At 43.0% G+C, this 144,179-nt stretch overlaps 1 protein-coding gene across 6 annotated transcripts; it reads right to left on the reverse strand.

Annotated features, from left to right (window-relative positions):
• Positions 1–779: 779 nt before the first annotated feature.
• On the reverse strand, positions 780–92,285 carry KIF20A (kinesin family member 20A). Of its 6 annotated transcripts, none has more exons than XM_069244459.1 (20): positions 92,177–92,285; positions 74,589–74,760; positions 73,793–73,900; positions 72,199–72,318; positions 62,478–62,616; positions 57,113–57,297; positions 49,801–49,936; positions 49,065–49,259; positions 48,525–48,636; positions 46,997–47,065; positions 46,607–46,750; positions 43,259–43,424; positions 41,431–41,616; positions 40,982–41,121; positions 34,676–34,778; positions 34,119–34,368; positions 15,652–15,746; positions 14,260–14,328; positions 12,958–13,095; positions 1,278–1,723 (listed from the first exon to the last, which is right to left on the reverse strand). In XM_069244459.1, exons 2-20 carry the CDS (start codon positions 74,745–74,747, stop codon positions 1,415–1,417), a joined length of 2,823 nt encoding a protein of 940 aa, XP_069100560.1. In that variant the 5' UTR covers positions 74,748–74,760; positions 92,177–92,285; the 3' UTR covers positions 1,278–1,414. The 6 variants fall into 6 exon arrangements, with proteins under 6 accessions (XP_069100562.1, XP_069100560.1, XP_069100563.1 ...); XM_069244462.1 differs by having other exon boundaries at positions 74,589–74,755; positions 92,177–92,258; XM_069244457.1 differs by lacking the exon at positions 92,177–92,285 and adding an exon at positions 91,982–92,140.
• Positions 92,286–144,179: the final 51,894 nt, after the last annotated feature.

Here is a 144,179-nt window from a genome sequence, read left to right on the forward strand (position 1 = left end):
AGAAACAGGTCTGAAATCTGCAAATTAGGTGGCAAATGTGATAAATCCATAATTATGCACTGTAGCAACGGAAGTGCATAAATGTGAGTGTGCCCTTACCACTATATATCGTTTGTAAAGGAAACCAAAACATTATAATTCTGATTGGTAGCCATTGGCTGCATTTTGAAGAAATTACAGAAAAAAAACAACAACAAAAAACCATAACAGATACACACAAAAAAAATACTAAGAGGTAACGTAATATAGTTCAGTATTGTCATCGCCTTCTAGGACATTAAAAAATCGGTGAAAACCCTAGACCAAAAGATTCTTCGCATTGATTTCAAATTCTGACCATTGCAAGTCCAGGCCATGGGAAAGTTGTGTTGGGATCTAGTGTAGGCACAAATTTAGATGCTTTTACAGCCTCACGTTTCAGAATGACTTTGGAAAAAGGTATCTTAAAATAGTGTAGGCTAACTGCATTATTTCGTTTGTGTGCCATGAACACCATGCAGCGGGTGGAATTGCAGACACCAGTTTTGTTTAAACACAGTTTATGTCAACTTCAGGTTTAACTACTAAATGACAAGGAATTGGAACACAGGTGAATTCACTGTATAACATAAGAATCTCCAATGTGCTGTCAGTGTCTCAAGCATGGAGCACTGATTGTTAGAGTCTGGCGTACCCAAACACCAAAAGAAGTTTACTACCACTTTTCATTCATGAAACACTCATATGTAGAGTTTGTTGCCAAGATCCAATCAGAATCAGACTGAAGCACCAGTCATCCATTAGGTCCATAAACTGTTTTATTTGATTACCCTAGACATGCTATATATTGCACCTCATAAACACACACGCTAGTGAAGACGACATAACAGACTACTGATGCAAAGCTGGAAATGGAGCCACATGCCCAGGAACAGTTGCAGCACTGCTTTTTCCCTTTAAATATTCCTTGATTGCACCCCTACAGAAAACGTTTCGAGTTTAGAGCAGCCGTGAGCAGTGTGCAATCCAAGCTGATGCACGAGATGTGTGCTTTCTACACAACGCCATGTCTGTCCAGTAGGGGGTGGTTCGAGAGCCACAGCTTCATACAAGTAGTGGATGGGAGCTGAGAAGATAGTCCGAGGTCACCTCAACATGCACTGCCAAAGGGTCCACATGTTCATTCCAGCTAAGACAGGACAGAAAAAACAGCCATAGTCGAACAAACCAAGTCAATATTCCTTAAAGTGTCCAGAAATTGAGGAAAACTCAAGGCACTGTAGGGCAGTATAAAGTTGAAGAGGATCGTACCTCTTTAAAATACAAATTGGTAATAAAAATATATATACAATTATACAGACGATAAAACAGGATTTTTTATGTGGATAATTAACACTGGAGGATGACTCCTGGGGCTATTAATCAGCCCGCATGCTTAAAATTTGGTGCCAAATGCTAAAGTCTTGAACCCTGGAGTTTGGCGTGAACGCAGGATCCGGCCATAGGGGCTTTCAGACACACTTTGCCAGGCTGGGGTCTTGGGCAGGAACTTGCTGGGCAGCATCTTTTTGCCAGAACTTTGGTTGGGAGTCATGTTCTCAGCATCATTGCACTGGCGTTTCTTGAATGGCATGTCCTGCAGTTTGTGCACTATGTTGTACTGCTCTGCAATGCAGGCGACTTTCCTCTTTAGATCCATCTTCACCAGCGTCATATTATTCTGCAGCTCTGCCAAGGATTGTGCCTGTTGAAGTAAACAAATCAAGTTGTTGTGTAATCTCAGATGCTAAAGAAGCCTTATCCCCACTTTCCCCAGCCCCCAAATCACCCAGTCACTAGCATGAAGCAGAAACAAGCGATCAGTTCACTCAGATGGTTAGTTTCTTTCTCTCTTGCTGTCCGTTTAACAGTTCTGCCTCATGAAACAACTCCACGAGTGACAAATTGGGCTAACTCGAAGCAAACTCTAGTGCTCTTAAAAAAATAAAAAATAAAAAAAACATTGAGTTGGAGTGTATTGATCAGAAGCCCCAGATTCTCTTTGCCTAAAAGCTCTTTCTATCTAGATTCCTTTGGTAAGTGCTCATGCATTGACAGTTTCCGAAAGGTTCTTCTTACAAATCATCTTTCCATCTTTTGTGAATCCACAATCCCGCATGTTAGTGCTGCAGAGGGATGGAAGAGGGAGCTGCTGCTCTTAAGAGGCATATTTGCATTTTCACAGGTTTTTAAAACGTATTTTGATGCTAATTCACAGCAGGGTGAAATTATAGCAATTATCTATTTGCCAATTGGTATCATTATTCAACATCCCACCATAAATCACTTAATTGACAAGGTCTTAGTACATGCAGTTGGTCAAAACAAAGTCTCTCTGGGAACTGTTTGGTGTAATTGTAATAGTAGCTGTCAGATATTGCCGCTGGACATAGCAGGGAAAATATACGCTAAACTACTATCTGAACACCTGCAAGACTGGGCTGAAGTGAAAAAGATCTTTTCCAGGTATCGGGCTGGGTTCATAAAAAAGATAGCGGGCCATTAGGCTCTATTTGATTCACATTAAATATTCTGATTTGTAGAAAACACCCTTATATTTGACCTTTGTCGATCTTAATACAACCTTTGACTCAATCGAGAGAACTCTTCTTTGGATCACAGTGACCCAGAAAGAGTACTGGTGACTTGCAAACAGCCTTAAAGCACCTCCATTATACCATGGCCAAAGTCAGGAATGAACAACTTGGGCGAATATATGACTGATTTGGCGATTGAAGTGGGAGGCCGACAACGCTGCATACTAGCTACACTTGTATTTAATATTTACATAAATTACAGCATTTTTTGTTCTTGATCTAAACCTAGGCACCCAAGAACCGGGAAACGAAAGAATACCAATTCTCCTTTTTTCTAATAAAGCAGCACTCCCAACAGACTAAGTTAGGTTTGCATCACTTGCCTAAGGGTTTCAAAACCTACTGATAAATGAAAATGCTCACCATAAAGGCAAGCAAGGTAAAGTTCATTATTATGAACTAGAAAATCAAAATAATGAGCGCTTTTTATATAAATGGAATTGTTCTAGAGCAAATCAGTGTCTTCAACTTCTTGGGCATATTGTTCAAATATAAACTAAACTGGATCAAACACAAGAAAAAGATAGTACCCGCTATGAACAAAAAAATTTTAGAAGCCATGCTACAACGCAAAAATAAAATTGGCAGGACTTCAATAAAACCAGTTCTAGGTGTGTACAGGATGAAAGCTTTGGCGTTGGTTGTGTATGACAGAGTTTCAGGAAAGCTAAAAAAAAAAGCCAAAAGGACTGAAAATAACGTTTTAAGAGCCATGCTACACCGCAACTAAGGCACCCCATAGAAGTTCCTCGACTAACTTGGTTTAGATATCATAGCAGAAAACATCCAGCCAAAACACGTCCTGTTCTGGACCAGACTGGCTGAATCCTGCTGCAATTAATAGAAGGAAAAAAATCTATACCCGAGTTGTAGACACTAGACGGCTCTGCGAAAACCCAATGGTTAAATCACATAACAACCCTAAACGGAATCGGATATTTACATTTCTGGAAAAACCCAACGCAGTCAATGAAACCAGCAGAGATAGATAAATTAAGTCACTGGAAACTGAGACACAGTTAATTATGGAATCTGCAAAAGAAGGAAGTATGCCACCCACCCAGAGGTAACACACAGTAAGACCGATGAAGTCTATTTGGATATCATACACCCAGAGATACAAAGAAACCTGTAGCTAAAATTCAGACTCCAAGTGCTACTAGGATTAGCGGTCGCAAAGAAATGGGCCCTCAAGTTAGGAAATTACAGATAAATGCAATTGCGACTTTGGCAGGCATTTTGGACGTAGGACGGACATTGAGAAAGTCTACTTGCCCGTCACAGCTAACATTACATCTGCTTCACGGCTTATGATGTGAGAGCAGACTGGCAACACTGTTTGGCAATGCTTATAGTACATGTTTGATAGACTAATTGACTCTGTTTTCATGTCATTACGTTTTTAACCGGTCTCACTGTGATTACTGTATGACCTTTAGCTGTAACACACATTGTTGTTAAACTCATGAGTCTGCTGTGCTGTACTCTGTTAAAGCTGCATTACTGATCTGATAGTGCCTAAAAGCTGAAAGCACACAATATATGTAAGTGTGTGCAGGCTGCCTCAGTCAATTTTACCTCTGAGAAGCTAACCTTGGAAACTAGACATGTTTCAGGGCTCGACCACACGACCATCCACTTGTAGTTTAAAATTTCAGGCAAACGAGAACTGGGAGATCATGGATCCTTGAATGCACATAGGTGAAGTTATAGGTTACAAGAACTGGTGAGACAGAAGCCAAACAATGTAAGGAATGATGGTGTCTTTGAATGCCTGGAGTATCTATAGAGAAAACAGTTCCTTAAGGGCAGAATCATATCATATTGTCAGTTGTTTCCCAAGCGATTTTCAAACAGCCACTAAAGGCATTTTCTGACAGGATTGTCTGATGAATAACAAGATCAGAGCTCAGTATATTTTTCAGTGACACATGGCACTATAAAAGGGGTTTAGCTAATACAGTGACCATCTTCATGGTGGAGAATGAGCAGTGAGGGGAAGAGGGCACGAACTTTATTGGCTGTCTTTGGCTTAAGTGTAAAGTAGAAATCATGGCCTTGAAATGAAAGATGCCACAAAAACAAAGTGAACTGAAGCCTCACGTCAAGATGTTAATGGCACAAGGTGACCACACCCCTCAAATATGAGTCTTTATAGTAAGAGGACATTAACTTCAAATTACCTAATGGTGCAAGACAGAACATTGAGAGAACCTACATCTCATGGGAGCCCAAATATCAAGAGGGCACTTTCACCAACCTTGCTCAACATTCTCTATTTCCAGATGGCATGTCCATAGGCATGCAAGAGCCTAAACCACCAGTCTCTTCCAGGACAAAATCATATTCCAGACAAGAAAAGGACATCCAACAGGACAGTAGTCAGTACCGGGAAAACTTGGATCTACAAATCTAACACTCACCACACACTAGTAAGGTGGCAAGATTTTTCTACAGAGGTCACCCATAAGTGAGTTTGGGTATTCCAATGTTACCAGGTATCAAGGACAAGCACACGCTGCTTCTCAATGACAGTACACAACAATCCTGAAGGGTCACAAAAAATCTATAATTTACAATAGCACGTAACGGGTAAAAACTGGAGGTAGGTCATCAATGTAACGGCTCAATTACATTTTGTCTCAGAAGTACATCTTTGAAAAAAAACTGCTGATAATATAATTGAGACCACGAGGAGTGTTTTATGTCTCTTCTCATGGCTGGGAATGTGTATTATGTTACTTACCTGTATTCACTGGTTTGCAATTGGTTCTGTTGTAGATGGGCATGCTGAGCACAATTTTACTATCTAATATTAGGCCAGCATGTCTAAATGTGTTTTTTCTCCAAAATATTTATTTCAGATTAAGGGATGACCAACCAACCATTCATTTAAGACCACACCTCCCGGAAACACACAGGACACATGTAGCAAAGCAATTATAATGAGTCATTGATAGAAGCTTGGTAACTTCAATTTAATGTGTGAGTTAAAGTTGATCAAATGTTTTATGTATGTGCCTTTTTACTTGTTTAAAAAAATCTGGTCCAAATGTGTAGCAAAGTGCAACTTTTTGACATGGTCACCCCCACTTTTTGTCTGGTATTCAATGTAATTTTGAATGGAAGTGCACTTGGTTCCTGCTAAACAGGTCCCATGTACCAGATCTCTTTCCCTAAAACTGTGCAATTGTTTCCCAATTGGCAATACCTTTGGATCCCCTGTAAGTCCCTAGTAAATGGTATCCCTGGTACCTAGGGCATGGGTACCAAAGACGGTCCTGAAGCGCTGCAGAATGTATTGCGCACTCTCAGGGACCCCTCACCTGGCACATGCAGACTGCCACTGCAGGATGTGTGTCTGGGTGCAGCTAAAAGTGAAAACATGACATGGCACACAGCCTGTGTGCCATGTCCCCTAACACTGCATGCAATATATGCAAGTCATCCCTACAGCAGGCCTTAAAGTCCTAAGGCAGGGTTCATTATATTACATATGAGGACATATATGCAAGAGCAGATATTCCCCTGCTATCTGTTTGTCGATTCTTAGACAGTGAGTGAACAGGCAAACAATTTTAAGTACATGTACTGGACACTGGTCAATATGTGTTCCCCAGCTATAATGGTTTCACTGAAAAAAAGGGATGTTTGGTATCAAACATCTTGTATTAATAAATCCTCATTGATGCCAGTGATGGATTTATTGATACATGCACTCAGAGAGCACCTTAGAGTTGTCCCCTGAAAAGAAAATTAGTTACTTTCCTGTAACTGAGATTCTCCAGTATTGGTATCTTTGATAGATTCACATGCTTGAATATTCCCTGAAGTGGGAGTCCCACGTTACCTTAATAAAGCAGTATATACCAGTAACATAGGCTAAAATAGGAATAATAAGTGTAAGGAAATAGAAGCGTGAAACTCGCAACACTGCACCCGGCGACCCCGACTCGGCTGGTGGCGATCCAACACCTCAGGAGGGACCCCAGGACTACTCTGATACTGTGAGTACCAAAACCTGTCCCCCCTGAGCCCCCACAGCGCCGCCTGCAGAGGGAATCCCGAGGCTTCCCCTGACCGCGACTCTTTGAACCTAAAAGTCCCGACGCCTGGGAGAGACCCTGCACCCGCAGCCCCCAGGACCTGAAGGACCGGACTTTCACTGGAGAAGTGACCCCCAGGAGTCCCTCTCCCTTGCCCAAGTGGAGGTTTCCCCGAGGAATCCCCCCCTTGCCTGCCTGCAGCGCTGAAGAGATCCCGAGATCTCTCATAGACTAACATTGAAAACCCGACGCTTGTTTCTACACTGCACCCGGCCGCCCCCGCGCTGCTGAGGGTGAAATTTCTGTGTGGACTTGTGTCCCCCCCGGTGCCCTACAAAACCCCCCTGGTCTGCCCTCCGAAGACACGGGTACTTACCTGCAAGCAGACCGGAACCGGGGCACCCCCTTCTCTCCATTCTAGCCTATGTGTTTTGGGCACCACTTTGAACTCTGCACCTGACCGGCCCTGAGCTGCTGGTGTGGTGACTTTGGGGTTGCTCTGAACCCCCAACGGTGGGCTACCTTGGACCAAGAACTGAACCCTGTAAGTGTCCTACTTACCTGGTAAAACTAACAAAAACTTACCTCCCCCAGGAACTGTGAAAATTGCACTAAGTGTCCACTTTTAAAACAGCTATTTGTCAATAACTTGAAAAGTATACATGCAATTTTGATGATTTGAAGTTCCTAAAGTACTTACCTGCAATACCTTTCGAATGAGATATTACATGTAGAATTTGAACCTGTGGTTCTTAAAATAAACTAAGAAAAGATATTTTTCTATATAAAAACCTATTGGCTGGATTTGTCTCTGAGTGTGTGTACCTCATTTATTGTCTTGTGTATGTACAACAAATGCTTAACACTACTCCTTGGATAAGCCTACTGCTCGACCACACTACCACAAAATAGAGCATTAGTATTATCTCTTTTTTACCACTATTTTACCTCTAAGGGGAACCCTTGGACTCTGTGCATGCTATTCCTTACTTTGAAATAGCACATACAGAGCCAACTTCCTACAATAAGTTATCTTAATAGCCTATCTACATTTTATTTTTTAAAGAACCAAACTTCACTTATAACCAATCAGACAGAAGCACCCTCTAGAAAACCCCCAACAGAGACTGAAGCCCTAAGATTTTTTTTTAGCACTAGTCTGATCTTAATATAATTTTTATGAGTAAGTGGAGCCTCTGAGGGGAGGAAGGTGGGTCGCATTTGAATCTATGAAAGATACCAATACTGGAGAACCACAATTACAGGTAAGTAACTAATTTCCTTCTCCAGTATTGGACCTTTCATAAATTCACATTCTTTAATCAGATTAATAAGCAATGTACTAAGTAAAACATATTCATTATAATAATCACAAATAGTGGATGGTGGGAAAAGACAAAGACTCACCTTATGCAAAGAGATGGCATAGCTCTCCCCTGTCCCACTGCTGCATCTGTTTTATGGCTCTCGTCCAGGTAATAATGTTTTGTGAATGCATGCCTGTTTGACCATGTTGCTGCTCTGCAGATATGGTGAATCAACACCCCAGCAAAAAGAGCCGTTGATGTGCCTACAGCTCTAGGCGAGTGGGCTCTTACTCTTCCCTGCAAAGGTTTTCCGAGCTTTGTGTAGCAAAAATTTATAGTAGCCACTATCAATCTGGCAATGGTTTGTTTGGTAAGCGAGTGTCCTTTTCTCATGCCTCCATATGCCAGAAACAATTGGTCCGATTTTCTTGTGTGATGCGTTCTCTGTAAGTAGAACTTTAGACATTGTTTAAAATCTAAGGAGTGTAAAGACTTTTCAACTGGCGTCTGAGGATTTGAGAAAAAAGTTACGAGAACCACAGATTCATTTAAGTGAAATTCCGACAACTTTTGGAATAATTCTTGTGTTTGTACTCAAAATAACACTGTCTGTAGTGAATTGCAGGAATGGCTGATTGATGGTAAACGCTTGTATGTCGCTTACTCTCTTCGCAGATGTGAGAGCTAGTAATTTAGCTCTTTTACATGTGAGATACTTGATATCAGATTTGTGAATCAGCTCAAATGGCAGCTTCATAAGTTGTCCCAGGACTATGTTAAGATACCACAGAGGTGGAGAGTTTCAAACTGGTGGAAAAGTCATGACGAGACCTTTGAGGAATTGCTTAATAATGCGAGTGGACCACAGAGACGGCGCATTACTGGTGCGCCAAAATCTAGAAATTGCCGCTAAGTGCACTTTTATTGAGGAATGAGAATCCTGATTTTGATGTAGCAAATGTGGGAGAATTTGCTGTGGTTGTGCTGGTAGTGGGTGGATGTTGGAAGACACATACCAAAGACAGAATCATCTCCATGTGAACTTATAAGTTCTATTTGTGGTGTCCACCCTTGCCTTGGAAAGAATTTCTCTGCATTCCGATGAGATGATTATCTAGAAGAACTCATTGTATTCAGGATCCATGCTGACAAATGTAGTGATGTCGAGGCTGGATGTTGTATCTGGCCCTGGTTCATTGTCAACAATGATGGTGTTACTGTGAGCTGTAGACGAGGTAGTTCCGAGAGGAGCAGGATTTCAGTAAACCAGAATTGCCTAGGTCATCTAGGAGCTATGAAGAGAAGTCTACAAGGTTCCCTCTATCTTGTTGATAACTTTTGGGATCAACGGAATCGGTGGAAAAGCAGAGGCATATATCCCTGACCAATATCAAAAATGTATTACCCCACAATTCTTTTTGGGGATGCCAACTTGCAAAGAACAGGTAATTCTTGTTCCCCTTCGCTGCAAACAGATCCAAGTTTGGTTTGCCCCACCGACAAAATAGAGTCCAGAATCTGTTGGTTTAGCTCTCATTCGTGATAAGGAATTATGGTCCTGCTGAAGGATTCTGCCAGGAGATTGGATATTACTGGTAGATGTTCTTCCCTGATGGTTATGTGGTGCTGAAGTGCCCAGTTCCACATCTCTTGAGCCTGAGCAGAGAGTTCCTGGGAGCAGGTTTCTCCCTGCTTGTTCAAATAGATTTGTACATCCGAACAGAAACAGATTTTCTTCTGGATAGTTTGTTTGCCAGCTGATTATTTTTTTCCTGCCTGTCCTTTGAGGGATAGCCTTTGTTCCTTAGCATGTCTAGAATGATAAACAGAACATTATCTTTGTTGTTGGTTTTAGTTGTGATTTGTGGTAATTTGTTGTAAGCCCCAATTTGCTGAATAGTGAAAGGCAGGCGGTTGTGGCTGCTGCCGTTTGTTGTGATGTAGGATCTTTTATGAAAAACTTGTCTAAGTATGGGAATACCTGGATTCCCTGTTGTCTGAGAGGTGCTGCTACTGCAACCAACATCTTTGTAAAGATTCTGGGAGCAGACTTTAGTTCAAATGAAAGCACTTTGAATTGAAAGTGGATACTGGATACTTGGAATTATAGGAATTTGTGATGACCTGGACGTATTGGGACATGAAAACACGCATCCTGTAGATCAAGAGACGTCACATGATCTCAGTTGTTCAAGAGTTGTAGTATATCCTGAAGAGTCAACATGTGAAAAGTCTGCTTTTTTAGGAATTTGTTGATTCTTCGGAGATCGGGTGCCAATCTCCTGCGGGTTTTTTTATGAGAAAAAAGTAAGAGTAGAATCCTACTGCCTTTAGAATTTTTGGAAAATATTCTCCCTTCGATTCAAGATGTTGGTGAGGTAGATGGTACTCTTGTTTGGTCACTGTTTTAGAGTATCTCTGCTTCTTGCAGGTAACTTCCATCTGGAACTGTGTCTAAATGCAGCTGCTGGAGGCTGTCTGTACTGCTGTTGTTGTGTGTACTGAGGTTGGTTGTGTGTACTGAGGTTGGTACTGTGTCTGTCCATGCGGATACTGCCAATATGGCTGATAGCCTAGTCGAAAGGAATAATTTCCACTTCCCTATGCTCCTCGAAAGGGTTGTCTTTGGTACTGGAGCATGCCAAGGGACTTCGCTGTATCTCTGTCAGCCTTTATAGATTGCAAGGCATCATCCACATGCTTGCCAAACAATGATTCACCGTCAAACGGCATGTGTAGCATTTTTGGTTGTATTTCTGAATGGAAGGAGGTGGATCTCAGCCATCCCTGCCTGCGCAGAACTGCAGCCCCGCTATACTGAATCCTTTGATAGACGCATCGATTGCAGAGTCAATCAGATCTGGCCAGAAGCGTTCCCCCTCCTGTAGGATCTTGCGTGCTTCTAATTTTTCCTCATCAGGTAATATGTCCATGTATGGTGCCATGTCCGACCACATTTGGCAGTCATAACGAGCTAAAATAGCCAGCGAGTTCGCTGCTCTTACAGTAGCAGCTGCCATTGTTGTGAATCTTTTTCCATTGCTGTCTAACCTACGGCCCTCTTTATCCAGAGGAGATATTTGTGCAGAGGGGTTCTTTGAGCACCGCTGCGCTGCTTGCGACACTACCAAATCAGGTTTTGTTTGTCCAAATAAGGCAAGCTGGAGGATTGTCCGGTGCTTTGTATTTTTTTTAATCAAGCTGTGGGATTACCAGAGATACAGTGGCTGGATTTTTCACTGCCCTGAGTCCTTCCTGCCAGATGAAATCTGCTATTGGAATCGCTCCTATTGAATTCTTTGCGGGTTCAATGAAGTCATAAAGGAAACAGTGTCTCCCTTGTTAATAGTGGCAGTCCAAACCTTTTCGCTGCTCTATCCATTAGGTTCTGGAATCTCTCACTATCTTCTGAAGGGGAATCCACTGACGTGGCCAGAGGTGGAGAGGGGGTGGGAATGAGGTAGTTGTCCCACTCATCTTCTTCAGTTACTGTGTCTTATCTCAGTGCCCATCCTTCATTCATTCATTCATTCATTCGTTCGTTGCAATGCTCTCCCTGCGCCTCCTATTTATATTCTAAGTCGTCACCATCTGACAACCCAAGGTCTTTCAGGGACACTCGCTTTGCCTGCAACATGGAATAGTGTGCCCAGCATTATTTCTCCCTGACTTTCTAGGTTCTTGGTGAGAGTCTCACATATCTAACAATATTTGGACTTAAGGTCCTTCAGTAAGCACAGATACCAAAAACTATAGATGTCCTTCTGTATCAATTTATGTTGGCAATTGGGCAAAAAAATAAAAAGTATTTTCCATCACTTCTCTTACATGAGACCTGGTAATAGCCATAACGAGGCTTTGCAGTCTTTGACCCAATGTGGAAAAAGTGCAAAAGAAAAAACAAAAGTCTGCTTTTGTTTTCCAACACTTTTTCAATACCTCATTGTTTTGTCATCCATGTTTCATCTTGGTGCTGTACTCAGCATTTCAGCAACGCATCTGTACTCCTCAACGACTATCTGGAGCTCTCAACACTGCTTCTGAAGCTAATAGTGGAACAAGAATCTAAAGACGGCAACTCCATAATGGCTCGTTGTGGGCTTACGGGCAGCGTCATGGGGGCTGGCACTGCTACCGCTAGCTAATGTTAGAGGGAATATAATTTTTTTTAAAAAAAGAACAGACCATTCTGAACCCATTCAGTACATGGTGGAATAATGCAAAATTTTGTGAACCAAGATTAACACAGCAAAATTGCATATTAAAGCCCCATCGGAAGGCAGTCAGATGAGACTATCATTGGTATGCAGTCTCAATCTGACTACAATTCAATTCATTGGCACGGGCTCCTTGATACTCTTGGGGACAAGTGGGTGTAATAAAAGCAGGGGAACGGTATTAAATCCACAAGTGCACACAGTCTATTGTCTAAATATAAACTATAAGACAATTATTCACTTTTATTTTAGTTGGAATGTAATCACTTAAGCAGACATCAAGGTACCTTACACAGTTTATCCATGTGATATTGTCAAGTGTCCTCTCTTCCCAGCTCCATGTCTGCAAAATTTCTACTACTGGTATTGAATGCAAAGCTAAAATCTATGAAACAACAACACAACCCTTTACCATCTGGGCTCATACGTTAAATAGCAGCTCGTCCAAGACTATAAAATGAACCTATCTTGTTACATTGGGATCACAACCTTTCTGTATTGTATTCCAGTTAACAAGGTTACTGACACATGCTGCACACCCGGGAGATCCCACACAACACCCAGAGAAGGCTGCCCCAAAAGTAATACCTGGAAAGTCTACTAATGAAAGGGTGTGGGATCTTTCTTTGTCGCTCCCTTGTCAAGTAGGGCAGGCTAAAGGCTAACGCCACTTTTGAGTAAATAAACAATTCAGTCCATCATACAAAAATGAGCTTCAGAAGGCTATTTGGTATTCGCACCATATATTAAAAATTTTTAAAAACATTCATACCTGTTTGGCTAGGATATCTTCACAGGTGTTCAAGGTAAAGCGCAACTTCCTGGCGCTGGTGTTATGGCAGCACGACCGCTCGGCTGACTGAAGAGAATCTCCCAGTTTCTGAAGCTCAGACCTCAGGAGTCTGACATTCTGAGAAAAGGGGAAGAATATTACAACATAAGGAGGACTGAAGTATCAATCTCCAGCAAGTCTATGATTAAGTCCATGGCTCGATAAAAAAAAGACTGAGAAAAAGATGCTGTTTACAACCATACGTGACATGGTGCTGTTTATGGATGTTAATGAAGAATCGGTTTATATATTTTTGAAAGAAAGAAAAAAACACACACACAAATGACACATCTAACACCAGTCAAAGGACTGCTTGGAAGGCCAAGCATGGGAGATTTATGTAAGGGGGGAGGGCCGGAGGGGGGTTAACAGCATTGTGTATTCATAGGAATGGCTTAGTTGTCCAAGGCTTCAAAAAATCTGCCACACTTCAACCTGTTTACAAAAATCGTTTAGGATATATGGCCAAGGAGCTAAAGCACTAAGACCATTTGCAAGTGTGTGTTGTTGGAGGGAGATGAATGGTGGCGGTAGAAGGAGGAGAGATGACAGGGTTTGGAAGTTTAAACTGAAGTGTAAGGAAATATCCTAAAGTCAACCTCACTGTAGACTGCTTAGAATTGTCTGAGGGTTCTATACAAGAACTAGGAACTTGCAGGTCCAAACACACCCATGCAATTGGGTTACAAGTTAAACAAACAAGACAGTATTCAAACAGACAGCAGTGCCGGTTATTATTGAAGGCAGAGCTGGATAATGCTCGGGACAGTGGGAGATTTCCCGGTAGTTTGCAAAAACATGGGCAATTATTTACTGCTGCTGAATAATAATGCTTATGTGCTGTGTCCACATTTTATTATAAATTCCTTATGGGGGGGGGTGGGGAGGGGTGACTGTTCACCAACCAAATACTTGTGCAAAATTCAGAAATTGTTCTGTATGCTTGCTTGAAAATATCTGGTATTTGTTTCCAAGTCTGGCAAATAAGGGACAATAAATTAACCAGAGAATGACACATGCTGCACACCCGGGAGATCCCACACCACACCCAGGGAAGGCTGCCCCAAGCAGCGATATTGGCAAAAAAAGCTCCATTATAAACCTGTCAACAGCCAGTGTGCATGCTGTATCTCAGAACTAATGGCAACACCCCAGAATCAAGGAAAGGCTGCAGAAGAATTACAATGTACAGAAGGTATCCCATAATCACAAGGGATAAAGCAGGAAACATGGGTAGTTTACCAAAACAAGATGTCTTGTATCCTGAAAGGCCAAGCCGCAGCGAACAGAGCTGAGGCTCAGATTGAGATGCTGGAAAAATCAAACAAGCCAGTTACAGAATGTGGGCAACACAATTACCTACCACAATAGGGCATAAATTCCGAACTCCACAAAGGCTTCCCTGAATAATTGTCTGATCCCATTACTGCCCTAGCAGAAACCACTGCCAGCCACAGCACACCTTCCACAGTGTTGCCTTAATCCTTCCACTTAAGTACAATAATAGTTTCTAAACAGACATTTTGTTCCCATGCTAGAGGGGAAGAAAGGGGAGAGGGGAATATGAATACATTCCTGTGCTGCAGGCAGATCTCATTAACAATTTTAGGGCACCCAGTATCCCCTCAGCAATGTAGGTATGGGTATACAACAGCACAGTAGGATACCTATACACAACTACTTGAAGCCCATTTAACCTATTCAAAATAGTGGTTTGCAAATTAGGTAACTCTTTAAAACACACAAATGAAATCACAAAAGGGATTTAACAGAACTTTAGTAATGTAAAGTGATGTGAAAATCATGCTCTAAACAAGTGTTGAGTAATTTATGCACCAACTAACAAATAGACAGTGAAATAAATGTTCACTGGGATAAAAAAAAAAATAAATAAAAAAAAAAAAAAATGTTGTAGTTGTATACAGAAATTAGTCAATGGCGCGCCATCGTTTTGGTAAAATTTTCTTGTCCTTGAGCCATTAGGATAATAAGGTTCAGTAACTGAACTGCAACCATTCTGTTCATTGTGGAATAAACCCAACCCTTGATTAAAGCATGATCTCATACAATTTTACATCACTAATATGTTTATACCACTATTATTTTCCTGTTCCCTGCGATTTCATTTGTGAGTTTCAGAAACAGTTTTACTTAGTTGGCTAATCACTATTTTGGAATACGTCTGAAGAGTTTAAAATAATTGCAACTGGGGGATGGGCTTTGTGTTGTATCCAGGTGCTTCTCAGACACTCTACACGAGGCTGGTGATGTCCACACAACTCCTTCCATCTGCATCTCAAATGTTGTGCACACCTACTGTTCCATCAAATCCTGAGAAAGGGGATACCAGGAGGATGTAGTAAACCAAAAGAAAAACACCTCGAAAGTTGGCAACTGTTGGATTTCTAAATGGACCCCCATAATTTCATGAAGGAAAAGTTCACCAATTGAAAGCGGACATATAAATCGGATAACAGAACATTTTACCTGTAAATAATAGTTTTCGATCATAAAAATCTAACTCTTAGAATGGATATTCACTAGAAAGGGATATTCACTAGAAAGGAATATAGGGTTGTATGACCGAGTTACTTGTTTGCTGACCAACCAGGAGACATTAAGATGAGCTTTTACCTTCTGTCCTTCCTCAAGTTTCTTGTCCACGTCTACTGTGAAACACCGGGAGGTTGAAGGAGGAGGCGCTCTCAGTCTCTCATACCGCTCAACATCTGGAATATTTCACAAGACAAGACACATTAGAAACTCATTGATACCACAGGTAGAGCAATGGAAAGGAAGAGGAAAAAAACAGGGAGTATTACTTGTGGGGGATGGGGTCAGCTAGGATGGGGACAGGGCAAGGATGGGGACAGGACAGGATGGGGACAGCAGCAGACAGGAGAACAACATATAAAATGGATGAGGCAAAGAAGGTATGAAATAAGTTGCAGATATTTAGAAAGGGTAGACTAAAATATGGAAATGAAGCAACAAGGAAGGCAGAACAATCTGGGTATGCACCAAAGTAATTATGAGTATAAGGGGAAGAGGAAACTGTGTAACCAAAGCAACAGAAAGCAAGGGGACCAATGAAATACTCACCTGTAACTTCACCCTGACATTTGCAGTCACAGATGATTTCCAGCTCTTCGTGCTGGCGCGACTGGGCAATCAATGCCAAGTTAAGGAACCCTTAACTATGGTATGAGCAGCAAAATTACCCAGCAGCCCAATAATGACCAATCTCAGCACCTCACCTGTCTCAAATGATCAGTTCATTCTAGTCTGCGCCACAAGGACAAGGACTGGTCAGAGACGAAGCATACAAGAGTAAAGAGGACTGAGGCGGTCAGCAGGAGGCCACATGTTAATCATCTGTTTTCCACCACACTAGAGTTGGGGGCAGCTGGTCCATCGCTGTATCATTTAGTTACTGGAAAAAGAGCTCAACAGCACAAAATGGTCAATACGTGTTACAGACCATGGTGCTACTAGAGAAACTCCAGGAAGAAGAATCAAAAGAAAGGAGCGGTTTGTTCTTATGGGCACATATTGGTGCCTTTCAATCGTGGGACCGCTCCCATTTCTTTGTGCCCCAATTATAGAGCAATTCACCCTACTCTTCAGTGAGTGTGCACATTTTCAGACATATGACAACTGCATAAGACCTTAAGCAATGCGTGTTTCTATATTAGCTACCCAAGTTGTGGGGAAGAAACATGGAAAGCGTGTACCACGGTATTTACTTGTTCTCCAGCCCTTTTAATCATGATGATATTTGCCAAAAATCAAAAAAATCATATGCCAATAAAATGCAGGATAAAAGATACATAGAAGAGACTAAATTACTTTTCTTCTGTAACTCTGAGGTGTTACCCCCACCTATCACAGACTCCTAACCTCTAGAATCCTCCCAGGCACCAAACTATCAGGGGAAAAAATACTTTAGCTTCCCTGTGGATGGCACCATTAGCCTCGAATGCACATCCTTGGAGAGTGTGAGTGTGTGTATATGGGGGCACTTTATCACCCACACGTCAAAGTTCATTTTCCTCCTTTTCACGAATTCAGATATGGAAATGTAACTGGCAAGACTGCTGTGATAACTAGCAATGAGCAAATCCAATGGGGATTTTATTAATACAGGAAGTCACTGCACAGAACTAGAAGGCGAGAGGACAATGACAGGAGCATAACCACAGTTTCCACCAGAAAGAGTTTTAAGTAAGGTAATTAATATTCTTCTGATTGTACCTAGACCCCAAGCTCCTCACCTTTAGAATATGTAATGAAGCAGAGCTCAGGTGTGTTGAGGTGCAGAGTTCTACCAGGAAGTCTTGCAGGAACAAACATGCAAAACCAGAGAATCAATACAGTAGTGCCAGGTGAAAGTATAGACAGACACCTAGGTAGCAGCTCTAGCAGGCTAAGATGGAAACACCTACAGCTAGAATCATAGTTGCAGCCTGTTCTCTAGTAGTGTGAGCTTCCTCAGAAAGCTCCTTTTTAGCCATGGCATAACCATTTGATGCAGAGAACAATCTACCGGCATAAGGATGGTTTCTCGATCTGCTGACCAGTGGGTCCACCAACGCAGCAGTCACCCAGGAGGTGGTCACCGAAATCTAGAAGTACAGATCTGTCTCCCCACCAAGTCTGGAGACACCAAGCCCACCAGGAGTCGCCCTGCACCAATATTGGGGATACCACAGCAGTTGCAAGCACCAAGGCGTGTTTGTGTCTACCACACCACAACTGCTGTTAAACCCAATCACCCCACTAAGGGGTGAGGGGAACCAACGAAGCTGACAAGAGTGGCCCTGTTGTTTTGTTTTTCTACACCCTCTGCAGGTCTAACCAAGAACTATGAGCACCTTTGACGCACAGGAACAACCGACAAACCCTCTCCACTCGAGCTCCCAGGTCCGGGTCCATGACCACCAACTGTGTCCCTTTGCTCCTAGGACCCTTGTGAACAGTTTCTATTATAATATAAAAAGTTGTTTTTTCTAAATTGGGCTCAAGTTTCTTCTTGAGTGTGTGTCTCATTTATTGACTGTTCAACAAATGGTTAGCACTACCCTCTGCTAAGCCTAAACTGCTCACCCACACTACCATAAAACAGAGCATTTAGGGTTATTACTTTAACCTCTGTCTGCCAATAAGGGTCACCTGTACTATTCGCACACTATACCCCAACAATGGTACACTGAATAGATAGCCAACTTCCTACACACATCAAACCAGGTGATCTGATCGCAAGGGCTAATCCAGAAGAGAGCGAGGCCGGTGGCCAATAAGTAACCTTTAATTGTGCCATAGCAAAACCTTGCAAGTCAAAGACAAGACAAACAAAAGTACACAAATATGACTGCTAATGGTCAAAATGTTTATCACACCATTACATTATTTGAACCCAGTGACCACTATGGACTTACTAGAAGATTGGTGAGTGTCCAAAACAACATCCAACACTTGCACTGGAAGGTCGAAGTGTCTAACTCGGCTCTGCTTAATCGCCACACAGAGGTGCAGATTAAGTAATTTTGGATGAATCACCTTGATTTGCTGCTGGGACAGATGGGTGAGGTGGAAGTGGGGCCAAGAGTTAGAAGTTCAGAGCGCCAGAAAACCTTTGTCCAATCTAGGGCCGCCAGAATTACTTTAACTTGGTCGGGTCTCCTTTCCCAACTTGAACTGGGTCTGGCCTTTTTTTCCCTAAAACCCAGAAGCAAGGGAGGAAATAAACAAAGAAGACTGAAGCCCAACCAAAGGCATAGCAAGCCCCCAAGTGATCCTTTAGGCAGGAATTGAAGTGTGCAAGACATAGGACACAGTGTTTTCGTATTAGGCAAAACAGTCCATCAAGAACGTACTCCATTAGGCAAAGATTTCTTGTACCATCTCTGGGTATATAAAACCACTTGTAAATCGGCAAGATGACACCCTGCCTAACTCATCTGCTTTGATACTGAGGGACCCTGCTTATTGGTTCACCATGCACGGAAAAGACAAAACGGTGGTTGCGGTGTTAGTGACCACGAGGATAGATTTACACTTGATTGACTGAAGCAATACCTTGAAGGCCAAGCAAACAGTACATAGCACCTGCAGGTTTATGTTGCTCCAAAAGACAACATATCTTATATTTCCACTTTGTCCAGGTATCCTCCCCAGAAGAACTACACATATCACTGTGGTCAGTGGCAGGGGAGGGGAGGGTGAAATGGCCTGCTGTACATCAGATTGATAATCAACATCCACCACTGCAAATCCAGAGAGGTCTTCTAAAAGACACAAATCTTGTCTGACATGCACCACCCCAAGGCTAGGCCTATTGCAGGCACAAGGTCCATAGGAGGGCACACATCGGCCAACAAGAGTAGAGCACCAGCACGATGCAAGGGAAGACATCAAGACCACTGTCATTCTGCGAGTCTAATTGAAGACCATCAGCACAATGCAGAGGAAGTAAGTAGCCTGCCTCCTCCTCCTCCTCCTCCTCCTCCTCCTCCTCCTCCTCCTCATCATCATGTGGAATAGTCTTAGGCATTTGAAATATATCGGAATCAGAGCAGAAAATGCCTTTCATCCAAAGCAAGACCTAGAGAAAGTTTATCCACTGGTGAGTCATCTTCAACACAGGTTTGCGGTTAAGTAATGCTACAGTGTGCCATGGGGTGGGCTTTTGCCAAAGGATCTGAATCTGGGGCGGGTGAAGTCTTTTTGGACTTTACGGAAGCCAATGGCGTCACAGATGGAGCAACAGCTTTCAAGGCCATCAGCAGAGGTCTGGCAGCACAGCAAAAAGCCAATGGTGGATAAGGTTGATTGCGAGTGAGATCAGTCAGTGCCTGACTAAGGCCCACCAGCTGAAATGCAACTGCTGGTCCTGAAGGTTATGTGGGGCCAGAAGATGTGCCAAATTGCGCTTGAGCCAAAGGAAACATTTAATGGAAGGCTGTAGGAAGTTGGCTCTGTATGCACTATTTCAAAGTAAGGAATAGTATGCACAGAGTCCAAGGGTTCCCCTTAGAGGTAAGATAGTGGCAAAAAGAGAATTCTAATGCTCTATTTTGTGGTAGTGTGGTCGAGCAGTAGGCTTATCAGAGGGTAGTGTTAAGCATTTGTTGTACACACACAGGCAATAAATGAGGAACACACACAGAGACAATTCCAGGCCAATAGGTTTTTGTATAGAAAAATATATTTTCTTAGTTTATTTTAAGAACCACAGGTTCAAGATTTACAAGTAATACTTCAAATGAAAGGTATTTCATGTAGGAACTTTAGGAACTTTGAATTAGCAAAATAGCATATACAGTTTTCACATAAATGACATATAGCTATTTTAAAACTAGACAGTGCAATTTTCAACAGTTCCTGGGGGGAGTAAGAGTTAGTTTTTGCAGGTAAGTAAACCACCTACGGGGTTCAAGTTTGAGTCCAAGGTAGCCCACCATTGGGGGTTCAGAGCATCCCCAAAGTTACCACACCAGCAGCTCAGGGCCAGTCAGGTGCAGAGGTCAAAGTGGTGCCCAAAACGCATAGGCTTCAATGGAGAAGGGGGTGCCCCGGTTCCAGTCTGCCAGCAGGTAAGTACCTGCGTCTTCGGTGGGCAGACCAGGGGGGTTTTGTAGGGCACCAGGTGGGGGTGGGGGGGGGGGGGGTGGGGGGGGGGGCACAAGTCCACACAGAAAGTACACCCTCAGCAGCACGGGGGCGGCCGGGTGCAATGTGTAAACAAGCATCGGGTTCTCATTACACGATCTCGCGACTACGGGAAGCTCACCGCTAATCTTTTTGCTGGTTATGATCACAGGCGTATCAGGGCCTCTTATATCTGCATTATCACACAAGCTCTCTACCTTACGCACCTGCAGCTGCTTGGCGCAGCATTACTACTTACAGGTTTACCATTATACTAAGCCCACTCAACTGATCACTGAGCTACTTTGCTACTTAGCATCACCACTTACCCACATCGGCTAGCTACCACAGCCTTGATGAAGTCACCTGTGTGACGAAACACGTGTTGGCTGTATCTCCATGATGACTCAATGGCTTTGAGCAACTATAAATAAAGACACTATCTGCAAACAGGATCCGTGACTTGTTTCAACTTCATAATTCTTCTTCAAACCTACAGAACGACATCAGGAATATCTATTCTTGTTTTACTGTTGGACATTACATTCTGTGTGCTGTGGCCTTCTTGTCCCGGGTTCTCAATAGGAATCAATGGGAGACCAAGGGGTCTCTCCAGCGATACAGGCAGGCAGGCAAAAGGGGGGGGGGGGGGCACCACCTGGGCAAGGGAGAGGGCCACCTGGGGGTCGCTCCTGCACTGGAGGTCGGATCCTTCAGGCCCTGGGGGCTGCGGGTGCAGTCTCTTTACCAGGCTTCGGATCTTTGAAGCAGGCAGTCGCGGTCAGGGTGAGCCTCGGGATTCCCTCTGCAGGCGTTGCTGTGGGGGCTCAGGGGGGTCAACTCTGGCTACTCACGGTCTCGTAGTCGCCGGGGAGTCCTCCCTGAGGTGATTGTTCTCCACAAGTCGAGCCGGGGGTGTCGGTGCAGAGTGTCAAGTCTCACGCTTCCGGCGGGAAACGCAAGTTGTTTCAAAGTTGCTTCTTTGTTGCAAAGTCGCAGTCTTGGGTGAACAGAGCCACTGTCCTCGGGAGTTCTTGGTCCTTCTAGATGCAGGGCAGTCCTCTGAGGCTTCAGAGGTCGCTGGTCCCTGTGGAAAGCGTTGCTGGAGCAATGTCTTTAGAAGTGGGGAGACAGGCCGGTAGAGCTGGGGCCAAAGCAGTTGGTGTCTCCGTCTTCTCTGCAGGGGTTTTCAGCTTAGCAGTCCTCTTCTTCTTCTTAGGTTGCAGGAATCTAGTTTCCTAGGTTCTGGGGAGCCCCTAAATACTCGATTTAGGGGTGTGTTTAGGTCTGGGGGGGTAAGTAGCCAATGGCTACTAGCCCTGAGGGTGGCTACACCCTCTTTGTGCCTCCTCCCTGAGGGGAGGGGGGCACATCCCTAATCCTATTGGGGGAATCCTCCATCTGCAAGATGGAGGATTTCTAAAAGTCAGAGTCCCCTCAGCTCAGGACACCTTAGGGGCTGTCCTGACTGGCCAGTGACGACTCCTTGTTTTTCTCATTATCTCTCCTGGACTTAACGCCAAAAGTGGGGGCTGTGTCCAGGGGGCAGGCATCTCCACCAGCTGGAGTGCCCTGGGGCATTGTAACACAAAGCCTGAGCCTTTGAGGCTCACTGCTAGGTGTTACAGTTCCTGCAGGGGGGAGGTGTGAAGCACCTCCACCCACAGCAGGCTTTGTTTCTGTCCTCAGAGCACAAAGGCTCTCACCACATGGGGTCAGAAACTCGTCTCTCAGCAACAGGCTGGCACAGACCAGTCAGTCCTGCACTGAACAATTGGGTAAAATACAGGGGGTATCTCTAAGATGCCCTCTGTGTGCATTTTTTAATAAATCCAACACTGGCATCAGTGGGGGTTTATTATTCTGAGAAGTTTGATACCAAACTTCTCAGTATTCAGTGTAGCCATTATGGAGCTGTGGAGTTCGTTTTTGACAGACTCCCAGACCATATACTCTTATGGCTACCCTGCACTTACAATGTCTAAAGTTTTGTTTAGACACTGTAGGGGCATAGTGCTCATGCACCTATGCCCTCACCTGTGGTATAGTGCACCCTGCCTTAGGGCTGTAAGGCCTGCTAGAGGGGTGACTTACCTATGTGCCAGGCAGTGTGAGGTTGGCATGGCACCCTGAGGGGAGTGCCATGTCGACTTAGTCATTTTCTCCCCACCAGCACACACAAGCTGGCAAGCAGTGTGTCTGTGCTGAGTGAGGGATCCCTAGGGTGGCATAAGACATGCTGCAGCCCTTAGAGACCTTCCCTGGCATCAGGGCCCTTGGTACCAGGGGTGCCAGTTACAAGGGACTTACCTGGGTGCCAGGGTTGTGCCAATTGTGGAGACAATGGTACATTTTAGGTGAAAGAACACTGGTGCTGGGGCCTGGTTAGCAGGGTCCCAGCACACTTCTCAGTCAAGTCAGCATCAGTATCAGGCAAAAAGTGGGGGGTAACTGCAACAGGGAGCCATTTCTTTACAATGGCCTCTTCTAAGGTCATCACCTACTGTGGAGCGAAGGATGGCCCAGAAACTGAGTGCATCAGTCTGAGATTGAATTAGGCTCAGAGGAAGAAAAAGCCAGGGTCAGGCCCTATGAATACAGAATAGGATCTCCCCTGTGAACGATATGGCAATCCTCCTTGCTGCTATAGTATCTCATGGCTGAAAGTTTGGTGGTCCAGGTGGCAACTAGTAGGCTAAACTCTGATTCAGTCCCTACTACCCCACTTGAAAGGGAATCCAAATGTATTGAGGCATTTGAAAAGTGAATGTTATCCTCTGCCAGCCTCACCCAGCAAGGAATTATTTTGCTTCTTTTTGAAAGCCTTATCCTTAAACTTATCTGATACGGGACTGGCCTTGTTTTTTTATGCTCTTTGTCATGCGTGTATGCTTGAAAGGCCAAGCACATAATGCTTGGGCTTTCACTCCCTCATCAATGTGGGTGCATCTGGGGGCATTTTCTGCAGAACCTGGCACTGAACCCCCATCCTCCAAACAGATGTTGTGCAGGTACAGGACCGCAATCTGCTTTCAACAAGTACAAGGTACTGGAATGAATGAGTTTGATGCCGATGACTATTCACCTTCATATGTTTTTTTCCTGCACTGCTTTACTCTTCTTAGCTCCTGCGAACTTAACAAATAGCTGATCGTCCTCCTGATGCGCTTTGGTTTCATAGATGTCAAAGCTATTCTGAGTTCCAAACAAGAGAGACTTTCTTCCTCTTTAGAGGGATGAGGTGGAGCAAAGAAAGCCATAAGCGTGATGGAAAGTCTGACATGGAAAGGAGAGACAACCTTCTGCAGAAACGCCGCCCTAATCTGCAGCACTAGTTTTGTCTGGTACAAAGATAGTATATGGTAGCCATAGACACAGCACTTGCAGCTCCCTCATGGGATAAGCCTATTTTACTACTACCAGAAGGTTGTTTCTCAAAGTCAAAAGACGCAGGACAGCTGTGCATTGGTTCAAATGGGGGTACACATCAAGTAAATGATAACCAGGTTAAGGTCACACTATGGCATCATGAACAGTTTTGGGTTGAAAAGTCTAGAGCAATTCTTTCAAACAAACAGGACAGGTGATTTAAACAATGATGATTGATTCGGTAAACGTAAGAAGGTCGACAAGACCAATAAATGCTCTTTAACAGCGGCCACAGCACGTTGCTGTTGGGCTATAGTTAATACAAATAGCAACAGATTCACTAATTTGGCTTGCAGTAAAACTATCTACCGAGAAGTGCACCAAGCTACAAACATCTCCCAGTGTAAATGTTTTTTGCCGATGGAATTTTGGGTGCTAAGAGGACATCCACTACCTCTGGGGGAAGGGCGAAAGCAATCTATCCCTTCTCAACCACCACAGCTGAAGGTGTAGGTTGTGCAAGCCCAAGAGTAAGACTCTGCCTAACTGCTACAAGAGAAAATCCTCCTGAAGCAGCCTGAATGGGGGATATATGCTCTTGCACAGATGTTCCAGGTACCACACACACCTGGCTCAGTCTACAGCCATTAAGATGACTTGGGCAGGCTTAGTCGTGGTTAATTCCCCCCAGATCTTAGGAAGGTGAGGTAGAAGCAGGAAAGTATACAGGAGCCTGAGCAGCACTCTAGGAAGAAAGAGCCTCCAAGAGAGCGTCACAGTGGGAGCTCCAATAAACAAAACATTGGGACACAGTGTTTTCAGCAGTGGCATAAAGATCGAGCAAGGGTTCTACACATTGCTGGAAGATGCCCTGCGCCAGCTGTGAGTGTAACTGCTGTTCCTGATCCTATAGGCAACACCAGCTGAGACTGTCCGCCCTGGTGTTCAAAGATTTAACCAGGTGGTTGGCTACTGGAGAGATGCCAAGGAAGTTCAGCTAGTTCTGGGGTGAAGCGCCTCCTAGCCGAGGACCCCAGATCACACTTTATCCTGTTAAATGCACTACCACATGGCAGTGCTGTATTCAGTGATAACTTTAACCAGCACCCTGGCCACCTCTCTCAGTTGACCTTCCCAACCCAGCAACGATGCATACCTCATAATAGTTAACTCTAGGTGGGTTAGAAAGAGAAGTATGCCACCAATCAGATTGCAGTTGAACACCCACCACTGCAAATCTCTTGCAGTCTCCTCTGAAATTTGGATGGAATCAGAGAGGTACCCTTAGTGCTGAGCCCACCGAGACTTCAGAGCCTGTGTGTGCTATATGGTGTGTTCAGCAAGCAGAACACAGAAGACAAGAAGGCCAAGAAGCCTCAGAGCCGGTCTCACTAAGGCCCAGAATAGAAGTTTAAACATTGAGAATATAATATGAATGTCCTGGAATAGTTCAGACTGCAGAAATGCTCAAAAGAGCACTATATCCAGAACAGCCTTGATGAACGGGGACCTCTGTTAAGGAGTCAGGAGTGACTTCTGCATGTTTATCAAGAACCCAAAAGATGCTAGGAGGTTCGCTGTTGTCTAGAGGTGCCTACGACTGGCTGTAGTGAACCAGCCTTCAGCAGACAGTCATCGAGGTAAGGGAAACATTGTATTTCCAACCTCCAAAGATGTGATGCGACTATTTGGTTACTTTCATGAACATTCGAGGAGCGCTAGTGAGGCCAAAGCAGGAAATAGAAAATGCTTGTGGTCCACCTTGAAGCGCAGGTTATGTCTGTAAAACTGCAGGACAAGGGTGTGAAAACAGGCATTCTGTAAACCCAATGTCATCTATCAGTTGGCCGGATCTAGGGCAGAGTGCGCTTGGAGCAGTGTGAGCATCTTGGACTTGTCCTTTTTGAGAAAGCTGAGAAGGTGATGGTCTCAAATAGGACAAATGCTTCTGTTCTTTGCAACCAGGAAATAACAGGAATAACATCCAGTCTCTATTTTCAATGATAGGACATTCTTGAAGGCTTGGTACATAACAGCCTGGACTTTGTTCATTAAGATGGACATACTGGTCCTCCTGTAGCTGCTCCAGTGTAGATGGGGTATGCAGTGGATTTGAAAGGAATGCCAATGCATACCCTTGCTGGTCGATATGAAGCACCCACCTGTTGGATGTTATTCTTTGCCATCTGTGGAAGTAATGACATGCTGCCTCAAACAAAATGTGCCACTGATGGCCAGCTGAAATGGCGTGGAGGTGGTGGCAGGAGGGGAAGGGACTAAGCATTAAGTTGCCTACGATTGCCTGAACAATGTCAGACAGACTCCGATCCAGAGCTTCAAATGACTCAAGGCACTGTAGATTGCACCAAGCCAAGCTCAAAAGGGGCAACAAAACAGTTTGGGATACATCTGCACAGGCACAAAGAGGCTTGGGGGGTGTGCTGTAGCTCTGCTCTCTTTGGAGCACTCCATGGTCAAGTCTGACTTGTCTCTGAAGAGAAGGGTGCTGTCAAAAGGCATGACCATTTGGGACACCTGAAAAGCCTGTGGATCTCATCCATGCATAGCACTGAAGTACCACACAGGTGCAGACTGCCCAGAGCAGAGCAATGGAGTATTTCACTACGCCTTGTCCATCTTGTATGATTTGCGCATGGCTGGGATGGAATTCTTCTGGGATGGTCAGTAAGACGTCACCCACTGTATCCCACAAAGCATACAAATATCCTAGGAAGCAACTTGCTTTCACTGAACGCAGGGTGAAGCTGGCAGGGGAGAACATTAATTTTTCAAATACCTTCATACATTTGGATTTCCCATTAAAAGAAGTTGCATGGAACAAATTAGCGTTGAGCCTACTGGTTGACACTTGGACCACCAAGCTTTTAGGGATAAGATGCTGTAGCAACAAGGATTGCCAGGTGCATGTCAGACGCCTGCCAACCGGTCCATTGGCTGGTGGACAAGAGCTAGGCTTGGCCCAAATACAGATAAGTCTCCATAAGGGCTTCATTGCAGGGTAAGAAGTTCTGAAGTCTGCCCAGGTTGCAGCACTTCTGTGAGCACATTTGTCTCGACTTCAGCTGATGAAAGTTGGGGGTCCAATTCTTCAGCTGCCCATCTAATTACCAATGTAGACAAGGCCGATTCCTCTGTGGAAGAGGCCCAGAGGTTAAGGAGGGTGGGGACTTTAACCTAGTATCTGGAGAAGGGTTAAATCCATTGGCGTCCTGAAGGTCCAACAAAACTTTTTGTTGCTATAGTACTGGGGTGCATGTTCCTCTTCACCTCCATCAACTTTCTGAATCAGAACCACATGGAACCAGGAGTGTTTGAGATGAAGTTGGGGTACCAGATGGCTCATAATGATGTTCAACTGATTGTGCCAGAGGTTGTGGGGGATGTGACTCTAGTCAAGATCGTGTCAGATTTCTGAATCAGATATGACAATAGGTTCTTCCTCCAGCATATGCAATCTCTACACTGGGTTTGAAGCTGGGATGGAAGTTGGGGTGGACCCCGCAGACGGATCAGGAGGCACACTGCATCGAGGACAGATTCTCCATCGATAATCAGAATGGAGGACTCTACAGATTCTTTGGATCCATAAACACTCCGGAGGGTGGCAAATGGGTGTCAGAGCCACAACATAGCCTCCTTATATGCCTCAACTTGTTCAGGCGTCGCGCCAATGGGCCCGGGAATTCAGGACAGATCGGGATGTGGGACCGCTTAGGTGGTAGGAGACAAAGACCGACTAATACACATCTTCAGGCAGTGCTTGTCAATGTAGAGCTGGGCTCTGCAGTACCGGCTCGCCTTTGGATTTATCTTGACAGCTGCAAGACCTTAAGTTGTGCAACAAACAGAGGACCCAGACGCATAGCTGGTGGGGGTCTGTCATAGAATGTCAAGAATGACCTTACTGGAACAGGGTTCTTGATTTACTGGTGGATTTTTTACACACTTTAATTTTTGGGGTGACATCTTATTTTTAGTTCTTGCCTGACAGTAATGCTCTGTCTGGTGCAAGACATTTTGCTTTCTTACAAGGGTATCAGAGCCCACGCATTGCTTGGCTTCAGTGTCACTAATTTCCTTGCTTTTCTTTGTTTAGCACGGGCCTGCTTCACTTACCCTTTGTGTGTTTGTTATCCCTCCCCAGGAATAGGACACACATGCGGCTTCCTTGCCCATTGTCCTTCCTCTGCTCACAGAATGGAAAGAGAAAACAGACTAGGTGATCTACTCATGCATAGACCTCTGAAACCAGAGATACGAGCACATTTAACCCCCCCACCACCCCATATCCCACCACAATCAACGTTGAGGCTTCATTACAGACAATATTGGTACCATAAAACAGAGCGAGTGCATTTCCTATTTGGTCTCCAGTTTTATCCTTGCTATCTAAGCAGTGTCTTAGCTTAGCCTGGGAATAATAGATTGGGTTGGTTTGGTGGGAAGTGGGGGGTGAAGGCTGTCATGGCTGATATTAGTGTGCAGCCCATATACTGGTAATTAACTACTGAATGTGTGGGGGCTGGCTGGGTCCTGCTTTTTGCCTCGAGATTGCATCCATGGACTGCAACAACATCCTGGGTATGCTCTATGGGATCCCCATATCCCACAGACTCACAGATGCCCATTAGAGGGGCCTTGTTAGCGTGGTGGTCTGCAATTAGGTGCATTTGGTGGGACAAAATGATTACCTTGGAAATGCTCTTGCGGATGGGGTGATGGTGGCACCACTTGGCATCTCTCAAGAGGTTTGATGGATGGGACACCATTGACATTTCTACAGTTGATGATGTATGTCAGGGGTCTCATTTGAAATCCTTTGAAACTCTTCAAACAGGATACTTTATGCAGCATTCCCAGTTCTTCTGTTATCTTCCGCTATGCCACGGCCTAGACAAACACTGAGATGTCCTTGGCAAGAGCAGAAATTAACTCCTTGAAGCCCAGGAACCTTATGGGACCCCATCGGGCAGGTGGGATATCACAGCTATATAAGATCCTGGTGAACAATTCCCCCAGACTTCCTTTCGGATTTACGGCCCCAATGGGATGGTTGGCTGGGTCTGCTGAAAGATTCCGATTGGAGGGATGCATGTATGCGCACCCCCAACCCTGAGTATTGGTCATTCACCCAAGACTTAGTCTTACTCAGCTAAAATAACTACACATGTCCTACCTCACACCGTTCCGACTACGGTACGCCAGGAGCCTAATAACTCATGCATGTTGCTGAGGTACGGAATTACGTGCCCATTTTTTTTTCATGTGATGTGGGAATGTTCCATCATTGTGCACTTCGGGAGGGCTTGGTCTCATGTGTTGGGGATACTCTTGGATACTCCCCCATAGTGGGCATTGTTGGGAATTGTGGAGGACGTGGGGGAACTAGAGGGGACTGTGCCCGTGCCCTTGTTGGGATTGGCACAATGGCACAATACAGGCCAAGAAGAACACTTCCAGATTCTGGATTTCTCCATCCCAGCCTCCCCTTGTCAGCTTTAAAACTGCGCTGGACTGGTGCACCGAACAGGAAGAGCCTATTTATGTCTCCAGTGGGTGTCCCCATAAACATAAGAACGTTTGGGGGAAGTGGATGGAATATCATGGGTTGCATTAGTGCATAACTGTATTGACATGAATTATAAGGCAGGCTTGATTAGTGACTTATGTACTATACCAGTATTTTAGGTTTTGTACCAGTACAATACTGGTAGTATATGCCAGAGCGTATGCACAAGCAGTATACGGCAAGGTTGGCTGAATGCTGGAGGCGTTGTGGAGAAGTAGGTACACTAAGCACCTACTAATGAAATGCCCCAAATCTCACAGCTACGGGCAGGAGGTACTCCACTTCATCATTGCTATATTAGATGCAGATATTGCACAGTTTCCAGCAGTTCCTGGATCTCTGCAAGGAACAAGACAATCACCAAGGGGCTATGCACGGTGAGACAGGCCATCGCAGCATTGTGGATGAAAGAGCAGTCATCAGAATATGGGGCCTGACTCAGCAAGCTCTGGGGACTGTTGAGGATGGAGAAGCTTTTGGCTGCTTTGGACTAAAATGATACATTTGAAAGAATCTGGGGACACTTCATTGAATTTTTGATGGCATAATTTAGAGAGCTTACCTGCGCAACTAACGGATTCCTCCACATCATACAATTCTTTTTACCACCAGATAATTAGCACTTTTAGGAGACCTGATACAAGACTGATGAGATGCAACCACAAGAGTGAATATCTCAAGGTGAAATGAGAGACAACAAATGTGTCAGTTACAGATCGATTTGAGGGGCAGAGTGGAGGAACACTGTGGGGTTACGGTTGTTATTGGTGTTCCTCATTATCATTTTCCTCATTATCATATTTAAGAGGACCTCACCACGCATGACATCAGTAAGTGCGCTGCACAAACTCCTCTCCTGTGTCTGGTTTAACTACAATGTTGTTCATGTATAATAGGAAACCAGGTCACCCAAAAAATGCACATAACCGACTTGCCTCCGTTATCAGGGTGGAGAGGAAGAATACATGTTTTGGAATTTATGTTTGAAAACTATCACTTAAAAAAAGTACTTCTCAACACCCTGATATAATCTGATGTACTGGGATGAAATGATTCTGCTTGTTAATGAAATACACTCTTTGAAGTTTTAAGAGACCTTTTTGTATTTTTACAGTTTTGCTGCAAGATATCTTTAAGAATGAAGGTGTCCCTACAGTAAAGCAGTGCAGGACAACTAGTTACTTCCTTTCTTTAACTTCAATTAACGTTTAAATAAAGGACTGCCTGTTTATTTAACATTCTTTAACGCTGGTGCTCAGTTAACAGCGGCCCAGGCTTTCATTTTGGGAACAAGGTCGTATGAATTCACCCCCTCAGTCAATCCACAACAGGGAGCATGCTCTGACAATCAGAAGCCAGGCAATCTGTGAGCTCTGCAGGGCATGAGTGCCAGGGAGGTGAGTGCAGGTTACGCACAAAAAAGGCAGAAATGTGTAGCGATCTTGCAATGTTTCCTCACCTTCCCCCTGTCTCAGGTTACGTGATAAAATCTTCTTACTGTTGGTGCACACAAAATGTACGGGGCCCCTGGAGGCGCAAGATGTGACCCGAGCTCTGGCGCTACAGGCGGCCTAATCTGCTGCATCACCCACTCCTAGAACAGAAGACACTGAAGAAGGCAGTCACCTTATCCACCAGCACGCACAGCACGGTTTGGTTACTGCACAATACACCTGGTGTGAAAAGAAGAAAAAAAAATGGAGGAAAAAAAACACACACGCTGGAGCAGCGTCAGGTGCTCACTACATTTCAATGGAGATCGGTCATTACTAATAGAGGCTGCAGGCTCTGGCCAGGAAGCCTTTTGGGCTCAACCAACAGAGAGGGTCAGGCACAGGTATGAACCTTTGATCCTCTGCTCCACAGCGGTGGGGCTACAGGTGCAGAGGTGTCTTCAGGTGTTGGGTTTTCCCTACCGGAATGGTCACAGTAGACTGCGTGCAGAGGCTGGAGGCGTTGTCAGGCAGTCCAGGAGGGATGAATCCCTGATGGACTCTGGAGCGCTGGGGAACCTTATTGGCACCGGTGGTCCACTTCAACTCGGGTCGGACACGAAAGTGCAGTAATGACTTCAGGTTTTGGCGGTTCCAGAGGTTTCAAAGTCCCTTCTTTAGAGTTTGCTGGAGAACAGGTCCACTGTTCACAGAAGTCTTGAGTCTTTTTCAAAGGCAGGCAGCCCTCCCGGGTTTCTGGAGTCACAGCTGTAGGAGGAGTCGACTTTGGTTAAGATTTCGATGAGAGAGAGACTGGCAGGGTTGGTACCAGGTCAGACGCTTCTTTTCTCCTTTCGTGGCTCTTCGGTGTCCTTGGTCTTCTTAGGTCATCAGGATCTCCTTCTCTGGTAGCAGGGGCTTTCCTAAATACTGAATTTAGGGGGTCTGCCAATGGGCTACTGACCCTTGGGGTCACTACGCTCCCTATTTGACCACTTCCTGTTGGAAGTGAGCATAACCTTGTCCCAGAAATCCTAGGTATGCCATCAGAAGGATGGCTACCTCTGAATTTTCATGTCTACCTTGCAGTAAGCCCACCTTAGGAGTGTGGCACTAGCCTGGAGGTGGTATGCCAACCAGACTAGCTAATATTTCCACCTGTCCAGTTGCCAAGTGGGCTCTGGACAGGTGGTGGGGGTTTGGCTTCCTGTCCTGTGAGGGGAGCCATATCCACATTTCAAAGGTGGCAGCCCTTTGAAGCTTGCTGCCTTAGGGAGGCTAATCAGCAGGTCATTCTGTTACACGCTTTTCCCAGACAAGCTTTTGTTTTGGGCCTCCTGACAGCAGAAGGCTCTCACCCAAGGGGGCCAGAACTGTGTCAGGGTGGCAGAAACCAGTCAGCAAGCACATCACAAGCTGGTAGGGCTTCACAGAGCACCTCTAAGGAGCGCTCTGGGTGCATGTATTGCTAAACCCATCACTAGAATCAGTGTGAGCGTATCAATACGAGATGTTTGATACCAAACATCCCCACCTTCAGTGAAGCCATCAAGGAAGGAGGTGGGGGGGGGGGGGGTCGCAGGGGGAGACACTGCAACAGAGAACCCAGTTCCTTAAACCCCCCTCACACACTTCTCTGAGAAATGTTTCTTTTTTAAAAATCTGCCGATTTTAGAGTACACATTGTCACTTTTGCTTCCTCCACTCAGACTTGGGCTGCTGTTGGGTAAGAAAGCAGAGTTGCACCTGCATTGCGAGGCCTGATGAGGTCTCTGAAGTTCCTATGTGTGAATGAGAGCACAGCCACTCAGTTTCTTGCAAGAGCGCAATGTCTATTGGGCTAAAAAGGCTTTACCCATCACCCATTGTCTACTTCTTTTAACCTGTCTCACAAACAAATGCCTCCATAAACTTTAATGGAATCAACCGCTTTTTAAACCAACCCTATTTCGCACTCCACAAAAGGTAACAATTTCCTCTTAAACAGCAGACTTCATCCCCAATCTTGAGGCAAAAGATTGACAGGTATGAATCAGTCACATGGGCTTCCATATATCCCGTTTGTGTTCCGCAGTCCATTTAAAGTTAGACAGCTGGACCTTAGTTGTGCTTTTGAGGTCTCACCTATTAGACATAGCATGCATGGCCTGTTAAGAGAGATTGTGGGCTTACCAACAACATACAGGAGTTTGGAGCCCACATGCTCACTACCACTCGTTGGCTTTCCTGTCACTCTAATTTGCCTGCTTCTTATTTGTGTCCCAAGCTTGTCAGTCTTGTATTTGTCCCTCCCATTGAACATTGTCTTGTTACCATACATTTTGATTGACTGGCTTATGTACTTCCACTGCTTGCTTTTAAAGACCAACTTCATTGTTTTTGGTAAAGCACTCCATGAGACAGCATTTTTTTTTCTCCTGCCATCTCCCTCGTGTACTTCCCTCTCCCTGAACTCCTTGTTGCTCTCTGTTGTCCATGTGCTTCTCCTTCATCCACTCCAGGTTTCTCATCTCTCTTGCCAGTTGCTTGTCCTCCCTACCTTCATACTTCCCCACTGCCTCCTTGCCAGTGTGCTTCTTCCTGGCAGCTCCATGTTGTTCTCTATATCTAATTACTACTACTCCCCAACACGATCTCTCCTTATCGCCTCCACCCCACGTTGCTTCCAGCTCCACTGTTTTTGTACAAAATATTTTTATTTAAAAAAAATAATAATAATACGTTTTGTGCCTTGCACCCTTGAAGAACAGAAGCTCTCAAGGAACTAAAGGGCCAGAGTGCACCTGTTACTTGGTTACCCAATCAGAATGCATTAGTTTTGTGGCCCTCAAATTACCAGCTGTAACCATCATTACATACGTAGGATACTGTCCACGAACCACCAAATGCTCTAGGGCAGATAGAGTAGGCAGACATCATATCAGAAGACTAAACAAACAGTTGTCGAAAACTAATCAACTGAATTCGTCCACAGAGCTCCACCTCCATGAACTGGACATTATATAAATTTCTGGAATATCCCTCCTTGTCCTGGTTACGCACTGCCACGCAACACTTACCCCTGCACTTCGCCTGCAGTTGCTCCTGACATTTCACCAGTTCTCCCTTGGTTTCCAGCAGCTCTTGTTTGACCTGTACCAGCTCCTGTTGCAGGGTCTTGGAGGACGCAACACGCTCAGACCTCCGGAGATACTCCTCTTCTCCACCGAGGAGACCCATCACCTCCGGTTTACTGCTTGCCGGCGGGGCCTTCATCACAGACCTGGCTTGCAGAGCAGCCTCAAGCTCCTCAATCTTCTCGTCTCGCTCCTACAGCAGAGAAAGAAGGTAAGATTCTCACTCAGGGTACCATCCACGGGAACCTTCTGCAAGCCACCTACCATTGTATCTGATATGTATGTCATATCTCATGTACATCATCAGCTGTGTCCTGCCATTTCATGTCTACATGATCTTCCATATGCCCTCAACAAGCTGTCACTGGAAGGTGGGGCCAGTCCCACCACAACAACAACAAACCGTGGGCGGTTTCTCCCAGGAGCACTCACCCAGCAGCATGGCAACACATGTAGCAGAGCTGGGCCACACTTCCCGTCACCCTCCTTCGGCCCCTCACCTGAAGCTCCTGTTGGTAATACTTGGTGAATGATTCTTTAAGGTTCTCCATACGAGTCTCATACATTTCCTCCAGCAGCTCCTTCTCCCGCTCCACATATTCACTGCGAGGAGAAAGCACAAGTTACTCACATTTATAGTCCATGGTTCAATTATGTTTAACTCAAGACACTAATTACTCCAAGTCTATTCCCCAAGTAATTATCAGGTCCTCCTGTGTGCAACTGTTTTGCCTCAACATTGCATGCAAAATAGTTTTAATCTTTAGGCAATTTTAGGTTATTTTGAGGAAATCTGACATACATCTTGAATGTCCTTAGAACCGTCTACAAACATTTAACAAAATCTTGGGGTATGTATTCGTAGGACATCAAAATCACAGTGTGTGGGGAGCTTTCCAGGGCTTGAATATGTTTTTGGAAGGGGCCTATTCCTTCGATCAATTCAGAGTTTCCTCACAGTTTAAACATATTAATGGTCATGTGCTACATTTTTATTTCGAGAGGACCTGAGGTACTTGTGTGATCTGAATTTTCATGGCTTCATTATAGCTATGCGGCTCATTTTTAAACATTGTTTTATAGCTTTTTAAGCAATTATACATCATGTTTCCAATTTCACTAATTAAAGTGCACTTGAACACGTGATCTGTTTGCTTCAATTGCATGAGGAACTGTATACAGCAGAAGTTGCCTGTAGCAGCTCCAGCGACGTGAAATAAGTACACCCTTTTAAGATTGTATGGTTTTACATATTAATCCATATCTAGTGTTTTATCTAGTCCTTATCAAGTTCTAATAGATAAATCTAACCACGTGACAAGTCACACAAATATCAATGTCATCAGGTACTCGAAAAAAATATCACCCAACATTTATTAGTCTTGTTTGGAAAAAGTGCACCTCACGATTCAGTAACGTGAGGAACTGCTTTTAACAGCAATCACTAAGTAATGGTTTGTCACATCACCAGTGAGGAATTCTGGCCCACTCCTTGTTACAAAACAGCTTAATGTGTTGTGACGTTTGTAGGCATTTTTATGCGTGGTTCTCTTTAGGGTCTAGCACACACAACATAAAGGTCTGGATTCTGACTTGCTCATTCTAACATCCTGATTCATTTGTTTTTCAGTCAATCAGTTGTACATTTACTGATGTGTTTTGGATTACGGGCCTAGTTGCATGATCCACTTTCAGCTAAGCACCATCAAGTAGGTATAGAGGCAATTTCCTGTTGTAATGAATGATTGCGAGGTGTACAGATAATCCCGCAGCTACAAAGCAAGACCAAATCACCCCACACCAACATGGTTGGCGGTTGGTATGAGGTTCATATGGGGATGTGCAATATTTGGGTTTTGCAAGAGAGGTCGCTGTGCATTACAGCCAAACAGCTACACTTCAAGCTTATCTCTACATAAACACTGTTCCAGTTTCTTACAGTTCCTTCATGTCCTGCATAGCTGAGTAGCTATGTTCTTTTTTTTAGAGAGAACTGTTTTTCTCCTGGCTCCCATTTCTTACAAACACCATACTTGCTTAGTCTTTTCATGATGCTAATTTCATGACCTTACTGTCTAGACACAGCTCTGTAGATCCACAGATGCAGCTAGCTTTGTGGCTTTTTGCAATCTCTAGAAGCATCATATGGTCTAACGAGAACGGTGAATTTGCTTGGACACATATTGAGGGGTAGGTTTGCAACCTCCCTGAACTTTATTTGAACATCTTTCTCAACATAGACGGATGATCCTGATACTATTTGGAAGTGGCTGAATAAACCTTCCCAGACTGATGAGCAGTAAGAATGCTTTCTCCGAGTCCGTCGTGGACATTGTGACTTAGGCATGTGAAACAACAAATCAGAATGGTCCAGACCAAACTGATAAGGTATCTGATTATACATACTGGTGATAGCACTTTCTGATGATTAAGTGCTTCTGTGACCTTGTTTAGCATCCCCTGATCATAATTAACTTTTTATGACACAGGTACACTATGGATGTACTTTCTAACACAAAACTTGAAAATGTTTTCCGATTTTGTTTAATAAATGATGAAAAAGTGAATCACTGTGCATTATTTGTCACACGAGGGTAGAGTTACTTACGGTTTTGTTAGACAGGCTAAACACCAGATTGTACTATGTTAAACTATAGAAGGTTCAGTGACATTCTCCTTAAAAGGTCTGCTGCTGTCCTGGTCTGAGCGACAATCACTCCTTATGAGCTGCAACCTTTCCAAGCAAATTATGATTAACAAGTTATTTACCCGACGCCTGGGGGAAATTCTAAGGTAAGGAATCTGCAACTAGAAGTCCCTATCAGATAGTCCACATAAAACTTATTCTAAAAAACGCGGACTTGCTGACCTTAATAGCTACAGACTGATAATTAGTCAATTTTTAGAGAAATTCAAGCGGTATTTATTGAAGACAACAACCTGTTCTTCGACTATGAAAAGTTATGCTTGTGCAGCACATACAAATTAATCAGCACTGAAGAAACAGTGGACACAATGTAGTACCAACACTCCTCCCGACCTAATCTCTTATCAGCCTTTGATAGAGTTCACACCATACACTCTGACAGAGACTAAAGAACAGTTATTCAGCACAGTCTTCTGAAATGGATTCCCTTCTACCTTGCTCAACATCTTACTCTCCTGGCCAATGAAACATTTAATTTCATAACTTGTATACTAAAAGACACATAAATCACTCTCCTCCTTTTCAATGCATCTCAGCTAACTTCCCAACCTCATCTCATTTTTTCTCAAATACTATAATTATGACATACAAATCATCCTAAAGCTGGAAATAGAGTTAAGACTCTAGTACCACTCAACAATCCTTACGCATGTGTAACCACCACATAAGCTAACAACCTCAATCTGAACAGCTGAAAAACAGATTCTAAAATGTGGTAAATGGATGAATTATCATCCTTCAACCACCTGGCATCCGGAAGTAGTAACCCATCATCACACTCAGTGGAAGGCGGCACACGCAGCTGGTGGCGGTATCAAAATTGGTATCAAGATAGGTAGTGGCTCCAGTGAAGGTAGGAACAGAGCTGTGAAATAATGTTGGCAAAAACCTCACTGAAGACCCGCACGTTAAGACGCAAGGAAGGTTTCAGATATTGTGTGTCAGGCAGCATTAGCCAAGGGTTCCTGGGATTCTTAATGGAAATGTCATCAATAGAGGAGTGCAGCAAAAATAATGTGTGGAGATAAACCTGCTGTGAGTCTTGACAAAAAAAGTGGGGCTCAGACATGGGAAGCTTCAAAGAAAGTCATCCTTAAACCAGCAGGCAGAAGAATCTTGCAGTGTAAAGCATGAAGATGCTGTAGTTAGTCCATTTTTTTTTTTAAAATCAAAGTCTGACCACCTAGAAATGATGCAAGGCCATTTCAAGAGAAATATCAATCACAATGTTTGCATCGGACCAGGTGTCTTTGCCATTAGAAAAAAGGAGATTGGGAGTGAAGGCGAGCACACCAAGGCGGGTAGGTCACACTTTCAATGAAGGAATGGACCGAAAAGAACAGGCATGCTGCTTCTTTTGGTAGCCATTTTTCAGTAACACTCAGTGAATAAATCATAATAAGGTCAAGTGAGGAATGGGATGGTCACTGTAGGTCTCCTACTGACTCCAAATGGGGTGAGGTGGCACATGTGATTGTACATATTATCTGGCCCAAGTACAGCAATCAGGAAATCAACATACTTTTAATCATTAAAGCCTGTCCAAGCTAGGACACTGGGCTAAATCTTATATGAAGCCATACTGACATGCAACAAAATGCTCATTGATAATTGGCACCAACAGGAAGAGTAGCAGTCGTGCACAAAAGCCAACTCCCAACAAAATCCATTTAAATTGCACCACTTCAGAAAGTGAGAGACGCTGCTTATCCAATGTTCTCCTACACTCTACTTTAGCATTTCTACGTAACTGACCTTTTAGACAGTTTCCAATATCATGCAAAAACATTCCAATCTTTTTATACTGGGCGGCTTAAACATCCGGTTGGCCAACCTGAATAGCCCACATTCAGATAATAGCTATCCAAAAAGTAATCACAGAACCTAGTTCAGAGACTCCATCCATACCCTCACTGATAGGCATACTACCTCAGCCTCATCACCTAGCGAGTTGACACTGAACAGGTGTTCTGTTGAAAAGTAGGGGCAATAAAAGATGCCTTTAAATCTTGTTCTTATGACACATTTGCTCTGTGTTCACAGACAGAGGTCAGAAGTCAGTTTTTCTTATAAATAATTTTCTTTCGGACTGCAGAGTTCCAGGACTTTGTATGGTGAACTGTGTGACCTGCTGCTTAGAATGTAAAATAAAATGATATAGGGTGTCAGGTTTTTCCTAACACACAACATTTAAATGACTGTCAACTGTGCAAACATTTTAAAATATATTTTAGTAGTTGTGAAAGCCCTTTTTTATATTTGTATGATGATAAAATATTTTAATAGGATAATCAATCAGAATACTTTACATGTTGATGTGCAAAGGAAATGTTTTCTGGAACCCAATGGTCTCAGATTGTTAATACACTATATAGTTTTATCAGTAAAGCTGCAACATAGTGGAGAGGTTTTTGGACATTTCTTGGAAAATGACTGTGTGTAGATGATAATATGTTACCACATCATGGTTTGTTAACATATTTGTTTAAATACTCAATGTTAATAAACTGAGAAACACTCCTGCCCTGATGGCAACTAAAAGAAGTCCTAGGTTGTGTGGGCTAGACCTCATGGGTATGTGGGCTAGATTTGTGATGCATGCAGCAAACTTTAGTCTTCTTAATCAAACAAAAGAGGGTTTTTTGTACTGCAGAAATGCTGAGCTCACATATTTGAAGGTGCAATCATATAAATCATATGTGAGAATTAAGAACAAGGTGACCCTGTAAACTATTTGCCTAGGATCACACAATTTGAGACCCGTTTACGGGTCAAGTACATTACAGTTAGGTCAAGTAGATTATTTAAGTTACTCAACCTGCAGGTCTAGTAACGTTTTTATTGAGAGCCCTGAAGCATTGTAAGCGCCGGCCCATGCAATCATGGGCCGACATCATTCGTCCCAGTGAACACTAGCAGAGCGTCCCTGTGGGAAATCTTGTTGGAGGAGATCAAGTTGAAATCTCTTGAATTCAATTAAGATATCTGGAAAAAGACAGACAAACCAAAAATACAGACTGGCCTTTCAGATCTGCAATCAGGTAGGTGAAAAGCTTTCATTACTCCAGTCCTGTTTATGAAGCAACATATTCAACCAAAAAACTTCACAGGAGAATAGACAAATGTCTGAACTCAGAAGGTATCAAGAGTCTAAAGTCTCACCCTGCAACACCACCCACTCAAAAGCACTACAGGACTCATCTACAGACCAGATACCTGGGAAGATATATTATGAGGCTCAACCCAAAGACAGCTTCCTGCTCCTCCCTCACATTGTCTGAGTCCTCTAACCCAAGCCTTGACACAACATACTCTCCTTAAATCCTCCATCTACAGATTACTTCATTATTGTCATTAAAGCCTGTGGTGCATCAGGATCTCTGGTGAACACCTGTTCGATAGATCATATATTATTATTATTATATAGATAGATAGGATAGATATTCTCATGCACAGCTATACTACCATCCTGGCCAGAATTTGATGCTTCTATCACCAATCTGAAATGATCTTTTGTTTGACACACTGAAAGATCACCCTACATTTAATTATTTGCTTTGAAAACAACATAAGTGCAACATAGGCTTAAAGACTACAGTGGATTATCATGATGTTGTAGAACGTCTGCTATTGGACCTTTACCACGGTCTACCTGGCATAAGCCACTGTCCTTCACTTGGTTGCTTCCTTTCTGACCCATATATCATATATCTTATTTTTGCCTCCTTTTTGCTTCAACCTTTTTCCCTGACTGCAGGAGACGCCCAAGTATTGCCTGTCCTACCTAGCCCTCTTTAACATACATTTTAAACTATTACTGGATCGCCTCCTTTAATCTCAACAGCTACAAGTATCAGAGATAACATGCAAGTATACTAAAACTTTAAAGATCATCTTAGTCAGATTATGCATGCTAGCTATAGATCACTGGATGCAAAAGAACACAATATTCCAAATGCCACAGTCTAACCGTGCAGAGGTCATCCCAACAATAGGCTGCTAGTGCAGCCCCTAATGCTCGCTCCCCCACTCAAGTGTTGCAACTAGTTGACAGTAACTGCAAAAAACAATCACAAGATCTTATCGCTGCAGTTAATACCTGCTTGAAGCCTCCCTGGCCTGCATTTCCTCCATCATCTCTTCACAGATCTCCTTGCGAAGGCGCATCTCAAGCTCCAGCTTCTCCTGACGTTCCTTTAGGAGCAGCTCCTTCATGGCTTCCACAGCCTGCATGAGATCCTGGTGGGAGAAGGTAACCCAATAAATAAAAAGAAACCAAGCCCATCACCCTCAGAGTACACCCAATCTCTTATCGAACACAACATCTTGCCCTCCAAGTGCACTTCCAGCTGACCGAAGGACAGGCTGCACCACTTTAGTCCCCACTGGTGCATCACAACAAAGATGGCTGCCTTCCTCCCAAAAACATCTGCACTCTCTCCCTTCACCACCTCCAACCACTTCCTAGCAGTAAGCTATTGAACTGTTAAAGAAGCCACACCACCATATAACATTCCTACCACATTCATAAATTAGCACAGAACACACCTCTCTGTTGAACATGGTGACATCGCCCTCATTGCAGCTTTCATCAGAGTCCAGCTCTTCCTCTTCCTCCTCCTCCATCACCTCTACATCCTCACCCAGTTCAAGGCTACGGTTGGCTCTTGAGTGCTCCCTGATGAGCGACTTGATAGATGGGATCTTTAGCTTCACTGCAGGAGCTTGGACTAGCTGATAGAAGATAAATAAAGTTAGCAGCTCTCAGTTATCAGGTTGCCTGGTAATTCCAAACATTGTAAATAAATTAATTTAAATATTTATGAAACATGAAATTCACCAGAAGAGACCTTGGTTCTAAGAAGCTATGGCTGTAAAACCCAAAAAACCTACGAGCATATGAACCCCGTTATACTAGAAAAGGGCAGGATTTCAGAAGTATTTTTAAAGTATAGCAGAAGTGGTTCAGCTTGTAATTTAATGGACAGTCTGCGCCAGAGTTTTGCCATAGCAACTGAAAAGCATTCCACCTAACATGGCATGGACTAATTTAGGAACAGGGAGCACACACGATTTCTGGGATCTGCAGCTTGTTAGGTTTTTAGGTTCGTAGAACAAACTTTCAGGGAAAGAGGATTTGTACAAGGATCATAAAACACGCAGAGAGACTTAAAAATAATGATCTTCCTTACTGGAAGCCAGGGGAGCTTAGCAAGGGCTGGTGATATCCAATGAAGTTTCTTGAGGAGCTGCTTGTTTATTGCCTTACTAGGCAGGGCCAGATAAAGGGCACTGTAGTATTGCACTCTGGCAGAGATTAACACATTTATGATTTGAGCTATCTAAGGTACGGTCAATAGATGTATGGTTCGTTACAGGACCATGTTTCTAAGTAAAAAAGCTTACATTACTGATATCTGGTCTTCCATTGTGGGATACACATCAAATCTTACTCCCAATAATATTAACACATCCCATAAGCTATAAAAAAGAAGCACCATATCAAGCCGCATAGTATGCTCATTTTAATATACCCGTGTCCTCTTGTACAGAATTAAACAATGTTGTATGAGGAAGTGGTTTTGATCTCAAGCCCCTGGAGCCCGCAGAGACATGGAGACTGGCATGCAAACTAAATCACTTCAGTACAGCTGAAACACATCAGACCCAAAAACATTCACCACCATCTCTAGCCGGTGGAAACCGGCAAAGCTTGGCAGCACCAAGATCTGCTTCAAAGATTTGGTACAGTAAACACATTTAAGGGATGGAAGTTTTTTTTATTTGTATTTTAATTCATCTGTGATTATGTCCCCTGGCTATTCCTGAGAAAAGCAATTCAGCACAGAGAAAAGGGGGAGTGCCCTGAAAGTCACAGAGATCCATATTCAACAATTCAGATGCCTTTGAAATGTACTGCTCAAATTTGGGTTTGAGAAGGATGCTCCTATCTAGCCAAACATCACTGGACTAGACTGGAGAACGTAGCATATCCATGAGGTACAAGTTTAACGTTTAAGACCCAAATAGTGCACGTCCTAACAGTCCCTATCCAGTCATGCGTCATAAACCCATTGAAGGAGAATGATGAAGGTGAATATCATGTCCAGCTATGGATTTTTGTTCCCTCATGTTCACTTCCACTACCTGGAGTGTGAAGTATGCCATATTGAGAAGATGATCCACACACTTAGCACTGCTCTTCCACACCCAAAGCACAAATACTATTTTCTCAGCGAATCGTCTCATATTAGAGGAGTCTCTGTGCACAACAGAGCAGTCTTCATGCTTACAAACCCTCTTGCAAAAAACCTCTTCCATCAGCTTATAATAATGCAGTTGCTGCTACTCAGTAGAGAGCAGTTACCTCACCCACCTGGCTGGCTATAGCAGAGAACTTCAAGGCGTGCAGAGTCTCGTCATACGTAGAAGCACACTGGTTGATATTAACAATCATGCATGACTGACCGCGACCTGTAAAGAAACCCTGGAACACTCGTGTGAGTTTACTGTCACGGAAAGGGACAATGTTCTGCTTCAACCTGCAAGGAAAATGGAAGTAATCTATTATTGTGCAAAACAGCTGAAAGGGACTTTAATAATTTAAGGAAATGCTGAAAGGTGTTACTGTAGGAGATTCAATGAGATACTGGGGCAGGTGCAGAGATACTCAACTTCTTTAACATTAAACCAGGGCCTTTTCCTGAAGATGTATTCTTCACACAGAGTATGGGATGAGCAAAATGTAAATTTTTTAAAAAGTTGATATATATGGTAAATATCATTACATGTTGCATTTATGAATACAATATGGCAGAGACTGTTAAAGGATAACATCCACAGGTTATTAAACCATAAAGAAACCAATTCTAACTTAAGTCATGAAGCACAACAATTGCCACAGTTACTTGAGCAGTCTAGTACTACTCTGAGAATAAGGTAGGTAAAGAGCATACTGTAATTGTATGGATTGGTAGAATAGTGTAATGAAAAGCACAATCACCAAGGCTCTTACCACAGACAGCAGCTGAGGACCAAATTACGTGGTATGACTAGAGCATGCGATTGCATAGTTGACAAACACCATACCCTTTTATTTATCCAATATGTATCTTCTCTAAGAACTTCTTCTTGTGGAAACATTGTTCGGATATATGCACCTCTGTCTTCGTGGCAGTAAGAAAAACTGCTTTACCTGTAACTACAGCTACTTGACAGTATCCATGACCACACAATCGGTCTCAATTATTCTTCAGTCAGGGTCCACCTGGTTGCAATCTCCAGATTTAGGACTGGCAGTTCAATGTCTACTGCTTTTCCAAACAATCATTAAGCAATTTATGAAAGGTCTTTTCAGAGCTTTTCCACCTCTGCAGCATCCTCCATTTCCATGGGAGCTTAATACAGTCCTCAATCAGCTGATGTTATCACCTTTTAAGCTAATACAGAGACGGGACTTCAAATCTGGTTAATGGAAGACAGCACTACTCTTGGCTCTAGCATCCGGTAGAAGAGAGGCAGAGATTCAGGCATTCGCCACAAAGTGATACTCAGAACTAACCCTGAGTTCACTCCCAAGGTGCCTACTGACCTTCATTTGAATAAACCATTCATTCTTAGATCTTCCTTACCCTGTCTGGACTAGTGTAGATATCTCTAATGTTAGACATACCTTAGGACATGCACACATCAGATTGGCTATTCGTTTAGTTTGCTCAACCACAAAAAGGTCAAGTCATGTCCAAACAGGATACGCGGCCCGATTATGAACTTGGCAGATGGGATACTCTGTCACACATGTGATGGCTATCCAGCGAGTAGGAGTGCTCAAGTTTCTACCTCATTGACTGAAGCGTGGGTTCTCTATGTTGTTTGAGGCCTATCGCCACTTTACATAGTTTTTTGTATGTTGTATGTATTTCACTGTATACTGCTATTTTAATGTACATGGGACTACCAGATTCAAGCATGTGAATATATAAAGGATCCAATGTTGGAGAATGTGACTTTACTTACAGGCTGGTAAAATAGGGCTAGGTATAACTTTGATGCTTAAAAAAGTCATTAGCATTGTCTGTGTTCCAGTAATGACCAAAATATTGTTTACTCAGTAGTCCCCAATTCGATTTAGCATTGATATGTACGCTGAACTTTAGCCTGGGGTGGAACTGGTATCTACAGTCTGGGTTTAACAGCAAATTCAATCAGACATCTGATACTGTTATGTCTAGCAAGGTAGTTACAACCGTTCTGGAAACAGGACTAGGCTAGGCATTCAAGCTCAAAACTGAAGTTTAGAAGAAAATAGTCCCTTAATCTCAGGGGATATATACATGCTTCCTGCTGTATAAGAGAAGTCAAGGTTAGCGTAAGTTCATTATTGGTAAGTATCTACAGCTACTACATTTTTGGCAACACATGGAATACAACTAGAGAAAGAGGTGGGGTCTAGTAAAAAGACCTGGGTTCTTGAACTATTGCTATCTGCCACAACCACCAGACACCGTATATATTGGTATTAGACAGCTGTAGCCACAATAAATTAGTGCTTAAGCTCGGTTGTCTAAAGTATTTGTTGATACGTATAGTACCTCCAGTGGTCATAGACTGTCAGATCCACAGGGGTAAAACATAAGGCCGGAAAAAGCAGCAATGCTTTTCAAATTCAGGCTTAGGATTCCTGTTTAGGGAGCAAGTAACTTAGGTTTAACGACACATTAATAGATGAACATGCTTTGAATTAAGACTAATCAGCAGCATAACATAAAAAAGGTGTGTGGTACTTATGCTAATCTTACTCAAACAAGACCCTAAGCACAGCCTGTGCGTACCAAATAGGATAACCAAGCATTTGTGTTTTAAACAGTATGGCAAGTCAGTCTTGTTGCTGCTTTGTGATGTTCCTCTGGTGTAACGTATATGCATTTTCAGAGAAGTGCCATCTTAATGACAGAGGGCTTGCTTCTGTCGCAGCAGTACCTTGCTTTTGCTATTCTCACATTCATCCTCTCATCTGCGGTCAGCCCCGCCAAATCCCGCGCTAGCATCTCAAACACTCTCCCTCCACACTTTCTTCAAATATTTTCAATAGCACAGCTGTCAGTCTCTGCTGGCAAATTACTGAGTTCTTGTTAATGGAGAAAAGATCCACTAGGAGCATCCTGTCCCTATTGGAATAGCTTCTCTCCCGATCCCATTTGTAACATGCATTTTTGGTCTCCGCTAAGATTATCTGGAAAGTTCTGTCAAACAGACTTTGTTTTGAATTGCTAACTCAATGGACAACAGGCGTACCTCTGTTTTAAGGTTTAAAATTTGAAAATCCTTTTGTTCATTCAGATCCTTATTAAAAAAAAAAAAATTAAAAAAAAATAACTGCAGACGGAACCTTTTCAAGAGGTTTACCAACGTTCATGTGTAGAGGATTTTGTGGACCACTGACCATAAGCTGATAGAACCTGTAGGAAATCAATGCATCCCAACTTTTTAGTCATGCTTTAGTCATCAGAATGAGTTATGGCCCTTGTACCTAAAAGGAACGGTTGACAGAGTTTTCTATCACAGGGCTAAGGCTGATTTTAGACACCTGTCTGCCTTTATGAATTTGTCTTCCTTCCCTACCTCCCCAAAAATGCCAGCATCCACCACCCTCCAAAAACACACAGTTAGATATACTCATTCTACACTTTCTGTAGTTGGGTCTGCCAAGTGCAACTTCACTCACTTTTGTTGCTGGTTCTGGCGCAAGGCAGCAATGCACCGACCCAACGTATGAAGCGACGAGTTTATATTTGTGGCTTCCTTCATCCTGTCCCCAATCTTCTGATCTTTACAGCGCTCTGAGCCAGCTAAATCACACAGGGAAAGCCTAAAAAAGAGAGAGTGAGTGAAGAGGTGGCAGAAGGGATGAACAGTTTTAAAAGGGGCTACGGCACAAGAAAGCACAAAGGGCAGAAAGCTTCCCCAAGACCAGCGGTGTGTGAAGCAGATCTTGGGGAAGAAGTGAACATTCAGCGGATGATCTTATATTAAACCAAATTACCATTAGTAGGCAACAAAACATTAATACACAGTTAAAGGCTACGGAATTGCACAAAGTTCTGTGTTAACTCACTCGCTTATTTTGGGCACCAAGTCGGTCCCTCCCTGAAGATGTAGGATCCGGATGGAGAAAATACTGTGACTGTAAGGTAAAAATATCACTTCAAGTTACTGCACAATATTATCTCAAGCACCTATTGATCACTTTCCCACTGCAAAAGGAACCAACATGGACACAATCTTGCCACTAACGAGCTTAAGCTGTGCATCATCACAAACCACAAGCCCTTTGCATACCACACCTCCCCTTCGTTAAGAACCATTCTACCAACACGCCACCTCAGTTATGCTCCCATCCAGTTGCAGGTTTTCGTTTGCTATAAATGAACCCTAATTTCATCCATGCTCCCTTACACATATGAGCATGTTTCCTTTGCTTCACACCTCTAGATAAGAACCCTGCCACACTCAGGCAACAAGTTGCTATTTTAGTCTGTGGCCCAGCCTCATCAAATGATATTCACCTCAAACATGCCCCCCTTCAATTCATCAACACAGTAGGACTATGCTACCACATACTCATACAGTCGCTACCATTTCCTATCATCTGGTTTTCATGCCAAGCCCCCTCAACCCCTGACCAACAAATATCAGTTTGGCTCGGCTGAGCCAGTCCTCATATGGTTTTCAAAACCCCCTTCTCCTTCCAGACCCGCAGCTGGTCGTTTAGGTAAGCATTACAGATTTCACTTGTAGCTGAAGGCCTACATCCCACATTAACACCTACATGAGCACTCGCTCCCTACTTCCTGCAGCTCTGGTTAACAAGGACCGTCATTGTCTTTCCTACTGCCTCATAAAACCCACAGATGAAGACTGAGTTCAGGTGAAGAACACACTGTTCCCATTTCTCAATCACAGCTTGCATCATCTGACTGGAGCTCTACCTCTCAGTGCATTAGTTTGACAGGCCTCATACTGCAGCACACCCCCAATTCAAATTAGTTCAATCTTCAATGGAACATTTCTTTTTCTCACAGGTCAATGTATAAAAGAATAGTTTTCGCCACCTTTGTGTCAATCATCCATTAACACAACTAGATTATACTGCTGGATGTGCCAATTGAGACAAAATCAATCAAACTGCCATACTTTTTTGCCTTTAAAGAACCAATCAAATCTATCACACCAGCAAGGAAATCTCTACACAGGTTTCTGGTGAAGCAGCGGGTCAAATCCAGCCACACAATTCAATATCACTCAATCCCAAAAACGTCAATCCCCCAGTTGTAACTTGGCTCCACTGAATTAAACAAATGGTTTGGAGAAAATCCTTCCATTCTCATCACACCAACTTTAAAAATCCTGCTTAGATAGTTAAGCACAAAACCCTCCCTCTGCCATCAAGCATACAGCTATAGTAATTGATTTTGCCTCATTTGTTATCCTCCCGTTTCATAGTGTGCTTCAATAACTTATCCCTTTGCCCCACAAGGAACTCAGAACCTGCTGCAGGTCACTGAAAGCATTATACTATAACAGTAAAAGGATTGAAAGGTCCACCTCAGTTCCAGCCCACCAGGTTCAACAGCCCCTTTCACCTGCGGCTGGAGCTCTGGTTCAAATGGGTGCTAGCAAAACTCTGGTTCTTCCGACCGACCCTCAAGATCCTCCAGGCCTCATCAGCGTCACAGACATTAATCCAGTTCAGGTCTGGTGGAAGAAGCACAGGTTACAATTCCAGTATCCCTGCAGATCCCTACTGTGAAGATTACTCAAGCCTTCTAGAGTTCTACTGATAAGCCACCCTTGTCAGAGATGTAGAGTGATGCCTCAATTACGTCTGTGCCTGGCCCATAGGACTTCACAATGTTGTGCTTCACCTGCACTTCAAGGTTAGCTATTAGTACATTACGTTTCACACACTACCATTTCAGAGATGCACCATATAGGACTTTCCTGAGCAGGTGGCTCATTCTTGTGAAACACGGCCTTAATATACATCAAATCCCACCCCGCACCCCTCCTCCAGACAAATATTTCTCATTCCCCTTCACCAGGCAGTGCTTCTATAAAACAAAGTCTGTAAACCCCTACAAAACAGCTCCAATTTGCCCCCTCCCCAATACACAAGTCCTCACCTTTGACATATGGACTCCCATTCTTATCTTCGCACAGACGCAGGCTCTGCCTCTTGCCATTATTTGGCCCAGAATCAAGCAGATCATAGATGAACTCATTGTAGATCTCAAAGAAAGAAACCCATATGGAGAACTGGGATTCATCTGGGTCCTGGAGTGAGACAGCATCAGAGTACGCCCAGCGAGAGCATGAATCTAGGGATCAGAGACAATGGAACTGGACACGTTCAGATTGACAAGTAGGAACATTCGAAAGTTCAGAGACAGGAGACCATTGGTATCTCTCCCATAGACATAAATATGTGAGCTGTATCCATCCTCACAAGGATTTCAGAAGCTCCCCCAAATGCGCCTCCTTCCCCAAAAGGAGCAGATAGCCTTCTCATCTGCAAAAGGTGAATTTCCATGTGGATCCTACCCACACAGGTGCAAGCCAGATCAAAGTAATTCGTTCTGCTGCTCACGGACTAGCCCTGGGCAGAAACAGTTTAATCTTCTCTTGGTGTAGCCTTCTGTTACACTAGCCCACAGTACCTCCTTTCTTGCAGAAGAAAGAAAACCACACTAAATCAAAACCCGCCCCAACAGTAAGGCAGGAAAGCAGAGAGCCACCCCACCAAACTTTCAGGATAAAGTCACTCATCATACATGCAGGGTAGTGTTAACCTCCAGCTTTCACAGTGGCAAGGAGTGATGCCCCTTCCTGACAATGTAGTACTGAATGCCCCAAACATACCTTCAAGCAGACTGTTAGTCTGAGTGTTGAATTGACTTGTAGAAGAAAGACCAGCCACCCCACTATCAAAGCTTGTGCTGTTTGCAGCCCGTGGATCGGTGCCGAGGCTCCTCTTCAGGGGCGTGAACAACTCCTCCTGTGAAAATAAATCACTCAAATGGTCAAATTCCACCTTACTACCAACAAAAGGGACCAGTTACACCGAAAGGCTAACTAAAACAGTTGTAGGACCAATACACTAACATCCACTGATTAACATCAATGGTCAGACCCTACAGAACAAACCTGGACAATATATCATCAGGCAAAACTAGAATGTGCATCTTCTGAACCCAGAATCCAAGTCTAACACTCTAACTTAGCAAGACAGTGGAATAAGTGCGCTAAGAGCTTGCCACTAAATTTAACAGAAATCATTAAAGCTTACATAAAGGGAGATTTCCTCTGCTCTATGCCCCCCTAAAAAAATGCTCTGAAAAGCACAGCACAAAAAGCCTGGAAAGTGTCAACTCACAACAGGAGTGATTACCAAAACACCACTATACAAAACATATCAAGAATAATACAGAATAGCTGGAGTATGAATAAAAATGAATCAAAGCAAAGAGTTAGCTGCTACCATGGCCAATCACTCTTCAGTGCCTTTTTTTTTTTTCTTTCAGCTGACAGAATCTGAAAAAGCACCAACTGAGGTTACATTTTTCCAGAGGCAGAACGCTCAGAGGCACTGATCCCACCATGACCAACAGTAACCTGGGTTGTTGGTGTTAGGTCTCCGGACAAGAATTTAAAAAAGTAGACGGCCTATTAGTCATCCTGGCCGGCACAGGCTCCAAAACGGCACCAGAGCGGTCGGGGACTGTGCAGACCCACCACTTTCAATGTGAGCTGTGAATGGATCACAGTTATAGTACTAGTTTCTCATGAGCAGCACGTACACGAGGTACAACTGGGTCTCACTTCCACCTAGTCCACTTGCAAATCGTAGATCATTCATGTCTCAGACAAAGGCAAGGGTTCTCAGTTATGGGGGCTTCAGAGTCCTTTTACTAGAGAGACAGCTAAAAAGGCATGTGCCTCTGGAATCCAACAGCATCACTGCCAGACAGCACATAGCTTGTGCTGAGATGGTAGTAGCCACCATTCCAAAGAAAGGTGGGGGCAGACTTTGGGTATTCCACTTGACATCACAGGAAATCTTTGTTGACAAATCAAACAACATGGAGCACCTCCATTGGCTTGCATGACAAGTTCACTAGAAGAAAGCTCACTAGAAGGAGGGGTCCAGAAAGCATAAAAAGGCAAAACATAAGTGTTAGAAATGGGGTCTTTGGTTGGCAGTCAGGTTACCCCCTATCCAAGCAAGGACCCTCACTCTAGTCAGGGTAAGTCACACACAATCCAAATGATCCTGTGCCCACCCTCTGGTAGCTTGGCACTGATCAGTCAGGCTTAACTTAGAAGGCAATGTGTAAAGTACTTGTGCCATAAATCATACAATAACACCATATAGCACCAAAAAAATACACCACACAGTGTTTAGAAAAATATATATAATATTTATCTGATAAGATGCAGGTCAAAGCAATTAAAATGCAATACGTAGATGTTGAGGTATCACTGTAAAAGTGATATAAAGTGTCTTAATTCTTTGCAAAACAAATAAATGTCTCTTAAAAACAATAAAAGTCTCTTGCGAGCACAAAGTACCTGGTTCGCGTTCAAAATCTCTGCAATGGACCGCTGAGGAGGCGATGCGTGGAAGACTGAGAGGTGTGCGTCGGTTTCGCCCCTTCGCACACCGACTAGCATTGTTATTTTCCACGCAGAGGAAGGCTTTGCGTCGATTTCCGGTGCGCGAACATGGTTACTCTTCGGGTTGTAGGGTTTTCTGGCACCCCGGGGACGGTGCGTGGAATCCTGGGCTTGCGGAGCAAAGTCACAAGCGCTGCGTCGATCCAGTGGGCGTTGTGTGGAAATTTCTCCTGCATGGCAGGAGCTGCGTCGACCCAGGTCAGCTGTGCGTCGATCCGGTGGCCCGTGCGTCAAAGTTCTGGTCGCAACGCAGGCGCTGCATTTATCTTCTCTGTGCAAAGCTGGGCTGCGTCGTTCCGGTTTGGCGTGCAGTTAATTTCTCACCGCAAGGCAGGCTGTGTGTCATTTTTAGGAGGCTGTGCTTCGAATTTTCACTGCACAAGGAGTCCAGTTGCAGGAATTAAGTCTTTTTGGTCCTGAGACTTCAGGGAACAGGAGGCAAGCTCTATCCAAGCCCTTGGAGAGCACTTCCCAGCACAGCCAGAGATCAGCAAGGCAGCAGTCCTTCTAAAAAAAATAAATAAAAAAAAAAGCAGTCCAGGTGAGCCCTTTTGGGCAGCCAGGCAGTTCCTCTTGGCAGGTCTGGTTCAGGGATTCTTCACCAGCAGGTTTCTCGTCCAGAAATGTCTGTGAGGTAGAGTGTCTACCCCAAGAAGTGTCTAAAGTCTGTGGTTTTAGGTCCTCTTCTTATACCAATTTTGGCCTTTGAAGTAGGCCTACTTTAAAGGAAAGTCTCCCTTGTTTGTGAAATCCTGCTTTGCCCAGGGGGTTGGAGTCTGCATTGTGTGAGGGCAGGCACAGCCCTATCAGGTGCGAGTGACCACTCTTCCCCTCCCTCCTAGCACAGATGGCTCATCAGAATATGCAGCCTACACCCCAGCCCCCTTTGTGTCACTGCCTGGAGAGTGGTGCAAACAACCCAACTGTCAAACTAACCCAGACAGGGAATCCACAAACGGGCAGAGTCACAAAAATGGTTCAAGCAAGAAAATGCCCACTTTTTAAAAGTGGCATTTTCAAACACACAATCTCAAAATAAACTTTACTAGAAGATGTATTTTTAAATTGTGAGTTCAGAGGTCCCAAACTCCACGTCTATCTGCTCCCAAAGGGAACCTACGCTTTAGTCATGTTTAAAGGCAGCCCCCAGGTAAACATATGAGAGAGGTAGACCTTGCAACAGTGAAAACTGAATTCCGTAGTATTTCACTGTCAGGACATATAAAACACACTAGTATATGTCCTACCTTAACCATACACTGCACCTTGCCCATGGGGCTACCTATGGCCTACCTTAGGGGTGTCTTACATGTAGGAAAAGGGAAGGGTTAGGCCTGGGAAGGGGGTACACTTGGCAAGTCTAATTTATAGTTTAAAATTGCATACACAGACACTGCAGAGGCAGGTCTGAGCCATGGTTGCAGGGCTACTCCTGTGGGTGGCACAACCAGTGCTGCAGGCCCACTAGTAGCATTTGATATACAGGCCCTGGGCACCTCTAGTACACTTTACTAGGGACTTTCTAGTAAATCAAATATACAAATCATGGATAAACCAATTAACAGTACAATTTACACAGAGAGCATATGCACTTTAGCACTGGTTAGCAGTGGTAAAGTGCTCAGAGTTCAAAAGCCAACAAACACAGGTCAGGAAAAATAGGAGGAAGAAGTCAAAAAGTTGGGGAGATGACCCTGTAAAAAGGGCCAGGTCCAACAATAAGTTACAGTAAAGTTTTACAAAGTCATGCTAGTTGCCTCAATAACAGTCTGCAAATCAACAGACAGAGCCTAGTTTTACTCAGACAGTGCTGCAGAATTTGCAAATGAAGAAGACAAAGGTAGCACATGGATATGTCGGGTCATTAGACTCAAGAACCTCTGACAACACCATGCTGAAGAGGATAGTTGGAAAAAGTTTTCACTGTTTCCTTCTAAATATTATTTTAGAAGTGGAGAGGGTATATCCCTAAAGGGGTTTATCACTGCTCCCAAAAACTGAAAGGAAACAAATAGTTTGATCTCTGGATGCAGGAAGAACCTAGTTTAAACAGTGTTGCAAACAAGCTAAGAATCCCTTGAAAAGCCAGACACCCAAGTAATGGGAACAAGTGAAATTCCTACAGGCTGTTGGGTCACCACTAACAGGTGAAACTCTGTAAACACCTGCTTAAGGGTAGACATCTCTATCAATAAAGCGGATTACACACTACTCTCAGAAACCAACAGATGCTGTTCCTGGATGGAAATGTGGAAGCAAACACCTTTACGTTATACATATTTCAACAATCCTCGTGTCCTCCAACATTTGAGCTATGTTATGTTAAGTTGCTTATATAGCGCATGGCTACCCGAAGGCCTCCCAGCGCTAAAGGACAATTCTCTATAACTATAAAACAGAAGATCTTAGGACAGCCAGGTTTTGAGTTCATGACTGGTTAACCGAAGGCTGCGGGGGAGGGAGTTCCACAATTTAGCTCCGAGATAAGTCATTGTGGTACCTCCCCATCTAGATTTATTTACTCTGGGTATAATGGCCAGTGCTGCTGATGCAGAACTAAGATCTCTAATGGCTGTATAAAAAGATGCAAGGGTCTTTAGAAGGGGAGGGCCTCTATTATGTAGTGACCTATGGATACAGCACAGGTTTTAAACACTATGCGCTGTTCCACTTGGAGCCAATGAAGTGAGGAAGCAGTGGTTTTAACAGCGGCATGCCTAGGTATTTCTAAGAGAAGGCGGGCCGCGGCATTTTGAACCACTTGTAATTTCCTTTTAACATATTTGGGGGAACCAAGAAATAATCCATTGCCATATTCCAATCAAGAAATAATGAGAGCCTGGATGATGAGTATTGCAAAAACCGCCCTCAAAAGCCTCATTAGACCGAAACAAGTAGCAGAGATTTTTTTAGCTTGATGTTCCATAGTAAGTTGGGAATCTAGCCAGACTCCTAAACTTTTAATATAATCCTTAGGAGAAGGCAACTACACCAAGGCACTGGGCAGCATGGGGTTCGTGCCCTGATGAGGACATTGTCCCAATATAATTACGTCTTTTTTATCTCCATTTAATTGGAGCATTCTTTCATTCATCCATCCATCTTGACACTGCCTGTAAACAAAGAGACAATTAGAATCGGAGTTAGTGGAAAATGAAACCACTAGCTGGGTGTCATCTGCATAAGAAACTAGAGAAAGTCCGAATGGCTCTATGATCTTGGCCGGTGGGGGGGGGCCATATAAATATTGAATAACGTAGAAGAGCCCTGTGACACGTCACAGCTGCATTTAAGCCTGCTGGAAAGATAACAGTCAAGAACCTGAAATCATCTTCCTTTCAGAAACGAACAGAGTCAGTTTAGTGAGCCTCCCTCGATTCCAATCTCCTGATACAGCAAATGGTGATCTACTGTATCGAAGGTAGCACTAAGATCAAGGAGTACAATCGCCGTCACATACCCCTGAGCCATACTCTTCCTGACCTCTTCCATGACAGCGATCAAGGCAGATTCAGTGCTGTGTAGAGGTCTAAAACCCATCTGGGTCGGATGAAGGATGTTGTTATCCTCAAGAATGTTGAGAGTTGAGCATTAATCTGTTTGTCTACTATTTTAGAAGGAGATGGTAGTAGCGATATAGGTCTATAATTTTTGTGCACTGTTGCATCCTGGTTAGGTTATTTCAGCAGGGGTTTGACTATAGCATGTTTCCACTGATAGGGAACTGTGCTCCTAGATAGTGAAGAATTTAACAGTTGAGTCAAAACAGGAGCGATGACTGGAGCCCCGAGAGCCAGTATCGAGGGAGGAGTAGGGTCCAAAGGGGATCCTGATTTAAGTGACGAGAGGAGGGAGGCAACCTGATCCTACGAGAGAGGGGGAAAATTGTGAAATAGAAGCAACACAATTGTGGCGGAAATCTGCTGTGTCTTCCGGGTGAGGCTTACTATTCAATAAACTTGAATAGATGTCAACAATTTATTGTTGAAAAAACAATGCTAGATTGTTGCTGGGCTCTAGAGAGGCTTCGACTGATTCACCATCAGGGGGTGATTGTAACATTTCTTTGATTTACTGAAAAATCTCTTTGGAAGAGTTAGAGGACTCTTCAATTCTAGCAGCATAGTAAGTACTTTGGGCTGATTTGATTTCAGTCTAATCGCCTTCCTATATTCGACCTTTAAAACCTGCTGATAGGATTTTCTCCATCTTCTTTCTTAACATCTACATTTCCTTTTAAGGATTTGCAGATGTGGAGTAAACCACAGGGCACTAGCTTTCCGGAAACTCCAAATTTTCGCACTATATGGGGAGTAAAGTATCTAAGCAGTCCATGATCCAGTCATTGAATGAATCTATCCCGAAGTCTTTCATATCAAGAAGAAACTGTTTACGGCTCTTCAAGATACCGATCCAATTGCTGGCGTTAAGTTTATGCCAGCGCCTAAAAGGTTGAACTATGACTGAGATGGTCTGCATATGGTGGGAGTGGCTAAATTTGAAGAGATTAAAAAATGATCTGACCAGGCCAAAAGGAGAGGAGGCATGGAAACTAAGCCTGCTAGATTGCTAAAGAATAAGTCAATGGTGTGTCCTTTATCATGGGTGGGGCTTCTGACCAATTGACCCAGTTCCAATGCCTCCATGTCAGCAAGGAAGAATTTAGCCACCAAGTTATCTAGGTTATCTACATGTATATTAAAATCACCTAAAATAGTAAAATTGGGTATTTTATATATTAAGTGTGATCATATGAAAGGTTACTACCATAAAAATGTGTTCAAGTGCCACGCTTCTAAAAATGAAAATATTGATTCTGGATTCTCCCCCTCTTTTGGAGCACAAAATAGTGGGTTAAAAACTTTTGAATAGGCAGTATTTGTAATATATGAGCATCCTTTTTCTACCAAGAATAACTTATTTGCACATACCAGATCACACATAACATGGGGTTAAAAACAGACAATGGCTTCAGTTAATGCTAAGGTGATCCATTTTGGTTAAGGATAAGGTTGAGATTAGTGATAGAAAGCGTATGCAGTGAAAAATGAGGTTGCACCACATCATGTTACCAGATACTCAAAACAAATTAATGTGAGTTCAATCTGACCTGACCTTAGCTAGGAAAGGATCGGGTGAGTCAAACATCTATCAGGCAGGACCTTGGCTGACAGTATCAGAGAACTCAACATCCTGCTGACCACCATGACCATATCAGTGCCAGAAAGAAAGGTGTAGCTCTGGCTTTAAATGAGGAAAGGCTTTCCAGTAATACACTTAGGGGTCTGCCTGAATTTCAGAGACTGTCTTATTAACAGACTTATTTAGAAATATCATAGCAAATTGCTAGAAACCGGACTTAGAGCACTGAATGCAGGATTAAATTGGAGTAAATGGGTTGGATGTTTCACACACAGGATAGCATAATTTGAAGGGTATAATGTTATACATCCTAGCACCTCACCAATATGGAAACATGCTAGCCACAGCCACTCACCTCTCGAAGGCTAGACAGTAGTGCTGCTTTTTTCAGTTCTTCCTGTCGGACTTGTCTGCTATCCAACCACACCACTTCACTGGAGAGAGAGGGCTTCAAGTCTGTTCCTTTATGCAAGCGATCCTGAATGCTGCTGAAGATCAGAGAAAGGGAGCGCGGCAGGATCCCCCCGTCCTTACTATTGCCTACAAAGAAGAAATGGGGAGGTTAAAATGAACTCTATCATCGACACTCAAAGGACCAGTCTTTTATCCATGGTAAAAAAAAAAAATCTACCCACTCTGAGCAGCATGAGTTAAAATGTCAAAGCAGCATGCTCAAATTTGAAACACCCCAACTCTATACAAACTTAAGCTGCCTTTACAGGCTATCCAACAGTGATGCTCCAAAGAGGCCCCAGGAGTAAGAGCAGCAAACAAAGCATTTCAGGCACCAAAAAACCTGAAGGCACACTAGGGTTCAACAGAAACAGGCAAAATAAAAATATTATTTGCAGTTGTCCGAGAGGTGAGTTAGCCTGAACCTATTTTACCAACTACAAACTGTTAGCTGTCACCTAGGCAGGCAGCACTCCATCCTTGAAAAACACAAAAGGTGATGGGAGGAATGCTTGCAATAAGTCTAAACAGTGGCAGTCGCACAGGGTACCATTCCAACCCTTTTTTTGCCCACACTATGCCACCTCAGATTACACCTAGCAATATGCAAATCAGTCTTGGTACTACTGCAACAGAACAGCCCATGCCTAACTGCAGAGCCAGGTCCTCTTTGAACTGGAAAACAAACAACCCAAGACCTGTTTTGCCCTGATTGGGACTTTTCACTCGGGTATTGCTTGGTTTCTAGTGGCACAGGACCCATGTCTGGGCATACCCGTGCCACTTAGGGTATCACATCAAACACACAAAGTGTTGGGAAGAATGCTTGCAGTAGGTCTAAATAGTGGCGACCTCTCTGGGTAGCAATCCAACCCATCATTCTTTTTTTTCCCACGAAGCCACCTCAGATTAAACAGTCATATACAAATCAGTCTTGGTCCTGCTCCAACAGAACAGTCCAGTCAGAACTGCCAAGCCAGAAACTCAACCCCTAGTCTAACTTCATCAATAGATATACAGTGCCTCTACTTGCCAAGAACACAGAGGACCCCGAATGACACCGCTCGTACTAGACTATCCACAAGTCCTATTTCTACCAGTCTCCCGTTTAACGCCCATTCAAGCAGGTAACAGACCCATTAAAGATCAATGTCTGATAAATCACCTTACACACATTCACATACTATCCCCTTGTAAGACCTTGTGGACATCATGACCACTTCTGCTTGATGGCCATAGACATTTGCACTGTGTTGCAAGTTGGCTTAGTGGGATGTGCCACTATTACTCAGATGCGGATTATGACCTATGTACTGTACTCATTCACCCTCATTAGCTAAGCCTCCAGGGTTTGTGCCTCTCACAGGGTTGAGTCTATATAGTACACCATAGTTATTTTCGAAACTGTAATAATTTCTACTGCAAAACATACCGATTGTATGGATTCTGGTGCCTAAACACATATAAAGATACCTTTTATTTTTATAAATTGGTGCAGATCTCTGAGTCGTGTCTGCCATTTACTGACTGTGTGCCTACTGCAAATGGCTTTCACTCCTCTCTGATACGCTTAAGGCTGGTGGGCCACACTACTCCCTACGAGAGCAACTTGGGATTGTTAGAGCAAGCGTTTGTCCACTTATAAGGGAACCCCTAGACTTTGCATGGCTTTCCTCATTTTGGAGTACCATATAAAGAGGCAGCTTCCTACAGATGGGTATATGAAATAGGTGTCATGCAGGACGAATGCTACCGTACAGTCTCCAGGGTCCACACAGACGAGACCTGGGCCATTGTGAGTATTCTGAATTTTTAATTCCGTAGGAAGGCATTGAGAGGGCACAGCTTCAAAATAGGGTGGAGACTTCTGTCCTTTTCAGGCACCAAGAAGTAGCTAGCGGGAGTAACAACCACATCCTACTTCTGGCCCACGCACCCTCTGGCTTGTACTTCATGCGACAAGATGGAAAATAGTCCTGTCAGTCAGTCACTGGGGGAGGCGGTGGAAGGTGAAGTGGAGCAGAAAGAGAGAAGAGGGCATAACCCTTGCGAACAACTGGCAGGCCAACCCATCTGATGGTATGCTCCTCTAAGGGCATGGTAAAGGGGTTTTGCAGGTGGGCCTGCAGGGGGGTAGGGGACTGGAGGGCCTGTTGACCTTGACCAAGGCAGTGGGCACTACAGGCGCAACACTTCTGGGTGCCATGCTGTGGATAAATTGGCTTGCAGTATGTGTTACCTCTGCTGAAACTGCAAAAAGAGCAGTAGGGATGCAATTAGTGAGGTGGGGCTGATTACCAGGGAGCGTGCAGTAACTGTGCTTTTCTCGACCCAATCAAAAGCAAAGCCTACCCTTTCCCCCAACTAATCAAGTAACATCCAGTGGCATGCCCATGAAGGAAGACTGGACATTACTTTTTTTTTTTTAACGGTGGACCACAGCCAGATGTGGCGAATGGCAACACTGGTGTTGATGGCCAACCCTATGGAATCAGTCCCAGCCACAGCGAATCTTTAACTTGGCAGTATCTCGGCCGTCCTCAATTGCCTGGGCAAGGGTGGGTTTGAGATCTTCAGGAACACATGGGAGGACTTGAGCCACCCACTCGCTAAGGGCAAAGAACTACGCTCCAGCAGGCAGCCTGGATTTACTAATCTGAGCACCGAGCTGGAGGAGGAAAATGCATGTTTTTTCAAAGATTTTAACATGTTTTACTCTGATGGTGCAGTTACGAACACTCTTGCTTGCATCACCAAACTTTCAGGGGAGGAGTGCAGAGAGAGAAAAGCAGGGATATGGCATGCAATTTGGAAGCTGACAGGCCTCATTAAATGGTTGAAGGGGCCCAGAAGATGTTTGCCATGGCTGGAGAATTTCGGTCAATACGTTAGTCGTCACCTCCAAGGTGGGGAACTGGAGGTCAAGGACTTCAGCTGCTCTACATTTTACCATGGCATAGGAAGTGGACTCCTTTCCTTGGCTGGTTCAGGGGATGACAGAAAGCTTGTTTCAGGGGAGGTTTCAAGACCACTAGCCTCCTGCAAGTCATACCAACTGTCACCATGATGGGGGTAAGCAAACTCATTACCTGCATTATAATCCTTATCCACATCCATACCAAGAAGTGAATGTAAAGTTTATCATCTTCCTTGTAGTGATGGCAGAGCAATCAGCGCCTTAACTGTCATCGGGCGAGGTCAGACAAGCATCGTCTCCAAATTAAACCTGATTATTGGTAGCTCCTTGTCCGGTGTTCCACAGACCAGGATAGACAGCAGCGGGGTCCAAACTGGTGCCAGAGGCGTCGTAACAGAATTGGAAGGTCCAGCTGGTGTCATGGGTGAACAGACCAGCAGTACTATCAGCTCCTTGGGGCCCAAAGGCATGTAAGACTGGGTCATCAAGAACCTGGAGCACTTATTGCAGGGTGGCAGACAACCCTGAAAACTCAGGTTGTCCGAGAACCAATTGCAAGATCAGCTGCAAAGATGTCAGACTCCGGGAGCGACTATTTGGATTGCAATGAAAACAGGCCTTGCAAGTGGTTTCAGGGACTCCTGGAACATGACATGGTCAGATCTTGGACTGAGACTTAGAGTGGTCTTGGCAAGGAGTCTTATGCTTGGCAGTTTAACATTTTGCCTCATAGTCCCAGATGGCCTTTGAATTCATTCACACAGAGTCACTGTAGGGCTTGGGAAAGTGTCTCAAACCCAGACACCTGTTGGTGCTCTGTCACAAACATTTGCTTACGACAGTCCCTACTGGGCTAAAAACTTGCCATTTTAGGAGACATCCTTCACACACTGTTGGAAATGTTTAAAAATAACCAGGTAAGGTAACTCTCAGAGACAAGAGGGAGTTCTAGATCCATGTAAGGAGGTGCAGAATTTTTTTTGCTGACCTCAGCACAAAGGGTTGGCACCTACATAGGCTCTGTAAGTTGTTTCCAGGGCAGAACGGTGCTGGTGTGGAGCTGCATATCACCATCTAATGGTGCACAGAGGTACTATGAAAACATTTCCTGATCCAGTCTGACACCAAGGGAATATTCAAAAGGTTAGGAATCTGCAGCTAGAATTCTATATCAGAACAAGGTTCTGGAGGAAAGAGTGGGGTAGGGCAAACATGTGTCCATCAAAATATATATTTTTTGATAACTTAGGGCCCTAAACCAGGTTTTCCAACTCTCACACTTTTGCTTGGGATCCTGGTTCACTGCTCTTAGGCAATCATTAAATACGGGAATACTTTCAGGTGTCAGCCCTATTCCCATTGACTTTTGAACTTGCCTTGTAGTGCCCATTTATAAGGCTGCTTTTAAAAGGTGCAACCCTGAAAGCATCAATTAACCTTTCATGGTAGTGCACAGCCGGACAGCATTGAACTTTTATGGGATGCAGTGACACAATCAATTATCAAATGTTTAGACCAAATCTTTGAAACTGGACTTCTGCAAACAATTGCAGTTTGTGTGCATGACCATATCATTATGGACTTTTCCACTCAGTTGGTTCCAACTCAAATTATGCCAGGTTATGAGGGTTTGAAGAAAGTATAACCAGTGGTCAGGGGGTAATGATTTTGAATGAGGTGTACAAGTTGAGTGGGCCAGCAACTGGAGTGAAAATATGACAGTGCTTAGCAAGATTATGCCTAATTATTTTAGTTTTCACATACGTTTTTAAACATATCATTCTACCAAGAGCTTCTCAAACAAGGGCTTAATTATCACATCTTGTAGGTTAGCCATTTGTCCCCTGCACCAGACCCAACCTACTGTCAAACATGAATCCTTTCTGAAACAATATACTAGACTTGTGCTACATTTTTATTTCTCCTATGTTCTTATCTAAATCTCTCCTCTGGCCTTGCACAAAAGCTTCTTAGATTTTCCTGAATGTACTATTTTCTGCTTGTATGTTTCTGACCATAGCAAAAGAGTGACTGTCCTTGAGTAGAGGTTAAAGGCACAAATTGCGGCAGGTTCTATCCAGATAAGAGTGTGGGAGGGCACAGAGTGAGAATGGGATTTGTAAGTCTAGAAACTAGACAAGCAGTAAAGCAAGCACCAAAGTAAACCCAGCTGTCAAGTGTAATAGGGAGCCCATTGCAGCCACCAGCAGGCATTGGACAACCCGTCTCCAGGCTGGCATAATTTTAGCTTCAAGGGTGATGAAAAGCACAAAGGAACTCACAAATATTGAACGCAGAGCAATACGCTTCAATGTATCTGAAATAGGTGTTTTGAAGGGGGAGTGCGCACCTTGAATAGTGTACGTTTTGCCTGAATTTGTGACACCATATGTGTATATAAGCCAGTTCTGTCCATTCAATGCCTCCTTCACCACCTGCTTCATTGTCCCCTCAAAGAATTGTTTCTGGTCCACATCCGGTCCAAAGATCTGTTGGGGAAAAAGAACAAAAGCAATAACATCACACAACTGGAACCAAGCAAAGGAAACCAAATAATCAACACACGAACACAATGCTAATCAGAAAGGATGAAGAGGAAAACACATAAATAAGTCCTGTGGTTTGGGGAAGATCACCAACAACTGGGGTTAGTGCTCCTGGATCAACTTGCAGGTTTTAACACCTTCTAAACTAGATGTTTCTACATACCCTTACTACTTGGCCAAGGTAGGCTGCCTGGTTAGGGTTTCATCATGTCATTCCTCTAAGATTACCATCAACTAATCATTTCTATAACAATGTTCTAGATCTCCTTTAAATCAGATTGTTGCCCCACAACTTCTACATAGGTTTCCTCAAGACCTTATTGTGGGTTGCTCTATGTTTACATAGAAAAGCCGCAGAGAACTACTGCACAATTGCTTTACCAGTAGACTCCCAATAAACTTTCTGCTCATTTCATCCATCAGAAACCCAGTTCTGTTTGAGCGATGTGGCCTGCCACTTTCCTAAAAGTCTTATCAGCCATGACCTCCCAAACACGAAAACCTTTTGGCAGCATCACTTTGTTCCTCCATCAATACTTCCTCGTACTGCTACCTTAAAGATTGCTATTATGGGTCCCTATGCACACATCTATTTTTGTCTGTCGGCTACTCGTTGTGGAATACTAAAAAAGCTCCACTCTATGGAAGACAATTCCTCAATTTCCTTTTAGACTGTGCTCATTAATAAAAGCACCATGTTCTCCAAAATCCCAGTTCAGGGCTCTGGAGTAAATACTACATTGTAACACCCAACATAAAATAATCCACTCAAATATTATGCAAGAGAGCATTAATCCAAATGACTGACGATTTTCCCACTAACTATGTTAGTGGAACCATGCCTCCACATGGCATGAACTTTTGGCCACACTTCAACTACATTCTAAATCATATCATTTCATTTAAAAACAGTTTTTGTTAAATAAAGAAACTTTAAGATACAATCATCAGTGACTACTAAACTGACTAGAATTAGTGAGAATTGTTTTTGTAACTGTTAACTGAATTATTTCGATGAGAACTGGAACAGTCACAGTATGTAAAATATTGCATTGTTCAGGTAACTTGATATAAATGAGGTACAATCAGAGAACACAGGCCAGAGTGACAAATCAGATGAACCTGGGATGCATAGAACAATAAGGAATGCAAAGAGAGAAGAAATGGGAGCCATTTAAGAGCACGCCAAAATAATACACAGAAAACATCAAGTCTTGGCAACGAGAAAAGATCTCTGGCATAAAACCTATTAGCTTAGCCAATTATTATATTGTTTACTTTTTCCCCAAGAAGTAGAAAATGCATTCAAAGATAGCCACGTTGGGAGCATCTGTATCCAGGGCAGAAATCGTTGTATGCATTTTCTAGTAACAAGAGATCTTGAAGAATTACTGGGGAAAAAGGGCAGAGATACAGTTTATGTCATTTAATATGTTATGAATGATGTAAATGTGAGGTCATAAGCAGTGTATGTTAGGGGTGCATCAAATTACATTTGGCTCACTGAACTATAACTGGTGAATGTAAGTGGTTTTCCATTTTTTAAACGCAAGTTCTGGAATCCTTTCAATACTTAACTATAACATCACTTTAACCTTTGGCTTCTTCATGACAAAAAAATGACATATGTAACCAATACCAACCATTTCCTCACTTTAACTTTTGTCAGTGATTTTTTTTTTTTTTTAAATCATACGCCACTTCCAAGAGTTCCCTGCTTTCCACCCTCTGCAGGCTGCCAAAATCTGCTGTGCACAACGCTTGGCCATGAGTAATGACACAGAGATTAGGACCGGGCATCTGGCCAGGTACTTCACACAACCTTCTGACTGGGCACCGTGGGATTGGCCACAGGGCCTGGCCATCAGGCTCTGCGCACAGTCCTCAAAAGGCGATAAACCTGGAGTTGCATTACCGTCACCCATTCGCAATATGGTTTGCAACAGGGCATTGCCCTCGCTTTAAGTCATGCACCAACACTCTACAGGCAGGCAACACCCACAAGTGCCTACCTTTGACCAGGTGCACCAGGGAATGGCTGCAGGATTTACCTTGCCACCTCAAGCCTTGTTTTCTTTTTCCCCACAAGGTGATCAGTGGACCGAGTTGGGTAATGGCAACTGCCACATACCTTTTCCTGAGACAACCAGACTTACAAAGCGTGGCTGGTTTGTGAATCAAGAAAGAATGAAATGAGATTAAGGTCCTTAGTACAACAGTGTGCTTTATTTATTTTTATAAACTGGATTCAGATATACAGGGGATCGACCAGTTATTGGGCCACATATTCCTAAAAGTTTACCTCTTCAAACCCAGACCAAAATACTATCCATCCACCCCCCTCGTAAAATACTGAACAGGTGTATACCAAACATTAGAAAATGCATAAAAAGTTCTCTACAGGGCTGCCAGTGTTTCTACTACACAAATCTCTTGAATGTTTCAGGAAGATATGTGCCAACAAGAAAGCAGTCTTCAAAGAGACTGATTTGTTGACATGAGCTGAACAAGAGCAGATATTATTCTTGTCAACGCAACATTCACTTGCAAGGTGGTCCAGACCACCACACCAGGAGGGAGAAAAAAAAAGAAAAAAAAAAACTTCACCAACCATTTCACAGACAGTTTCACAATTGGCCCAATAAACGCAGGCTCCAAAGTACCTTTTCCTTTAAAGATAACAGCTGAAAAGTGAATTTGTATTGATAAATACAGGTCTGTACTTTCCCAACTCAAAGATGTAAGGAAAAAGCTGATGTTACATAGACTGCAATAGGAATGAACTTCTTGCCGTTGTACCATATAAAAAAAACAAAAAAAAACCTCTTCCGTTTTCCAAACATTCTTCTTGTTGGAAGCACTCAACTGAAATATTGTAGTGCTCTGTTTGAATGTGCAAGTACACATACCAAGGATATGGCCCTACTTCACCTAAGTTAAACATCCCCTGCTCTAGGAGCTCAGTAGCCGTGCTGTTAAGCTCAGGGACCAAAGGGTCATAAAGAACTGTTACTCTGTTCTTACAAGGTGAGACCAGCACTTGATGCAAGAGCACCACAGAGTCATGGGCAGGTCTGGATATAATTGTGTCAGGCCCACTGTAAGGAAATGCCTCCTTGGCATGGTTGCCCCCTGACTTTTTGCCTTTGCTGATGCTATGTTTACAATTGAAAGTGTGCTGAGGCCTGCTACCCAGGCCCCAGCACCAGTGTTCTTTCCCTAACCTGTACTTTTGTATCCACAATTGGCAGACCCTGGCATCCAGATAAGTCCCTTGTAACTGGTACTTCTAGTACCAAGGGCCATGATGCCAAGGAACGTCTCTAAGGGCTGCAGCATGTCTTATGCCACCCTGGAGACCTCTCACTCAGCACAGACACCCTGCTTGCCAGCTTGTGTGTGCTAGTGAGGACAAAACGAGTAAGTCGACATGGCACTCCCCTCAGGGTGCCATGCCAGCCTCTCACTGCCTATGCAGTATAGGTAAGACACCCCTCTAGCAGGCCTTACAGCCCTAAGGCAGGGTGCACTATACCATAGGTGAGGGTACCAGTGCATGAGCATGGTACCCCTACAGTGTCTAAACAAAACCTTAGACATTGTAAGTGCAGGGTAGCCATAAGAGTATATGGTCTGGGAGTCTGTCAAACACGAACTCCACAGCACCATAATGGCTACACTGAAAACTGGGAAGTTTGGTATCAAACTTCTCAGCACAATAAATGCACACTGATGCCAGTGTACATTTTATTGTAAAATACACCCCAGAGGGCACCTTAGAGGTGCCCCCTGAAACTTAACCGACTATCTGTGTAGGCTGACTAGTTCTAGCAGCCTGCCACAAACCGAGACATGTTGCTGGCCCCATGGGGAGAGTGCCTTTGTCACTCTGAGGCCAGTAACAAAGCCTGCACTGGGTGGAGATGCTAACACCTCCCCCAGGCAGGAATTGTCACACCTGGCGGTGAGCCTCAAAGGCTCACCTCCTTTGTGCCAACCCAGCAGGACACTCCAGCTAGTGGAGTTGCCCGCCCCCTCCGGCCAGGCCCCACTTTTGGCGGCAAGGCCGGAGAAAATAATGAGAAAAACAAGGAGGAGTCACGGGCCAGTCAGGACAGCCCCTAAGGTGTCCTGAGCTGAAGTGACTCTAACTTTTAGAAATCCTCCATCTTGCAGATGGAGGATTCCCCCAATAGGGTTAGGATTGTGACCCCCTCCCCTTGGGAGGAGGCACAAAGAGGGTGTACCCACCCTCAGGGCTAGTAGCCATTGGCTACTAACCCCCCAGACCTAAACACGCCCTTAAATTTAGTATTTAAGGGCTACCCTGAACCCTAGAAAATTAGATTCCTGCAACTACAAGAAGAAGGACTGCCTAGCTGAAAAACCCCTGCAGCGGAAGACCAGAAGACGACAACTGCCTTGGCTCCAGAAACTCACCGGCCTGTCTTCTGCCTTCCAAAGATCCTGCTCCAGCGACGCCTTCCAAAGGGACCAGCGACCTCGACATCCTCTGAGGACTGCCCCTGCTTCGAAAAGACAAGAAACTCCCGAGGACAGCGGACCTGCTCCAAGAAAAGCTGCAACTTTGTTTCCAGCAGCTTTAAAGAACCCTGCAAGCTCCCCGCAAGAAGCGTGAGACTTGCAACACTGCACCCGGCGACCCCGACTCGGCTGGTGGAGATCCGACACCTCAGGAGGGACCCCAGGACTACTCTGATACTGTGAGTACCAAAACCTGTCCCCCCTGAGCCCCCACAGCGCCGCCTGCAGAGGGAATCCCGAGGCTTCCCCTGACCGCGACTCTTGGAATCCAAAATCCCGACACCTGGGAGAGACCCTGCACCCGCAGCCCCCAGGACCTGAAGGACCGGACTTTCACTGGAGAAGTGACCCCCAGGAGTCCCTCTCCCTTGCCCAAGTGGAGGTTTCCCCGAGGAACCCCCCCCTTGCCTGCCTGCAGCGCTGAAGAGATCCCTAGATCTCCCATTGACTTCCATTACAAACCCGACGCTGGTTTCTACACTGCACCCGGCCGCCCCCGCGCTGCTGAGGGTGAAATTTCTGTGTGGGCTTGTGTCCCCCCAGGTGCCCTACAAAACCCCTCTGGTCTGCCCTCCGAAGACACGGGTACTTACCTGCAAGCAGACCGGAACCGGGGCACCCCCTTCTCTCCATTCTAGCCTATGTGTTTTGGGCACCACTTTGAACTCTGCACCTGACCGGCCCTGAGCTGCTGGTGTGGTGACTTTGGGGTTGCTCGGAACCCCCAACGGTGGGCTACCTTGGACCAAGAACTAAGCCCTGTAAGTGTCTTACTTACCTGGTTAACCTAACAAATACTTACCTCCCCTAGGAACTGTGAAAATTGCACTAAGTGTCCACTTTTAAAACAGCTATTTGTGAATAACTTGAAAAGTATACATGCAATTTTGATGATTTGAAGTTCCTAAAGTACTTACCTGCAATACCTTTCGAATGAGATATTACATGTAGAATTTGAACCTGTGGTTCTTAAAATAAACTAAGAAAATATATTTTTCTATACAAAAACCTATTGGCTGGATTTGTCTCTGAGTGTGTGTACCTCATTTATTGTCTATGTGTATGTACAACAAATGCTTAACACTACTCCTTGGATAAGCCTACTGCTCGACCACACTACCACAAAATAGAGCATTAGTATTATCTATTTTTACCACTATTTTACCTCTAAGGGGAACCCTTGGACTCTGTGCATGCTATTCCTTACTTTGAAATAGCACATACAGAGCCAACTTCCTACACCATGTCAAAAAGGGCATTTTCTTACACAGTGGACACAGATGACATGACAACCTTGATGAGGTCAGTAAGCACTCCTGAACTGGGGACTTTTCTTCTATGGCTCTTCTAATAGAATTGTACAGAAAGCATGCCTTTTCTGCCTTTTCCACTGTTTCCAAAGAGATTTTGAAGACTTTTGCTACCCTCTGCTTTGCAGAGATACAGCCAAAGACAAGGTATCAGACGCTGAATGTCACAGGGTCAGACATTCTGGACAGTAGTCAAAGTAAGTCAAATATTACTTAATGCAGGATTGTTTGATCACTAAACTCAAGGTAATAGAAGATTTTCAATTTTTCTGCAAATTAGGGACCATTGATCCATTCAGAATGGTGCTTAATTTCTTTGCATTACAAGCAAGTTGTGGATGGAGAAGACCACTCAAAGATATACCTCGAGCCTCTTGGCCGAAGAGGAATTACTCCTTTCAATCAGAAAATATAAAACCTCGCCCAAACTTTCTTGGCCTTGCTGGTGAATTGCTTTTAGATCTGACAAATATTCTCAACTAACAGCGGACTGAACGGTTGACTGAATCTCCATGGTAAACATTTTTAACTCATTAAAGTTTTCAAAGAGTCAAAGTGTCTTTTTATTACCCATGGTAGAAAATGATTTGCATCTCAAGATACAACCTCTTCTCACAGGAGCATAGGCCCAAAAACACGGATTCTAATTAGGGAAGGGATTTCGTGACACTGAAGGGAAAGTGTTTTAACAAACTGATCCAGCAGACAAAACTTAAATATGTAAATGTTTTGTCTGGAAAGACCAATCTCTTACTCTACCTTGAGGGCTGAATGGAGCTGATCTCCACAAAAGCAACCACACATCATGCTCAAAGAATCAGGCTCCTGAGGAGCATAGGGACTATCTTCTCCCTGATTGAGAAAGGGTAGCCCAAACAATTACTGATGGAGAAATGATTGTGTTTTTAATGCCACTCATTAACCCACCAATGAATCCCAGTATGACACTAAATATTTTCAAAAGCCAGAGAATATATCTATTTCACTTAAGTTGGTCACAGAAAAAAAACAAAGCAAAGGAGCATCTGACAATGAAATACAGTTGCTGAGATCAGGGGAAAATCTGTGTCATTGGCATAAGTGCAAAGTGAGGCATGCCCACATTTATAGAAAATAAAACAGACTCTTGTGTCACTCCAGAGAGACAGTGAACCGCAGGAAGAATGACACACCCTACTGAGGAGGGGGCACAGGGCAGGCTGGGGCTACTGGGCCTCAACTGTGCTTGATGAGGTTGTTTGCCTCTGGTGTCTTGGGGATTGTCCTACAGTGGCTCTGCAAACTGGGACACGTACAGACCCTTCAGCACTTCACTCAGGGAATACATTGCAAGTAGCCATATGCTTCTCAGGAAGGTAGTGTTGGGGTATAGTGATACAGAACTCAAGCAGTTAAATAGCAGTAACTACTGCCCACTGCTGGTCTTTGTACAAGAGAAGTATTTCAATGGCACAGCAACAGGAGTTACTACACAGTACTGGGAGTTCAGGTAGACTTATTTACTAAATCCAATCAAGAGGCTCTGTAGCCACTTTCTATAGTTTCCATACCAACTACAATGCTTTAACTCCATGGTTACAATACCACATTGCTACAGTGTTCTAGCAGCAAAGTAAAGATCATAGCACATACAGTTGGGAGTTCACTAAGGACTTGTTTGAGCAATTACTACGTTTAGTAACTCATCATTCATTTCAGTTTATATCTTGCAAAAGAGTTCAAAACTGGCAATTGCTAATCCTTCTAACTTTCAGATATATATTTGTTGAGCTTAAGCCACTGTCGGTCTTTTGTTAGAGGCCTCATGTTACCTGCCCGTGGTAGACCTTCCAAGGTGGGGGAAGCATCCTTTACGGTCGTACAATTAGCCTCTCAAGCAGCAGAGGTGAAATATCAAGCAGAAGCCCATCCTCCCAGATCTCGCCACTAGGGACAAAACAGCACAGCAGGTCTCAGTAGATGCGGCCTCCAGACAGGCGTGGTCTTCTCAGATACTGCGGTGTTTGTCTGGACTTACAAGGTCAAGGAAGTTGGAGAACTCCTCCCTCTGGTCTGGTCATGTCACAATGATACGGGATGCAATCGTTTCAAAGGGGGTGGAGAGTTGGAGTGGGGGTTGGTGGGGGCAGTATTGTCAAACATGTATAAAAGCTTGCTCTGAGTGATCCACACTCTCCGAACCTGGCTGGACTCTTTGCAGACTTCCCTCCTGCAAGGCCTAGCACTTTTTACATCTCTGAAAAAAGAAAATCGGATTTAAAGGCATTAGACAGACCCACAGCTTTCCAGCAAGTTGTTCGCTCTTCAGGTGATGTCATCTCACCTCTGGAAAACTAGCTGTCAAGCAGTCACCAGCCCTAGTCTCACAGTACCCAGAGTCCTCTGTGGAGCATAACCATCCTTGGTTAAAACGATTTTGGATCACAAAGTGACATGATTTGGGCCTAAAGTTCATAATGCTTTTCCATACCAGGTATTTTGATATGCTGCCAAAAGATCAACAACTGGTTTCATGTGATTTATTTTCAAATTCCAATTTCTAGCTGTGGTGCAGATAGAGTCTGCGCAAGGAGATGGCTCACACCAGGCGGCGATGATGCTGGTGCCAAGAAGGTGTATTCAGAACAATGGCACAATGAAGACTCTGCATCTTGCTATCATCAGCCTTCTTCAAGTAGCACTCGGGGAAAGACAAATGGGCAGATCCTCCTATAGACGTCCCTAAGCGCCAATAACAGAATCTGCTAATTGACACCCATTTTCCTACCAGCAACCAAATGTTCGTGCTCAGGAAGCATTATTCAGCAACTGCCTACAAAAGCGGTCCTCAGAACTTCTATGGGTAGCGTGGTCTCCATCCTCCCACACTTCAGTGTTTGTGGTTCCCCATTCAGCTTCAAAAATGCAGACAATACACGTTCACTGTCTGGCAAAATTGTATACCATCCTCTATCTTGTGCCATGTCAAAGCAGGTGCAATCCAAAAGGATCCCGATGCTCCCAGCAACCATACTCATACAAAAAGAAGTCCTGCTTTCAACCACACTTTCTACAGACACAAACGGGATTTAAGTGCAAGGGTCTTGGTGTATGAGTAGAACTTTACACAAGTGGAGCTAGTAGGTCACGCACCTCATCTGAACCAGGAAAAATATCTAGGGATTACTATAATATACAAAAGATATCAGGATGGTGCCAACACCACTTTATGTCAACAACCCAGAACATGGACAAATGTCCCATGTTAAAACAGAGGGCATGCTTGGTACGTCCCTTCAGTTCAGAGAACAGGTTCTGGACCTCAGCCTCATCTTGGACAGGCCTAGTCTTTAGTAAGCCCAATGCAGTCAAGCCACCTAGGGCAAGGTCACACACCTGTATACTATGCAGGGGAGATTACTGTCCCAACACAGAAGACATCTGCTCACACAGGAGATGCCAATACTAAAATGAGGATGAATCAAACTATTTTATATCAAGGGATACCATTCACCTGGGTGTACGATTCATGATGTTCAAACACTTGAAAACAAAATTTACCTTCAAGATAAAAACATAGGCTGAAGATAATGTACAGAAACGGCATTGCCGAATGGGAGGTCGTAGCATGGAAAAGGAGAAGAAATGTTTAACAATAATAACTGGAAAAAACAAGCACACACAGACATACCTGTGAAAACGTGAAACGTTGCACTCCGTGTCCAACACCTCGCTCGCTGTTCTTCATGGTGAAAGAATCTTTAGGAGCTCGTAGCAATAGAGACTCCGAGTCCTCAATATTCACACAGCCCTGAAAGCACAAAAAGCCAGCAAAGATCATTAACTACATGGGAAGAAGCTTTTGAGTAGGAGGGAAGAGGTGTGAACTCACCCATCCCAATTTCCTTAAAGTATTCACTTTTCTGAAATGCTAACAACTGAGATGTGCCCAACTGCCTTACCATTTACAACAGTGCCTGAACTGCAGCATGTTTTGCCCTCTCGTGGCCTTTCAACTCAAGCAAAGAGGATTGAGCTCAATCATAATCAAGAAACAGGGGCAGTAATTACATTCTGTGATAGGAGCTTGTTTCAAGCGGGCCTGGGCAGCTCTCTATTAGTAAAGGAGCACGTACGACCACATTCACTGATGCTTCAAATCTGCTAGAAATAGTTAGTCCATAAAGGATCCTTCATCCTGGACTCCAATGCGTCTCAGTTGCAAGATTTTTGCTTAAATCACACGGAATTACTGCAGCTCTAAAGTATTAATTTAGCCATGTAATCTTAGCTGCAGGGCACAGATTACCAAGCCTATGCGATAAAGGCTAGTATATATATTTTTTTAATTAAAGCGGACTTCAGTTTTCCGATGAAAACATGAAGAACATTTTTTTTATTAAATCCCTCAAGTAGGTCCAAATGTGGGTAGCGTAGCTCACTATTTCATATGGATGCTAGCTTCACCTTGCCAACAAGGCCCAATAAGGTTGAAACTCCTCTAGGGTTGCTTGCATTGACATTCAAATAAAACATGCGTAGCAGTTTGTTCTGAACTGTCCCTTTTGAAGTAAGAAAAAAACTACTTAGAGAGAGGTTTTGCCCTTTCTCGTGGCACAATGAACGAAAAAGAGAATGAAAGTGCCTACATATATTAACAGTGGTTAAGGTTGAAGCTTTCCATCCATCACATACTCATCTTCAGGCCTGTGCATTCTCTATCCCAGCATCCAAGTATCCCTATTCCAATGTTCTTTGCCCAGGTCACATTTTCCCATATCCCACTGCGTTTGTTGCTCCAGCGTGCACGTGCCCTCATCTGGTTAGCAATATGTTGGATAGTTCCAGATGTGATCTGCCCCTTCCCCCGTCTACATGGCCTGATGTTATGGTCGCTCCATACTAGCATATATTCAATATGGAACCAAATAAAGCCAGGTATTCCCCCATCACAATGCCCTAATTATAAGCAGACTGGAAAAGCTCACAAGCCTCACACACCTCAGAGTGCAAAGGCCAACCAATGTAGTTTATCCAAGTTAAAGGATATGCCTCTCAAGACCATTAACATTGCTTGCACTTTATGCGTCCTGCAGAAAAGTGCCCGTATTAAAAGGAAACCACCATCCCAAATCCAAATAGAGAGAGAGAAAACTCACCATACATCCAACAACCCTTATTTTACCACCAAAAGTCAGTCCCAGCCTCTCAGATGAGACAGTACATTCTCTCTCCCACATCGCTCCAATTCTTCATTGGTGGACATAGGGTCCCCTCACACGCACCTGATTTTCACGCTTTTCCAGTTCGACCTCCTTGAATGGTCGTATCCGGAGGTAAACCTTCACTTTCTTGTTCCAGTCCTCTGGTAAAGCCTGTGAAGTTTCTGCAACCTGGAATAGAAAGCATTGTGGCCAGATAAATCTATATAACTCCCATACCCCATAACATACTTCCAATAAACTCCAACCACACATGATAGACCAAGATAAATGTGACAAATCAATCAAGATTGTCTAAAAAATAAATCTCGGCACAATAAAATGTTCTACTTGTTATTTATGGAAAGTAACACTGATTACATTCTCAAGCTATGCACTGTAAACGTGTAGTTTATGGTAAAACAAGCAAATTTATCTTACTGCATTTTAAAGCAATCACTTCTGTCTGGGGTTTCTTTGCAGGTGACCCTTCCTAACTAGGCCTGACAGTAGTGAAGTAAGGTTGTACAAGCATTTAAGATAGAGGATACCCAAGATTTGAGACCTTATTTGCCAAAGGTGATGAGTTAGACAGGACACCACTTACATTAGTGACACTGCAAAAAGCAAAAGACATTGGACCCTTTTCCAATTATTTACAAACCTATGACACCTCACTCACAGTAGATGACTCTTAAAATGCAAACAGGCATCCCATCTAAAATTCAGTGGTGAAATGCAGCAATGCACCTAGTGAACTGGTATTAAAAAAAAGAGGGGGGGTCTTTTATACACCCCTAAAGACCCCTTGAAATACAGAATTATATTGGGGCAGTGCAACACACCAACAACAATCAAGGGCTGCCCTCTGTCTACCTACCTGTGCAGGGGCTCCCATACCAGGAGAAATAACTGAGAAGTCAGATAGCAGGTCCTTCCTTATCCCAGCTCCGTATCCAGTGCTGGTAGATTCAAATATGGCTGCCTCCTCTTCATCAGAGAACAAGCCATTGTTCGGGGAGAGGATGTCATGGGCCATCTTAAAAACTAAACTGGACCAAGAGCATTTAAAGAAGACAGTTAACACTTGCATCCTCACAAATACCATCAACATCTTGCACCTAACCTCAGCATTTAAACCACCGAAGAGATTAGTAGGTCAGAAACATTTCAAAGTCAGAAGGCCATAATCACAGAGAACGCGGTTAAGCAGCAAATATGAGGTGCTGAAGCTTTAAAATGATACATGGAACAACAAAGTACTCAAAGGTCAATGTTTATCTTCTAACTTAGGAAGAATTAATGTTTACGTAGTATGAGATCATAGGGGTGGTACCAACTGTGTACTGCCACAAAACAACCTTCTACTGAGAAAGGTGTGCAAATAACCTAACCAGTTTAATAATGGAATCAGCCTTTATCACATTTTCGTGGTGGCCATTCATGAAACCGTTTTAATAGACAATCACATCCCATACAAGTGATCATTGAACATGTATATCTTCTCATTGCTCCAAGGTGGTTTCTTATTCCAGCGCACAGTTACCTTAATATCAAATACTGCTCTGTTTGCAAGATTCTTTTAAGCGGTTTTATTTAATGTTTGCTCAGCACAATAAATAGGTTATTGAATCAGTGTACAATTTGGCAAGGAGTGGATACATCAAGTTTTCCCATAACACTAAGATAATTTGCATAATTGGCTAACAGACTGATAGCACATTAGTATTCAAGTCTGGGAGTTATGGTGTATATGATTATTTTTAGCCTTACTTTTCATGCAGTTACTTGCCTTTCTAATTCAATCCAGTCTAAAATAACCCATATAATTTCAAATGTTTCTAGGCAACTACTGCCGCTTACATAATTCGTTCAATTGCCAAATAATTTTCAAACAATGCTTCACAATAACTGGACTTAAAGGGGTAGAATACAAATATGTATACACTGCATAGGCTTGCTCTTGAGCATTCAATTGCCACACAAAATCACAGAAATTGTGATATTTTTCCACAGCAAAAGTGACTCATTTCTTTACTTCCCTGTTTCGAACTAAAACTTTGACGATCATATAATACTGGTTAGCAGGCAACATGAAATTAAATCTGGGTGCATATATGCCAAAGGGGTCTTGGGCAAGTGCCCCCTTTTAACATATTAAATTGTAAGAGACCAGCATCAATGCAGATTCTCTTCTAGTTCTTGTAGTTCCATGTTTCTTCCAAATGAACAAGTGTAGAGAACACCCAAATATGAGTATTCATAACCTTTTGAGTCTTGGGAATACATATCATTCCCTGCAGCTCGTGGATATTTAGCCCTATAGGACTAACTCATCTATTTACAAACTCATGTGCACCAAGATCAGGTAAAAATATACTAGAATCCTGAAAACTGGAAAATGACAAAGAAATAACATTAAGTATTAAGCGGAACTAGGGACACTTATGTTCAAAGACGTTATTTGCCCAGATTTCTTGTGGCCAAGAACCAACCGTATCACTCTTCACCAATGTCACTGTGGCAAAAGTGTAAATGCAAATCTTCAATAGCCCAATATTCACCAGAAGGTCAGCTAACTAGCAGATTACTAAACTGTAGGAAAGTATCATCTTGCCTGGCATGTTACCCCCATTTTCACTGTATGTATGTGTGTTTTAGCCCTTGTGTCACTGGGATCCTGCTAGGCAGGACCCCAGTGCTCATAGTATGTGCCCTGTATGTGTTCCCTGTGTGGTGCCGAACTGTATCACTGATGCTCTGCTAACCAGAACCTCAATGTTTATGCTCTCTCTGCTTTCTAAATTTGTCACTGCAGGCTAGTGACTAAATTTACCAATTCTCATTGGCACACTGGTACACCCATATAATTCCCTTGTATATGGTACTTAGGTACCCAGGGTATTGGGGTTCCAGGAGATCCCTATGGGCTGCAGCATTTCTTTGGCCACCCATAGGGAGCTCAGACAATTCTTACACAGGCCTGCCACTGCAGCCTGAATGAAATAACGTCCACGTTATTTCACAGACATTTTTCACTGCACATAAGTAACTTATAAGTCACCTATATGTCGAACCATCACTTAGTGAAGGTTGGGTGCTAAGTTACTTAGTGTGTGGGCACCCTGGCACTAGCCAAGGTGCCCCCACATCGTTCAGGGCAATTTCCCCGGACTTTATGAGAGCAGGGAGACCATTACACTTGTGCACTATACATAGGTCACTACCTGTGTATAGCGTCACAATGGTAACTCCAAACATGGCCATGTAACATGTCTAAGATCATGGAATTGTCTCCCCAATACCATTCTGGTATTGGGAAGACAGTTCCATGATCCCCCGGGTCTCTAGCACAGAACCCGGGTACTGCCAAACCGCCTCTCTGGGGATTCCACTGCAGCTGCCAACCCCTCAGGCAGGATTCTGCCCTCCTGGGGTCTGGGCAGCCCTGGCCCAGGAAGGCAGAACAAAGGATTTCCTCAGAGAGGGTGTTACACCCTCTCCCTTTGGAAATAGGTGTGAAGGGCTGGGGAGGAGTAGCCTCCCCCAGCCTCTGGAAATGCTTTGATGGGCACAGATGGTGCCCATCTCTGCATAAGCCAGTCTAAACTGGTTCAGGATCCCCCAGCCCTACTCTGGCGCGAAACTGGACAAAGGAAAGGGGAGTGACCACTCCCCTGACCAGTACCTCCCAAGGGAGGTGCCCAGAGCTCCTCCAGTGTGTCCCAGACCTCTGCCATATTGGATTCAGAGGTGTTGGGGGCACACTGGACTGCTCTGAGTGGCCAGGGCCAGCAGGTGACGTCAGAGACCCCCTCTGATAGGCTCTTACCTCTCTTGGTAGCCAATCCTCCTTTCTTGGTAGCCAAACCTCCTTTTCTGGCTATTTAGGGTCTCTCCTCTGGGGTATTCTTTAGATAACAAATGCAAGAGCTCACCAGAGTTCCTCTGCACTCCCCTCTTCGACTTCTGCCAAGGATCGACCGCTGACTGCTCCAGGACACCTGCAAAACCGCAACAAAGTAGCAAGACGACTACCAGCAACATTGTAGCGCCTAATCCTGCTGGCTTTCTCGACTGCTTCCTGGTGGTGCATGCTCTGAGGGCAGTCTGCCTTCACCCTGCACTGGAAATCCCAAAGAAATCTCCTGTGGGTTGACGGAGTCTTCCCCCTGCTAACACAGGCACCAAACTTCTGCATCACCAGTCCTCTGGGTCCCCTCATCTCGACGAGCGTGGTCCCTGGAACACAGGAGCTAGATCCAAGTGTCCCCCACAGTCCAGTGATCCTTCAGTCCAAGTTTGGTGGAGGTAAGTCCTTGCCTCCCCACGCTAGACTGCAAACCTGTGTACTGTGTGATTTGCAGCTGCTCCGGCTTCTGTGCACTTCTCCAAGGATTCCTTTGTGCACAGCCTAGCCTGGGTCCCCAGCACTCCGCCCTGCAGTGCTCAACCCTCTGAGTTGGACTCCAACGTCGTGGAACCCTCCTTTGTGACTCTGAGTCGACTCAGTTCACAAATCTTCTAAGTGCCTGCTCCGGTACTTCTGCAGGTGCTGCCTGCTTCTGTGGGGGCTCTCTGAGTTGCTGAGCGCCCCCTCTGTCTCCTCCTGCCCCTCCAAGGGGCGACATCCTGGTCCTTCCTGGTCCCCGGCAGCACCCAAAAACCTCTACCGCGACCCTTGCAGCTAGCAAGGCTTGCTTGCGGTATTTCTGCGTGGAAACACTTCTGCAACCTCCAGCACGCTGTGGGACATCTTCCATCCAAAGGAGAAGTTCCTAGCCCTTTTCATTGTTGCAGAATCCTTGGCTTCTTCCACCCGGAGGCAGCCTCTTTGCACCTTCATCCGGGGTTTCCTGGGCTCCTGCCCCCCCTGGATACTATCGCGACTCTTGGACTTGGTCCCCTTGCCAGTCCTCAGGTCCAGGAATCAGTCTTCTGTGCTTTGCTGGTGTTTGTAGTTCTTGCAGAATCCCCCTATCACGACTATTGTGTCCTTTTGGGATAGTAGGGGAACTTTACTCCTACTTTTCAGGGTCTTGTGGTGGGGTATCTTGGACACCCTGACTGTTTTCTTACAGTCCCAGCGACCCTCTACAAGCTCCCATAGGTCTGGGGTCCATTTGTGATTCGCTTTCCACTTTTGGAGTATATGGTTTGTGTTGCCCCTAGACCTATGTTCACCTATTGCATCCTATTGTAATTCTACACTGTTTGCATTACTTTTCTTACTATTACTTACCTGTTTTGGGGTTGTGTACATATAATTTGTGTATATTACTTACCTTCTAACTGAGGGTACTCACTGAGATACTTGTGGCATATTGTCATAAAAATAAAGTACCTTTATTTTTAGTAACTGAGTATTGTGTTTTCTTATGATATTGTGCTATATGATATAAGTGGTATAGTAGGCGCTTTGCATTTCTCCTAGTTCAGCCTAAGCTGCTTTGCCACAGCTACCTTCTATCAGCCTAAGCTGCTAGAAACACCTCTTTTCTACTAATAAGGGATAACTGGACCTGGCACAGGGTGTAAGTACCACAAGGTACCCAGTAGAAGCCAGGCCAGCCTCCTACATAAAACTTGCCGAATTGGGCCCTTCTAACCAAGCATAGTGACCTATCATCACAAATATCCCCACATTTGCGTTATCAGCGTCTCTCTTAGGCCCAGGGATAATTTTGATTGTCAGGTATTAAAGATGTGCAGATCTAGACAACATGGTGATGCTAGGCATCATAGATTCTTCCTTGATATTCATAAATGTTAAAGTACCTTTACCTTTCTGCAAAGTCCTGAAACCAAACTAAACTGAGAAATTTAAAACCAACTGTATTACGAGACGAGTGGCTTCAAATATGCTATAATTTCTTGCTTTAATTCCAATGGCAGCCAAGTTAATAACAAAAGACTACGTTCCCTATAAGCACATGTACATAAAACTGTAAATGAAGTCATACTGGTTGAACCAACAAATGACAATAATAGTCTAAATGCAAGCTCACAGTCAAGATAAGCACATTTTCTTGAATCTACTTTCCTGTCAGTGTAGGAAGTTGGCTCTGTATATACTATCTCAAAGTGAGAGATAGTGTGCACAGAGCCCAAGGGTTCCCCTTAGAGGTGGATAGTGGCAAAATTAGATAATGCTCTATTTTGTGGTAGAGTGGTCGAGCAGTAGGCTTATCAGAGGGCAGTGTTAAGCATTTGTTGTACACACACAGGCAATACATAAGGAATACACACTCAAAGAATTAACTCCAGGCCAATAGTTTTTATATAGAAAAATAGCTTTTCATAATTTATTTTAGAAGCACAAGATTCAGGATTTCAGGTAAGTACATAAAATGCAAGGTACTTCACACAGGTAAGTATAGAACTTTGATTTAAAACAGTAGTACACACAGTTGTGGTTAAAATGACAATACGCTATTTTAAGAGTGGATACAGTGCAAAAATCAACAGTTCCTGGGGGAGGTAAGTTTGGTTAGGTTTCTCAGGTAAGTAAAGCACTTACACAGTCTCCTGGGAATAGGCAGCCCACCGTTGGGGGTTCAAGGCAACCCCAAAGCCACAGCACCAGCAACATAGGGCCGGACAGGTGCAGAGGTCAAAGGAGGTCCCAAAACACATTGGCACCTATGAAGAACAGGGGTGTCCCGGTCCTAGTCTACTTACAGGTAAGTACCTGCGTCCTTGAGGAGAAGACCAGGGTGTTTTTGTAGAGCACTGGGAGAGGGACACACAAGCCCACCAAGCACACCCTCAGCGGCACAGGGGCGGCCGGGTGCAGTAGGCAAAGTAGACATCTGGTTTGCTATAGAAAGCAATAGAGGAACACGGGGGTCACTTAGGTGATGCAGGCAGGGCACAGGGGGGCTTCTCTGGCCAGCCACCAACTGGGCTAGGATGAGGGCCATCTGCTGGTCACTCCTGCACTGGTAGGTGGTTCCTCTCGGTCTTGGGTGCTGCGGGTGCAGTGCTTGGTCCAGGCGCCGGGTTCTTTTGTTACCAGGCAGTCACGGTCAGGGGGAGCCTCTGGATCCTCTCTGCAGGCGTGTCTGTGGGGGTGCTGGAAGGTTGACTCAGGGTGTCCACGTCGGAGTCGCCTGGGAGTCCTCTCTGTGGTATTGGTTTCTCCAAACTCGAGCCGGGGGCGTTGGGTGCAGAGTGTGAAGACTCACGCTTCTGGCAGGAAGTGGAGTCGCTTTAAAAGTTGCAAAGTTTTGCAATTTCTGAACAGTGTCACTGTTCTCGGGAGTTTCTTGGTCCTTTAGGTGCAGGGCAGTCATCTGAATCTTCAGAGGTCACTGATCCCGTCGGATGCGTCGCTGTGCAAGTTCATTGAGTCTGGATACAGGCCGGTAGGGCTGGGCCCAAGTCAGTTGGTGTCTCCATTGTCTCTGCGGGGCTTTCAGGTCAGCAGTCCTTCTTTCTTCATGTTGCAAGAATCTGAATTCCTGGGTTCAGTGTCACCCCTAAATACTAAATTTAGGGGTGTGTGTAGGTCTGGGGGCAGTAGCCAATGGCTACTGTCCTTGAGGAAGGCTACACCCTCTTTGTGCCTCCTCCCTGAGGGGATGGGGGCACATCCCTATTGGTGGAATCCTCCAAAACCAAGATGGAGGATTTTTAAAGGCAGGGGTCACCTCAGCTCAGAGCACCTTAGGGGATGTCATGACTGGTAGGTGACTCCTCCTCGTTTTTCTCATCATCTCCTCCGGACTTGCCGCCAAAAGTGCGGGCTGTGTTCGGAGGGGCGGGCATCTCCACTAGCTGGGGTGTCCTGAGGTGACGTAATAGGTAGAAGCCTTTGAGACTCACTGCCAGGTGCTGCAGTTCCTGCAACGGGGGGGGGGGGGTGAGAAGCACCTCCACCCAGTGAAGGCTTTGTTCCTGGCCACAGAGTGACAAAGGCACTCACTCCATGCGGCCAGAAACTCGTCTGGTTGTGGCAAGCTTGCAGAAACTGGTCAGCCTAGCACTAGGAGTCGGACTGGTATTCAGGGGGCATCTCTAAGATGCCATCTGGGTGTATTTTACAATAAATTCCACACTGGCATCAGTGTGCATTTATTGTGCTGAGATGTTTGATACCAAACTTCCCAGATTTCAGTGTAGTCATTATGGAACTGTGGAGTTCGTAATTGACGGACTCCCAGACCATATACTCTTTATGGCTACCCTGCACTTACAATGTCTAAGGTTTTGCTTAGACACTGTAGGGGCATAGTGCTCATGCAACTATGCTCTCACCTTTGGTATAGTGCACCCTGCCTTAGGGCTGTAAGGCCTGCCAGAGAGGTGACTTACCTATGCCACAGGCAGTGGGTTAAAGGCATGGCACTCTGAGGGGAGTGCCTTGTCGACTTAGTCATTTTCTCCCCACCAGCACACACAAGCTGTGAGGCAGTGTGCATGTGCTGAGTGAGGGGTCCCCAGGGTGGCATAATATATGCTGCAGCCCTTAGAGACCTTCCCTGGCCACAGGGCCCTTGGTACCAGAGGTACCATTTACAAGGGACGTATCTGTGTGCCAGGGCTGTGCCAATTGTGGGAACAAAGGTACAGTTTAGAGGAAGAACACTGGTGCTGGGGCCTGGATAGCAGGGTCCCAGCACACTTTCAATCATAACTGGCATCAACAAAAGGCAAAAGGTTAGGGGGTAACCATGCCAGGGAAGGCATTTCCTTACACAGTCACTATTTTTTCCAGGCTTTTGAAAAAATAGTTACCTCTTTCTATTCCAGGAAGTTTGGCTCAGGTAGCACGCTGGTTTTGAAGAAGGTGCTCCAAAGGTCAAGTTTGCACTCTGTCTTTATTTGAAAAGTTTCTCCAAGTTATGAGGAGAGACGTTTCTGACTGGCCATGCAGTCTGCACAACCCACGCTATCTGCTTCACGCCATTCATTCTCTTTTATCAATCAGCAATAGTTTAGCTCACTTCTTGGGCAGGGTTTTCTTTCACTGTATCGGCCCCTTGGCTTCTCTTCAAGCACGAACGGGAGTGTTTATTTTCATTTAATCAGCTTTTCCTTTTGCTAACTTTGGACACAGAAACAAAGCTTTTAGGGAGTTCTAGTCCCTTTTCAGACATACTTTTTTTTTTGTATAAAATATATTTTATATATTTTAGGGACCTCCTAGGGCAGCAATATTTTATTATTAATGGTTAAAAATATTGGCTGTGGTTACACTGTTAACCTTCCAATCCTGATAGATATGTATATATGGGTTACATTTTTGTTCAGCAGTAGTCCATTCTTTTAAAAGAGAATTGTCTAAATCTTTTGAGAATCTGAATTCCTACACTAAAGATTCGGGTTCAAGAGTCCCAAAAAATGTTGAGGACTCAATTCAGAAAATAATTTCGCAAAAAGTTATTGCATCAAAAAAGGGAAAGAATCACCCATTATCTCTTCAGTTCAATCTATTCCAAGTAAACAGATATCAACCTAAGTTTACGGTCTGCCCCGTGAGGATAATAATATGGTGGACAAGGTATTTCTTCATTTAACTATAATCCATTTTCGAGATACAGATGACGATATGGATCAAAATGATCTTGGGGGGCATGTGCACATGGTTAGAGAAGGCGTGCTCACTCCACATAAATAGTTTAAGGGTGCTTGCAGGCTCATTTGCAGTCCAGACATTGCTAAAGGACAGGGTGTCCATTCCTTAGAATTGAACACCTGATCCTTTCGGCCATCAGGTATATAAATCACCTCTCATCAGTGGAAACTAATTTCAAGCAGAGTGTCTTCCAGGGAAACTGATTACTATAGAGGATTGGTGCTCTAGACACCTCAAAGATTCTAGCTTTTGGCGTCCGCATCCTTCAGTACTAAGAAGCCTTTCTTTGAGAGTTGGCCCTGTGTTGATAGACTTATTTGCATCTCGTTTGAATACTCAACTCACTTTCTTCAGCTGGAGGTTGGATCCTCAGCTCTGGCAATGATGCCTTTCCTCAAGATTGGTCTCTTCACCTCACTTATGCCTTTCCACCATTCATTATGATAGCAAGACTTCTATACCAAATTTGCCGTTCACAAGCTTCTCTGGCATTATGACAAACTGATCCTGGTGAAACGCTGTGAAACAGTAGTGTTATTTATCCTCTTGCTCCTGTCTTATGAAACCTAGTGTTTTTGTGGACTTGGTTGCAGGATAATGAAGCTGCATTCCAAAAAGGGGAGAAAAAAAACATACATATACTGTAAAAGTGTGGGGCAAGGGAAATCTCACAGTAACATCACTTCCATTTCTGGTAGCTATGGATAAGATTTGGTCAGCTCAATTCAATATTACTGATGATACACTATGACAACTCTTCACCAGTCCTATGTCAACAAGTTTATATCTTCAAGGCTTCTACCTAGACTGATAGCAAATATACCTAAAAGGTACTTGGTAAGTGAAGAATCGGTCTGGTAGGACTAAACCTAACAAAAAAAACATTTGTATGAAACTTATGTCAGGGAATGTGTTCTCTCTCAAGAATATAGTTTATGGAAATGGAGACTATTCCATATAGTATAATAATGTACACTGGACAAACACACACAAGAACTAAACCAGGACCTATTTTTGTAGTTGTGCTGGATTATACAGCCTGTCCAAACATGGATGGTAGAATAAATCTAAATTGAAATTTCAGAATTAAAAAGTGAGAAACCAAATTTGGAGCTTTAATTCAGTCTGTGTATGTGGCAACTGTAGAATATGTAGGAGCTAAGGTGACATTCTGATATAATATGGCAACCATGTATCCAATTATTTCAAATTTGACATGTGCTAGCAAGTATGAAGTGTACATTATTCTGTGTCATTGTGAACATGTGAGAGTACTAGAGCATATTAGGACGATCAGGATGGGAGATGAAGGTTACCCTCTAGCCATGCATTGCTTTTCCTGTACTGTTAAAATTATGAGAAAGATCAAGTTTCATGAAGTACAGAGCATACCCGTTGATCTGAGACATGGGAATAGAGAATTGACTTTACAGAGAACTTGGCCACTATGGATCTTGAAACTCAAAGGGAAGTGAACACAGCCATGAAATGCATTATTTTGGGGGGGATTAGTGTTGTATCTCAACACGTAATCTGACTTAAGCTGTTGCTGAATATGCTAAAATATCTGTTGGATTAAGTCAACTTTCTTAAGAATTGGGGACAAATGATTTTTGTTCGTCTGACAGGTGTAAAGAAATGGCTCCCTGTTGCAGTTACCCCCCCCCCACTTTTTGCCTGATACTGATGCTGACTTGACTGAGAAGTGTGCTGGGACCCTGCTAACCAGGCCCCAGCACCAGTGTTCTTTCACCTAAAATGTACCATTGTCTCCACAATTGGCACAACCCTGGCACCCAGGTAAGTCCCTTGTAACTGGTACCCCTGGTACCAAGGGCCCTGATGCCAGGGAAGGTCTCTAAGGGCTGCAGCATGTCTTATGCCACCCTAGGGACCCCTCACTCAGCACAGACACACTGCTTACCAGCTTGTGTGTGCTGGTGGGGAGAAAATGACTAAGTCGACATGGCACTCCCCTCAGGGTGCCATGCCAACCTCACACTGCCTGTGGCATAGGTAAGTCACCGCTCTCGCAAGCCTCACAGCCCTAAGGCAGGGTGCACTATACCACAGGTGAGGGCATATGTGCATGAGCACTATGCCCCTACAGTGTCTAAGCAAAACCTTAGACATTGTAAGTGCAGGGTAGCCATAAGAGTATATGGTCTGGGAGTCTGTCAAAAACGAACTCCACAGCTCCATAATGGCTACACTAAATACTGGGAAGTTTGGTATCAAACTTATCAGAATAATAAACCCACACTGATGCCAGTGTTGGATTTATAACAAAATGCACACAGAGGGCATCTTAGAGATACCCCCTGTATTTTACCCAATTGTTCAGTGCAGGACTGACTGGTCTGTGCCAGCCTGCTGCTGAGAGACGTGTTTCTGACCCCATGCGGTGAGAGCCTTTGTGCTCTCTGGGGACAGAAACAAAGCCTGCTCTGCGTGGAGGTGCTTCACACCTCCCCCCTGCAGGAACTGTAACACCTAGCAGTGAGCTTCAAAGGCTCAAGTTTCGTGTTACAATGCCCCAGGGGACTCCAGCTAGAGGAGATGCCTGCCCCCTGGACACAGCCCCCACTTTTGGCGGCAAGTCCAGGAGAGATAATGAGAAAAACAAGGAGGAGTCACTGGCCAGTCAGGACAGCCCCTAAGGTGTCCTGAGCTGAGGTGACTCTGACTTTTAGAAATCCTCCATCTTGCAGATGGAGGATTCCCCCAATAGGATTAGGGATGTGCCCCCCTCCCCTCAGGGAGGAGGCACAAGGAGGGTGTAGCCATCCTCAAGGACAGTAGCCATTGGCTACTGCCCTCCCAGACCTAAACACACCCCTAAATTCAGTATTTAGGGGCTCCCCAGAACCTAGAAAACTAGATTCCTGCAACCTAAGAAGAAGAGGACTGCTAAGCTGAAAAACCCTGCAGAGAAGACAGAGACACCAACTGCTTTGGCCCCAGCTCTACCGGCCTGTCTCCCCACTTCTAAAGACACTGCTCCAGCGACGCTTTCCCCAGGGACCAGCGACCTCTGAATCCTCAGAGGACTGCCCTGCTCTAGAAGGACCAAGAACTCCCGAGGACAGCTGCCCTGTTCACCAAAGACTGCAACTTTGAAACAAAACAGCAACTTTGAAACAACTTGCGTTTCCCGCCGGAAGCGTGAGACTTGACACTCTGCACCTGACGCCCCCGGCTCGACTTGTGGAGAACAAACACATCAGGGAGGACTCCCCGGCGACTGCGAGGCCGTGAGTAGCCAAAGTTGCCACCCTGAGCCCCCACAGAGACGCCTGCAGATGGAATCCCGAGGCTCCCCCTGACCGCGACTGCCTGCTTCTCAGATCCCGACGCCTGGTAAAGACTCTGCACCCGCAGCCCCCCAGGACCTGAAGGATCCGAACTCCAGTGCAGGAGTGACCCCCAGGAGGCCCTCTCCCTTGCCCAGGTGGTGGCTACCCCGAGGAGCCCCCCCCCCCCTTGCCTGCATCGCTGAAGGGCCCCCTTGGTCTCCCATTGATTTCAATTACAAACCCGACGCGTGTCTTTAAAAGGTGTAAACATAAGTAGTATGGGACAAAATAGAATGTCTTGGTCGACAGTAAAAATGCTATCGATTAAGCCACTGCTGGAGAATATCACAGGAAATCTGGAGGTGTGGGGGAAAGATGCACTAATACAATTTCCCAAGTTGATAAGGAATATTACTGTGCATAAGAAGCCTGAGCGTAGTTTAGCAAGAGTGGATAACGACCAGTTCCCTATTTTGAACTTGAATAGAGTAATTAATAAGTTAATATGTGAACACCTGGAGTACAAAGTCTAAGGAGATGAGTAGGGAAATAACAAAATTAAAGAGAAGATTGAGGCTGAAACTGACAATTCGAAAAAATAAAATAAAAAAAATAATAATAAAAAGGAGGACCAGAATTGGGTGGCATTGAGGGAAACAGCCGTAAAGAGAAACACCAGATTATTCTGGACTATTATATCAGAGGGGTGCGGAATTCGTAAAAACTTAGCGGCCGCCCCGATAGCAGAGGAAGTTTGGAAATCGTAGAACTGTACACTGAAAATCAGGTTGCTGATATGGGGAGAAAGGAGATAGTATTAAATAGAGGTGAAGAAAGGGGTTATACAGGGGCACCAACAGTGATAGAACTAGAAGGGATCATAATATCAATGCGTTCTTCAGGCACCATGGGCGCAGATGAGATCCCAATGACCCTAATTAAAAGGGAGCCTTTGCTCTGGGCAAAATTACTTCAACCAGTTTTTGGACTAAGCTATGCCTATGGCACCATCTCGGAATCATGGACAGGTAGTATAAAAATCCCTTTACATAAAAAGGGAGATATATCAATCCCGTCAAAATATAGACAAATTGCCTTATTAGATGCTACAGGAAAGATATTTGCGAAAAGTATCCTCATACAATTGACGGATTGGGTGGAGGAAAGTATTTTACCAGTGGAACAGACAGGCTTCAGAAAAGCCCATAATACCCTAGACAATATCTTGATTATGCAAACTATAATTGATAAGTATGTCCAGACTAGGGGAGGTATATTGTATGCAGCATTTATCGACTACTCCACAGAATTTGACAGAGTGGATAGGGGAATACTGTGGAAAAAATTCCAAGATCTAAGAGTTCCATCTGGCCTCCCACAACTGGTGATTGCCCTATACTCATCAACCTGGTGTAAAATTTTAATGGGCGGAGAACAGGGACTATCTTCAAAGGTATTAACAAAAAATGGCTTAAAACAAGGTTGCATACTGGCCCCATGACTTTTCTCCCTTTATATCCATGACCTACCTCTAAGCCTCAGGAACTCCTCCGGCGATGCCCCTGCGGTGGGGGGCCGGACAATTGTGTGTCTGATGTATGCAGATGATATATTAGTGTATGACCTTACCCCAAAAGACCTAAACCATTGTTTGGCTGCTTTGAAAAGTTACTCAGAGATGCACTACCTGAAAATTAATACAGCTAAGTCACAGGTGATCTGCTTCTCCAGGAAGATCCGTAGAAGAAAAGTATATTTTCCCCTGGGTAAACGACCAACAAACTGGAACAGCAAACAGCATACCAGTTTTTAGGTAAGATCTTTTCGCCTTCAATAAAAGATTCTGATCACATACATCAGAACACCAACAAGACCCTGTCATTAGCCCAAGCTCTTTCAGCCTTTTATAAGGCAAATGGTAAGCGCCATTTTGCCCACTTACTATCAGCCTACCAGGTTAAGATCCCAGCGACTATTATATGTGATAGAGTGTATTGATACAACTAAATAGGATTTTTTGGACAAGACGGAAGGCCACATTCTGAGAAGCATGGTCTCTTGTAATTATGCAGTCTCAGGGGCTGCATTACGCCTTGAAGTGGGCATTAGGAACATCTTTGTGCAAGGCCTTGTGGCAGTAATAAGAAGGGCGTACAACCTCATGCACAGTGAAGATTGTACATTGAGATACCCAGCATATAGTGACATCTTTAGCAGTCTGAGGGAAAATTCTATTTTTTTTTTTTTTTTTAGAAATTACATCAAAGCTACTCAACTCCTAGAGTTAGACTTGGAGCTCTGTCCTTCAATTCCCTATGTAATAATAAAAAAAATTCTGATGGAAGCATCATGGTCTAAAGGCTTTTTGATGGACATGGAGGCGTGTCGCAAAAGAAGAGGTTTAGAGAAATTAACTATGAAAATGGTGCAACCCTACTTGATCTGGAACTTAAACTATGGGGTGAGGCAATTGTGTATGTTGCTTAGACTAAATAGATTGCCATTGAAAGATCTCACCTCACGGTGGGATGGCTCTAGGTAGTATTTGTGACTTATGTCAAGGAGGGGTACAGTCTCTTACACATGTCTTATTTGTTTGCCCAGCTCTTGCCGTTCCAAGGAAATTTTGGATGAAACCTCTTTTTTTCCAGCTTAATATTAGATCACATAGAGAGGCATTGGATTTATGTAACTCCACCCACAATGAAAGATTTTGTTATAAGATTTTTAAATTCTTTCAATCATTCTTGCAGATATTCTGAATTTGGTGTTTTAATTAATGAACCATTGTATTATGTATTTATTTTTTATCGCTCCTTTATGAAATATGTATCTTATTATGGGGAATTTTTAGGGTTTTTTATTTGTATTCATGTGGAACTCTTAGGAGTTTCAGAACATGATAATAAAATAAAATTTGACAAATTAATTTGCTTGTGGCTGTTTAGGAAATTTGAGATAATCTTACTATGGAACGTAGGGTGCATGGATCTTTATTCTTAACTTCCCTTCCGTCCTCTCACTAACCTAACACTACTCATTTAGGAGTCAACTATAGGGAAACAGGAGGGATGCTAATGGTTGCAGTTAGAGAATTTTGAGTTTTAATTGGAAAGCGATTTTTAATGAGTGTTTGTAGTGGGGTTAAAAAATAAGAACCATGCATTGGTGGGGATTTCAAATAAAAGACAAATGATATCGCGCATCACTATAAAAAGGCAGTGACAAAGATGTTAGGGATTTATGGGATAGCATTAACATTGATACGGTGGTTCTAAGATGGCACCCAAAGTAGGCTTCGATACATGATGTCCGAGATGGACCGTTATTATTGGAGCTTAAGGTAACAGATGTGTGTTGTGATTTGTGTGAAACAGACCTATTTTTATTACTAACCATGATGTTATGCTATACAAGATTATTGTCCACACTATGGCTGTCTTTTGAAGATATTGGATGTACCTTTGCAAAATTAATCGCACTTCTAATTGGGGGTTGGGGGGTGGTAATTTTACTAATGTGCTCTGATCAATCAGTTGAGTGATTGAGACCAACGTGCATATTGTGGCACATACTTTTTGATGAAAAATATTGTATTTACACATGGAGCTGACTGAGTATTTTAACAAGAGTGCTTGGGTTTGGTAGTTCTGGGTGATGGTCCATCATTATAAGGTGTGTGGACTTGTTAGGCTGCCTGTTCTGATTAAGTACTTGTGAGGTTACAAGATCAAGCTGTTATATGTGAATCTCAGGGCTAAAAATGTTTGCTCACTTCCTATATTCTGGTTTCTATAAGGGTATGGCTCTTTTTGGCTACTTATTACTCCCAGAAGGAAAATAATTATGTTCGCACTTTATTGAGTATCTTAAGGATTGATTTGGATGGCGAATACTATACAGAGGATGTAATTATTGGTTTTGGTAAGGATTTGTTACATATACCCACAAATTCCTTAGTGCAAGATTTTTTTTTTATATGTAGCTGGCCAATAAATTCACACTTTAATTGGTGATAGTACTAATCTTCACACATTTCGTCATTGTATGAATGTCAGGGATATACCTAAAGGAGTTTATCACTGAGGAGTGTTACTGTACAACTTTGGGGTCTTCCTGATGATGAAGTGCAATAATTTGGTGTTTTATATTTGGTTCCTTCTGTACTACCTTCTTGGAATTGCTGTATAGATTTACACAGTGCAAGATCACTGAGTGAAAGATTGAGGACTTTAGACATAATTTCCAGCAGCCCCGGAGATAAACCTGCTGCTCTCTGCCGATGAAGACCTACACGCAGAAATACATGGCCAGAGATATACAGCACTAGCTGCACCTACCAAGGTGAAAAACTACAGACTACTTAATGAAGTGGGAACTAACTTGTACTACATTTACTATGATGCAATGGGGCTGACTGCATGTTGGAATGTGAGGTGGGGTGCTCTCAACTGTTTCCTTATAAAAAAAGGCTCCCTCGAGCCAGTGAGCTCTGGTTGTAGCACCTGCGGGTCAGTGAGTGGTACTGAAACCCGAGAGGACTTTTTGCACCATTTCCAGCAACCCCTTAGATAAACCTGTTGCTCTCTACTGATGAAGGGCTAAACTGAGAAACAAGTGTCCAGAGATATACAGCACTAGCTGCACCTACTAGGGTGAAAAACTACAGACTAATGAAGTAAGAGCAAACCTGTACTACATTTACCATGATGCAATGGCGTTGACCACATGCTAGAGTGTGAAGCAGGGTGCTCCCAACCGTTTCCTACTTATGGAAAAAGTATGAAAAAGATGATACTGTACAATCAGTTAATAAAGTGCAGTACTTTGGACAAAATGCCGTTCATTTTTGTTTACAAGTATTTACAAAAAGTTTCGACATTTTTTAAATGGCGTAAGGCTTAGTTTAACCGATGTTCGTTTTGTTTTGGCTAACAAGTGTATACCGATGGGTAGGAATTTGATCTTGCTTGGGTGGAACGAGAAAGGGCACACGTGAAAAGAGAGGTAATTCTGAGCTGGGATAACACGAACATAAATCTCAGGAAAGTCACATAAAGTACGAATGATTATTAGTAACCCATCTCTCTTGTGTTCAGCGTTGACGACACCGTCCCATTTGATCTGCGGTTATTACAGCCAATGAGTAACAACAATGTTTGGACGGTTAGGTTACTTATTCAGATAAGTCGTCCCTGCTCTCAAACGGCCCTGTCGCAGAAAGCTCGTTCTCAGCTGTAAGGACTTGCTGAAAGACTGGCAGGCTACAAGAGCAGATCACAATTTCGTTACTGTCCAAAGGAAATAAACTTCAGAGCAAGACCAAAGCGAGGCGAAAACTAGAACCACATCAACAATTTATCTCTAATATTAACAAAAAGGCGAGCTCACACGCACCTCGCCCTCCTACAGATGCTAGCCTTGTCTTTCCACTGTCCTCGTCCCTCCATGGACATTCGTATCCCCGGGCTCCTTTATCCCAATCCCACAGTGCCCCGCCGATCACATGTATCGCCACGACCTGACACCCTTATCACTGACTCCCTGTCACACCACCCACCTCCCCCAGTAAATAACAACAAACGAGCTCACCCGTCGTACGCCCACCTCGCAGCTCCGTCAAACACCAATTCAAACCTCGCGCCACGCCTGCCAAACTAGCGGAAGTGGAGGTCGTAGCCAATCACAGAGCAAATCGAACTAGCAACCAATCCAGACAGCGGGTGTCTCAACTGCCACGGCCTATGGCGGCCATTTTGAAACAGGGAACGGGTAAAGCCGGGTTTCCCAAAGAGTCGGAGGCTAGGAGTTACCAGAGCCGAAGAACATGCTAGTAAGTTAGGGTGACCAGATTTTGAAGAGCACAAACCGGGACTGTTCAGACATCAAAGAAGGACCAAATACTTTAGTCTCGTATCTGGCCTGTCCCGTATTTTGTGCGTAGCTTTGTGAACGTGTGCCCATACATGTGTAGGTAACACGCACGCGGCGCCCCCGCAGCTACATTTATAAAATTAGCTATGGCTTGATCTCCCAACCAGCCCCTACCCACCTCTTTCTGCTCCCCAGGCCGACTCTCTGCTGGGAGGAGACAGGAGACTGTGTTGCCTTAGACCAACAGATATTTTAATTATTTCATACTCTGTAGGCGCCTGTTAAAGGAAAGCATACCTTTAACTTATACTTCCCTACATGATCTGACCTTTGTCCCAAAAACCGGGACATGTAATTTACTAATCTGAACTTTGCCCCCAAAACCGGGGCATTTTATTAAAATTAAAAGAAGCGTCCGGACACCGGGACAGTCCTCTAAAAACCGGGACTGTCGGTGGAAATCCGGGACGTCTGGTCACCCTAACTACGTCATCCGAAGGATGTGAGGGAGGCAAACGAAAATCAGAGCTGAAAACTCAGTCGCTGTAGTCAGGAACATATGTAGCTGTTTTTACAGGAATGGGTATTTTTGTTGAAGAGACTAGACTTTTTGAACGATATATTAGAGGTGGGCAAGCCAGCAATTTTAACAGGGAGACACGAACCAAGGATCTTGCTCGCATCTTGGAGCCCATGCAGAGCCGAACCATTGAAATATTTACTATGTAAATTATACAGCAAACATCAAGTAAAATGCATTAACCCCTTCGCTGCCAGGCCTTTTCCCCTCCTGTGGCGAGCCTTTTTTTGGCTATGTGGGGCAGTTCACTGGTTTAGGCCCTCATAACTTTTTGTCCACATAAGCTATCCACGCCAAATGTTTTCCAACATCCTAGGGATTCCAACGGGAAACCTTTCAGGCCTATTGCCACATCAGTGTCCTCCTCTAAAACAGGCCCTTCATCTGCACTGAGAGTGACTTCCTCATCAGAAGATTTCTCTCCGACAGAAACTTCACTGCCAGAATCTCTCACTTCCTCCTCTGCCTCAGATGTAGAGTCAGTCTCATAATCATGATCAGACAGTGACTCAAAAAGCATACCAACAACCTACTGAGTGGTCATCCTGCGGCTAGCCATGATCCTTCCTACGAAAAGTAACTAGACAAGTGTATCTCCAACAACCAGCACTGAGTAAGATAAGTAATAAACAAAGTGTGGCTTTATCAGAAAGAGCTATGTACTGAAAAACTCTACCCCTCACTTGCCGGAAAAACCTACTCACCAGCAACTACTCTGCACAGACACAACAATCACCAATGATATCCCACTAAAAAGAAAAGCAAATTAGAAATAAGAAAACACAAATATCATTGTGCACAAATCTAAGGACAATTTCACACACAATCCTGCATTTAGTATACCACCTACAAACATGTCATTCATGCATGGCAACAATACTCCTTTGGAGTAAATTGTTTTTACTTACCTATAACATGCAACTACGCAAACCACAGCTCAACCACTGCCAAAACCGCAAGGAGCCACAGCAAAGGAAGAAAAAGCTTTGAACTAGAACAAAAAAGAGAAAGAAACTGTTATAATCACAAATGCAATTATTTCACCAGTTGGCAAACACCCCACCATCAAGCATTTAGAAATTGGGTGCCTAAGTGGATTCTGCCCCCACTTCGGGGCAGATGGGCCTTCTAAAAAAATAGGCCCATCTGCCCAAAGGGGGGCAGAAAAGACATTTAGTAGTGTGTGCCCATGGGGAGCGACCCTTGCCCAAGGGGTCACCCCCGTAATCAAAAACACACACACACGCTATCCCTGGTGCCAACAGTTCTATGCCCCCCACACACAAAAATAAACAAAGAAAAAAAATCCCTGGCGTTCCAGTGGTTTCTGACCCCCTTGGGGGCAGATCAGCCTAAATATAATAGACTGATCTGCACCCAAGGGGGGCAGAAATGGCCATAAAATATATGCCCCCCCCCAAAGGGGAGTGACCCTTGCCTAAGGGGCCACTCCCCGACACATACAAAGCAAAAATACAAATTGAAAATAAAATCCCTGGTGTCTAGTGGGCATTCCTGCTGCCCGATCGTGGTGCGATCAGGCAGCAGGAATGCTCAAAGAGACATCGAGGAAGAGGAAAACCATTTCCTTTCCCCCGATGCCTCTTTGTGTGCAACCCCCCTCCCGCCCCCACCGGAGGAGAAACCAACCCCTTCTCCTAACGCCGCGCTGGAAGCAAATGGCTTCCAGCATGACCAGCACCCTCTAATGATGTCAGCGGGCGATCGCGCGCTGATGTCATTAGAGGGAGGTGGTTGGGTCAGGGGTGAAAGGGGAAGGGCTTCCCCTTCCATCCCTGCCCTGGGGGGGGTATTGCTCCCTCTGAGCTCTGGTGCCAGGACGTAATGGTTACGTCCTCGGCACAGGAGCACTGTGCCGCGGGACGCACCCATTACGTACGTGGCACAGAATGAGTTAAAGTCTTCTCAGAATGACAAATAATCAATTTCTTGGGTGGTGGTGTGGCATCAGCGTCTGCAAGAGCAGTGTCAGACATGTATTGTTTGAAGAACTATATGTTCTGAGTCACAGACTCTTGGCCCTTTTCTGCAGTGACCATGGTACCTCTGATCCTCACAACAGTGTACGGCATCATCTCAAACGGGAGTCTAAACTTCCCACCTGGATGCCGATTCCTGACCAACACTTGATCACCTACTTGAAGAGCCAAAACTCTCGCCCGTCTCCTTCTTGACACTGGATCTTTGGCAGATCCATGCTGACGCAATCTCTCACACGCTTGCTCCTGCAGGGCAGTAGGAACGTCACACTGCGGAATGGTGTCTTCTACTTGTCTATTCATACACAAAGCGCTTGGTGATATTTATGTGGTAGTGAGAGGTGTGAGTCTATTCTCTCTTAGGAATGCATACAATACACAGTCAATATTGTGTTCTTGCCATCTTCAAGAGTTTATTCAAGGTTCGCATGAAGCGCTCAGCTTCACCGTTGGCTTGAGGCCAGTAGGTTGTGATTTTCCAATGGACAACACTATGCCTCGTGAGATACTCTGCAAACTCTTGACTGGAAAATGGCAGGCCATTGTCCGTTCGGAGTTCCTGAATGAGACCATGAGTTGCCATGATTTTTTCCAAACAAGGAATGACCTGCCCGGCCAGGGTCTTGTCCAGTATCTCCACCCCAGGATATTTGGGAAATTCATCAATGACCACCAGCATGTGTCGGCCGTCAGGCAAGGCACCCAGGTCGGCACTGGCCTGCTTCCAAGGCCTGGATGGGATTGGTTCAGTGATTATAGGTGCTGGAGGCTCAGATGGTCCCACGACCTGACGGAGGTGACAGTGTCACACCACCCTTTCCACTTGGTGATCCAGTCCTGGGAACCACACTTTGCAGCGAAGTCTGGCTTTCGTCTTAATCACTCCTTGGTGAGCTGCATGAGCCAAATCCACTATGTGGGATTGCAAGGACCAGGGAACCACCAGTCGTAGCCCCGGAGCAAACACCCCTCCGGCGATACCAACAGCTCCTGCCAGACATGATGCAGAGCAGCTAAGGTTTGTCCAGCCTCCTCAGTCCTTCTTGATAGATTGTGTACCATTTCATGCCACCTCCCTGTACGAACAGCCCCTATGGCAAGTTGGAGGCATTCATCCTCGTGGGCGGCCTCCATGAACTCCTGCATTAACACCGGTAATGGTCGCGATCGCTCGACCACCAGACGGACATAGTCCTCCACAGCTTCCGCCTCGCCCTCCTCCTGGGCTAAGGCCAGTCTGGCATGCCTCCAAAGATAGTCTGCGGGATTTTGGGATCCTGGTCGATAAAGCACCTTGAACTGATAGTCTTGTAGTTGTAGAATCCACTTTTCTATCTGAGGGGAAGAAGTGGCTGTGGACCTGTTGAAGAGAGGAACAAGAGGTTTGTGGTCTGTCACCACTGTGCGAGGCTGGCCCTATAGATAGAGGTGAAAATGGCGACAACCCCAGTGGACCACAATGACCTCTTTCTCAATATGTGAGTAGCGTTCCATCTCCGTTAAGGCTTGGCATAGACCACCAGTGCCCACTCCCCTCGTTCACTATGTTGAGACAGAATGGCGCCTAGTCCCACCGGACTTGCATCCACCGCCAGTTCAGACTCTTTGGCCAGATTGAAGTACCTCAACGTAGTATGAGCTGACAGTGCTTTCTTGGTGTCACGGAAGGCACTTTCCTCTGCGGGTCCCCACTCCCAGGGAGTGTTGGTCTTTGTCAGTTCTTGGAGAGGAGCAGTGAGAGATGCCAGATTCCGAATGAATCTGCCACAGTACGTGACCATGCCAAGAAAGCTATGGACACCGGTGCCCGAGGTGGGGGCAGACGCCATCTGAATGTCATGTACCTTCTCCAGATCTGGCATTACACCTTTATCAGAGAAGTGATATAACTCACACTTTTCTCTGTGCAGCGTTAAGCCATGCTCTTGTAGTCGCTTGAACGTGGCTCACAATCTGTCAAGGTGTCCTTCCTTCCATAGTAGGGGCTTGTACCAGTATGTCATCAGTTACATTAATGACCCTGTCTAGTCCTGCTACTACCCCTTTGATAGTGTCCTGAAAAACCTTGGTGGCACTGGCGATCCCAAAGCTGAGGTGGGTGTACCTGCGGAGCCCCACGTGGGTGGAAAATGTAGTTACTGCTCTGCATTCAGGGTCAAGTATGAGTTGGTGATAGCCTGCCCTCAGGTCCATCTTTGAGAACCACCTTGATCCACTCACTTCGGCCACAATGTCGTCAATGGTTGGGGTTAGGTAGTGTTCATGACGAATAGCCGCATTGGGTAGCCTCATATCTACACAAATCCTCACCTCCCCAGGCTGTTTAGGCTTACGGGTGACCACAATTGGCGAGACCCAAGACGTGGGTCCCTTCACTCTCTCAATGATAACAGCTGTTTCCAGTTTTTGCAACTCCTCCTCTACTTTGGGGCGTAAATGGAAGGCGACCCTGCGATGTTTCAGGGCCACAGGCTGTATGGACTTTTCAATGTGAAGATGTATCAGTCTTTCTTTCAAACAACCAATTCCATTGAACAGCTGGGAGTATTCAGCTATCAACCCTTCAATACTTTCTTGATGCACACTGAATGCAAATGACACTAGACCCAGCTTCTCTGCCATCCGGCAACTCAGCAGAATGCCTGAACCAGTCTTGGTGACGTAGATGTTGGTGCTAACGGTCTGAGCCTCATGCGTGATGTCAGTCCTGAACACTCCTGCCAGAGGAAGCGGTATGGATGACCCAAAAGCAAACACTTTGGTAGTGGTGGTGTGAAGTATCAGTTTAAGGTGAAGTGTCTTCATCACTTGGAGAGCCATAATATTGATTGAGGCTCCTGTGTCCATTAGGGCCACCACTGGCTTACCTCCCACTAATATGGAGGAAGAAAATGAAGAAGGAAAGCTAAAGGAAGTTAGGAAAGGGAAATCAAAGGGAAGAAACAAAAAGGGAAAGATAGAAGGAAGAAAAGAGATAAGGAAAGAGAAAGTAACATAGGTAGTAAAGAAAGAAGAAAGAGAAGAGACAAATAAAGAAGGCAAAGAAAGGAAAAAGAAAAGAACTGAGAAAGGGTGGAAAGAGAAAGGAAAGGCGGAAGGCGATAAGAAACAAAAGGCAAGAAAAAAGAAGAAAGGAAATATAAAGGAGAGAATGACGAAAAGAAGGCAGTAAGACAAATGAAAGAAGGAAGGAAGAAAAGAAAGAAGGAATGCAGGAAGGAAAGACAAAATAAAGAAGGAAGGAAAGAGAGAGGAAAGAAGGAAGAAAAGAGAAAGGAAAGAATGAAGGAAGGAAGGAAAGTGGAAAGAAGAAAGTAAGCAAATAGAAAAGGGTTGTATGGAAAGAAAGAATGGAGAAAATATGAATGTTCAAAAAAGCAAGGAAGAAAATAAAAATGTAGGATAGAAGGATGGACAGAAGGAAGGAATGTGAGGAAAAGAGAAGGGAAAATGAATGGAAATAAGGAAGGAGTAGAGGAAGGAAAGAAAAGGAGGAAGGAATGTAAAAAAAGAAAGGAAGGATGGAATAAGAGAGAATGGAAATAAGAAAGGAATAAGAAAGTAAAAAGGATGGAAGGAAAGGATTGGAACAGAAAGGAAAGAAGGAAGTAAAGAAAGAGGAAAGAAGGACAAAGGAAACAGATGTAAGAAAGAGAAAAAAGGAAGACGGAAGGAAAGAGAAAGGTAGGAAGAAAAGAAAAAAATGAAAGAATGACAGAAGGACGGAAGGACAGATGGAAGTAAAATGGAAGGAAGTAAGACTGGAAAGAAGGAAAGAACTGAACTAAGAAAGTAAATGGAAATACAAGGAAAGAGAAATGAAATTAGGAAGAAAAATGAGAAAGTAAAGAAAGAACGTTGGAAAGAAAGATGGAAGAAATACCAGCAAAAGGTAACCAGGAAGGCATGAGAAAGGATAGTAGTGAAAGAAAGAAAGCAATGTAAGGGAAAGTAAAGAATGAAGGAAGATAAAACTGAAAGAAAGGGAAACTAAGGAACTAAGGAAGACAAAGAGAAAGGAAAGAGTATGGAATGAAAAAAAGGAAAGAGATGGAAAGGTAAAGGAAATGGAGATTGAATGAAAGAAGGATGGTGAAAAGGAAAAAGTAAAGAGGGAAAGAAAGAAAAAAGAAGGAATGAAATACAAAGTAAAGAATGAAGTAAGGAAAGACAGAAGGAAAGCAAAAAGAAAGAAGGGAAGTGAAAAGAAGGGAGAAAATAGGAAATAACCAAAGAAAGTCAGAATGGAAGGGAAAAGAAAGAAAAGAGAAAAGAAAGAGAGATGGAAAGTAAAGAAGGATGATTGGAGGAAATAAAGAGAAGCACAAAGGAATTAAGGGAGGAAAGATAAAAGCGAAGTGAAAGGTAAAAAGGTAAAAGGAAGGAAAGAAAGAAGAAATGAAAGAGAAAGGAAAGAATATTGAAAGGACTTTCTGAAGCAACCAGAAAGGAAAGAAACATGGAAAGAAAGAAAGAAGAAAAGAAAGATGGAAAGAAAGAGACAGGACATAAGGAAGAAAAGAGAAAGGAAAGAAGGATTGAACAAAATAGATAAGAGGGAAGATTAGAAAGAAAGAAATGATGAAAGAGAAAAGAAAAATAAATTAAAGGAAACACTGAAGGGAAAAAGGAAGGAAGCAAGAATGAAAATAAGGAAGGAAAGAAAGAAATAAGAAAAAGAAAGAGGAAGGAAGGAATTAAATTAAAAGGAATAAAGCACAGAAGAGATGAGGGAAAGAAGAAAGGACAGAAGAAAGTAAAGATAGAAGGAAGAAAGAGAATGAAAGAAGGAAGGGATGAGAAAGTAAAGAAAGATGGAAGGCAATAATAAAGAATTGAAATTGAAAAGAAGGATAGAATGGAAGAGAAAGGAAAAAAGAAGCAAGAAATTAAGTAAGGAAAAAGAAAAGAAAGACTCAAGAAAAGATAAAAAGCAAAGGAAAGATGGAAATAAAGAGAAAGGAAAGGATGGGCTTAAGGAACGAGGAAGGAAGGAATAAATGAAAGCAAATAAGGAAAGACTGAGACGGGAAAGAAAAAGAAGGCAAGAAAAGTAATTAAAGAGGAAAGAAAGATGGAAGGAAAGAGAGAAAAATGGAAAGAAAGATATAAGGAAAGATAAAGGTAAGAAAGAGGCAAAAAAATAAAGATGAAAGGATAAAAGGAAATAAAGACTGAAGGAATGAGAAAGCAAAAAAGAGAGTTCGAACAGAGAAAGGAAAGAAGGAAAGCAAGAAAACTGAAATGTATTAATGAAAGAAAAGAAAGACAGAATAAAGGAAATACTGGAGGAAGTAAAGAAAAAAGGAAGAAAGGAAAGAAGAAAGGAAGGTTGGAAGGAAGGTAGGACAGACATAAGTAACAACAGCAGAAAGCAGGATGGAAGGTATGAAACAAAGGACAGAAGAAATGAAAGAAAAGAAAGCAAAACAGGGGTAAAGAGAAAGGAAAGAAAATGAAGGATAGACAGATTGAGGAAGAGAGAAGGTTAAAAAAGATGGAATGAATGTGAAAGGTAAGAATGACTGAATGAAAGATGAAGAAAGATATGAAAAATAAAAGGAAGGAAGGAAAGAAAGAATAAAAGAGAATGAAAGAAGGAATACATTAAAAAATAAAAGAGAGTAAAACGAAGACCAAAAGAAAGATAAAGAATAAAGTGAAGGGAGTAAGGAAAGGAGAAGGAAGGAATAAGAAAGGAGGAAACGAGAAGAGAAGGAAAGAATGAAAGGTATTAGGAAACATAAAGGACAGAAGGAAGAAAGAAAAGATAAAGGAAAGAAAGGCTCCATGCAGGAAAAGAGAAAGCAACAAAGGAAGGACGAAGAAAGGCAAGAAGGAAGAGATAAGGAATAAAATAGCAAGGAAAGAAGAAAGAAGTCCTGGTATTTTAACAATATCTTGTGTTTTTTGCACATTACTTAATGTGTCCGTGCATAAAACAATTTTCTAATATTTGGCATGATGTAGAAAGCTAAAGGTGTCGGGGGAACACATTTTATTATTTGAGAACTAAAGTATTTACCGGGCCATTGTAGTTACATTTTGGATACCTCTGATTTTAAGCAAATGAGTGTGTTAACTAGTGTGGTGCGAAAGTAAATTAAATAAATTGTTAACTGGCCGTAAAGATGCAATGTGCAAAACCAACCTAATGCTGAGTTGGCCTGTAGGTATAAAAGGTAAGCAGTTATTAGTAGTGAATGATTACCTAGAACTGAAGCTTAGTGTAGTAAATGAATGTAATGCAGAGATAAAAAGGAATTACATTTTATTAAAAAAGTAATGTAACAGACATAAAGGCGAAGAATACAATGCCTTAGAGTGTAGGTATTTAAGAGCCTCTGTAAATGAGCTAATAAAAAATGCCTTGCAAGGTTGATTAAAACATAGGGGGTGATTTAGAACTTAGCGGTAACTGTCCGCTGTTGATTTTTAGTCAGATTTCCTCTCTGCTGCCTTGGTGGTCCACCCATTCAATTTAGATACTGGCGTATCCATAGTCGAGCGTCCGCCAACGAACAGTTGTCACCGCCATGAATCTTTACCCACGTTGATGGCCCCATAGTCAAAAGTGTCTGGCGGCGGGACTCCAGACACTTTTACCGCCTAGCCAATCACAAACTGTCATTCTCGGAATAGTCAGTGTACATTAGCACTAGCCTTGTGCATGTTTAAAAAAATATTTGCAAGCAATAGTACAGTGATGTGCAAGGCATATGTCTGTGTAATGCCATCGTTTGATACAAATAAAAAAACACCTCAATAGATTAGTAACACTCACCAACCTGGTACTAACTGCCTCCTTGGCAATGGACACCTACACAAAAAGTCACATAAATCCCAAATAGAAATGTGTCCATACAGGTGTGTGCAATAATTTAGCCAAAACTACCATAACCTTTACATAAACACCTAATTTGAACAACATAAACCCAATATAAAGTAGCAATTGCACTACAGGATGCTACAAGTGAGTGTACACAGAATGTACAACCAATGTTAGCTTTAAACTCCAAACGTGTCTGAGATGTATGAAGGTCAAATGTCCCCTAAGTATGTATAATTTCTGTCAAACATTAGATGTGTTTTAACTCTAAAGTGTAATTTTTCCTGTGTAATGCATATGTGTATATTAGTAACAAATCATGTTAAAATAAACACACATGCATTCTCTAGGCAAAATAAGAAAAACATTTATGCTTGTGGTGTTGAAGGGTGTGTCTGGACAGGGAGGAGGTACCTGCTTCGAGTGTGACACCATCCGTTTTAGAGGGGCAGGTACGGCCAACTGGGAGGGAGCAAAACGGAGGGTGGAGATGTGAACGTGGGTAGTGGACAACAATGCAGGTGGTATCATCACAGTAGGATCCACCACCACTAAGGACTGGACTTCTGTTGAGGCCTCAGAAGATGATATATCACTGGTGACCTCCGTGCCAATTCCCGCACCCTCCGTGTGACTGGGTCCCTCAGTGATGTCTGCACAGGAACCACAGTGGCCAACGTCTTCCTCACCAACATGGCCAATGTCACCTTTGCCTTGCCCAGATGATGCTGAAAACACAGATACAACAGTTTGAATGTATCTTGGTAAACAGAACTGAACATGAACATGAACTTGGCTCACAAACAAATTGCCAAGTCTACATATTTAACCAGCTTCAAGGCTGTCAAACTTGGCTTCTTTATCATCAGTATCTCATGCATGTAGGGAAGATTTCCACAAACCATTTGCTCAAAGTCTAGAACTTCCCCATGCTAGTTCCTACATCATGTATGCCCTTGTCTCTTATCCAATTTTATCTTTTTGCATGAACAATTTCATGCCTCTGATTTCTAGGGCTTTGTTGTTTAGAATACTGAACTTATGTCCCCAAAGCTCACAGTATCCAGAAATACATCTGTACAGTGTGTTTACAGGGATAAATAATCTGCATCATGTACATTTAGCAAAAGTTACATATGTATCAATGTGTATCAACAAACAGTGTAATGTACAAAAATTGTCTAAAAACTGAAAGCCGGGGGCCTTTGACCACTATGTACATACCTGTGCTGTTGAAGATATTTACTACATTTTGTTTTGTGGTGGATTGACAAATGGCTTCAACGTAAATATATAGGCCTTAATATAGTTCTAACCCACTTCCTTACAGAGCAAAACATATTCACATTTCCAAAGCAGTCAATGTTTTTGGCTTATATTGACTTTTCAAGATGAGATGCTCCAACATCTATGTCATATAAGCTTCCACCAACAAATTTCCCTCTAAGTATAATTCATTTCTCATTTGTACATAACTAAGGACACAAACATGTTGTCTGGGGTACATGGAACTCTGCCACCAATGTGGGCACTTTCCTGTTTGTTTCAATCAATACAGTTTGGCTTGATAATTCATGTTGGTTGTCACAGACTGGCATACATGCACATTTGTGAAAGACTAAGGCTTCATGCCAATCTGATACTGTCTACATAAATTGACTTGAATCTTGCTGTGAAAACATATTTCTAACATGTTTCAGATAAGAAAATGATACCATTGTAAACGTTTTCAGTCATTTTGGACCAGATGCTCATTCCCATTTTGTCATTGTACCAACTTACCAATGTAAAGTCTAAAACATCAACTCTATCATAAGTGCTTAATATGCCATGTCACCAGTATGCGATGTCACCAGTATGCAGCTCCCTGTGACTCCATCTCCTGCATGCCTAGGACGCCCTCCGCATCATCCCCGGGGTTTCCAAATACCCTGCAACCCAAAGAGGATCCAAGTACGCGCGCCGGAAATCGCCGCAAGGCCCTTGCTGTGTGGAAAATATCGACGCATCATCTGTGTGCACCCGGAGAAACCGACTCACACCTCACAGTTTTCTGTGCATCTCCTCCCCTGCGGTTCCTTGCGGATAATTTAGGCGCAAACCAGGTACTTTGTGCTTGCAAGAGACACTTATTGCTTTTAAGAACTTAAGACTCTTTTTTTATCATTTCCTAAAGTGATATTTCAACGTGTACTTATCAAATCTTGATTGTTTTGACCTTATATTATCCAGATAAATATTCTATATTTTTCTAAACATGTGTGGTGTATTTTTGTGGTGTTTATACTGTGTTATTGCATGATTTATTGCACAAGTACATTACACATTGCCTTCTAAGTTAAGCCTGACTGCTCAGTGCCAGGCTACCAGAGGATGGGCACAGGATGCTTTGGATTGTGTATGACGTACCCTGACTAGAGTGGGGGTCCTTGCTTGGACATGGGGTAACCTGACTGCCAACCAAAGACCCCATTTCTAACATTGGTGATCAGCGGTGAGGATAGGACTTGTATTTGTGCAGGGATATACAATAGCTACGTGTACACTACCTACCCACAGTTGAAGGTCAACTTGATTTTTTTCATCTTTTTCTGCAATTTTGTTTACTCCCCGACATTTTTAACGTAATCCTCATTCAACATGTCTCTGGCTGGGTCTCAAGCAGGAGCTGGAGAACTTGACCTAGCCAAGCTGGAGGCTTACACTGTTAACCAGTTGAAGAGGTTCTGCAAGGGGGTGGGAGTACCTACCCGGGTGCCTTCAGAAAGGAGGAATACCAAAAGGTGCTGAGGATCTGGGCAGAAGCCCATTCAGAAAAGGATGTTGAGGAGGAGGAGCCAGAGGATGGCCCCTCAGAGTATTTTTTGTCAACAGTAGAGGATGTTACCCCTGGAATTGTGCCCCCTGCTAAACCGGGGAGCAGTGTCTCTAGCTATGGCCTGACCACAGAGGAAAGGAGGGAGGAGAGATAATTTCAACTGCAAATGCCAAGGTTAAACATGGAGGTAGAAGAGAGGAAAGCAGAAAGAGAGGCTGAAAGAGCAGCCAAACACGCTGAAGCTGAGAGAGCTTTGGCTGAAAGAAACTTTTGTTGGCTCATGAACTGAGTCTCAAAGAGCTGGATATCAAGGCAAGGCAGTCTGGGTCCAGCAGTGATGGTGGCAGCATACATGCAGGACCTGCTAGGGAAAGGAAGGTTTGTATACCCAAGAATGTGGTGCCAAGTTATGTGGTGAGAGATGACATAGATAAGTGGTTGGCTGCTTATGAAGTTGCACTAAGGGCTAATGGGGTTTCTGAAGTGCAATGGGGGGCAGCCTTGTGGTGGTATGTACCAGTAGGTAGGAGGGACACACCCCTTGCATTGGATCCAAGGGATCAAAACACATACGCACCCATGAAAACTGCTTTACTTGCCAAGTTTGGGCTGACCCCTGAGAAATACCATCAGAGGTTCAGGGACAGCACCAAACTCTCCACACAGAACTGGGTAGACTTTTTTGATTTCTCCAGTAAGGCACTAAATGGATGGGTGCAGGGCAGTAAAGTAGATGACTATTTGGGGGTTAAATAATTTGATCCTGAAAGAGCATATGTCCAGTATTTGCTTTACAGAGTTGCGCCAGCACCTAGTTGACAGTAAGCTGACTGAACCTAGAAAGCTTGCTGAAGAGGCGGACCTCTGGGTTAGCACCAGAGTGTCCCAGAAGGTACCGGGGGGACACCCACAAAGGTAGTCAGGGTTCCCACCAGAAGAAAGAGGGGGGAGACAAAGTGCTTCAAGCATGGACACTATAAGGGCGACTCTCAGTGTCCCAAGAGGGCTCAACCCCACACTGGAGGGTAGCCACCTGGGTTGGCTAGTGTAGCTCTCGGGGGGGGATAGTCCCAGTTAGCTTTGGTGAACAGATAGAGGTGTCCCTAGTATCCCTGGGAGATGAGGAAATGGTGCCAAAAGCCCACATGCCTGCCAATACTTCCAAGTATAGGCAGTGGGTCACCATTAATGGGCAAAGGGTGGAGGCTCTGCATGACACAGGAGCCAGTATGACTACTGTCAGGGGTCAGCTGGTGTCAGCAGAGCAGGTCATCCCTATTACATTTAACCAGGTCATAGTCGCTGACAATCGCGAGAGCCACCTACCGGTAGCTCTGGTTCCCTTTGAGTGGGCGGGGGGGTCTCTGGTACTCTAAAAGTAGCTGTGAGTCCTGCCATGCCTGTAGATTGTCTGCTAGGCAATAATCTTGAGTACTCTGCCTGGAAGGAGTTAGAGCTCAGATCCCACCTGGAGATGTTAGGTTTGCCTGAATGGGTCTGCATGACCACACAGTCCATGGCTGCCCAGGAAGGGAGTCAAGGGCATCTGGAGCCTGGAACTGTGGCCCAGACAGCTGCACAGAGGAGAGGCAAAGGGTGTGGGAAACCGGGCCCAGATATTCCTGCGGTGGTTGATGGGCTCCCAGGAGAGTAGGCCCCTGAGCCAACTAGGGAAGATATTGCCGCCCTGGGTAACCTGTCTGAGCTTGCTGGCCAGCAATGGGAGGGTGGGCCAACTAGGGAGGAATTCTGCAAGGCGCAGAAGGAGTGCGTACGGTTGGGGGTGTCTGTGTGTGCGTGTGTGAGTGACTGAATGTGAAAGTTTGCATGCGTCTATGTGCGAGGTAATGGGGGTGTGTGTCTGCATGTATGCAAGTGAATGGGTGTGTGTGTCTGCATGTATGCAAGTGAGTGGGGATGTCTGTGTGAATGTATGCGTATGCCGAGGGGTGTCTATGTGAATGCATGAAGGGGCGGGGGTGTTTGTAAGTGTGTGGACGGGTGGAGGGGTGTCTGCATGTGTGTGGATGTGTGGAGGTGCGTGTACTGGCGACAGGAATAGGGATTCCAGTTGCCGGGTGCGTTTCCGCCAGGGTTTTCGTGGTGGGTGACTGCCATTGAAAGCCTGGCGGTCTGCAGCCTTGCAATCCGGCTGGCAGGCTGAAGCCTGCCACCAAGTTGGAGGTGCTCACCAGCGGGCCAGGTGGCGTTCAGGTGCTCACCAGCGGGCCAGGTGGCGTTGTGGAGGTTTGGTGGCTGCCAAACCCCAGAACTTGTGATGTGGCGGTCTTTCCCGCCGGGTCCACGGCTGTAAGACCATCATGGCGAGGCTGGCCGTCTGATGACGGCCAGCCTCCTAATGAGGGCCTCAAAATAGATGGTCAATCTAATCAATGAACTAGATCTCCAAGATCAACCTCTATGCATGTTTCAAGTAGATGGTCACAAGTTGGAAATATTGGTGGATACTGGGTGTCGTAAAACAATCATATTGAGAAAGGAGTATGACCAAATACCAAACGAGTCATCTTTACAGCAGAGTAGAATTGTGCAAGGAGCATATGGAGGACATAAAATTCAACTTCAACAAGCATTTGAAGCTAGTATCAACTTCTAAGACAGAGTAATGAGAAGAAAAATATATGTGATGTATCAAGAAATTAACATTCTTGGTTGGTATGAACAGAAACAACTACGTATGATGATAAATCCTTGTAAGGCACCATATGTGTTTGCATTAAAAAGACATACAAGCACATCCTGAAGAAGTATTACAAGAGTTTGAAGCTGTCTTCAATGCAGAATTAGGATATTTGAAGGGCTTCCAGCTCATGATTAAACTTAAGGACAACGCCATTACTGTAAATCAAAAAGTTTGCAACTTACCATTGTCCGTCAGGGAAGAAGTAAAGAACAATCTAGATAAGTTGCAGAAAAAGGGAATATTTGAACCTGTGGATTCATTGTCTTGATTATCTCCAGCTGTTGTTGCCAAGAAAAAATCTGGTGAAATTAGGCTGTGTATCACTTTAAGACAATTGAATTGTCAAGTGGACATAAAAACAAAACTTTACCGAATACTAATAAATGAATGGCAACTCTTGCCAATGCTAAAGTATTCTGTACATTAAACTTCACCACGGCATACCACCATGTGTTATTACATCCAGACTCACATAATCTCACTTCATTTAACACACCAATGGGATCATTTAGGTTCCACCATATGCCTTTTGAATTATGTTCAGCATCTGCTGTGTTAAAAAAAATAATGACTAAGTTATCTGATGGAATGTCAGGAATAAGGGCATTACAAGATGACATTTTGTTTTTCTGAGGGAGGTGTTTAGATACATACAGAAGAGTGGTCTAGCTCTTCGTAAGGACAAATGCAAGTTTTTTAGGAATGAAGGGCCATATGTACGAACACATTTTCCCATAGACACAGAATGGGTAAAACTGCTTGCTACATCTGGCCCGAAGAAACTTACCTAAGCCACACCATATGTGCTGAAATTGTCAAACCAAAACCCTGTCTCTTTGTATCAATTGTCAACACTCAAAAGTTTGCGAATAAGGATGAGTTGAGGTCATTCTTAGGATTGTGCAAACTCTATGCAAAGTTATTGGTTTGTGTGTGGGCAGTGGCAAAATGTAAACGTTTTAGTGGAGCCAACATTTTCTAATTCACACTGACCATAAGCCATTAGTAAGAATATTAAGTAAATGAAGTATTGATAAGGTGTCTCCACGTATAACCAAATTGGCATGTAAATTACATGAATATGTTTTTGATGTAGAGTATCTGCCGGGAAAGTCTAATGTCATAGCTGACTACTTATCTCCCTTGCTTTGTAATGACAATGAGGAAGATGAAATGAATAGTGACCTGGCTGGTGCTTACTTGTTAGATGAAGTGGAAGAGATGTGTGCAATCAGTAAACAGCAGTAGCTTGAAGCCATTAGTGATGATGCTGAATATCATCTTGTGTCTGAGTATATTGTTAGAGAATGGCCCAAAGAAAAAATGTTGGAAGATTCCTTGAGACTTCATTGGAAAATGAATGATAAATTGACACTCATAGGACTTGTCATTATGAGAAATGATAGATTGGTACCACCTTCTATTCTTAAGGCCAAACTTCTCACATTAGCTCATGAAGGCCACATGGGTATGACTGGAACAAAAAAAAGGTTGAGCTCTGAGTATTGGTGGCCATGTATGGACTGTGATGTGGAGAGAATGGTGCATAATTGTTGTGTTTGTCAGGACGCTGATAAAATCTTATGTACAAGATCTTGTCCTTTAACCCCTAAACCTTTTCCAGAGGGACCATGTCACAAAACTGGGATTGATTATATTGGCCCAGTGTACAAATTGCCAAATGAAATGAAGTTTGCTATTGCATGTATAGACTATTAAAGTAAATAGATTGTTTTCGAATTCATGGAGAATCTCACCATGAGCAAGGTGATTACACTTCTTAAAACTGCTTTTGCCAGGGAAGGTATACCTCGCTGTATTGTGAGTGACAATTGGTCTCAATTCTTGTCAGTGGAAATAAAAGCATTTTTGCAAGCTTCAGGAATTGACCATTGTAAGTATCCTTATATCATCCCCAAGAAAGTGGCCAGTTGAAGTGAGCTAACCGTATTATTAAGGAGACTATTCAGTTGGCCTTGAGAAATAAGATACATGTAAGGGAGGCTTTACAGGATTGTTTATGGGTCTGACAAGCAAGTCAAAATTAAGAAGTATTATGACACGAGAAAGGCTGTGGCTCAAACAAAGGTAAACATTGGTGATTATGTGAGAATCAAATGTCCTAGATCTAGTACAAATGTAACTAAATTTGGAGAACCAAATAGAGTCATCAAAACATCAGGGTCTGCCATTCTCTTAGAAAATGGAGTTTGGTGGAACATGTCACACGCTACTCGCATGGCTTCCAATGTGATGGAAGATTCTAGGAAAACTATGGATAGCGAAGGTACTAAAGGTGATCAGGATGTACAGTCAAATTTGTCTGGCACATGTACATGTTCCCAAGAACACACCAATGGAGCTGTGTCATCACGTTATCCAAAGTTCTGGTGTAAATAGTTATGAACAAAGGATGGCTATTCAAGATGCATCAATTTGCAGACCTACATGTAACGTAGGAATGCCTTCCAAATGCATGGGTTTGTGATGTAAATTCTCTGAAGAAAGGGAGATGATGTAATATCTTGATATTTATGTAAACATTGCCTTTGATGCACTTATGTTAGTTAACTGTTGGTGTCTCTTATTTATTTTCACTATGCCGGTGAGCGCGTGGAACCCAGTGCTTACTGTGAAATGTTAAGGGGATTTAGGCAGTTGAGGGGAGGGGTGTCAGTTGTAGCACTCTAGGCATTTTAGGGTAATGAATAAACCTGCTTTACTGATTCCCATGTTGTGACTTTTCTACACTCGACCACCTCTAATTTTAGCATTCATCCAGTTTAAAATGTGTTAATTCTAATGGAAGTTAATGGTTCCTTCAGACCAATGGTCTAAACATTTTGTTTTGTTTGCCATATTTGGTAAGCATTGTTACCCCTTTCCTCTGTTGTTAAAGTTTTCACTTCATTGTTGATATTTAGCTTGTATAATTGTATTAATAATTTATTTTAGTTCTGTATAAAGGTAGTAAGGTATTCATCTAACCATATTATTATTTTTTTTTCTGCAAAGAAAAAAAATCAGTTATGTGAGGATTTAGGTGTACTGTATGATAAGGGGGTGGCGCCTTATCATGCAGTACACTCGCAGATACCATCTTGGGTCCAATCGGTCTTGTTTACTTAACCGTAAGCACAACCCTGGGTAGCTGTGGCTGCGAGCATTAAAGCTTGGTAAAGGAACTATTTGTAAAAAATTTAACAGCATGAAACAACGAAATAAGAAAGTCACAACACATGAAAGAAGACGCCATTTCACAAAAATAGATTACATTTTTATTAATTTTATGAGTCCTTGATGAGCAAAATTCACTAGACGGTTCTATCGATACAGATTTTAGAAGGCATTATCACTTTCAAATGCAACTGCAAACAAGCAATGATCAACAAAAATGCTGGAAACTTTTGAAAGCTTAAAACAGTTAGTTTGTCTACTTCAGCCCAAGCAAGATGACCGTTTCTGGCAGGACAGAGGTCAAGGGAGCCAGGGTGGACAATTTGGACAGTTACCTGGCCAGTAGAGCATTTTTAAAGCAAGATCCAAACTTTACAAGTCAACCGCCATAAACATTATTGGAGTGGTCCTGAGGCTGTTTGCCAGTGAGTGGTACACAAACCTGAGGGGACTTTTGGCAGCATTTCCCACAACCCCACAGACAAAGCTGCTCTCTGCTGATGAAGGCTTACCCAGAAACACGTGTCCAGAGATTTACAGCATTGCTGCACCTACTAAGGTGAAAAACTTTACTTTACTTTATGATTAAAAAAACGAACTTGTACTGCATTTACCATGATGCACTGGGGCTGACTGCATGCTGGAGTGTGAGGCAGGGTGCTCCCTTTTTGTTTTTTTCTGATGCTGAGGGATGCAGGCGAAAGATGCTCCGGTTGTGGTGCGGTCGAGGAGGGTGTCTTTGTGAGTGCTCCTCGGTTCACGGATGAAGTGGAGTGAACTTGGCCACAGAGATAGGGGTCCTTTGAAGTCCTCTACTTTGCAGTAGCAGGGCAGTCAACGCTGGTTTATTGGTCAGTCTGCACCGTGGTTGGGGCAAAATATGCAAGGGGGGGGTGCAGATTTTTACTATGGATTTGCCCTTTTGGGTGTCCAGCGACTGGCAGCAGCAAAACCTCTGCCGTGGCTACAAGTTGTTGGTTTGGGCTTCTTCAGCTCTTTTGTCCCTGGAGCTGGTTCCAGGAGATCAGCAAACTGATGCTTGGAGTCACTGCTGTAGGTTGGGGCTGGGAACCAACTTTTTCCAGAACCAGGAATCGCAGTCAAGGTGCAAGCTATGCAAGCCCAAAGTGCAACAGGTGCATCCTTCCGAAAAATGCAGCCTCTCTGTGCGAGTCCAGGGGCAGCAGGGCCGTCCTCTTTGATCCTTTCTCAAATTCCAACATGATTTCAGAGCCACAGTGCCAGGTGTTCAGGGGCAACTCCTCCACTATGGCGCAGGAGTGTTATCCCCCCGCCAGCTGCAGCTGCAAACCTTTTACAATAAAACCATAATAAACTATGTTTATTATAGTTTTAGTGAAAAAGAGGTGGGACCACATGTGATGACAGGGATGCACTCCCCCTCAGTGTGCATGTATGTTTGGCCAGCCGTCTCAGACCGGCCAAACACACATGCGCACTGGACTCTCTCCAATCTGGCACCTGGTTGCCCGGTTGGAGAGAGCAGGCAGAGGCTCCCACTCTGCCTTGGTGTGCCCAGCCAGGGTGTTTCATCCAATCTTAACGCTGCTTTCATGCTACATGAAAGCAACATTAAGATTTGCCGCAGGGCAGGCTGGGAACTTGTGCCTGCAAGTACTGGAGCCAGAGGAGCGGTGGGGCTAGGAAGGTACGTTTAAAAAAAAAAAAGTATTTTTTTTTTGGTCGCCCCGCCCATTTTCCCCTCACGAGTCACGGCTGCAGGTGTGCCATACCATATTTATCCCAAGAAAGTGCCCTGAGGGGTCTGTGCAGTTACTAGCCAATAGGCTACTGGGTCCCCTCCTACCTAGTGATGAAGTTCCTGTGATTTGTGGCATCTGGCTACCCCAGAGTGCCACATTCCTGACCCTTTCCAGATGGCACAACCCTTCCTCAGTCATTAGGAGCTTGGTAACCCACCCTAGAGGTGTGGCTACCAGAGGACTACATGCCCATGGTAAAACTGGTTTGGGGGCTAGTTTTCCCTCCAAGGTCCTATCTCCAATTTCTCTGCAGAAACAAACTTCATCCTGCTCAGTGGTATTGACGCTACTTTCTTCACAAAGGCGGCTTCCCCTTTTAAGATTGCCCTTTGGGCTAACACCCTGAGTGGCCTCCTCAGACAGGAGCTAACACATTGCTGTGCGTCAACTACCTTGTTCTTGGGCCTGGAAATGGTTCACCTCCTCTGGTGGTCAGAAAGCTGTCTATGTGCTAGGGCCTTTGGGAGGCTGCTGAGCTAGCTGGAGTACAGAGGGGCAACTTTCTAAAAGTTGCTAAACTTTAATTGTGGTACTAAATTCGATCGGGGCATCAGGTTGGGTTTAATGCCACAAATAATTTGATACCTTACATGACCCGGTTAGGTAGTCCTATACAGGAGTTATCCGAGTTAGGGTGCCTACCTGTAACCCTGTTTTAGCCAATAGGCTACTAACTTTATCCACAGCAAAATTACAATTTGGAAGTGTTGCTGTTAAGAAATATTAAAAATATACGTCCTACTTAAAAAAATACAGCTCCCTGCCTTAGGGTTCCATAGGTCTTCCTTAGGGCCTTAGGGGAGATATTTATATTGTTGAGGGATAGAGTGGCTTTGCCATTGGGTTAAATAGCAAAATAGATTTGATAGTGAAAAATTTTCCTTCCACCCTGCAGTGGCAGGCTGGGAGCATTTTGTATATTGTCACACACTGGGTAACACAACCAGTCCTGCACCCCTGAGTGGACACTCAGTTTTACATGCCCTGGGTACCATCTACAAGGGACTTATAAGTAAGTTAGTCCTTGACAATTGGATATAGCCAATTAAATGTGCAATTTGAATAAAGTCAGAACACTGGCATGAAGGAATTAAGAAAGATAAAAGCAAAGTGACAGGTAAAAAGGTTGAAGGAAGGTAAGAAAGAAGAAATGAAAGAGAAAGAAAAGGATGTTGAAAGGACAGACTAAAGCAACAAGAAAGGAAAGAAAGATGGAAAGAAAGAAAGGAAAGAAAGAAGGAAATAAAGATGGAAGGAAAGAGATAGGACATAAGCAAGAAAAACGAAAGGAAAGAAGGATTGAACAAAATAGATAAGAGGGAAGAAAGGAAATAACGAAATGATGAAAGTGAAAGGAAACATAAATTAAAGGAAATACTGAAGTAATAAAAGGAAGGAAGCAAGAATGAAAATAAGGAAGGAAAGAAAGAAAGAAATAAGAGAAAGAACGAGGAAGGAAAGAATGAAATAAAAAGGAAGAAAGCACAGAAGAGATGAGGGAAAGAAGAAAGGACAGAAGAAAGTAAAGATAGAAGGAAGAAAGAGAATGAAAGTAGGAAGGGATGAGAAAGTAAAGAAAGATGGGAGTAAAGAAAAAATAACTGAAATTGGAAAGAAGGATAGAATGAAAGAGAAAGGAAAAAGAAGCAAGGAATTAAGGAAGGAAAAACAAAGAAAAGAAAGACTCAAGAAAGGATAAAAGAAAGTGAAGGAAAGGAAAGATGGAAGTAAAGAGAAAGGAAACAAGAGATTAAGGAATGAGGAAGGAAGGAAGAAATGAAAGCAAATAAGGAAAGACTGAGACGGGAAAGAAAAGGAAGGCAAGAAAAAAGTAATTAAAGAGGAAAGAAAGATGGAAGGAAAGTGAGAAAAATTGAAAGAAAGATATAAGGAAAGATAGAGGTCAGAAAGAGGCAAAAAATAAATATGGAAGGATAAAAGGAAATAAAGACTAAAGGAATTAGAAAGCAAAAAAAGAATGGTTAGAACAGAGAAAGGAAAGAAGGAAAGCAAGAAAAATGAAACATTGTATTAATGAAAGAAAAGAAATACAGAATAAAGGAAATACCAGAAGAAGGAAAGAAAAAAGGAAAGAAGAAAGGAAGGTTGGAAGGCAGGTAGGACAGACATAAGGAACAACAGCAGAAAGTAGGATGGAAGGGATGAAGCAAAGGATTGAATAAATGAAAGATAAAGAAAAAAGCAAAACAAGGGTCAAGAGAAAAGAAAGAAAATTAACGATAGACAGGTGGAGGAAAAGAGAAGGCTAGAAAAGATGGGGTGAATGAGAAAGGTAAGAATGACTGAATGAAAGATGAAGGAAGATATGAAAAATAAAAGGAAGGAAGGAAAGAAAGAATGAAAGAGAAATGAAAAAAGGAATAAATAAAAAAAAAGAGCAAAAGGAAGGGCCAAAAGAAAGATAAAGAATAGAGTGAAGGGAGTAAGGAAAGAGGAAGGAAGGAATAAGAAAGAAAGAAACAAGAAGAGAATGAACAAATTAAAGATATTAGGAAAAATAAAGGACAGAAGGAAGAAAAAAGATAAAGGAAAGAAAGAGAAAGGAAATAATTATTGAAGAAAATGAAGGAAAGAGTGGGACAGAAAGTGGGAATGAAAAAGTAAAGTGAGGAGGGAACAATAAAGGAAAGAAAGGATCAAAAGAAGAAAAGAGAAAGCAACAAAGGAAGGATGAAGAAAGGCAAGAAGGAAGCGATACGAAATAAAGTAGCAAGGAAAGAAGAAAGAAGTCCTGGTATTTTAACATTATCTTGTGTTCTGTGCACATTACTTAATGTGTCCATGCATAAAACATTATTCTGATATTTGGCATGGTGTAGAAAGCTAAAGGTGTCTGGGAAGCACATTTTATTATTTGAGTATTTACCTGGCCCTTGTAGTTACATTTTGGATACCTCTGATTTAAAGCAAATGAGTGTGTTAACTTTTGTGGTGCAAAAATAAATTAAATAAATTGTCAAGTGGCTGTAAAGATGCAATGTGCAAAACCAACCTAATGCTGAGTTGGCTTGTAGGTATAAAAGGTAAGCAGTTATTAGTAGTGAATGTTTACCTAGAACTGCCGCTTGGTGTAGCAAATGAATGTATTACAGAGAAAAAAAGGAATTACATTTTATTTAAAAAAGTAATGTAACAGGCATAATGGCGAAGTATACAATGCCTTAGAGTGTAGGTATTTGAGAGCCTTTGTAAATGAGCTAATAATGAATGCCTTGCAAGGCTGATTAAAATATAGGGACTGATTTAGAACTTGGCGGTAACTGTCCGCCTTTGATTTTCAGTCGGATTTCCTGTCCGCTGCCTTGGTGATCCACCCATTCAATTTAGATATTGGCGGTCCCATAGACGAAAGACCACCAACGAACTGTTGTTACCGCCATGAATCTTTACCCACGTCGATGGCCTCATAGTCAAAAGTGGCTGGCGGCGGGACTCCAGACACCTTTACCGCCAAGCCAATCATAAAGTGTCATCCTCAGAATTGTCGGTGTACATTAGCACTAGGCTTGTGCATGTTTAAAAAATATTTGCAAACAATAGTACAATAATGTGCAAGGCATATGTGTGTGTAATGCCGTAGTTTGATTCAAATAAAAAAGCACCTCAATAGATTAGTAGCACTCACCAACCTGGTACTAACTGACTCCTTGGCGATGGACAACTACACAAAAAGTCACATAAATCAAAAATAGAAATGTTTTCATACAGGTGTGTGCAATAATTTACCCAAAACTACCATAACCTTTACATAAACAGGACACGTAATTTGGAACATAAACCCAGTAGCAATTGCACTACAGGATGCAACAAGTGAGCGTACACAGAATGTACAACCAATGTTAGCTTTAAACTCCAAACGTGTCTAAGATGTATGAAGGTCACATGTCCCCTAGGTATGTATAATTTCTGTCAAAAATTAAATGTGTTTTAACTTTTAAGTGTCATTTTTCCTGTGTAATGCATATGTGTATATTAGTAACAAATCATGTTTAAATAAACACACATGCAGTCTCTAGGCAAAATAAGAGAAACATTAAAAATTTTGTTAAAGTGTCCAGCGACATGATGAATGCTTGCACCAGAAATAACATGTCCATCACAAATGTACAACACACGTAAGTGTCATAAAAAATGAAATAACCTTATCAGCAAACAATTAATAACAATTGCAAAATTAATGCCAGGACAAAAGTATTGTAAAGAAAATAAAAAAATTTATAGAAAATTGAGCTAATTTTCTCAAAATATATATATTGAAGCAAATACATTTGCCAAAAAGCCTGATAAATATTAATTCTCCCAATCCTGGGTTGCATGCCCAGAGCTTGCCTCCTACTGCACTGATAAATACAACCTCCTCAGGAAGGGACCTCCATTGGGCAGAGAGCAGGTACCTCACTGATCTTTCTTGGGCGTGGGGGGATTCTTGGGAGTGGTGGGCTTGGTTTTGGTAGTGGTAGGTTTAGATTTGGGAAGAGTGGGTTTGGATTTGTTATGGGTGGGTTTGGATGTGGGAGGGGTGGGTTTGGATGTGGGAGGGGTGGTAATATGTTTGGGAGGGGTGGTGTGGGATGTGGAAGGGGTCAGGGCCAATGCAAATGAAAGGTCATCTTTAAGAAAATGGTTAGGCTGGTTGGCAGGGAGTTGGGTTTGGTAGGTAGAGGGAGTGGCAGTGGGTGATGTGCATGTGTCTGTTGATGGTAAAGTTGTTTGTGGGTCTGGTGTATGTGGTGTAAGTTTTGGTTTGTGTTTCTTTCTGGGTGTCTGGGTGAGTGTGGGCATTTGTATACAGTGCTTGTAAATGCCTAATGTGTGTGTGGATGGGTATGATATGGAGGTGCTGTGTGTGTGGTTCTGGTGCATGTGTGTGTGATGGTAGTTGTTCATGCTTGTGTGGTGGTGGATGTAGTGTCTTTGGGTGCGCTAGTGGTGGCTGTGCATGCTTGTGTGGTGGTGGGTGTGGTGTCTGCGGGTGAGGTGGTTGTGCATCTTTGTGTGGTAGTGGGTGCGGTGTCTGCGGGAGTGGTGGTTGTGCATGTCTATGGTAGTGGGTGTGGTATCTGCAAAAGTGGTGGTAGTGTCTATGCATGTGGGTGTGGTGTCTGTAGATATGCTTGTGGTGGTGGTGAAGGTTGTGGTGTCTGGGTAGGGAGGAGGTGCCTGCTTCGAAGGTGACACCACCCGTTTTAGGGGGGCAGGTACGGCCAACTGGGAAGGAGGGTGGAGATGGGAAAGAGGGTAGTGGACAACAATGCAGGTGGTAACATCACAGTAGGATCCGCCACCACTAGGGACTGAACTTCTGTGGAGGCCTTAGAAGGTGATATATCACTGGTGACCTCCGTGCCACTTCCCTCACCCTCCATGTGACTGGGTCCCTCAGAGATGTCTACACAGGAACCACAGTGGTGAACTTCTTCTCCACCAACATGGCCAATGTCACCTTCACCTTGCCCAGATGATGCTGAAAACACAGATACAACAGTTTGAATGAATCTGTGTAAACAGAACTGAACACAAACTTGGCTCACAAAACATTTTCCAAGGTTACATATTTAACCAGCTTCAAGGCGGTCAAACATGGCTTTTTTATCATCAGTATCTCGTGCATGTAGGGAAGATTTCCACAAACCATTTGCTCACAGTCTAGAACATCCCCATACTAGTTCCTACATTATGTATGCCGTTGTCTCTTATCCACTTTTATTTTTTTGCATGAACGATTTCTCGCCTCTGATTTCTAGGGCTTTGTTGTTTAGAATACTGAACTTATGTCCCCAAAGCTCACAGTATCCAGAAATACATCTGTGCAGTGTATTTGCGGGGTTAAATAATCTGCATTATGTACATTTACCAAAAGTTACATATGTATGTGTATCAACAAACAGTGTAATGTACAAAAATTGTCTAAAAACTGAAAGCCGGTTTCCTTTGACCACTATGTACATACCTATGCTGTTAAAGATATTTACTACATTTAGTTTTGTGGTGGATTGACAAATGCTTTTAACAGCTTGAGTAAATATATAGGCCCTTGATACATTTCTAACCCACCTCATTACAGAGCAAAAACATATTCACATTTCCAAAACAGACTACATTTTGGGCCTGATATTGACTTTTCAAGATGAGATACTCCAACATCTATGTCATATAAACTTCCACCAACAAACTTCCCGATTCTCATTTGGACATAACTAAGGACACTAAAATGCTGTTTGGGGTACATGGAACTCTGTCACCAATGTGGACACTTTCTTGTTTGTTTCAATCAGTATAGTTTGGCTTGATAATTCATGTTGGTTGACACAGACTAGCATGCATGCACATTTGTGAAAGACTAAGGCTTCATGCCAATCTGATAGTGTCTACATGAACTGACTTGAATCTTGCTGTGAAAACATATTTCTAACATGTTTCAGATAAGAAAATGATACCATGTGTAAGGAAATGCCTCCTTGGCATGGTTATGTTACGACTCTGTCGTCCCATTTCCTGGGGGCGCTGTAAGGGGACTGTCAGAAGCCTGGGAATCACCTTGAACACCTATTTAGAGTCCCTTGCTGACCCCTGTTTGTTTCTCTTTTCTCTATGGTACACTTGTATAGTACTACATTTGCTTCTTGGGACTGCAAATCCCATAATGCACAGTTTGGTAGTCAGAAAAACCCGGATTCTGTTTCCCATTGTTTTCAATGGGAGAAGTCCAGTTGCTCCTTTTCACTGGATCCTCTCCTCCAGGACTTGCAAGTATCTGAAACCACACACACCTGAAACCTCTCCTGTGCAGCCCAGCTTGGAACTGCTTATAAGCAGCCATTTCCTCAAGCTCCCCGTCGTGCATCGGACTTCAATTCCTTTGTGTTACAGACCCCTTGTCGGATGGTGTTCCAGTTTTGTTCCTGTTCTGTTCCAGCCTGATCCTGTTTCCTGTTTCTCTGCCCTGCTCCTGATTGTTCCAGCCAGAGTCTGCTCCCTACTTCTTAGCCTTGTACCTGTTTGTTTCTTCCAAAGCCTGCTCCCTATTTCTCTGCCCTGCTCCTGCCTTGTTTCAGCCTGAACCTTCTCTCTGTTTCCCAGTCCTGTTTACTGCTCATTTCCTACTCCCTGTATTCCAGTCCTGTCCTTGCCTGTTCCAGCCAGAGCCTGCTCTCGGTTTCCCAGTCCTGTCTCTGTTTGTCCCAGCCAGAAGTTTGCGCCCTGTTTTCAAGTCCTAGTCCCGCCTTTGCTTCAGCCTGAGCCTGTTCCTAGTTCTTGCCTCTGCCTCTTTGTTTGTTCACTTCTGTTTCTGTTTCTTCTTGGTTCTTTGTGTCTGGTAAGTGTTCTATCAGTCTTCACCAGTGCATACGTGTCCTCCTGTGTACTGGGGTTGGCTCCTGGTTTCCAGGAGGCAATTCCAGCCCCCATCCTTGTCCAGTGTTATACGTTGTATTTCGTGCCTAACAGTGACAGTGTGCTATTGCTGTTTTCTCAGGAATCGCCACTGTGTTTCCAGCTGGACCCACAAGAGCGTGTCCTGTGTATGTAAGTACTATCCTTGTTTGTGCTCTAGGGTCCAGAGACAGAATCACTTCTGCTGCCTCCTTTCTATGGGGCTGGCAGGGTGAATATCTGTAAGAGCAAACTGCACAGAGGCATTGAGATTCCCTGTCACTGTGGGAGGTTCTGCGCCTTACTCTGTGTACAACCCCAGCGTGTTTGTCCACTAGTAATCCGTTTCTATTTGTTCACACAAGGGTTGCTCTGCTTTTACTTTCCTGTTTCCTGTGCCTGTCTATAGCTGTCCTTTCCGTGTATGCCTTTAGCTGCTCTTCTGCCCTAGTTCACTACCTCTTTAGGATATTCGGTGACCTCAAGGGGTGTCCCAACCAGAGTCCTGATCAGACCCGTCCAAAACCGTGACAGGTTACCCCCTGACTTTTTGCCTTTGCTGATGCTAAGTTTTGATTTGAAAGTGTGCTGAGGCCTGCTAACCAGGCCCCAGCACCAGTGTTCTTTCCCTAACCTGTACTTTTGTTTACACAATTGGCACACCCTGGCATCCAGGTAAGTCCCTTGTAACTGGTACCCCTGGTACCAAGGGCCCTGATGCCAGGGAAGGTCTCTAAGGGCTGCAGCATAACTTATGCCACCCTGGGGATCCCACACTCAGCACAGACACACTGCTTGCCAGCTTGTGTGTGCTGGTGAGGACAAAATGAGTAAGTCGACATGGCACTCCCCTCAGGGTGCCATGCCAACCTCACACTGCCTATGTAGTATAGATAAGTCACCCCTCTAGCAGGCCTTACAGCCCTAAGGCAGGGTGCACTATACCATAGGTGAGGGCACCAGTGCATGAGCACTATGCCCCTACAGTGTCTAAGCAAAACCTTAGACATTGTAAGTGCAGGGTAGCCATAAGAGTATATGGTCTGGGAGTCTGTCAAACACGAACTCCACAGCACCATAATGGCTACACTGAAAACTGGGAAGTTTGGTATTAAACTTCTCAGCACAATAAATGCACACTGATGCCAGTGTACATTTTATTGTAACATACACCCCAGAGGGCACCTTAGAGGTGCCCCCTGAAACCTTAACCAACTACCCGTGTAGGCTGACTGGTTTTAGCAGCCTGCCACACTCGAGACATGTTGCTGGCCACATGGGGAGAGTGCCTTTGTCACTCTGTGGCTAGTAACAATGCCTGCACTGGGTGGAGATGCTTATCACCTCCCCCTTGCAGGAGCTGTAACACCTGGTGGTGAGCCTCAAAGGCTCACCCCCTTTGTTACAGCACCACAGGGCATTCCAGCTAGTGGAGTTGCCCGCCCCCTCCGGCCACGGCCCCACTTTTGGTGGCAAGGCCGGAGGAGATAATGAGAAAAACAAGGAGGAGTCACTGGCCAGTCAGGACAGCCCCTAAGGCAACCTGAGCTGAAGTGACTCTGACTTTTAGGAATCCTCCATCTTGCAGATGGAGGATCCCCCCAATAGGGATAGGAATGTGACCCCCTCCCCTTGGGAGGAGGCACAAAGAGGGTGTAGCCACCCTCAGGGCTAGTAGCCATTGGCTACTGCCCTCCCTGACCTAAACACACCCCTAAATTCTGTATTTAGGGGCTCCCCTGAACCTAGGAACTCAGATTCCTGCAACCTAAGAAGAAGAGGACTGCTGAGCTGAAAAACCCTGCAGAGAAGACGGAGACACCAACTGCTTTGGCCCCAGCTCTACCGGCCTGTCTCCCCACTTCTAAAAGACACTGCTCCAGCGACGCTTTCCCCAGAACCAGCGACCTCTGAATCCTCAGAGGACTGCCCTGCTCTAGAAGGACCAAGAAACTCCCGAGGACAGCGGCTCTGTTCACCCAAGACTGCAACTTTGTTTCCAAAGGAGCAACTTTAAAACAACTGCGTTTCCCGCCGGAAGCGTGAGACTTGCTACTCTGCACCCGACTCCCCCAGCTCGACTTGTGGAGAAACAACACTTCAGGGAGGACTCCCCGGCGACTACGAGACTGTGAGTAGCCAGAGTTGCCCCCCCTGAACCCCCACAGCGACGCCTGCAGAGGGAATCCCGAGGCTCCCCCTGACCGCGACTGCCTGACTCCCAGATCCCGACACCTGGAAAAGACTCTGCACCCGCAGCCCCCAGGACCTGAAAGATCGGAACTCCAGTGCAGGAGTGACCCCCAGGAGGCCCTCTCGCTTGCCCAGGTGGTGGCTACCCCGAGGAGCCCCCCCCTTTGCCTGCCTGAATCGCTGAAGAGACCCCTTGGTCTCCCATTGATTTCCATTGGAAACCCGAAGTGTGTTTGCACACTGCACCCGGCCGCCCCCGTGCTGCTGAGGGTGTACTTTCTGTGCTAACTTGTGTCCCCCACGGTGCCCTACAAAACCCCCCTGGTCTGCCCTCCGAAGACGCGGGTACTTACCTGCTGACAGACTGGAACCGGGGCACCCCCTTCTCCATTGAAGCCTATGCGTTTTGGGCACCACTTTGAACTCTGCACCTGACCGGCCCTGAGCTGCTGGTGTGGTAACTTTGGGGTTGCTCTGAACCCCCAACGGTGGGCTACCTTGGACCCAAACTTGAACCCCGTAGGTGGTTTACTTACCTGCAAAAACTAACAGATTCTTACTCCCCCCAGGAACTGTTGAAAATTGCAGTGTCTAGTTTTAAAATAGCTATATGTGATTTATGTGAAGACTGTATATGCTATTTTGATTATTCAAAGTTCCTAAAGTACCTACCTGCAATACCTTTCATTTAAAGTATTACATGTAAAATTTGAACCTGTGGTTCTTAAAATAAACTAAGAAAAGATATTTTTCTATACAAAAACCTATTGGCCTGGAATTGTCTCTGAGTGTGTGTTCCTCATTTATTGCCTGTGTGTGTACAACAAATGCTTAACACTACTCCTTTGATAAGCCTACTGCTCGACCACACTACCACAAAATAGAGCATTAGTATTATCTCTTTTTGCCACTATCTTACCTCTAAGGGGAACCCTTGGACTCTGTGCATACTATTCCTTACTTTGAAATAGTGCATACAGAGCCTACTTCCTACACCATTGTACACGTTTTCAGTAATTTTGGACCAGATGCTCATTCTCATTTTGTCATTGTACCAACTTACCAATGTAAAGTCTGAAACATCAACTCTATCATAAGTGCTTAGTATGCCATGTCACCAGTAATAGGGACTACATGACCTTCTCACATTTGTGATGGAACATCATACCTGACCCAATTCTCAAATGGGGCATGTTAGACCTAACAGCCTTAAGGTAGTCACCCTCAACTTTTTGCCTGCCTCCCTCCATTTTTTTGAACCTGTTTTATCTGGTCTTAGGACTCTGCGCACTTTAACACTGCTGACAGGTGCTAAAGTGCACATGCTGTCTCCCTTAAAACATGGAGACATTGTCTCATACCCTATTGGCTTATTTAATTTACTTATAAGTCCCCAGTAAAAGTGCACTACATGTGCCCAGGGCCTGTAGATTAAATGCTACTAATGGGCCTGCAGCACTGATTGTGCTACTCACATAAGTAGCCCCCTTAACCATGTCTCAGGCCTGCCATTGCAAGGCCTGTGTGTGCAATTTCACTGCCAATTCAACTTAGCATTCAAAAGTACTTGCCAAGCCTTAAGCTCCCCTTTTTCTACATATGTCACCCCTAAGGTAGGCCCTAGGTAACCCTTAGGGCAGGGTGCTATGTAGGGAAAAGGCAGGACATGTACCTGTGTAGTTTATGTGTCCTGGTAGTGTAAAACTTCTAAATTCGTTTTACACTGCTGTGAGGCCTGCTCCTTTCATAGGCTAACAGGGCTACCCTCATATACTGTTTGAGTGGTAGATTCTGATCTGAAAGAAGTAACAAGGTCATATTTAGTATGGTCAGAATGGTAGTACAAAATCCTGCTGACTGGTGAAGTTGGATTTAATATTACTATTTTAGAAATGCCACTTTTAGAAAGTGAGCATTTCTCTGCACTTAAATCCTCCTTTGCCTTACAATCCATGTCTGGATGGGTTAGTTGACAGCTCCCTTGTGCATTTCACTCAGACTATCCCAAACACAGGATGCTCAGTCACACCTGCATACATCTGCATACTGAATGGGGCTTCCTGGGCTGGGTTCGGTGGAGGGCCTGACAGTTACGTGTCAAAGGGCAGTGGCCTGCCCTCACATAATGGACTGCCAAACCCCCTACTGGGACCCTGGCAGACAGGATGGAACTGAACGGGGACCTTGTGCACTTCTAAGCCACTCTTTGAATTCTCCCCCACTTCAAAGGCACATTTGGGTATTTAAACAGGGCCTCTGACCTACCAACTCAAATTACCACTGGGGAAGAAACTCAGAACCAGAACCTGCAGCCTGCCAAGAGAAGCTGCCTGGCTGCCCAAAGGACTCACCTGACTGCTTTGCTGAAAAAGACTGCTGCCTTGCTGTTGCCCAGTTGCCTTGCTACCCTCTGGGTCTGCTGAGAAGTGCTCTCCAAAGGCTTGGATTGAGCCTGCCTCCTGTTTCCTGAAGTCTCAGGGCCAGAAAGACTTTATCTCTGCAAAGAGCTCCTTGTATGGCGAAAAATCGATGCACAGCCTGCATCGCGGTGAGAAAATCATCACCCGCCGAACCGGAACGACGCAGCCTGGCTCCCCGAGTGGAGATCAACGCAGTGCCAACGTTGCGACTGGAACTTTGACACGCGGCCCACTGGTTCCAAGCATAGCCAAGCTGGAACGATACAGCCCGACTTCCTACGAGAAGAATCGACACAGCGCCCGGCGTGCAACAGAAATTTCCCTGCATCGCCCACTGGATGGATACAGCCCCCTGTGACTTCGTCTCCTGCATGCCCAGGATTCCTCCGCATCATCCCCGGGGCGTCCAATTACCCCGCAACCCAAAGAGGATCCAAGTCCACTTCCCGGAAATTGACTCAAGGCCCTTGCTGCGTGGAAAATATTGACGCATCATCTGTGTGCACCCGGAGAAACTGACGCACACCTCCTTTTTTCTACGCATCTCCTCTGCGGTCCCTTGCAGATAATTTAGATGCAAACCAGGTACTTTGTGCATGCAAGATTCCTAAAGTGATATTTCAACGTGTACTTGATAATGTTGACCTTATTTTATCCAGATAAATATTCTATATTTTTCTAAACCTGTATGGTGTATTTTTGTGGTGTTTATACTGTGTTATTGCATGATGTATAGCCTTCTAAGTTAAGCCTGACTGCTCAGTGCCAAGCTACCAGTGGGTGGGCACAGGATAATTTAAATTGTGTGTGACTTACCCTGACTAGAGTGAGGGTCCTTGCTTGGACAGGGGTTAATCTGACTGCCAACCAAAGACCCCATTTCTAACAGGGCATGTGCAACTGCCCCTCATAATACAGAAAAAATGCAGATACCTCTTTTTTCGCATGCAGCCATATGTCTGCTCAAAGCAGCACTTGGCTTGTGATGAGGAACGCAGGAGCAACTAATACAAACGTCAGGTTCTGATATTTGCAAACTGCGAGATTTAGCAACTCGCAATTTGTGAGTCGCAAAACCTGATATACAGCAGTGTCTCTGACACTATTTGCAATTCAAAAATGGGTGGCAAGGGTCCTGCCTCATTAATATTCATGAGGCAGGTAGCAATTTGCGACCCATTTGGGAATGGCCGCACTCACAGGGATGGTGGCTTGCTGGGTTCAGCAGACTACCATGCCAGTGATTGCTTTTTAAATAAAGCAGTTCTTTTTTTAAATGCAGCACGTTTTCCTTAAAGGAAAACAGGATGAATTACAAAAAAAATAATCAAAAGATTCCTTTTTCATTTTGAAATGTTGGTGCCCCCATTCACAAAGGAGAAGGGGGTCCCTTCAGGACCCTTTCCTCTTTGCAAATGGGTTACCACCAATATGAAATTGGTGGTAACTGCAGTTGTTTTGTGACCACATTCCAGGCCACAAATCATACATCCCCCAGCGAGTCACGATTAGAAAGGGACGCCCGCTTCCTAATAGTGAGTCGCAAACCCATTTTGCGATTTGGCAATAGGTTACCGAAATGCAAAGTAGGGTTTTGTACATGGCAAAATACTTTTTTTGGTTGTGACTTGCCCAATTCTGTGAATCGGGCCATTTGTGGCCAAAAAAAGCTTTGTGCATGTGGCCCCTAGTGTCAACCTTTAGCACAAATCAATTCACCAAACACAGCATCAGACACCATCTGAAGAACTTACACCTCCAGAAATCCTTGAGTGTGTTCGATGTTGGTCAACTATCAAGTTGATGCCATAGACCATTGCTGTAAATAAAAAAGATTAAACAACAAGAAAAACTACAAGCAACTCACCCCTTGATGCTGTTGTTGGGTCCTCAACAGCCCTTTAAGCTCTGGGTAAGCCACTGCTAGGATGCGGGCCATTAGGGGGGTCCGGGTGCGGCGATACGAGGTTTTGAATGATTTTGTTTGTTTGTCTGTAGTGGTGTTACTCAACCTTATTGCATCTCTCATATGCATTCCCCAAACAGTCAGTATTTTCTATTTTCAAACATTTAAAAGTTCCTAGGAAATACTAATTTGCAGTGATCTGTTGAGTACCTTCAACACTTTCAATCTCGTCAATGTACCAAACCAGGTCACAAACATGATTTAGGCCAGGGCTGTGAAAACGTGTGTGTAGTGAAACCCACTCCTGATTAGTCCAAATCATTGTGAGCTATTAAAGGCTAAAAAAACCTAGACATTATTTGCACATACCCATGCATTGCTACATTGGTTTCATGCCTAATCTTCTAAGAGCCAGATACTATGGTTTGCACCACATACAGTGACTAAGGGCAATATGGAAATGGTGGTTTTGGGTGATGTATGAACAAGTGTGTGTAATAATGGGACATACTTCTATGGATGATTGAGCCTGTGTCTTTTAGATGTGCAGCACAGGAAATATCTTTCCCCATATGGGGCACCATGATATGGTTAAAACATTCAAATACTCTTATTTCAAAATATGGGTTGTAATTTCACTTTACAGGACAGCATCAAACGACTCATTAACTTTAATAAATCTTTTGCACATTACATTTCACTCATTTCGACATGGGCTGTATATTTTCACTTATACTAGAGGTACAGTGTCTACTGGCCAATGGAAGTAAGGGGCCTACAGTTGATCTAATGAAATCTGGAACCGTCAGTAACATGAACTGGAAATTCAGCTTATTATTTCGGGTGACTTTTCATTTCAATGTATAGACATTGCTAACATTGTCAAACAACATACTTTACCCAGTTAAATCATTCAGTTTACTACACTCAAATCACAACACTTCATTCATGCAGAAAAGGGACATATTAGCCTGTATACAAAGGAGGAACAAGTTACTTTTACATTTCTCACTCAAACATGTACTTGTTCCTCTGGGTTCTTATAGAGTTGGCTGTACAGGGATGGGCCCTCCCTGGTAACAAGTTTCAATTCCTCAGGGGAGAAGGCAGGGGCCCGGTCATCAGCTTTTTCTGGCATCCTCGCTCCCAGAGGTCATTAAAAGCAGCAAAAGTCAAGGAGGTGTTGCTAACTAAAGTGTTAGGAGGCAAATGAGATTTTTTCCGATAAGTCCCATACAAGTACACAGCGTATGCGAACCGTGATGAGACAGACACAGCCATTGGTTTTCATGCATATCCGTCACACAAGTTAGGTTATGGCTGTGTCCGTCATGTAGTGTTGCACCCACTATGCAGTCAATTTCCGCCGATGGCCATCTGAGACCTAATGTCCTGACGTCAAGGTCAGGAACCCGCCATTTTAGGATGTGAAGCTGTGTATTTTTAAATTGTTTGTGCGTCACCAGCACTCAAAATGGTGGCTTTTTGTATGCCAACTTCAGATATGAACAACACTGTTTTGGCAAAATATGACACATTAAAAAGTGAACCATTACTGTGCTTAGCATTGATAGTGCTGCAGTGTATGTTATACCTCCATTGAAGGTATTTTGAAAACAAAATTTTTAAAACAAATGTGCAAATAATACATTTCAAATGTATTTTTTGCGCATTCATTTAAAAATTTGAAGTACAAATTAGAGATTTGAAGTTGGAACATTTTGAAACAATTATGTGTACATATATGACACAATGAGATTACTAATCTTACCAAGACATACAATGTGTGTTCACTATGATAGTATTGATTTAAAGTGACAGTTTCTTTTCCGTATATGTAGACATTTGTACCCAGAGGCGGGTAGAAGATGACAGCCTCAAGTCTTCAGACCATTTCCAGACCTTGCCACCATGGAAGAAAGGGACATCATAAAGAAATTCAGATTGAATTGACAAACTATCCTGGCTTTGTGTCACCAGCTGGAGCCTGATCTCCTGCCTCACAATAGGAATGCAACAGCAATAACACAAATAGTAAAACTCATGGCAGCACTTCATTTTGTGGCCACTGGATCTTTCCAATGCACTGTGGCAGTATCAGTGTTGAGCTATAAGAAATCCTTGCTTCAATGATGAGACACATCAACAACTTTATCCAGTTTCCAAGACATCAGGATTTGGCCAATGTGAATGAAGATTTTTATGCTTTGAGTGGCCTACCACGTGGTTGGAGCAATTGGTGGCACACATTGCATTGGTGCCACCAAGGAACATGTTTACCTCAATTGGAAGAACTTCCATTCTATTAATGTGCAAGTTGTCTCCTTACTGGATTTGTACCTCACGTGTGTGTGCCCACATTCCAGGGTCAACACATGATTTCTTTGTACTAAGGAACAGCACAATACCCCCACAAATGTCCAAGTTGAACCTAAGAGGGCTTTGTTGGCAAGTGCAATGTGACTTGAGGATCAATCCTAATTTACGAATGTACAATGGCTTGATATGATTTTAATCTATCAGTTTATTGCTTCCATGTAGGAAACTCAGCGTATATTAACTGACCATGGTTGTTAGCACCGCTGAGGAATCAAACAACGCCAGGGGAAGTCTGCTTTATTGAGGCACATGGAAGAACACAGAGGCCAGTGGAGTGTGCTTTGGGACTCCTGAAGGCCAGATTTCGGTTTCTGGACAAGTGCAGTGAAGTCTTCCTCTACTCACCCGATGAGGTGTGCCGAGTCACAGTTGGCTGCTGCATGTTGCACAACAATGCCCTGCAAGAGAACATCCCAATCATCGCAGAAGATAAAGACAGTGAAGAGCCACGGGTGAGGATGTTGAAATGCCAAATGAATATGACAGTGGTGAAGAGGAAGGAATTGACCTATGTCAAGATGGTATAGACTACTTCTTCACCTCAGTGTAACCTTACATACTGTACCATACAATGTCAGAACAACTTGTAATATGCTGGACATATCAGTATATGATGATAGTTTAGTAGGAATGGTCAGTTCAGAAAAGTTCAAGGCAAAGATGTTTGTTGATCAAAGTTTTCCTACATTGACTGCTGTGTTTATTGACATATATTATCTTTGCTTGTGCTAAGTATATGTGTCCCCCCAACTTATAATTTGAGTCAAATTTCTCATATGAAATAATTAATTTCCCCTTGTTATTCTGTTTTAGGATCCTTCACCATGTCATCTAAATTTGAAGTGATATGTTGCTGTTGGTAAATACAAAGGGAACATGGGTTGATCCTGGGACAGACACTCAGTTTGGATGTACATATCTTTTACCAAGACAACTTGCACTGTGATTGAATGGAAGTTCTTGAAATTGTATCAGACCTGTTTTCTGTTGGGTGTTGCCACCAAGGCAATATGTGCTGCTTAACTTGTTGTAACCACATGTATATATCAAGCCATACCATACTGATCTCCCTTCACATTGGCTAAATCTTCATTTTGTGTTGAGTCTATGAAGCTGTTGATGTGTCTTCTCCTAGTTGAAAGAATGTTTTGTAGCACACCACTGAATGGTAGTTGTGACCTTCCACCAGATACTGCCACAGTGCACTGGAATGGCCATGTGGCCTCAAATTGTGTTACTGCCATGAGGTAGACCATTGGTGTTATTGATGTAGGATCCCTAATGTGAGGGCATGATGTCTGGCTCCAGCTGAAGTCATGAATTGATGAAAGTTTGCCTATTTAATTTGGTTTTGTGAAATATTCCCTTTCTTCCATGTTGTAAAGTTTTTTACGTGCCAACTTCTAAATGGCAACGACTTTTTGGGTTATGCATGGTTTGTGAAAATCATCTTTGATTTTGTCAAAGACTTGTTACCTACAAACAGTGCTTAATTTGTGCTTGTTGTTTCTGGTGCAGAGCACCGGCACTTATTTTTGAGGGCCGGGCTTATTCTTCTGCCCCAAGCACTTGCTGCGAGCAAAAGACACATATGGGAAAGACAGAGGAAGAGAAAAATTAAAAAGCGTCAAGTAAGAAAGTAGAAAGCTGCAAGAGTGAGCTGAAGGGGCAGGGAGTGGCTTTATATGAATTGAAGAGGCCTGAGATGGCTTCAGGATTAAGTAGCCTCAGTATTCAGTGTTCCCGCATTTAATTGCAGCAGCTGCGTGTTTAAGAGGAAGGCTTTGGGCACCGGCACATTTTTATTTAGAAATTAAGCACTGCCTACAAATGTATGACAACAATACATTGTGGTTTCATTGTTTTTTACCATATTGTTTTTAAAATGGGAAACAAGTTGGTATCTATTGTTTGTTTTTTAATCATATTGGTTGAATGATGACATGGTGGTGTACGGAAGACATAGAAAAGGAATTCCCACAACAAATACTACACTAGTCTTTGACGTTGTGTTATGTGTATCTATCTGGAAAAATAAATGAGTGCAATATCTTTGAAACCAGAATGAAAAAGAACAGGAATAAAAAAACTAAAGTCATCATGGTGGATGAAACTAAATTTGTTGAGCAAAAATAGTTTGGAGTCCAATGTACAAAATACAACTGTCCTCAAAAAAATGTAATGTGTCCATGAAATAGCCACAGAGTGAATGGTAGACACAGACTGGAGGAAATTAGATTCAGTGTCTCTTGGAGGATGTGGTGGAGGTCTTGCCATCCTCTTCTGGTCCGATTGAACGTCCCCTCCTGGGGGTGGCGGGAGGCACAGGTTCAGGGATTGGGGTGGGTGGAGCAGTCTTCTGATGTGGCAGAGCCTCCCTGTCTGTGGCTGAGGTAGGTGTATTTTGTCCTGATGTTGAAGGACCACTGACCGGGGTTGATGGTATAGGAAACACCCTGCACATATGATGATAGATGTCAAACATCACCTCAGTCAAGGAGCACATATTTGAGTTGTGATTCCGCATCTCAACATTGTGCTCCCTCTGCACCTGCTTAATGTTCTGGATCTCTGCTAGGACTTGGCCCATCACATCTTCGGACTGTTGTAGTGCTCCCAAGAATAGGTCAGTGATGGTCTAGGTGACAGTGATACCAGTGGCCTCACTTTGCTGGCCCACGGATTCCCTCCTCCGACCCCTACCCCTACTACTCTGTGTCCTTGAGGCAGTGCCCATCCCACTGGGTCCTGGCACAACTGGAGGTGGTGGTTGCTCATCAGTAGCCAGGACTATGGGGGTACAAGATGGGTGTTATATTCCGTTGATCACATGAAGTGGAGGTATCCTGAGGCTGAGGTGTTATAGCAGATGGGGTGGGAGGTGTAAGTGTGGGCCGAGTTTGACTCACCGGAGCCATGTGCCCAGACAGACTAGATGGACCAGGCATGTCCCCATCCTCCAGATTTCCATGAGTGGTGTCCTTACTAAATGGTTGATCCTCGTCTTGAGCGGCTGTGTCTTCTTTTGCAGACGGTGGGGGTCCAGTGGCCATGGTTGTTGGACCTAAGACGAATTACAAACAAAATAAAATTAAACATCTGTATTGTACCTTAAATGTGCCTTTAGCTACAAATGAAGCAGCCCCAAAAAATAAAAATATAATTAATGGGATGATTATGACATTGTGTGATTTTTAACCTTTTACATGTGCAGGTTAATTTACATAGATGAAAACTTCCGTAACAATGATGTAGAGACATCCTGAAATGTTAAATGTTATTTAGAAAGTGTACATTACATGTACCAGACATTCAACTCAACATGTTAGAGAGGAGATTTGAGAGCTGAGCCATTTCAAGGTCTAGCAGCCTCAATAACAAACAATGATACAACTTCTTAGCATTAATGGCATTGGTCATCATATGAACACTACAAAGTAAATAGTCTATGAATACTACTTATATTCAGCAGGCCACAGAACATGCTTGTAAACCTTTGAATCAACAAAGTATAGTTTATGCAAGATAGTAGATCAATTTAAAAGAGTAAAAATAAGGTGACAACATAATGGATCAATACAGCAGATTACAGTTTCATACATACCATGAAATGGTGAATGTCAAATACATAAAACCGTTACATCTGTGCATATATGAAGGAAAAGGGAAGTTGAGCAACATCACATTGCACTATTGATTTCCAGAGACAAGAACAGGGCATCATGGTAGGTGTAGTCATTTGTTAACACCATTGCAAATTATTGTTAAAAAGTGGGTTACACATACCTATTTAAATACCTAGTTAAATGAACACACATTTGCAATATGTACATGCATATGTGTATGATCCGAATATGTAAAAATACCACTTACAAGCATTATACTTTCATGTGCAAATAGATGGATTTTGGAACCTGTTTTTGGAGTACAACAACCTACATTGAGATAAAACAATGGCCTAGGCAAATGCAAAGGGATAATCCATGGAGAACAACACACAATCTGACAAAACATATTGCTCATTGTTAAAAAGAGAGATACAGCCATGGTGTTAGTAATTTGGATGAAACAAACTATTTTGGAGATTCAAGTTAGATACATATGTTTCAATAAGGGTCTTGAACCTTCTGAACAGCTAACGTAAGTGCAAAAAGTAAATTTGTAATTAGTGAGACATTGCAAAGCTCAATCTACCAGTGTCCACTCACCAGGGACTCAGTCAATCTTCAGGATGTAAGATCTGCAAGACCTTCTCCTTGCAGGGAAAGAGTTATAAGGGGTTGGGAGAATCACCACCAGTCCTATGTGCCTCCAAGTGACCCTTAGAGGCTAATGAGCACACTCTCCCCCGCAGGTCGTTCCACCTCTTCCTAATTTCCTCCTGTATGTGAAGATTGTTAGCTATAGCATTCCATCTGTTCACTATTCTAGTCCACATTTCCCTTTTCAGAGATATGGCTGTGTTTTGTACTTGTGCTCCAAACAATTGTAGCTCTACTGTAATAATTTAATCCACCATGACTGGTAATTCTTCCTCTGTAAAACATGAATTCCTCCTCCCTGCCATGGTTAATGTCTAAAAAATTAACTGGTGCCCCAAAAGGTGATGCTAAATAAAACAAATGTGTAAAAAGTAAAATAAATACAGACGGAGAAAAATAAATTAACAAAACCTGTGCCCTTTGTGGCAAAATCTGCATCAAAATGCTCTGCTGCAGTGGAATGGCAAAGGATCATGGTCTGACATGGAGTGTGTTTTGTAATGTGTTTTGCAGGTGTTCACAATTGTCCAATATATATGGGGTGTGGGCTGCTAACATCCATTCAATAGCCACAACCATAGTGCAATGCTGAAAGGGTCCTGCAACTGATTCCCGCTGAAAAGGGACTGCAGCTGGCACACTGCCAGCATAACTGTATTATCTAAACATAGTCATCCAATGGCGGAATATACGACTGAACAACTACATCCTAAACAACAACAGGCTAAACCACTACTACTGAACAACGAAAAAGCCTAAACCACGACTTTTTAAACAACGACGTCTAAACCACGAAAAAAAAAATCAAAATGAAATGTACCTAAACAGCGACATCATATACAACGTATATGGAAACCACTACAGTAGTAACTTAAAAAAACAGCGAAAATTAAACGACGATATTTTGCCTCCAAAAAAACATTAAAAAAATCAGCACAAATCCAAAATAAGTACAGTAAAGACAATTTTAATATAAAGTGTTTTTAAACAATAAGAAAAAAGGTAGAACAATAACAAAAACGACACTCCATAAAAACTTAGTCCTACAACACTGTCTACATCACCCAGGAAGTATTTCTTCTCCTCATGAAACGAGGACTAGCAGGGAAAACATACTAAAGTCCGCAGATATTATACTTTTAAAATAAATATAAGTTCAGTCAGAAATATATTTAGAATAAAAATACATGCCTAAAACACATTTTATTTTCAATTATAACATTACACTTGAAACATATATGTATATATATAGAGCCGACCTCCAATTTGTGTTCAGTATTATACGGAACACCTTACAGAGAAGACGTACGGAAACAGACTAATCGATTAATCGACTAATCGATATTTTATACAACAGCACCATCTATTGACATTCAAAGGTAAAATATAGATAAAATAAATATAAATATACATACATAGCAGTGATACTCATAGTACGGCCCGGGGGCGCATGCGGCCCTCCTGACCTTTACATGCGGCCCAGCTCTTAGCTAGACTTGGCACTAACATTAAAAAAATTTAAATAAACAGGCAAGCATTTATTTAAGGTGAGTTGAAGGTTAAGAAAAGAGATAAGAGAGGGGTTCTGTACAATGTAACATCAGAAACACCTTCATTTTTAAAGACATATTTGAAGCAAAAACGTAAAAGCACGATCAAGTCTGCTCAAAATTCAACGTGTATTTCATTAACACGCAGAAACTTCACCTTACTTTACCAGATTATATCAGTGTATTGAAGAAATATATTTTTTCAAAGTGATAATTTTCTAACCAGAATTTAGAAACATTCACTCCCCCATCCCCCACTCCGACAACAATGCCTTTGGTGAGCTAAGAGGCAAGTCAGCTATGTGTACTCTTTCGGTGGCCTAGGTTTCAATTATACAAAAACATTATAGTTTATTAAATCAAACACAAAAAAGGTTTTGTGCAGCACACATCCTAAAGTCATGCGAGGTCCTCATATGTGATAATGAACAAAAAGGAGGGAAAGTGAAATAAAACATTTGCTTAGGATCACACAGTTTGGTTAAGAGGAGAAGCCGTGATTATTCCCAAGTTTATGGTTTCACGTTGTGCTATCCAGACACTAGAAGTATAGCTTTGCGTCCCTTACACCCACTTTACTACCAACCCCCGACTGCCACCCTGCTGCCATCAGTGCGGCCCTCGGTCACATCAAAGACCAAACTCTGCGGCCCCCGTGAAAATGTTTGTGAGTACCCATGCTATAGAGCATTTAAAAAATTAAGAAATAAATTACATTTTAACTCTTTTAAATTACAGACATATATTTGAAGGAAGTGAACAAAAAATAATACAACGTCTTTACAATAAAAGGTAAACAATTTCTGTTTTTAGAAAAAGTTTGAATAAAACATTAAAAAAGGTGTTAAAAAATGATTATGATTACATTAGTAAAAGAATTACAATGCAATAAAATTCATCTGTAGAGAAATAAAAAAAATAGATTTCACCTATTAAATGAAATTCAAAGACTACATACTACTTACCGCAAAATTGAGGGCTAGAGAAAAAACATGCAAAAAAAAAAATAGTTTTTAAATTAAGCTGAGTACATACCTGAAGCAAGTAGAAAAAATGAACTTGCGAAATATTACTAGTGTCATTTCAAAAGGTACTTACCTCACAGGATATGATAGATAGCAACAAGTGGGGGGAAATTAGTAATAAAAATCTACTGAGTACTTACCTTACTGCATGTGCAGAATAGCAACTGAGGGTAACATAAATCTTTAAAGTAAGGTAAGAACTTACCTCATTCAAGGTGAATACTTACGTGAGGGCAGGTGCTGGACAGTGAGTAAAGAGGAAATGTACTATTCCAACTCCACAAAGAACTTACCTCTGGACAGCTGATACAAAGTCAATAAATGCCAAATGTACTATTCCAGCTCCACTGGATACTTATGTGAGAGCAGGTGCAGGACAGTGAGTATAGAGCCAAATTTACTAATGCAACTCCATCAAGTACTTACCTCAGGGCAGGTGATAACAGTCAATAAAAGCCAAATTTACTATTCCAACTCCACCGGATACTTACATTAGGGCAGGTGCTGGAAAGTGAGTATAGAGGAAATTTACTATTACAACTCCACCAAGTACTTACCTCAGGGCAGGTGCTGGATACTGAAGCAGGCCAAATTTACTAATGCAACTTCACTAAGTAATTACCTCTGGGCAGGAGATTGACAGGCAAATAATGCCAAATTTACTATTCCAACTCCACCGGATAATGGCGTGAGGGCAGGTGCTGAACAGTTAGTATAGGGAAAATTTACTATTACAACTCCACCAAGTACTTACAATAGAGCAGGTGCTGGACACTGAATAGAGCCAAATTTACTAATGCAACTCCACCATATACTTACCTCAGGGCAGGTGATAGACAGTCAATAAAAGCCAAATTTACTATTCCAACTCCACCGGATACGTACGTAAGGGCAAGTGCTGGACAGTGAGTATAGAGGAAATTTACTATTACAACTCCACCAAGCACTTACCTCAGGGCAGGTGCTGGATACTGAATAAGGCCAAATTTACTAATGCAACTCCACCAAGTACTTACCTCAGGGCATGTGATAGACAGTCAATAAATGCCAAATTTACTATTCCAACTCCACCGGATACTTGCGTGAGGGCAGGTGCTGAACAGTTAGTACAAGGAAAATTTACTATTACAACTCCACCAAGTACTCACAATAGAGCAGGTGCTGGACACTGAATAGAGCCACATTTACTAATGCAACTCCACCAAGTACTTACCTCAGGGCAGGTGATAGACAGTCAATAAAAGCCAAATTTACTATTCCAACGCCACTGGATACTTACAAAGGGCATGTGCTGCACATTGACTACGTGGCAAATTTAGTAAGAAATTCCTTCACATAATTACATTTAAAAAGCAAAATGTTTTTTTTAATTTATCTTGTTGTATTATTTACAGATTTTGTAAGAATGGCGTCACATGATGAAGCAAATTACGTCACCTCATGCACAGGACACCAACTTCTGAAATTTGAAGGGTATCTTTATTGCAGAGATAAACTTGTTGAACTCAGGAGTCATTGGAGGTGTGTACAATTCTACTCTTCACATTGCAGAGGCAGAGCTGTTACTCTGGAAGATACAGTTGTTAGGACAACAGAGCATAACCACTCTGCAATGGAAATAGAGGTAAGAGAAAATGTACAAAAAATAAAACATTTTGCACACTCCTCCAATGATTCCTGCGGGCAGGTTCTAAGGGAAGTAGTGCAAAGTATTCCTGTACAGATTGCAGGTAGCATGCCTTCAATACCTAATCTTAGGCAAATGTTTCAACGAGAAAAACTGGCAAGTAACCCCCAACATGTAACACCGCAATCCTATGAAGATATTAACATCCCCCCAGAACTAAAAATTACCTTCTCGAATGAAACTTTTCTCATGCATGACAATGAAAACCCTCAAAAGAGAATTTTAATATTTAGCACAACCCACAATTTACTAATCCTAGAGAATAGCGAAATTTGGATGATGGATGAAACATTTAAATCTACACCCCATCCATTCACTCAAATTTACACTATACATGCAACAAAAAATAACACTACAGTCCCCCTAGTGTATGCATTATTACCTGACAAACATTCTTCTACTTACACTGAATGTTTATCAGCAATCAGAAGCAAAACAATGAATAAAAGACCTAGAAAAGTAATACTTGATTTCGAATTGTCAATGATAAACACAATAATAAAAATATATCCAGAAACACAAATACAAGGATGCTTTTTCCACTTTTCACAGGTATATTGGCGTAGAATTAAAAAATCATCCTTGAGTAGAGAATATTTCTCAGACTGCATACTGCAATTTGAATTAAGGAAACTAACTGCATTATGCTTTGTACCACCTGAAAAAGTAGACGAATATTACACAAGTATCACAGATTCTAACTATTATACAGTAAATGAACACAAATTGGCACCATTACTGAATTACTTAGAAGAAACATGGACTGGACACCTAAGCAGATCAGGTCTCAGAAGAAAACCAAGATTTCCAATAGAGTGATGGAACTGCTCACATACTGGCCAAAGCTACAACATTAAAGAAACAATTAATAACCAGCAAAAAGACATGAAAACAAAACAAAAGAGAATATTATTATAAAAATAAATAAATACGAAGGCTGTTACGATACAGTAAATATATTTTTTTTAAACCGAACAATTGCCTACTCCTTCGACCACTAAAAGAAAATAATTACAGGCAAAAAAACAATTTTACATATTTATTAAAAAAGCAGTACAATTGTTAAAAAATTGAAACACTGCTTGACATTTTCTTTTTTTTTAAACCAATACCAGTATCCAATGCAAACCTGTACGGGAAGAAAAATTTAACATAGTAAACATTTGAAACATCCAAAAGCTACTCCATAACTTACAAGTACCTCCGATATCTATATCTTCAATAAAAATAACCTCAAACATATTCTAAAAAGAATTGCAATTCAACTTACCTGACCAAGGTCTCTGCTTCTATCCAGTCCTCACCACAACGCTGCACTGACTGAAGAAAGAGACGTCAAACAACGTAAACAGAGAAGAAGAGTAAGAATAGAAAACAGACTATTTCTCTCACAGGAAATAATAGAAAAGAGAGAGAAATACCACTGAAAAGGGTTAACATTTTTTAAATATATTTGTAAAAAATTTATAAAAATATGTAAATATTAAGTAGTGAATAAAAAATGTTTTTTGCATTTTTAAAACTATATGATGTACAAAATAAACATTTTCCAAAAATATCTAAAAATGTGTTTATAATTTTTTTTAAATATATTTGCATGGGAAAATTTGTTTTTATTGGTGGAAAAAAAATTCGGACTTGTAAATGAATTAAAAGAATATATATATATAATTTCTGAGATTTGTAAATCAAATAATAAAATTGAAAAAAAAAATATTTCAATAAAATATATATCCGTAATTATGCTTCTAAAAATATAATTTTAAAGAAATAAAATATCCATATTCATTTTATATTACCAAACAAATTCTAACATTTCCCATATAATAAAAACAAAATTAATAAGTAATCAAATTCAACAAAAAACAATATTAACAATTTTTAAAAATAAAGATTTTTTTTTAGAATTAAATAATAAACATTTTACATATTGACGATCAATATCTTACTCTCCAAAATTCAATCAGGATAAATATTTAAATATTAAAATAATACATAACTATTTTAGATTAAAAAAAAGTAAAAAAATTATCGCTGAAAAGCAAAATAAATAAAAAGAAAAAAAATGAGTTCACTGGTACCTGAGTATTAATACACTTCCCCACCCATAACCCCTGCATTCCATATATCCCGCCCCTTATTCCGCTGCATGTTTTAAAAAAAAGTAAAAAATAATTACCTAAGTGTATAAATAAATACCTGAGTATTAATACACTTCCCCAACCATAACCCCTGCATCCCATATATCCCGCCCCCTATTCCGCTGCATGATTTAAAAAAAGTAACAAAAATTACCCAAGTGTATAAATTAATACCTAAGTATCAATACACTTCCCCACCCATAACCCCTGCATCCCACATGTCCCGCCCCTTATTCCGCTGCATGTTTTTTAAAAAAGGAATAAAATATTACCCAAGTGTATAAATTAATACCTGAGTATTAATGCACTTCCCCACCCATAACCCCTGCATCCCATATATCCTGCCCCTAATTCCACAGCATGTTTTTAAAAAAAAGTTAAAAAAATTACCCAAGTGTATAAATTAATACCTACATATTAATACACTTCCCACCCATAACCCCTGCATCCCATATATCCCGCCCCTTAATCCACAGCATGCAAAAAAAAACAAAAATAAATTTACTCAAATTCATAAATTAATACCTGAGTATTAATACACTTCCCCACCCATAACCCCTGCATCCCATGTATCCCGCCCCTTATTCCGCTGCATGTTTTTAAAAAAGGGGGGGGGGGAAATTACTCAAGTGCATACATTAATACCTGTGTATTAATACACTCCCCCACCCATAACCCCTGCATCCCATATATCCTGCCCCTTATTCCGCTGCATGTTTTAAAAAAAGGAATAAAAAATTACCCAAGTGTATAAATTAATACCTGCATATTAATACACTTCCCACCCATAACCCCTGCATCCCATATATCCCGCCCCTTAATCCACAGCATGTTTTTAAAAAAAGGGGGGGAAATTACTCAAGTGCATAAATTAATACCTGAGTATTAATACACTCCCACACCCATAACCCCTGCATCCCATATATCCTGCCCCTTATTCCGCTGCATGTTTAAAAAAAATTATCAAAAATTTCTCACGTATTTAAAATAATACCTGAGTATTAATACATTTCCCCACCAATAACGCCAGCATCCCATATATCTCGCCCCATATTCCAGTACATTTTAGTAAAATCTTCTAGATTTTAAAACCAATATAAAAAAATGTGAACACTCCCCCCAAAAAATAAAAACATTTTCATCATAAATAAAATCTATAACTTAAAAAAAAAAATACTCACCCATTACAATTACTACCAGACTATTAATACACTTCCCCACCCATAAACCCATCATCCCATAGAAATCGCACATAATTGGGCTGCATCTTTGTAAAAAACTACACAAAAACTATGCTGCTTAAAATAAATACTTGAGTATTAATGCACATCCCCACACATAACCCCTGCATCCCATATATGTAAAAAAATAAATATATATATATATATATATATATATATATAGATGTATACATTTATATATACAATACTATAACTATTTAAAATATATGTGTGTATATATATATATATATATATAAAAAAATCTAAACACGTAATAATTCAAATAAAAACGTACCTAAAAATAAAATCTAAACAACTAAAAAACAATTTAAAAAACTTACCTTAAAATTCGTTATTCAGACAATCGTTGTTGAGGCAAAATCGTTGTTAAGGCAGTTGTTGTTCTGTGGAAAAGACTTAGTAGTTGTTTAGGAGTTGTTGTTCAGCCAAGTCGTTGTTCCCACTTCATTGTTCAGGGTGTTTCCCCAAATGGCGCCGTCCTGACGATGGAGTAATACTTGCAAGCAGTGGAGTCCGCCGTGTCGGCTGCGGGATACAGCTATCACGACGGAGTACATTTCGTTGACAGGGACTGCCATGGATCTAAATACACCGGTCAGAACACCATCAGCTTGACAGAGTACTTGGTGCTGCCAGCGCTGTGGGACGGTGGTATTACCTCAAAATCTAAACCAGGCCCATATTGTTTTATGCTTTTTTTGATGCAGTGAAGTGATGTGGGCTGTAGCAGTGATGTTGAAGTTGTTATAAGTGAATGTGGGAATGAAGACCTAAGTAAACAATTTTAAAAACAACAAAAGTAATTGAAGAACACAGAGTGGTCACTTTTTTTTTTTTTTTAAATGCAAGCTTGATTTATATAAGTAATATAAAATAGGATTTCTACGATAATAAATAAATGTATTAGGATTATTTTGAGCACTTATCGTGTAGTATTGAATTATGATTTTTAATGTTTATTCTTGCGGGGCCTTTTTGGACACACATAACCTAAAAGAACTACTTGTATTGAATAGATTGTATTAAGTTGTTTCCTGTACCCTAATAAGAATCATGTAAAATGTATTGATGTTATTTGTAGAGAATGAACAGGGCAGAAAAACTACATCAATGAAAGGCTTGTAAAGGAGTATGAACAACCACACCTTAACACCTGAAGTGAAAAAAGGAAGTTTGTGAAGCAACATGGACCATGGGATGGTGTTGGACAGTGAGTGACAAATAAAATAAAATAAAAAAAAGTGAGTAAGAGCTGAGAAATACATGGTTATTGCTCTGTAGTTGAAGGCAATGTTTTTCAAAAAGAAGGTTCATTGAAGAAAACCATGAAAAAACATGCCTTTAAATGGGAATAATATTTACATGTAAAAATGCAGTGTTTCAAAAATGTTATATAAATGTTTTAAATTAAGCCCATAAAATAGTTACCATGAAGTTTATAAGTATGTATGTGTTGTAACCAAAAAGTCTACTTAGATGAACATTAAAGATTGTATAAGATGCTCTGTTAATTTTTATGTTGTTAATTTTAAAAATTTAATTTATAGTTTTCTCTCATAGTTCATTTTTGGGCACCTATACTGTAAAAGAAGTGAAGTATTAATGCTCTCCTGTTTACCCTTTTAATAACGACAGAAAGTATGTAGAAACAGGACATAGGAATTTAATCATTAAAGTGGTGGGAAAGGAGGATGATTAAGGGCAAAAGACTGCATGAAGTGGAATAAGGAATTTCTCAAAGGCACATCCTAATATTGGAGAGTGCTAGAGAGAGAGGGACATAGAGAGTTGCAAACAAACCAGAGGGAACAGAATACAAGAGTAATTTAAGAATCTGGCTTTTTAAAAAATATGCACATGTAAAGAAAGAAAGAAAGACAGAAGGAAAGGAAAACAAATAAAAAGGACAGGAGGAAGAAAGGAAAGTTACGAGGAAAGATGGCAGGAAGGAAGGATGGAAAGAATGAAAGTGAAAGGAATGTAGGATGAAATTAAAGAGAAACGCAAGGAAAGAGAAACTAAATAAGGAAGAACGTAATGTTTTTTTAAATAAGGCTCAGCTACACAAACCATAAAAAGCGTGGAGATAAAGTGCTAGATTGCTACAAATTTTATATGTTGTCCACAAAAAATTGATTTATATATCAGTAAAAAAAGTATTTAATTAGAAACTCAGTCTATGCAGAGTTTGTAAATAATTAATAAATATAATTATATGGCAGAGTGATGGAGCGAGGCAGACAGAGGTAGATAAACCAAATGATAGGGAAGGTGCGAGGGAGTTGACAATTTTTTTAAATGAAGGATAGGCTAAGAAAAGAAGAAAGGAAGAAAAGAAAAGAAATATGTAAGGCATAAAGGAGAAATAAGGGAGGAATGTAGTAAATAATAAGTGAAAGAAAGACAGAAGGACGGAAATGCTCAATGAAGAATGTACGGAAGGAAAGAGAAAGGAAGGGAGGAATAAAGAAAGATAAAAGGATATAGAAAGTTAAGAAAGATAGAATGACAGAGAAAGGAAAGAAGGAAGGAAACGAGCATTGGCAAAGCCAATAGGTTTCGCCTATGCAAAATCTATTGGCTTTGTCAATGTTTCTTTTACATGTTGTATATTTTGAGGTGCTGTGCAACGTGGATTAAAGTAAAAAAAAAGTGCTATGATGCGGTCAGAGCTGGCCGTGTTATAGCGTTTTTGTTTTTACTTTAAGGCATGTTGCAGTGCACCTCAAATGTGCAACATCTAAAAAAGTTGTCATACAATTTCTCTCAAAAGTCTCCCCCCCAAAAAAACACAACATGATGTAATCCCCATCTGTAACATATGCATGGTACTGTGCACGGTGTCCTTTATCTGCTTCACTACCCCACAAAGTAAGTTTAAACTCAGCTAAGTAGATTGTATTGAAACAGCCCTTTGAAGTAATGCAGTTAATAGCCTGTTTGCCTTCTGCTTGTAAGAGGGGATTGACTTTATTTAAAGCCCCTTCAATCACTGAACAGATGAAAGACATCAGGCACCAGCAGGCTGGGGCTTCACAGGCATCAGACTTATAGCACTGTCTGTCCACCAGAGCATGAAGTGGCTTTAGGAAGGGCCCAGGAATGTCGCTTTCAGGATTTAATAATTATTCACCCCCCACTGTTCCTGTTTTTTTAAGCAAATAATAAGATCAAAGGGGTATTAACCAGGGAAGTAGCTATTAATAATGCACTGGGAGTAGGGGCACCTGGTCACACCGGTGTGAGCATCTTTCTGCACCTAATTATGGTTGTATTTTACTATGCATCTGTGCAAAACTCCCATATAGTACATTACAAATCCTCTATTAGTTAATGCACTCCAGCGGGTGGGGGGGGGTGTAACCAGCCAGCCACAGACTTAAATCTTGGTTTTTGCAGTGAAGAATAGTGATTTGTGTATTTCTACTACTACAAGGTCACAGACTGTGACAGAAAGCACTGTGAATATGTAAGTCAATATTTTATACTTGCATTACACACAGTATAAGGTAGACTTCTACAAAAGGTGCAAAAAGTTTTACGATAAAATGGTGTTTCCTAAATATAGATTTTAGTAAAACCCACACTGTACGTAATACAATTTTTTGTTACATAACTGTTCCTTCAACACTT

This window comes from Pleurodeles waltl, chromosome 7 (genome assembly GCF_031143425.1).
Source record: "Pleurodeles waltl isolate 20211129_DDA chromosome 7, aPleWal1.hap1.20221129, whole genome shotgun sequence".
Classification (NCBI taxonomy): domain Eukaryota; kingdom Metazoa; phylum Chordata; class Amphibia; order Caudata; family Salamandridae; genus Pleurodeles; species Pleurodeles waltl.

Coding starts and splice junctions, on each gene's coding strand:
- KIF20A (XM_069244457.1), bottom strand. CDS start 92,040: ATGTCCATGGAGGGACGAGGACAGTGGAAAGACAAGGCTAGCATCTGT. Junction 72,319..73,792: donor TGGAAAAGCGTGAAAATCAG/GTGCGTGTGAGG, acceptor TTGTGCTTTCAG/GGCTGTGTGAATATTGAGGA. Junction 48,637..49,064: donor TGGGAGTCCATATGTCAAAG/GTGAGGACTTGT, acceptor TTCTTCCACCAG/ACCTGAACTGGATTAATGTC.